This window comes from Geotrypetes seraphini, chromosome 2 (assembly GCF_902459505.1).
Source record: "Geotrypetes seraphini chromosome 2, aGeoSer1.1, whole genome shotgun sequence".
NCBI classification, from domain to species: domain Eukaryota; kingdom Metazoa; phylum Chordata; class Amphibia; order Gymnophiona; family Dermophiidae; genus Geotrypetes; species Geotrypetes seraphini.
In genome coordinates this window covers 202,266,441-202,410,619 of record NC_047085.1, presented here as the reverse complement: position 1 = coordinate 202,410,619, position 144,179 = coordinate 202,266,441, and the positions used below count along the sequence as shown (strand labels likewise).

General features: G+C 42.9%; 1 protein-coding gene across 1 annotated transcript; it reads right to left on the bottom strand.

Annotated features, from left to right (window-relative positions):
• Nucleotides 1-59,995: 59,995 nt before the first annotated feature.
• On the bottom strand, nucleotides 59,996-61,609 carry LOC117355715. Its single transcript, XM_033934669.1, has one exon. It carries the CDS (start codon nucleotides 61,224-61,226, stop codon nucleotides 60,159-60,161), a length of 1,068 nt encoding a protein of 355 aa, XP_033790560.1. The 5' UTR covers nucleotides 61,227-61,609; the 3' UTR covers nucleotides 59,996-60,158.
• Nucleotides 61,610-144,179: the final 82,570 nt, after the last annotated feature.

Here is a 144,179-nt window from a genome sequence, read left to right as displayed (position 1 = left end):
AATACTTCATGCAACAGTACCCATGTTATATATGCGATACAATGCCCATGTGACCTGGTCTATATTGGAAGAACTAGTAGGAAAATTATGGTTAGGTTGACGGAGCACAAATCTAAAATTAACACCGGAAGCTTAGAAGCGCCTCTTGTTCAACACTGGCAGGCCATGAGGCATAAAATAGCAGATCTAAAATGGAGAATAATTGAAAACATTGAGATAGGGTGGGAGGGTGGTAACTATGTGGAGCGCTTAAACTTTAAAGAACAACTAATTTTTTCTCTGAATACTGTTAAACCAAATGGCCTGAACTCTGAAGTAGAATGGATGACATTAGTTTAAATCTCTCCATGCTTTCTTGTGATTCTGATTGGATACGTTTACCCCTGGGATAAAAAAAACGCCGCCGCCATGTCTCTGCTTTAAACACTATCGGCAGTATTCATGGAACCGGCATAATAAAGGTATGCGCTAAGATTTTCTGATTTTTTTCTATTAAAATTGTTTCGACTACTGGTATGGGCTTGAAGATATGTCTGTATGGATTCGTGGAAAAGCATAAGAGAAAGTGGTATGATTGAAGCGTTTTATGGTGACTCTCTTTTTTCCTTTCTTTTTTTGTCAGGGGAAATACCTTGATAAAGCTCCCTGGGCGAAACATAGCCTATGTTGGTGAAGAGCCCCTGCTATGCTTTTCTAAAGAGATGAGTACTTTTCTAATCTATTTAATAAATGAAATATTTAAATAAGAAAAATATTTATAAAAAAATATATAAAATATCAAGACCGATGAAGACTTTAGTGCAAACAATTCTGTGAATGAAATGCTCTCACAGCTTGCACCACTGAGGTCCTAAACGGGAATAATATTTCAATCTAAGGTTGTATGTGTTTTACTATTGAATACATTGGGAACAGTTGCAGTGGAGAGTGATAGGTTCAAGCTGTGACAGCTAGAAGGGATGATAGTGAGAGAGATAGCGCCAAGTAGGTAGATGGGAATCGGATCTGAGGAGCAGGTAGTGGGTTTGGAGGAGGAGAGAGGATTTTCACTTTCCTCCAGTGATTTCAGAAAAGGAAGATAAGGTAGCAGGGATTGAAAAGAGGGTGGCAGAGTGGCCTGCTGGAAGGGAGGGTGGGGTGGTGACCTGATTGAGAACTCAAGGTGAATTTTGTGAACCTTTTCATAGAAGAACTTTGCCATCATCTGAGGGGAAAGTGAAGGGGGAATTGAAGATGGGGGCACTTAGAGTAGAGAGTTGAGTATGACAAAGAGGTGGTGAGAATTAGAGCTAAGAGAGTAAGTTAAATGGGCATAGTGTTCTTGTTTGCCAATCGAATTGGCAGACTGGAAGGATGTCAAGAGGAATTTGAAGTGTATGAAGTCAGCATGTCTGCAGGATTTAAGCCAAAGATGTTCAGCAGATCGGGCACAGGTAGCAGATGTTGAGAGACAGGTTTAGCGCACCTTACAGGATGTGAAATGGAAGTAGCGAGGGTATTAAGAGCAGTGGAAATAATGGTTTTATAGGAGAGAACGGCTTCATTGACAGTCTTGCATAATATAGTAGTTGAAGGTGGGGATGAAACAATGGTGGACAGGGTGTCAGGGTCAATAGCTTGAAGATTCCTAAACATATAGGTAGTGACTGGCCAGAGAGAGTCAGAGAGTCAGAGAGAGGAAGAGTTGAGATGCAGAATTTAGTTATAAAGCAGTTGTAGGAGAAGACATTGTCAAGGCAGTGGTCATTCTTGTGTGTAGGGGTGGGTGAAGCACAGCTGGAGATTGTATGAGGATGTTAGGGCAAGAAACCTGGAAGTATAGGAGTTGGGTGATCAACATGGATGCTGAAGTAACCAAGGATGAGAGAAGGAGATGAGGGACTGCTTTGGTATGTCCCTAGCATTCAGGACCACTGGGCACATTGCACTAGAAAGAAAGATTAGGTTCTTACCTCAGTAATCTTCATTCTTGTAGATGTGTTTAGTGGTCCTAAAGCCTCACATTGTGTATGGGCTTTGCCTGCCTCCTGCCTTAGGATCAATCTGAGTTTGAAGAATTTCTGACACTCAGAGAATCTGAGGGGAAAAAAGAAGATGATGCATAAGTATTTCCTCATGACCATGCACTCTGGTTTAAGGCTCTGTTTGTCAGTAGGGCATTCGAGTAGCTAAGAACTCTATAGATAGCTGGTGCTAGTTGTACTAGTATGGATGTTATAATAACATCCAAACTAGTGCAACTAGCACCAACTATGTATTACTTAAGTTCATTTTAGCTCATCAGAAAACTGTGGGGCAACATGGAATCAAATCTCCTTTAGTGGTACTATTGTATCCAAACAATCTGTGAGTGTATCATACCAGTGATCTACCACCTCAGATACCACAAGTTGGTCTAACAAGCCTAAGAATGTTATAATACCTTTGTATCACTCAATGGTGAATTTAGTTCTGGCCTCCATATCTCAAGAGTTATAGCGGCACTGGAAAAGTTCAAAGAAGAGTGACCAAGATGATAAAGGGGATAGAACTCCTCTCGTATGAGGAAAGACTAAAGAGGTTAAGACTCTTCAGCTTGGAAAAGAGTGGCCAAAGGGAGATATGGTCAAAATCTACAAAATCCTAAGTGGTGTAGAACGGGCACAAGTGGATCATTTTTTTTTTTACTGTATCAAGATTTAGGACATTTGATGAAGTTACAGTGTAATACTTTTAAAACCAATAGGAGGAAATATTTTTTTATTCAGAGAGTAGTTAAGCAAGCTTGTGAGAATTTGCAGGAGCCATTAAGGAAGCCACTCAGCACTGAGCAGTAGCCGCAAATCGCGCGCCTGCTCGTGCTTCTCAGCGGCCAAAGATACTCATGGCAGCCAATTAACAACGGGGCAGGAACTTGGAGAGTTCGCTCCTGCCTGATGCACCTCCACTGGCAATCCGCAGTAGAGGTATGAGGCTAGGACAGGGAGGGTGGCAGGATGCAGAGCCTGGGAGGGAGGGAGGGTGCAGACTGCAGTTTGACGGGGGAGGGAAGGAAGAGTGCTGGGTGCAGAGTCTGACAGGGGAGGGAGGGAAGAAAGGAGGTTGTGTGCAATGCCTGACAGGTGAGGGGATGATGCTGGGTGCAGTGCCTGACAGGAAGGGAGCTAGGTGCAGTGTCTGACAGGGGAGGGAGTTAAGCGTGCTGAGTGCAGTACCTGATAGGATGGGAGCGGGTGCAGTGCCTGACAGGGGAAAGAAGGAGGTAAGGAAGGGTGCTGGGCATAGCCTGACAGGGGAGGGAGGGAGAGAGAGAAGGAAGAGTGCTGGGTACAGAGTCTGACAGGGGAGGGAGGGAAGGAAAGAAGGAGGCTTGGTGCAATGCCTGACAGGGGAGGGAGGGAAGGGTCTTGGGTGCAGTGTCTGGCAGAAAGGGAGCTGGGTGCAGAGCCTGACAGGGCAGGGCCCTTGAATATTAACCTGCCCAACTTATATTAGAGTCAACCATTTTTCCTCCTTTTATTTATTTTTTTTTGGGGGGAAGGGGGTCTCGACTTATATCCGGATTGACTTATATTCAAGTAAATACGGTAAATCAATTAGGCTTGGTAAAACCTGGCCTAATATATCAGTGCCTACCTCTAAAACACCTAGCAATGCCTAAGTGCCACTAGGCATGATTCTATAAAGAACAACTAGAGATTGATTGGCAATCATGCAAAATAGCACCTACAAGTTAGGCCCTGTTTATAGAATCAGACTCTTAGGTTACTGTTTATAATAGCTTTGGACTGCAGCAAAAGTTTACTTCTGCACAAAAGAGGAGGTAGACTGTGGCCACCTCAGGGGTACAGAATGAGTTTTGGCTAAATATATATTTTTTTATATTGAGTTCTGCATGTTTTGTATACTGAATTACAATCTGGAAATGGAATTTCCTCCAAAGCAAAATTTTACCAACTGGTCTTCCTTATGATGAGAAAATGTGGAGTGTCTCATAATTTACATTTTTTTCCTTCTCTTTAAGGTGCGCTGGCCGTTTTAGTGCACGCTAAATGCTAACGTGTCCATACAATATAATGGATGTGTTAGCGTTAAGCGCAAGCTAATATTTAGTGCGCGCTAAAACGGCTAGTGCACCTTAGTAAAAGGACCCCTTAATGCTTGTCGATTATTTTCCATATTGAACACTTTTTGTGAAAATTCCAAAGTAGTATCCCCCTCTTTTACTAAGGTTCGTTAGCTGATTTAGCGCGCGCTAAATGCTAACGCATCCATAGAATATAATAGGCGTGTTAGCATTTAGTGTGTGCTAAATCGATTAGCGCGCCTTAGTAAAAGGACCCCTTTATTTACAATATCAGCATCACCAAATCATTGCTATTGTTTCTTGGGCTGACCAATTTGTTTGATTTTTCAGTCTGCCAGGATATTCTATATTTTGTTAGTGTCTTTTGATAAATAGCAAATTTGTATTATTTCTAGCTGTGCACAGAAGAGTACAGATGAAGCAAATCATTCCTATAAGCTCAGGAAGATGAATAGTTCTGTTGAAAGCTAGCAAGCAATGTGAATACAAGATTAATATGTACTATAGTCACAAATTATGCTTCCCACAATTTTTATTGATTGTGTAGAAAGTGGTAAAATTCATGATTTCATGTATGAATTAGATAGGAACTCTTGCATGACCTGACTACAATAGACACCATTTCTCAAAAACATCTTTTTTGACTATGAACTTGTTTCCATTTCTAAGGAATGAAATAAATGGATTTTATATTCTAAGGCTCACTAAGGATTTGGAGAGAAACCACTGATATGACCTGTGGGCTAAGAACCAGAGGAGTAAGTGTTCAAACCCTGCTTCTCCTACTGATGTTCCTTGTGACCAAATTACTTCACTCTCCATTCAAGAGTAACATAACTGAGACAGGGAAATACTTAATGCACCTGAAATATAAATCACTTTGAGGTTGGAAGGGCAAGTGAATAAATCCAGTTGTGTACACCATATTTAACTGGTTTTGGATTTGATAGGGCGGTGTTGAGTAGTACACTTTGGGATCGATTGCTCAGGAAGGCAGTGAACCAGCAACATTCAACATCCTTGATGCCAGTATCAGAGAGTTATGTAATCAAGAGAGGGTAGTCAATGGTGTTGAAGGCTGCATTGAGATCCAACAGCATGTGGAGAACATCATTTCCCTTATCCATGAGTTTCCAGCAATCATCAATGATGCCAGAAGGATGATTTCTGTACTGTGGAATTTCCTGAATCCAGACTGGAAGGTGGATAGGGCGCCTTGTAACCTTTCACTCTGCAGCACTTCCTGCAGTGGCGTACCTAGGGTATGTGGCACCCGGGGCCCATCATTTTTTGACACCCCCCCCCCCCCCCATGTAAAAAAAATTTTTTTTTTTTTTTTTTTTGCAATAACCATGAAATGGAATAAATGGTCAGAATAGAAACAGGCAGTGAAAATTTTCTTTTATTGAACCTCATATATGTAACCATTATTCCAAACATAACATAACATAAATTATGTCTAAATTGTCATGACATTAGAAGTACATATGGAGTAGTTGCAGGTGATGCTTGGGACAGTTCTGATTGTGTTAGTTCGGTTTTATGTGTTTTTTGAATAGAAGGGTTTTTATTTCTTTTTGAAGGTTTTGCAGTCTGTGGTTGATATCAATTGGTTGTAGAGTTGGGGGTCGAGTGTTGCAGCTCGAATGGCTAGGAGGTTGTCAAACAGTTTTTTTCTTTTGACGTTTTTGGTTGGAGGGTGTGTGAATGGTGCACAAGTTCTCCTATGTCTGTTTGAAGTGGATTGAATTATTTAGCTGAAGAAATTAGTTACCCCCCATTCCACACACATTAATTCTCTTCCATTTTTGTTCCCATTATAAAAAACACTGATAAGTTCCCAGAAAAAAAATACATTAAAATAAGAAGTGAAAACAAAGGCCCCTACAGATGAGAACATAACATAAGAATAGCCTAACTGGGTCAGACCAATGGTCCATCATGCCCAGTAGCCCATTCTCATGGTAGCCAATCCAGGACACTAATACCTGGTCAAAACCCAAAGAGTAGCAACATTCCATGCTACCGATCCAGGGCAAGCAGACACTTCCCCCATGTCTTAATAACAGATTATGGACTTTTCCTCCAGGAATTTGTCCAAATCTTTCTTAAAACCAGCTACACTATCTGCTTTTACCATAACTTCTGGCCACTTCATTTTTAAGTTTAGATCTTTCCTTTCAAACAGAGACCTTGCTAGATGTCAAATACAGTAACTTCACATGGACTTAGCTGTGCAGGAAATGTGAATCTCCTCATACACCCACCATATAGTGCAAAAATGTGCAAAGGTCTGTTTTTTTCTTTCGATCACTACATAGCCTAATGCCACACAAGCAGCGCTGTTACAAACATATTCTGTAGGTCAATGCTAAGGATAACAAAGTTTCCTTCCTTGGACCAGAAGGAGATAAACCACTGGAAGAGATCCCAAAACAACACCCAAAGACCCACTCAGTGTGTGAATCAGTTGAGTGGAGTGGACTAACTGGGGGGTGGAAATGGGCCCGGAGTTTGCTCAGCAGAATTTCCCAGACCACCTCTTCCTCTCAACACATTGACACGCTGCCACCATCACCACTAGGAACACCTCACTGGGTAGGCCAGCTATGCTATAAACTTTATAAAACACATTATTATATTTTCTTATAAAGCACATATTTTAACTGACCTCTCTGACATCCTCAGCCTTTCCATTCACAAAAATAGAAGGAAGAAAAGTTCCCATTTCCTGCTGTCTCATGTCCCCGGCCTATACAATATTTTTTTTTCTGCAGACCCTTCAAAAGTCTGACCAAATCCTCGTTTCACTTGCATTATAAAGTACTGAGGATGCCATCTCTCCCCAATCCCAGGTCCTAAAGTCTAAGACAGTAGCGCAAACTAATGCTGCCAGATACAGGAAAAAAAAATTTTGATTCGATTCAGCCCTATTGAATTGGTTTTTCAATTCGATTTTCCTGCCCAGTTGGGTGATTTTTTTCAAAACTCCTGGTGGGTTTTATAGCTTTTTCACCCCCTTTGGCTTCTCCTAACCACACTGGCGCTGTGGTGTAAATAAAATAAAGAAACAAAAAGGACTTTTCCTCTTTCTGTTAAATCCTAGCTCACGTTTGCAGTCCAACACCAGCTCTGGCAGGATACACATTTCAAATCTGACATGTTATAATCACAAATAAAATTAATTTTTCTACCTTTTGTTGTCTGGTTATATTTCAAATCTTGTTGGTCCAAGGCTCTGGTTTTCTTCTGATAACTTGCTTGCCAGGGTCTCCTTCTTTCTGCATGCTAACCATCTATCTGCCAACTCTGTCCTCCCTTTCCATTTCCCTTCCCTTCCCAGGAAGTCTGGTATCTTTCCTTTTTTTCATCTTCCTCCACAGATCCACCTTTTCTTAAATACCCTTTCATCCGGCATCTCTCCCTCCTTCCCCACCATCCCAGAGTCCACCATCTCTCCGTTTCTTTTCCTAATTACCCTCCTATCCAGTATCTCTATCCCTCCTCCACACCATCCCTTGTGTCCAATTTCTCTCCCTTTCTGTTCCTTCCCTCCCTAAATCCCATGGTCCATCATCTCTCTCCCTCTCCTCTATTTTCAGACCCATTATTTCTTCCCCCCCCAAAGTTTGGCATATGCATGTCTCTTTGAACACCCCCTTCCCTCCGTGTACTTCTAAATCATGGTCCCCCCCCAAAGGCCTGTCCCCCCTTAAAGGTCTGCCTGTCCCACCTTGAAGGCCTGCACCCCCTTGAAGGCCTGTCCCTTCCCCTTGTAGGCCTGTCCCCCCCTTGAAGGCCTGCCTGCCTGTCCCCCCCTTGAAGGTCTGCACCCCCCGAAGGCCTGCACCCCCCCGAAGGCCTGTCCCCCACTTGAAGGCCTGTCCCACCCCCTTGTAGCTTCTCCCCCCCCCTTGTAGGCCTGTCCCCCCTTGAAGGCCTGCCTGCCTGCCTTTCCCCCCTTGAAGGCCTGTCCCCCCTTGAAGGCCTGCACCCCCTTGAAGGCCTGCACCACCCCCCTCGAAGGCCTGCACTCCCTTGAAGGTCTGCACCCCCCCCCCGAAGGCCTGTCCCCCACTTGAAGGCTTGTACCCCCCCCTTGTAGCTTCTCCCCCCCTGGTAGGCCTGTCCCCCCCTTGAAGGCCTGCCTGCCTGCCTTTCCCCCCCTTGAAGGCCTGCACCCCCTTGAAGGACTGCACCCCCCCCCCGAAGGCCTGCACTCCCTTGAAGGTCTGCACCCCCCCGAAGGCCTGTCCCCCCCCTTGAAGGCCTGTCCCACCCCCTTGTAGGCCTGTCCCCCCCCTTGTAGGCCTGTCCCCCCTTTATGGCCTGCCTGCCTGCCTTTCCCCCCCTTGAAGGCCTGCCTCCCCCTTGAAGGCCTGCACCCCCCTTGAAGGCCTGCACCCCCCCTTGAAGGCCTGTCCCCCCCCTTGTAGGCCTGTCCCCCCCCCCTTCTAGGCCTGTCCCCCCCTTGTAGGCCTGTCCCCCCCTTGAAGGCCTGCCTGCCTGTCCCCCCCTTGAAGGTCTGCACCCCCTGAAGGCCTGCACCCCCCCCGAAGGCCTGTCCCCCACTTGAAGGCCTGTCCCACCCCCTTGTAGCTTCTCCCCCCCCTTGTAGGCCTGTCCCCCCTTGAAGGCCTGCCTGCCTGCCTTTCCCCCCTTGAAGGCCTGTCCCCCCTTGAAGGCCTGCACCCCCTTGAAGGCCTGCACCACCCCCCTCGAAGGCCTGCACTCCCTTGAAGGTCTGCACCCCCCCCGAAGGCCTGTCCCCCCCTTGAAGGCTTGTACCCCCCCCTTGTAGCTTCTCCCCCCCTTGTAGGCCTGTCCCCCCCTTGAAGGCCTGCCTGCCTGCCTTTCCCCCCCTTGAAGGCCTGCACCCCCTTGAAGGACTGCACCCCCCCCCCCCGAAGGCCTGCACTCCCTTGAAGGTCTGCACCCCCCCGAAGGCCTGTCCCCCCCTTGAAGGCCTGTCCCACCCCCTTGTAGGCCTGTCCCCCCCTTGTAGGCCTGTCCCCCCTTTAAGGCCTGCCTGCCTGCCTTTCCCCCCCTTGAAGGCCTGTCTCTCCCTTGAAGGCCTGCACCCCCCTTGAAGGCCTGCACCCCCCCTTGAAGGCCTGTCTCCCCCCCTTGTAGGCCTGTCCCCCCCCCTTGTAGGCCTGTCCCCCCCCTTGTAGGCCTGTCCCCCCCTTGAAGGCCTGCCTGCCTTTCCCCCCTTGAAGGCCTGCACCCCCTTGAAGGTCTGCACCCCCCCAAAGGCCTACACCCCCCCCCGAAGGCCTGCACCCCCCTGAAGGCCTGCCTGCCCCCCTTGAAGGCCTGCACCCCTTGAAGGTCTGCCCCCCCCCCCCCCCGAAGGCCTGTCCCTCCCTTGAAGGCCTGCCTGCCTGCCTGTCACCCCCTCCCCCTTGAAAGCCTGCTTGCCTGCCCGCCCGCCCCACCCTGAAGGCCTGATGCCCCGACCCACCCCGAAGGACCGCTCGCCCCCCTGGCCTCCCCGCACCACCTATGAACAGCCGCAGCAGGATCGCGAAGTCAGCGTCAGCGATCCCTGCGCTGCTTCCTGCGCCACGGTCCCGCCCCTCCTCTGACGTCAGAGGAGGGGCGGGATCGCGGCGCAGGAAGCAGCGCAGGGATGCTGACGCTGACTTCGCGATCCTGCTGCGGGCTGCTTCACAGGTGGTGCAGGAAGGTCAGTGGGGCGAGCGGTCCTTCGGGGGTGGCGGGGGACTGAACGGCAAGGCCGGGAACACCCCCTTAGGGCTGGTACCCGGGGCGGCCCGCCCCCCCCCGCCCCCCCCTAGGTACGCCACTGACTTCCTGTTTCCGTGTAGACAGAATGCTGCAGAATAAAGGCTTCTGGGGCAGGCTGCTGGCAAAAGGATCACATTGCTAACGCTACTGGCTACCCAAAGTTTTGAAATTGTAGTGCTAGAGGAGGCACTGGGGACAGGGGAGACTCCCGGCTCTGGGGTGGGGGCTAGACTGGAGTGAGTGAGTCCAAAAATCCAGCCAAACAACCTCCAGTCCAGGAAGGCATCTGGACACCTGGATGGTCCTCTAAAAAGAGGACATGTCTGGGTAAATCTGGCCCGATATTGCCTGACATTGAATATCCAGGGCTAATTTAGCTGGCGGCAGTCAGCATTAAAAAAAAGAAAAGCTGCCCGCCACTGCCTGAATATTGGCTGGAACCATATTTATTTGGTGAAGGATGGAATTGTTTAAGCAAACAAGGAAGGATCCCAGCATGAAATGAAGGAATAGAATTGCTCAAATCTGAATTAACTGCAAGAAAAATACAGAGAGGTTTGTTGTTTGGTCAAGGACAAATGAATAATGTTTTACTGCTTACCCTGTCAGGTCTTTTAGAAGCTGCTCTGCAACAATTTCATTTGTTAACTCTTTTTTCCTGGGTCTTATTTGACAGGGTTTCAGTGCACCCACATTTGCCACTTGACTAGTCTATAGTGGATGCCCTGGCGAAAAGCGCAAGAAGAAATTGAGAGGTTTACAACAGCAGAGAGTACAGTGGCCACCAAACAAGTAATTGTTTGACTTTCCAGTGTTAAAATGGAACATTATTACTCTTTTACTTCCTGGTCTTTTTCCCATTGTTAAAAAAAAAAATCACCATCGTAAAAGGAGCTTGCTTCTAACATTTCATAATTTAAAAAAAAAAAAATTCCTATAAGAAGGCAAAACCATCCTTTAACTTGTGAACCTCTATCCGCAAACAGATTTATTTTTTTTTTTTTAAACGCAGGAGGGAGAAAGGAAAACAATAGGTACAAATTCTACCAGTTTCCTCAGGCATCCACAGCAGCTGCTTAATGATACATGTATCATTATATCCCAGAGTAGTTGGAGGGCAGAAACAGACTTGATTACACTACAGACAATTGTTTCACAATAATTCTGGGCTATTTTTCATTTAGCCGTCTTCCCTCACAGCAAAACGAGGGGATAATTTTTTAAAAAACCTTATACCTCTAGAAGGTTGTCCCACAGTTAAAGATTTTTAATAATTCATCATGCGAAGCATCTTGAGCTAACTGCTGATTTTCCCAGTAATAACGATAAAAGATGAATTCAAGGAATCAAGGTTAACTTGCTTTGATCAAAACAAAAGGGTAAATAAAAAGTGCCATGTGGATTTTTAAACAAGATTTATCTGCATTTTTTTTTTTATTGTGTTATTACAGTGTTCATATAAGACCTGTATTTTGCTCTGCCAATACACACACACGCGTATTTATTCTTTTCTTTTCTTTTTTATTTATCTTTATTCATTTTAAAACCATCAATAAGTGCGAAATATAATACAGTATAACTCTATAAAAGCACTTTGGGCTCCTTTTACAAAGCCGCGTTAGCGGGTTTAGTGTACGTGACTTTTAATCACACACTAACCCCCACGCTGGCCAGAAAACTACTGCCTGCTCAAGAGGAGGCGGTAGTGGTTAGCACGGCCGGCGGTTTAGCGTGCGCTATTACACGTGTTAAACCGCTACCGCGCCTTCGTAAAAGGAGCCCTTAAATTTCATTACAGTTGTAATTTATGACAAATAAATAGATCACCCCCCCCCCCCCATAATTGTATTCAAAAAGTATACTCAAATTGTAAAAACCCGTTCCAACCCATCCTCCCACCCATCCACCCCGGACGTGAATGACCAAAGGACAAAATTACCAATCACTCTTTGCAAAAATTTGTCAGTGGCTCCCAAATCTTCGTATTTATTCTAAGACATCTAACTGAATAAATTGGAAAATTAAAGAAGACTGTTTGAGGCTGTAATCACTTTTGGTAAAAATGAGCAGAGATGCGGAGCCTGATAACTATCATGAATTTGTGGCTTTCCATATGGGGATGAACTAATTCTAGAAAGCATGATTAAGCCCCCAAATCCTCACACTACACTCTACGTTACCAAACTAACACCCTCTTATACTAATGTAAAGCGTGGGTTTTAGCACCGGTAGTGACAGTGACTGCTCTGATGCTCATAGAATCCCTATGAGCGTCGGAGCAGTTATCGCCACTGCTGGCGTTAAAACCTGCGCTATGCGTTAGTAAAAGAGAGGGGTAAAGTGACCTTTTTTTTTCCACCAAATTGTTCACACACAATTAGAAATATAGTGTAGTGAAGGGGCATTTTAGAAAGTTCATCTAAGTTTGAGGTTGAATGTTTTGGGCAAGACGTCCACAAACCCAGCAGAAAAAAGATGTCCATTTTCTAAACTGCCAGACATTTGTCATTTATTTTTGAAAATGATCTATGTATAAGTTTTGGTCTTTAGGACGTCTATCTTTTTTGGCCATTTGTCTGATAGTGGGATTTTCTGCTGGCTCAGATGATGAGGATTCCCCCTGCCTGGATCAGCTGAGCCGCAGAGCCCTTCACTGACTTCCAGAGGCACATCAGCATGCACAAGTCAGTGAAGCCATTATTTGTTGTGCTGTGTGAAGCCATTTTTTGTTTTGACAGTATGTTTATTTTTATTGCAGACCCAGACTTCTATAGCTTATTGTGGGGCAAAGTAACTTTCCAGCATGTGCAAATGAAGCACTTGTAACCTTGATACCTAAGCCTGGGAAGCCTCCTCAGTACCTAGCTTCTTATCTGCCTATATCCTTGATCAATGTGGACATTACAGTGCTAAAATATTAGCAGAATGACTATCTGTCATATTGCCCACTATTATAGGGTCTTGTCAAGTAGGCTTCGTGAAGAGTCGCTACTCTACACATAATATTAGGAACTTGCTCCTAGCCATGAATCACTGTCAAAGGCACACGTTGCCTACTCTGTTACTCAGTCTAGATGCAGTAAAAGCCTTTGACGGGGTTCAAGGTGAGTATGTGGGTTTAGCGGGATGCTATCTTGCAGCACTTTGCGCATTGTACAAGCTTCCTGCTGCCTCACTATTAATTAATGGCCAATTCCAGACATGGCTCCTTTCATCTAGCTGCCTGAAATAAATTACTTGAGTTTGTCTGCCAAGCCCCTTGTTTAAAAGCAAACCAAAAACCCATCTTTTTGACGTAGCCTTCAATCCATAATCCTACTCCCCACTGCCCACCAACGTAGCCATCAGATTAACCGTTCCCCTAACTGTATTCATGGCATCCTGTTTGTCTGTCTTGTCTGTTTAGATTGTAAGCTCTTTCGAGCAGACGGTCTTCTTTGTCACTCTGTACAGTGCTGCGTACAATTGGTAGCACTATAGAAAGATTTAATAATAGTAGTAGTAGCATAAAGTCAGCTACATTTCCCATAGAGGTAGGGGTGCATCAAGGCTGCCCCCTATCCTCATTCGTTTTCTTAATTGTTTTGGATTTACTGCTGCGCTTTTTACAAGCAACACTTGATGTGGCTGTGGTGCATATTGACGCCATTCAGGTTAAAAGACCAAACAATCACATTAATTATTTATAATATTGTGAAGTGCTCAGACCGGTAACCAATACTGTTCAGTGTAGACTCTAAATTGGGGTTATCGTTGGGGCCATCATAGCCTTCACCAACCCAAACCACCATTAGAAATTCTGAAGTAACTCATGTTGCCAAAAAATGTTGAAGCACTTATCTGATGATGATCTGTGGCAGTCAGCAGTTCTTTATACTCACATGGCAACCACAGTATAATTATATTTGTGCTCATAATATACTTCTAAAGCTATTTATATCAGCCCCCCATTTGAGTTTTGCACTCTTCAACAGGAGGGGACTCTGCGGCTACCGTTACCAGACAGCCCAACAAGATCTCGACAGCAAAAGTGTGCCTGCCTACTGCTGATATTATTAGTATTGACTAATCCACAAGAGGCTATAGAAGCTTTGATGGGACTTCTAGAATCATATGGGAAGTTTCCAGGATTCCGTGTCATTATACCAGGCACCGTGTCGGTGGAGGTGCGGGCACCTCTCCGCCCTGCCACACCACACATGAACCATCCCTCCACATACCTCTGTAGATCTTCACTAACACAAACAATTTCTGCCTGTTGCTCATGCCACCCTGGTGACCATCTGAATCAATTCCAGGTCATGGGACCAGGAAATGATGTTAGAGGGAAATCCAACGCTGGCGCGAAGAGCATGCTGGAGAAGCCACTTGCGCTGGTGAAGATTTAGAGATATGGGGGGAAGGGAGAATGCAAGTGTGGAGTGGGGGTGGGAAGGAGTGGGGGGGGGGAGCACAGAAGGAATGAGGGCGTGGAAAGGAGAGCGCCACTACCCCGGGCGCCTCCTATCCTTACTAGTCCACTGAATACTAGCTGACCTTTCTCACCTGTACAAGCTTAATTTGCCACCTGGACAGAGTAGCATAGCAGATGACGGCAGATAAAGACCCAAATGGATGGTCCATCCAGTCTGCCCAACCTGATTCAATGTAAATTTTTATTTTTTCTTCTTAGCTATTCTGGGCAAGAACCCAAAGCTCTACCCAGTATTGTGCTTGGGTTCCAACTGCTGAAGTCTCCATAAAAGCTTACTCCTGCCCTTCTACACCCTCCCAGCCATTGAAGCCCTCCCCAGCCCATCCTCAACCAAATGCCATCATCAACCAAGTCTGCCCAGTACTGGCCTTAGTTCTTCAATATTTACTATTATTTTCTGATTCTAGATCCTTTGTGTTCATCCCACGCTTCTTTGAACTCCGTCACCATTTTCCTCTCCACCACCTCTCGCGAGAGCGCATTCCAGACATCCACCACTCTCTCCCACCCACCCACTATGACCAAGTTGAATCTGTGGCTACCGTTATCTTAAATGGGCAGGGTACATCTCTGTGACATGATGTTGGCACAAAGTGGATCTACACATTTCAGATGCTGCCACTTTATTTAAAAGCTGAAGATGAAAGGGAGCACAACAGGCAACTACAGCGGTTCTTGTGGCAGGAGAAATGCCCTAGACCTAGACTATCTTTGTTTCATGCTATGATGCCTAAGCAGAGGCATAGTAAGGGGGGTAGGGCGGTCTGGCCCAGGCACTGTCTTGGTGGCATCGCCAGCACCCGTCCTCCTCTCTGCCCCCCCCCCGCGCCTTCCCACTTTTCCCCCTGCTGTGCGTGTGCACCCTAACCCTTCCCTCGTATTTCTTTCATTTTACCAGCATGAAACTTGCTGCCCACATCAGTGTTGGCTCTCTCTGATGTCACTTCTGGGTCCCTTGCCTAGGAAATGACATCAGACAGAGAGCAGACATGACGTGGGCAGCAAGTTTGTGATGCTGCTTGCGCCAGGAAAATTAAAGAGGTACGAGGGAAGGGGGGGGGGGGCGCGTGCATGGCATGAGGGATCGGGAAGGAGCGGGGATGGAGAAGAGGGTGGGGGTGGAAAAGAGGGTGGGGAAGGGCCGCTCCGGCACCACTCACCCTTGCTATGCCACTCAGCCTAGGAATAAGAGGGATTTGGGAGTACCAAGCATCAAATACTTAGGGCTCCAAACCGCGTTAGCAGCTTTATCGCACACACCTTTTTAGTGCATGCTAACCCCCGCGCTAGCCGAAAAACTGCAACCTGCTGAAGAGGAGGCAGTAGCGGCTAGTGCGGCCGGCAAATTAGCACACGCTATTACAATATGATCATGTTACTCCACTTCTGAAAGATGCACACTGGCTACCAATCGCACACCGCATAACCTATAAAGTCATCCTGCTTATTTTCAAAATAAATCTCACAAACCAGCCTCTATTTCTTCATAAACTACTTATCCCCCATAGCTCTCCACGAATTCTGAGGTCTACAGACCAAAAACTATTACGAATCCCTTCTATCAAAGAATTTTATAATACTCGAAAAATAAATTTTACAGTTGTTGCCCCTACACTATGGAATGCTTTACCTCAACAACTTAGAGAAGAACAACATTTAGATAAATTCAAGATCAATTTGAAGACATTTCTATTTCAGGATGCATTCTCTCTGTCTTAGTTTTATTTTTTATTTTTATTTTTCTTATTTAATTTTATTTTAATTTTTATTTTTTTTTTATTTTTTTTTCTTCCTCTTCCCTCTTCTCCCCATCTACTTTATTCATAAACTCTTCCGAATCCAATTCATATATCCAACCGCTTTAAAAAAGCGATCCTACCCAAATTGTTTTTTTTCCCATCCCTACTTCTCCCTTTCTTCTCTAAAATATGTAACTTTCCCCCTCCCTCTCCCTCTTATCCACACATTCATGTTAGTCAAATTATGTTTTAAATGTTCACTCACTACATTTTATATCTAAACTTTTATAAATCTTATTGTAAACCGGCCAGATACTTTGTGATGGTCGGTATATTAAAAAGTCAATAAACTTGAAACTTGAAACTTACAAGCGTTAAACCGCTAATGCGGCTTCGTAAAAAGAGCCCGTAATGCTTGCTAGTCATATGAGGCATATTAATGTCCGGTTTAGGGGTATGGAAGAGTTTTCAGTTACACCTTTTGAAACTATTTTGGGTGCTTTTACATGCTCAGCTGGGTACCTTAACATTTCCACTTAGAACATATATATCACTTCACCTACTGAGGACAACATGGAGATAGGCCTGTAAGCATCTAAAACTGTCCCCTGTATTGTTTCCCTGTCTTCCTCTATGTGGCAATCCAGTAAGGAATGGCCTAGTGGTAATGCTGCCTCAGCACCCTGAAGTTAAGGAGTCAAATCCCAGTGTTGCTCCTTGTGACCCTGCACAAGTCACTTAATCCTCCAATGCCCTGGGTACAAAATAAGTATCTGTATTGTATATATGTAAACCACTTTGAATGTGTAAGCACAAAACGGAAGTATTCAAGTCCCATTCTCCTTTTCCATCTGGGACCAAGAATGCAATGGCATGAAAAAGGGATTTATTATTTGCATCATGTATTGAATGAGGATGGAACTGTGAAAACTTTTACTCAACTTCAGACTGAGTACGTGATGCCACCTATAGATTACTTTGCTTACCCTGCAGCTCCGGCATTATGTGCAGAATATACCTACACAGAAGAAAAGAAATGTGGAACCAGTTCCTGGACTCCCAAGAGTTTAAAATCGCAAAGTTTATTGGTGCATAAGACAAATAGAATATTTCAAAAACTTTTCAAGCACTGTAGTAATGGCACTGCGTCAGTGATGACCAGACCCTACACGGGCCGTGTTTCGGCTTTATATAGCCTTCCTCAGAAGTCCTTGAAATGCGGTAACAGAGAATCAAAAGACAGTCAGTCTGTGAGATAAGTGCTTCGCACAGTCCTGTGGCTTCCGTTGCTAAGAATGATAAAAGTACATTTGACAGTGGAAGTGCGAGAAATTTTAACAACAATTTTAAAGTACACAGTGGCGTAGTAAGGGTGGCACCCACCCAGCATCCTCCTCTGCGCCCCTGCTCCTAACTGTCCTCCACTCGTGCTTCCCCTCCCCCCATACCTCTAAATCTTCGCCAGCATGAGTGGCTTCTCCAGCATGCTCCTCACACCAACATGGGATTTCCCTCTGACATCATTTCCTGGCCCCGTGACCCGGAAGTGATTCAGAGGGGAATCAGGTTGATGTGAACAACAGGCAGGCGAAGTTGCTCATGCTAGTGAAGATCTACAGGGGATCTACTGGGTGGTGGGGAGGGATGGTGTGATCATGGTGAAGAGGAGCGGAGAGGTGCCGGCACCCCCACCGACATGGTGCCTGGGATGATCCACCCCACCCCCACTCCCCCTTCCTTACTAAGCCACTGAAAGTACGTATTAGGTTCCACCATATGGAGCTGCGGGAGACAACAGAGGAGACAGCAAGATAGCATACACTACTTTAGCACAAGAATGGTCTGCTAATCTTATTTATTTATTTATTCATTCAATTTTTTAGCCCGTCTTCCCAAAGGAGCCCAGAACGGGTTACAAAGTACATCCATAATAATCGAGACAGGACAGAAATGACATAATTTACATAAATTACAATATAGACATGACAGTAAAACATAAGCACTCCTCAATATACTTCTCCTAGTACTCTTCGCTATGACCTGTCAGGTCTCTGGAATAAGCTGTGTTATTGTCTACTGTAAACTATTTGTTGTCATGACTAGTCTGTTTTCAAACGATTGTGAATGTCTACTTGTAACCCGTTCTGAGCTTCTTGAAGAACGGGATAGAAATCAAAATAAATAAATAAAGTAGCATCTGGTGAAATTAGGTGGCGTAGGTGCGTTGACTGAGTGACATTTCTGGGTGAATGACTTTAAGGCGCTGTGTTGTAAAGAAGAAGGTTTTCACGGCCTTCCTGAAGTTTCTGAGTCCATCTAGTAATCTAACAGATGGGGGGATGGTGTGCCAAAGTCTGGGTATGAAATGTGAGTAGGAGTGTTTGCGGGCTGTTTCAGTTTTGAGGGAGCGGCCAGGAGGTATGGTCAGTCGTTCATGAGGAATTGACAGAGGATGATTTTTGCCGGGCTTGGAACTATATGCTAGAGAAGTTTCATACCAGTTCCTTTTGGGAGCTTAATTACAAATTCATGCTGCATCTCTACATCTCTCCTAACTGAGCATTTAAGACATCTCTACAGCAGTCAAATAGCTGTTTAAAGTATTCAGTGCTTGGGGCGGACCTGGGACATATGAGATATGTTGGTGTTGTCCTTTTGGTCAGAACTTCTAACTTTTGTGCACATTATTTGGAAGCGTAAAGTGGTTGTTACTCCATCACTGTTGTTTGGAATCTACAATATCACTCGGCCTGTGCTGAGGGGACTTGTGGTCTTTTTACGTAGACTGATATTAATAGGACAGAAAACTATTCCTCTAAAATGGATTGCAAAAGAAGCCCAACTTTAATTGCTTACTATGGAGCTGTGAGAGGTCGGAGATATTAAATCCTTTGAGGGAAGACACTTTTGTATAATTTGGGAGCCTTATTGGACCACTGTAAGCTCACTAGCAAGCAGCATAATGCTTCATTTCTTGTCATGTGTACCAGGGATCTAGGGCACTATTTAATATGTTTAAAGGACCCTTTCGGAAAAAAGTCTGTGTGAGTGTGTGAGTGTGTATTGGGGGGGGGGGGCAATGGTTGGGGGAAAGTAGTTTTGGATTCTTATCTTGATACCACTGTACATCTGCCCTTTTTTGTGTCAACAGCCTTGAACTAATTGTTTTACTGTTTGATTCATTTTCTATCCCGTTATTCTATAGTTGACAGGTTACAATCTGACATAATTACAGAACAAGTTTACTATACAAGGTTGTATCCTAACTTGTTACAAACTAGGCATCTAGTACAAATAGAGTTTCCAGATTACAATTTGCATAGTTATTCTTGGCAGTGCATGTTTTTTTTCAATACAAATTTTTGACCTAATATGACACATATTGAGATCTAGTACCAATATACATTTCTCTGGAATCCATTTGTCATGGGCCAGGTAATGGCTCCTTTGTGTGTACGGGAGCCTGCTAAAATGTGATGGTGTAAGGGACATATACCTGGTTTAATTATCATTGTCTGATGTTTTAATAAAGATGATTTAATCTCAATTATTTTTTATATCTACATCATATCATAATTTTAGGACACTATTGAAGACATTTATTTAGGGATTTTTTTTTTGAAAGATTGAAAATGTATTTCATTCTGTGTTGTGGGAGTATTTTACTTTTGTTAAGCCACATAGATCTGAAGGGTAATGCAATATACAAATGTTATGTTATAAATGGCTTTTCTGAAGCTATCCAGAAATAATCAGTGGCACTTAACTAGTTTGAGCCGCTGAATATCCCTGTTAACTGGCCATCCTCTAACTGGCTAGGTTAGGGGCAGGCCACGAACAAGGCGGGCAAGTTTGAACGTAGCTGGTTAGGTAGCCTAACTTTATGTGGTGAAGTTAACTGGCGCTAGTCTGAATATCAGCCGGCACCCAGTTAACTTCCAGGTGACTGCTGAGACTTGCATAGTCAATGCTGAGAGCCGTGCACGCCCCAGCATTGAATATCTGGTGTTAGTTCAGCCCACAGCTGTGAACAGCTTAGATGCCGCTTGCCACTATAGCCTGTATATTGAGCAGTCGGTGTTTATTTAAATAGAATCAATTTATAGCCCTAAATTTAAATTTTTATCAAAAAGTGGAAAGGTTACTTGTGTCTTTTCTTTGGAACAATAAGCCTGCATGCATTGCTCTTAAAAAAACTTAAGGTGAAAAAGGAGGCCGGGGGAGTTAACTTTTCTAGCTTTATGGAACACCACTCTGCATTTATTTTTGAGCTGGTCTCTAGATGTTTTTTTAGAAACAAATATCTCATCAAACCTTCCCAGTTGGTTGTATCTATAAGTATTATATAATAAAATTTATTGAATTAAAAAAAAATATATATATATCAATTTGTACTGCAGATGCCTTGTGAAACTCAAATTTTGATTTTTTTAAGCCTATGCATTTTTAGATTCAGCCTTCAGAGCTGCTTGTTCTATTTTTTTTTTTTAATAGCTGGGCTCCAAGACCTCACTTTCAGGGACATAAGATCCTTCCAAGGCTGTATCAGCTGCATCTCTTGCCCCATGAGTTACAACTCTGGCAACATATGATTGTATTTCAATAGGCAGCTGCATGCTGCCAGTGCAGAGTGACAACTCTTATCCATTTTCTGTAGCACATTTTCTACAAGGCCTTCAAGGTTTGGTTAATAGAGTTTGTCAGAAGGGCTGGCGACATATAAAATATTGAATTATGGAATGAGAGCCGCACAAGAAACCTAGTCACCTTAAATGTTAATAAAGCAATTTCTTAAAGACTAATTATTCATAAAAGATAACCAAATTGTAAATCTTTCCTACCACTATAAGACTTAATATTAACTTGCTGAGAATGTATTTCTGGAGGTCCTGAAGTCTGCCAGCTGATAAAACAGAAGCACGATAAGGGATTTGCAAAATGGGCTTCCTTAGGGTAACAAAGGTTGGTCCTGGCCCGCTAGATCCCAAATGTTTCTTTAAGGGAATTTTCCCTATAATACACTAGTAATTGGAATTAGATGCTTAACAATGGTTAATAGACTGTGATTTTACTCGGTTCAAAGTGATAGTTTCTGCTTAGAAATGTGCTAGTCAATTTTTAGAGGAGGAATATGGAAACAAACCATTTATGCTAAAATTGGTAGTAAGGAATATGTGGAAACATGTTTTCTACATCTAGCTGAAATTTAATTAATGATGTGCCCCCTGATATTGAACAGCTGGCAGTGAGTATTTTCCTGCCCGTTGCTGATGTTATTCCCAGATATTTAATGCTGGACCCCAGTGCCATAGCAAGGGAGGTTGGTGCCCTGCATTGCCACACCGTGCACCTCCCCCACCACACACACACACAAACACACTCTTCCCTGCCACTTGCGCGCTCCGCATAACTTTTGAAATGTTCACCATCGTGCACAGCATCTTCCACCTGCTGCTCACACCGGCTTTGGCTCCCTTCTGACATCATATCCAGGAAGTGATGTCAGAAGGGAGCTAAGGCCGGCATGAGCAGCAAATACATTTTCTTCAGAAATACATTCTCAGCAAGTGGAAGATACTGCTCATGATGGTGAACATTTAAAGAGTTATGTGGAGGAGAGGAGGGTGAGGGGGTGGCAGAGATGAGGAGAGGCACCGACACCTCCTTCCCATGAAGATGGAGCCAGGGGTGGTCTGCCCCCTTGGCCTCACTTACTTTGCCGCTGCTGGGCCTTGTTTAAGCTTTGGCATTGTTTATCTTTTTTTTTTAAGCTGGTTAACATATAGGTGGCTAAGTCAATATTCAGTCCTTGACCGCATAAGCCAAAATGCTTACAGATAGGAGTGCTATTTATGCGACCAGATTTAAGTGGTTTATTTATGGGGGTGAAGGGCTGAATATCAGCCCTTAACCTGACTCCACTCCTGGAAAATCCACAAGTTAGCCAGTTTTGAATTCAATGCAGTGAAGATAACCTGTTAAGTGCCACTGTAAATGACCAGATCCTCATGAACAAATAATCTAACTGGTCGGTGACTGTTTCTGGCTGTTTAACTTATTTTGAATATCGGCCATAGAAGCCAACTTTTCAAAATGATTGGAATGCTCAAAAGTCCCACCCTCATAATAATAGTACTAATTGTAATAACATTTTTTCCATTTGTTTTTCATATATACACACAATATAATCTTATTAACAATATTTAATAATTAAATACAAAATTAAACTACACTGTATACTTCTCAACATTCATTCCAACCAGAACACCTGACCTTGGTCACACATGCAGAACACAAATACAAGACCACAAACTAAAAGTACAATTATATACAAGCAAAACTCTAAAATGCCAGATTCTACATGTAGTACAAAACCAGAGCAACAGAAATAAATTAATTTCTTCCTGAACAGTGCAAAATACAAAACTGACACATTTCAATCACTAAATTTAAAATAAAATCATATTCCCTACCTTTGTTGTCTGGAGATTTTATTTTTCCCATTGTCTCTTAACTGTGTTTCCAGGGCCTTCATATCCATTTGCTGGTTTTCTCTCCTTCTTCACTTTCTGCCCTACATCCATCTTTGGAATTAACTTTTAACATTCAACCTTCTTCCATTTTTCTGCTTTCTTCTCAAAATCTATTTACTTTTCCATATCTTCTCTTTCCATCTATCCATGTGTATCATCTCTTCCCTCTTTCTCCTTCCTATTCCCATCTATCCATAAGAAGTATTTCTTCTCTCTCTCCTTCACTCCCTGTGCAACATATCCTCCCTCCCTTCCCTTCCCATCCATCCCTGTGCACCATCTCCTATCTTTTCTCTCCCCTTCCCATCCATATCTATGTATCCTCTCCTCCCTCTCTCTCTCTCCGTCCCCTCCATCCCTGTGCATCCTCTCCTCTCTCTCCCTTTCCCCTCCATCTCTGTGCATCCTCTCCTCCCTCTCTCTCCTCCTTCCCCTCCATCCCTGTGCACCATTTTTATTTTTGTATCTTATTCATTTTTCTATACCATTCTCCCAGGAGAGCTTAGAATGGTTTACATGAATTTATTCAGTTACTCAAGCATTTTTCCCTGTCTATCCCAGTGGACTCACAATCTATCTAATGTAGCTGGGGCAATGGGGGGGGATTAAATGACTTTCCCAGGGTCACAAGGAGCAGTGTGAATTTGAACCCACAACCCCAGGGTGCTGAGGCTGTAGCTTTAACCACTGTACCACACTGTCCACTGTGTATCCTCTCCTCTTTCTCCCACCTTCCCATTTATCCCTGTGCACCATCTCCTCCCCCCTCCCCGTTTCCCCTCCATCCATGTGCACCATCTCCTCAATCCCTCTCTCTCCCCTTTCCCTCCATCTCTGTGTACCATCTCTTCCTTCTCTTTCCCATTCATGTTCATCCCTCTGCACCATCTCCTCCCTGTCTCCCCTCTTCCCTTCCATTCCTGGGTACCATCTCCTCCTTCTCTCTACCCTTCTCCTTCTCTGTGCACCAACTTTTCCTTCTTTCTTCCCTTACCCTCCATCCCTTTGCATCATCTCCTCTCTCTATCTCCCCCTCCCATTGTCTGACATCTCTGTATTCCTCCTTCCCCCTCCTATGGTCTGGCATCTTTCTTCTCTCCCTACCATAGCCTGGCCTCTCTCTCCTCTCCCATAGTCTGGCATCTCTCTCACATTCTCTACCCCCACCCATCTGCATTTCTCCCTGCTCTCACCCCTTCATGCCCCCACCCCTGGGTTAACTTAAAATATCTTTGGAGGGCACATTCTGGGCATCTCTTCTCCTTCTGTCCCCCTCTCTCCCTTTTCCTCACCTTCACGGTCTTTTTTCAAAGTCAAATCATCTTTTTCTGAAGGGCCACAGCGTGGCAGACATTCTCTCTAGCTTCTGGCACTTGGCCAAAGCTTTCCCTCTGCTGCAATCCACCCAGGCAGGGCCGCCATCAGAAATTTCTGGGCCCCTTACTGAGCAATCCTATTGGGCCCCCCACGCACCCCTTCCCCCCCCGATCCCCCCTTCTTCCATGGGCCGAATACACACATACTTTTTTCTGTTGCCGCACTCTTTGACCAAAAGATTTGTAAGCCTGCAACCACGTCAAGGTAGACTCTTTCAGCAGGGCCCTAACCTAACCTAAACTAAACTAATCTATACCTATCTATTCTAAACTAACATATGTCTAATACTGAACTAATAACAAACTAACAAACATCTGCATAATAAATAATAGTGCTAGTAGCTATAATTCACTTTTGAATGTAAAATCTCAGTTAAGGATTTCTTTTGACCTTTGTAGGCCAGAAGTAGATCACAATTGCACAATATTTTTTGTAACAAGTATTAAATGTGTTTTTATAAATACTGTAAGCTTAATAAATATATCAGAAAAAACTACACATCTGAGCGCATATCTGAACATACACATCGGTATGATCCCATCCTCCTCTGCTTGCCTATAGCTGCATCATGCATGTTAAAAATGTACGATATGCTGATATGTGCACCTTCCTTCCTTCCCATCCATCCTCCTCAGCCTGTCCTTACACATCCACAGCTGCATGTTAATGATGATGTATATGTTATGATGATAAATAAGTGCATATGAGCACATCATTAACATGCAGCTATGGATGAATATAAAAAAGAAACAATATTCTGTACAATTGTCAATTTATAAATCAGCGTCTTCTCCCCATTCTCTCTTCCCCATTTCCCTTCAGCGTCCTCAGCACACTCTCTCTCCACTTTCCTTCAGCACACGCACATAAAAACAAACAAGTAATTTATATCATTTTCATTCTATTCATTCATAGAAATTAAAGTCTAAATAATGCCAGTCACATAACAAAACATGATTTTACAAAAATAATTCCCTGCACAGTCAAGCCTTGAAGGATTATTAGATGTCTTTCAGCAGTTCCCCTTCCTCCCTCCCCCTTACCTTTGTGGCCAAGTCAAAATGATCTACCAACAATAAAATTTTAAAAACACAAAGCACGCTGTACGCAGAGAAAATGTTAATTATCATTTATATTCCGCGGGTTTTCAAAGAGGTCAAGGCAGATGACTTTATGCAATGTCACCTCTGTAACAACTATACAAAAATAGACAAATATTCCCCCTCCCTTTTTACTAAAACACAATAGCGATTTTTAGCGCAGGGAGCTGCGCTGATTGCCCCACGCTGCTCTCAACGCTCATAGGCTCCCTGCGCTAAAAAACGCTACTGCGGTTTAGTAAAAGGGGGCCATAGTGCAAAATATAGACAGCATATATAAATTCTCAAAGCAGACACATTTTGATCACTAAATTGAAAATAAAACCATTTTTCCTACCTTTGGTAATTTTATCAGTCTCTGGTTGCACTTTATTCTTCTGACTGTGTATCCAATATTTCTTCCCTTCTTTCAGCCTCCTGTATGCTTCCTCTCCTCCAGACCTCATTCCCTCCCCAAACTTTTTCTTTGTTTCACCCTGCCCCTTCTTTCTTTTTCTCTCTCTCCATACACCCTTTCTTTCTGTATGTCAGTTTTTCTCTCTCTCACCCTGCCCCCTTCTTTCTCTCTCCACACACTCTTTCATTCTGTATGTCTGTCTTTCTCTCTCTCTCTTTCCGTGCCCCATTTTTCTTTGTTTCACCCTGCCCCCTTTCTTTCTTTCTGGCTTCCTGTCCCTCCCCTATGCCACCACCATTGGGAAAATGCTGCCATCGCCACTGGGGAATAGGCTGCCATTGCGGCCATCGGGAACAGGCCGGCGCCGAGTTCGCCCTGCTTCTCTTCCCCGCGGGGCCGACCAACTCTCGCCACCCGACATCAATTCTAACGTCGGAGAGGACGTTCTAGGCCAGCCAGGCAGCGATTGGCTGGCCCAGAACGTCCTCTCCGACGTCAGAATTGACGCGAGTGGCGAGAGTTGGCCGGCCCCACAGGGAAAAGCAGGGAGAACTTGGCACCGGCCTGTTCCCGATGGCGGCGGTGGCACTCAAGTGGCTAAAGAGCCGCAGTTTGCCGGCCTAGGGAGAACACTGGAGGGTGGCCAGCTGTGCACCCCCTTGGGACGTAAACCCAGGGCTTGGCGGGGCAGACCGCCCCCCCCCCACCCTGGTATGCCACTATCTGTACCTCACTCCCTCCCTATGACCAAAAATTCTCCTTTTTTTCTATTCCCCGTGTACACAACCATCTTTTTCCCTCCCTTCCTCTCTCCCCAGTCCATGCCTTCTGTGTCCAAAAACCCATTCCCTCCCCCACCTCAGCATCTCTTTCCCTCCCTTCCTCTCTCCCAAGTCCATGCCTTGTGTCCAAAACGCACTCCCTCCCCCCTTTGTGTTCCGCGTTTGCCTCCCAGCCCATCTTTGCAACTTTCTCAGCAAAACGAAGCTCAAGCCGCGAGACTTGTCTTCTGTTTCCTGCCTGTTCTGCCGCGCACAAATAGCCGACCGGAAGTATTCTCCGACGTCAGCGCTGACATCGGGGAACACTTGCGATCTGCTATATGTGAGCGGCAGGGCAGGCAGGAACAGAAGAGCCTCGCGGCTCCAGATGTATTGAACACGCGGGTCCCCCGTCCAGCTCTCTCCTGTCCACGTGGGGCGGACCGCCCCTCCCCCTAGACTGTGGCCTAGGACCCTGGGGGAGCCCGGGCCCCTTGTCAGCTCCGGGCCCCTGAATGAAGGACTGGTGGTACTGCCCTGATGGCGGCCCTGCACCCAGGTAGAAACAGAAAGTTAGATTGGGGGGGGAGGGGCAGATTATGGCAGAGGGAAAGCTTCGGGGTAGAGCCAGCAACTTGTGAGAATGGCTGCTGCACCAGGGCCCCTCCAAAAAAGAAGATTTGACTTTGAAAAGAGACTGGAAAGGTGAGGGGAAGAGAGGGCCAGGGACATAAGGGGAAGAGATGCATGCCAGGCCTGGTCACATGAGGTCCCAAAAATTTTGGGGGTGCTTGTGCACCCAGAGAGCTGGCACCTATACTATCTTCTGGTTTATAGTCTTGTCAGATTTGGGAAAACCTTTTAGCTCTAGGGGCAGAAAAAAAATTTTGACTATGAGGCCACCCTGAGGGTATGAGCCAGGCAGAGGTTGCCAATGAGAGGATGCTCTCAAGATCTGAGTGGAGGTAGGAGACTCCCTTTGCATTTTGAGGCTGATGATTCTGAGGCAAATGGCAGTGGTGCGGTATTACTTCCACACCGCAGGAGTGTCACTTCTACATAGAAATGAAATGCTCATGCTGCAACAGTCAAGAGCAATCTTGTTGTAATGTAATATAATTTAATGTATCATTTATATTCTGCCAAGTCACAATGATACACAAAGCAGATTACATATAAGCAAACACATAAAACAATATCTGAATTTACATGAAAGAAAAATTACATGTGATATTTTCTAATCAAATATGTCTTCATAGATCTCCAAAAAGAGGAGTTCGTAGTTCACAGTTCTTGTGGCAAAGAGCACCAGGTCTGTACAGCCTAACTCTGATAGATAAATTGAATTGTTTAGAATCTTCTTACAATGAACTCCTAGCATCAAAGGAAAATAGATTCTGCACTATCTGAAGGCGTCTTATTTCCTTTTTTGTAATGCCCTTATAAAGGGCATTACAATAATCTATACAAGAAATTACCAAAGAGTGGATTAGTGTATTCAGAGATGCTGGATTTAGCAGTTTAGAAAGGGAACATATCATTCTAAGGCAGTGGAAGCATTTCTGGACCACCGTACTAATATGATTGTGATAGGAAAATTTACAGTCAAGAGTGACTCCTAGCAGCTTTAAAGTGGGTATGACTTTAATTGGGAGGGATTCAAATTTTAAGGGGGCCTGAAGAGTTATTCCCTCTTTAAAGGGAAAAATCATTCATTTTGATTAATTGATGTTGAGGGACAACCTATTTGAATCTAACCATAATTTGACTTTTTCTAGTTTGTGGTTGATGGAAGCAACATCCTCTATGTTATTAAGATCGATAGGGTGAATTAATCGCACATTGTCGTGGTGAAGCCGATGGATTGACCCACAGTCAAAAGAGGGGACATTTTTAACAAAATTAAAGTAGTGGTCCATTGTGCCCAGCAGACTGCTCACATGGCATCCCTCTGGACAAAGACCAGCGTCCTAACTTAGATTAGCCCTACCTCCGTACGCTCCTGGTTCAGCAGGAACTTGTCTAACTTTGTCTTGAATCCCTGGAGGGTGTTTTCCCCTATGACAGACTCTGGAAGAGCGTTCCAGTTTTCCACCACTCTCTGGGTGAAGAAGAATTCTTTACGTTCGTAGGGAATCTATCCCCTTTCAACTTTAGAGAGTGCCCTCTCGCTCTCCCTACCTTGGAGAGGGTGAACAACCTGTCCTTCTCTACTAAGTCTATCCCCTTCAGTACCTTGAATGTTTCGATCATGTCCCCTCTCAATCTCCTCTGTTCGAGGGAGAAGAAGCCCAGTTTCTCTAATCTTTCGCTGTTCGGCAGCTCCAACCTCTTAACCATCTTAGTCGCTCTTCTCTGGACCCTTTCGAGTAGTATTGTGTACTTCTTCATGTATGGCGACCAGTGCTGGACGCAGTACTCCAGGAGAGGGCGCACCATGGTACAGCGGCATGATAACCTTCTCCGATCTGTTCATGATCCCCTTTATCATTCCTAGCATTCTGTTTATCCTTTGACATGCGATTTGAATGCTTCAGGAATATGGAAAACATCTTTAACATATTCATGTCACCATTTTCTTGTAGTGTTGATGAGGCACCTGAAGAACTTCAACTAGAATTAATAGATTTTCAGTGTGATTCTCTGCTAAAAGAAAAATTCAACAGTTGCAGTCTTACAGAATTCTATCAGTGTGTTTCAAAGGACAAATATAAAACCATTCCACAACCTAGCTGCACAGATTCTGTCTATGTTCGGAAGCACATATTCATGCGAACAATTATTTTCAAAAATGAACCAAGTGAAATCTCTTCAAAGGAACAAGTTAAGTGACACCCATTTGTTTTCAGTTTTGAAAGTTGCATGTTCCAAGGACATTGATCCTAATATTGATAAATTGGTGTCAGAGAAGCGTGCCCAAGTTTTTAATCAGAAAAGGTAACATGTTGTGTACTGCACTCAGTATTTAAAATACCAATGCTATACCTACCACATTTGCAATTTTTGAAAAGATTCTAACTGTTATAATCTTTTTTTTAAGGAAAAGGAAAGATTTATAAACTATAACGAGTTTTACCTCATACAAAGTTGTAATTTCTTTAATAAGACATTAACTATTTTTTCTGCGGCCCTCCAAGTACCTACAAATCCAAAATGTGGCCCTGCAAAGGGTTTGAGTTTGAAACCACTGGTCTATACAGGAGCTCAGCAGCCCCTGTCATCCAATTATTCTCTAATGTTTGGTCGACATCAAAAAGAATCCTTAACAGAATCCAACTAAACCTGGCATCCACAAAATACCTCCATTACAAGTGAATTTTCCACTCTATGCTAACTTATCTGGGTGTAATAAGAGATGGTGGACCCTAGGGTGGTGGGGAAGGAGGGAGAGATGCTGCATGAAACAACAAAAAGTAGAAAAAATAATTTTATTTTCTGTTTTGTGATTACAATATTTATTTTGTGTACACCACAGAGCCGGTTTGGGATTGGAGATGTTCTAACCCTATACTTCTACTAAGACTAGCCCCTTCTTCTATGAAACCGCACTAGCGGTTTTGTAGCGCAGAGAGAGCACAGAGAGCCGCGCTAAATGGCCCGCACTGCTCCCGATGCTTATTGAGTTGCTATGAGCATCGGGAGCAGCGCGGGCCATTCAGGGTGGCTCCCTGCACTAGAAACTGCTATCACAGTTTCCTAGAAGAGGGGGTAAGCCTTAGTCATTTAGGGATCCTTTCAATAAGGTGTGCATTTAGCGTGCGCTAAATAGGTTAGTGTACCTTAATTAAAGGACCCCTAATTATCTTAATTAAAAATTCAGCATGCGACTTAGCTTTGTTTTCAGATTTCCGCCCCTTATGTGATTTTGATACCCCTGGTCTACAATGACACCCAGATATTTTTCTTAGGTACTGACCCCCAGGGTAGACCCTAGTTTCTGGTGACTATGATTTGGGTTATTCTTCCCAATGTGCATCACTTTGCATTTGTCCACATTAAATTTAATCTGCCATTTGGATGCCCAGTCTTCCAGTTTCCTATGGTCTGCCTGCATTTTGTGTTTTAACAGCTTTGAACAGTTAAGTATCATCTGCAAACTAGTGATTGATTCTCTTTCCACAGAAGACGAGAAATACACTGAGACCTCATCTCCAAGAACTAGAAGAGTCATAGTCAAATACTGTCTTTCCCTTGCTCCTCTTCTTTGATATCTAGTGCTTTATAGTACTAGTGTTTAAGCCCGTTACATTAACGGATGCTAGAATACATGTCTGTCTGTCTTTCTTTCTTTCTGTCTCTCTCCCTGCCCCATCTATCTTTTTTCTTTCTTTTTCTCTCTCTCCCTGCCCCGCCTATCTTTTTTTCTTTCTTTCTTTTTCTCTCTCTCCCTTTCCCCTCTCTCTTTCTTCCTTTCTTTCTGTCTCTCTCCCTCCTGCTGTCTTTTTATCTTTCTTTCTTTCTGTCTCCCTGTCCCTATCTTTCTTTCTTTGTCTCTCTCTCTCCCCGTCTATCTTTTTTTCTATCTTTCTTTTTCTCTCTCTCCCTGCCCCGTCTTTTTCTTCCTTCTTTCTGTCTCTCTCCCTCCCGCTGTCTTTCTTTCGCTCTCTCTCTCCCTTCCAATGTCTTTCTTTCTTTCTTTCTGTCTCCCTCTCGCTGTCTTTCTTTCTATTTTTCTGTCTGTCTCCTTCCCTCTGTCTATCTTTCTTTCTATACCACCCTTGGAGTCTCTGTGCTTACCCATGTAAAAAGCTACAATGTAAACTGCCCTCCCCTTTCACGATGGGTAAAAGAACCTGATAGAGCTGGTACTTGTACTCACTTCACAAAAAAGGTAGAGAAAGGGTATGATTAGGTCATGGGAGGGAGCGCACATTTGGGGCTTTCATATAAATTTCTGCAGGTTCATTTTCCTTACTGGCTGGATTTTCAAAGGGAAACTGCATGGGATTTCTGTTTGAATGTGTGTTTACAGTTCAAGTATGGGGTTTAATTGTGAAACTGGCAGCCTAGTCCCCTTAATTGGCCTCTCCCTTTACTTTGCCTGTAAGTAAAAACCATAAGAGAATTAGAAGTGACTGGGCCATGGCGAGCCAAACCCAACCCCAGCGTGCACTTCTGCACTTTCACTTTCTCTGGGGCGGGGAGGGATCTTTTAGCCCTCGCTTGCCGCATTGCTGTCTTCTAACTTGTTCCCTGGACCCTCTTCTGCTCTTCCCGGCCTGCTGCCTCATCTTCAGTGCTGCCAGGAGCCCCTGAGGGATCACTGCAGAGCTGCAATTAAACCTCCTGCCTGCCCTGGGATCGCAGGAGAGCCACGTCCCTGCCTACTGTTCTAACCCCACCCCCTTGGTAGGCCCGGTCACAGCCTCGCCGAGGGAGGGCAATGGGGAAATCGCCGCAGGCAGAGTTCTACTCTACTGCGCATGTGGCAGCACGGAGATTGAAATGTGCATGCGTGCTAAAGGTTTTATTATAGCAGATTATACTCATTAAGCTTTTATACATTTTTTGAACATAAGACCATTTTCACTGGCAGACAGCCTATTTGCACAAGTATATACTTATTGCAATACAGTTTACCAGAGACATTCATGCTATTTACAGCAGTAAAAAACTCAAATGTGTCATTCTACCTCAGCTTAGTTGACCATGGGAGTAATTAACTTGTGGTAATGCAGTACCACAGGTTATTGATTCCCACTGTAAAAAAATAAAACAACTTGGCAATCAATCTGTTAAGCTGCACTATTCTGCCTCCTGGCAGCATCAGGGCGCTAATGCATGACTCAAAGCTCCCAGGGAGACCATTGTACTGTACAATAGAAGCACAATCCAGGGTTTCTGGGTTCCCCTCCCCCTTTTCTCACCGACTCAGCAAAGACTGCCCTTCATACATATCCCCAATCTCACAGACCCGCCCACCTACTCAAAGACTCATTACATATCTTCAGTTGAAGCCCCACCCCATATCTCAACCTCTCTAAGTCACTTCTGAACTCCTTCTTCCCATGGGCCCCTCAATTAATAGCTAGTGGTCTAAGGGAATGGGTTTGGACGAAGCAATCCCCTGTGTCTCCTGCCCCTGCCAGGTCTGGATTTAAAATGGCAGTTCTGACCCTTAGCAGTAATCTCATGGTACTAGTATCTAGGATCAGGCAAAAGACGGGGGAAGGGTGAGGGGGACCCCGGAACCCTGGGCCATATTTCTGTTTAATTCACTGGTCTCTGTAAGAAAGGTTTCCCAGGCATTAAAAGTAATGTCAGTTGCATTATACAATTTATAAAATAATTAATTATGTTACATGCATTTGAATGCTTTGTATCTCATTATTATGTAGCCTAAAACCAATGTGCATTACAGTATAAGTTTTCTGTTTAACACCCATTAAGAGGCAACTATGTGCTTTATTCCCTTAATGTACCTCAGTAAATAACACTCTCTACTTCCAAAAGGGATTAGGATGATTCATTGCGGCCATTTCAGTGTGATGAACTGGTCTTAATGATCAACCCATTCCGAGTCTGTGTCTTTATAATTCAGCTTTGGGGGGTGGATGATGACCCCCCAAAAATTATACCCTCCCCCTCTCCTCCCCTGTCCGAGCCCCCTTTATCCATCGGCTCCCTGGCACCCTCTCCCAGCTTGTCCTCTCCCATCACCTCAGCTAGTTGGAGCGGACAGGCACCTTGGGTTTTGGGCCTTCTGTTTCAGGTGCCTCCTATTCGCTGTTCTGCTCTGCTCTTCTGGTGCAGGGTCAGATGGGGCCGGGTACTCGATGCATCCCTTGCACCATTCTGCTGTGATGCTGCCAGTGTGGTGTGCCACAGTGCAACCTCTACACCAGCACTGGGACTGCCGACACCACCCACCAATGACTCTGGGACTCCCAGTGATTGGGGCTTTGTGCAGACCCAGGTGCTACATCCCCTCGGCTTTGGGCTGCCAGACTCCCATCACTGCCCAGCTGTCATTCTCTCTCCAGGGTGGAACCAAGTGTCTGCCGGACCTCTGGATGTATGGAATGGGACAATTCAGTGTGACCGTTTCAGCGCAGCTGCGATGAAACTTCCCACAATGAAATGGCCTTGATGAACAGGGCCGGATTAACCACTAGGCCAAGTAGGCACATGTCTAGGGCCTAAAATGGTTAGGGGACCCACTGAAGGAGACCATTAAAAAAAAAATTTCAGATGGCGACAGCCCGGCCCCCCCCAGCAGTGATCGGCAACACCGCCCCCCCCTCGATCGGCGAAACAGGGCCCCCCCTGGTGAAACAGAGCCCCCTGCCACCACCTCGATGAAATAGGGCTGGCAACTGCTTTCTTCCGCCACTGTCGAAGCCTGTAAATAACTTTAACACACACCGCGGGGCTCTAACAGTGCGCGTGACGCTACTGGCTTCCCTCCTCCTCCTTCTCCATCAACCAAATGAGAAGTTACATTATGAGGTGGGAGGAAGGAGGAAAGAAGCCATCGGCAGCACGTGCACTGTTAGAGACCCGTGATGTGTGTTAAAGTTATTTACAGGCTTCAGCAGTGGCGGAAGAAAGCAGTTGCTGGCCCTGTGTTGCCGATCGAGGGGGGGGGCCTGTTTCGCCGATTGAGGGGGGCCTGTTTTGCCGATCGAGAGGGGGGCCCCGGTGTTGCCGATCGCTGCGGGGGGGGGGGGGCGGCTTTGGCAGAGGCAGGAGAAAGCAGTAAATGAGTGGAAGTCACAGGCCTGGGGAGGGGAAGATGGAAGGGCAGTAGAAATACGTTATGTTGGAGCAGGGGATGAGATTGAGGGAGAGAAGGGGAAATGTTGGACAAGGGCAGGAGAGGTGCAAGGGGGGAGAGAACAACAGGAAAGAGAGTGGAAGCAATCTTTGACCCTGAGGGGGAGGGAAGAGAGAGGTGGTGAGGTGATTGATCATGTGGAGAGGGCCAGAAGGGAATAGAGATGGGATAGTAAGATAGTGAAGGAAAAAGGACAGGGAGATGCTGGGCTACAAGAATGGAGGGAGGGGATATGCTGGAAATTGTGAAATTGTGGGACTGACCAAGGGACAGGGGTGGCAAGGACATGAATGAGAGGAGGATATCCTCCAGCCCCTCACTGCTGCTGCTTTCCCACATGCGCCTGACGCTGACAGCACAAGTTCTTCCCACTTCCATCATCTGCCCTCTTCTCTCCCTCCCTCCACCCCAGGCAATACACTGAAGGGGGCAGGATAACTGATGGAATTGCCTGGGATGGAGAGAGAGAAGGGGCAGATGATGGAAGCGGGGAGAACTTGTGCCATCAGCTTCAGGCGCATATGGGAAACCATCAGCAGTGGTGAGGGGCCCTCACCACTGCTGCTGCTTTCCCACATGCTGAATGGGGGGAAGAAGATAGAGTTAGTGAGATAGAGGAGGGATGAAGGAAAGGGGTGGCAAGCTGTGAGTAGACAATGAAAAGAGGGAAACTGAGGACTGAATAGTAAGAAAGAATTTAATTTAGACGGAGGCAGGAAATAGAGAAGGAAGAACAGAGAAGAAAAGGAAAGAGAGAAGGGGGCCCAGCGTACTTGGGTGCCTGGGGGCCCTAGAAGAATTAATCCTGCCCTGGTGATGAATTGTCCCATTCCACCTCCAAAACGGGCCTGTTGTGCACTGTAGAGGATAGTGTTTCTAGTGTAGAGGTATTCACATTCTCAGAAGGAACCTTGTTGGGAATTGTTTGATACAACCAAAATAGAGATGGGAGAATTTTCACCTAGCCCACAGTTGAAAACCACACAGGAAATTTTAAATATATGTAATTCATGCAAAGATAAATGGACCACTTTATTTATCTTGTAAAGTTAGCAAATGTAAGACACACATGTTAAGCACATCAGTTCCTATTTGTTCATGAGGCTAGGTGTACAGCTGAAAGTCCCTTGTATGGAGTCGGATCTGCTTCTCTGAGACAAACTGTTCACAGGAACCTCTCTTTTTAATACAGCCGAATGTATGCACAATATAGAAACCCATGAAGAATGATTCTGTCAGACTATTTTACTCCTAGTAAATTGTTATTTACCCATTTAAATGCTTCTGAAAACTATCCTCACAAAGCAATACAATTAACCCTAGCAAATAACTTAGGTTTATGTATATATTTTTTTTAAAGTAGTATTATTGTAAACATCTAATGATTTAAACATCTGTACTAAAGAAAGGAAGGAAATTGGTGACTGACATGCTATAATTCATTTTGTACTTTACCAATAGTAATTAAATTGTCCGTAACTATTGCCATTTTACAGCTTATTAATCAACTAATGTGCTTTATGCCCTTAGAGAATAAGGCAAAATCCAGAGACTTAGATCTGGATTCCATAGACGGTGCCGTCATCAAGGCCGCCTTAAAAGCAGCCATCACACAATGGTGTCATTTATAGAATTGCACCTGCTGAAAAGATAGATGCTGTAAATGTAGGCTAGGATTTTCTTCTTCTTTTTTTTAAATTCTTTATTAATTTTATTAAACATATAAAAAATGCAACAGAAATACATTCAAGAATTCAAAGCAATAGCACTTACATACTTGCCAATTGCTTAAATCTCATTATCTACCCCCCCTCCCTTTCCCTCCCACCCTTCAAGGATGCATGAAACTAAAATCAACTCTGGAAGTAATATTAATCATTAAGATAGTTAACAAATGATTCCAATGGACTCCAAATTTCCTTAAATTTCAGAAACTGCCAGGATTTTCAAGGCCTACATTTGTGACGCCTACCTTTCGCATAAATCGCACCTACAGAAGCACTTTATGATGCTTAATGACACTTCTGGCATGCCATGCCGACAGTGGTGTTAGGTGGAATAAAGCGCCACTGTAGGCACAATTCTGGTGCCATATTTTTAGGCTCCAATAGGCTTTTATGTTTAACTTGTGTTTTGAACTTGTTAAGTGCCAGTAAAGCGCCTACCAGTGCCTAACTTAAGGCACCGTTTAGAGAATCTGGCCCTACGCAGTGGCGTACCTAGCATATGTGACACCCGGGCCCATCATTTTTTGACACGTGTCCCCCCATCTATATGAAAAATATGATTTTTAGTAACAATCCACATATCGCATAACAAGAGTGTACCTAGGAAAAGGCAGCATCTTAAACACTGCAGTGAGCACTCGAACACCAACACATACATTGTAAAACTAAACAAGCCAGATCCTGCACAGTCAATTGATCCTGTACAGTCGATGCTATCAGAAAGCCATGTTCCTTTCATACACACAGAAAGATACACCCTCGCCTAATATGGAATAATCACAAACTAAAAATAGAAATATGTAGACAAAAGTTAAACTGAACAACCAAAAACCAGACTCTGCATACAATGCAACACCATAACACCACAAAAATAGTAATACATGTCCTCTAATACTGTGCAAAATATAAAGACAGTAGATGTAAATTTGAAAAAACTGATACATAACAATCACCACTTTACAAATTAACAAATAAAAATAAAACAAATAATGAGAAATAAGAAAATACCATTTTATTGGACTAATCCCCGTAAGCTCGGTCCCCATCCCCGCAAACCACCTGATTCCATCCACACAAGCCTTGAATTGTTTTATATTGAACTTATTATATTAAAGTATAAAAAGAAACAATATTCTGTACAATTGTCAATTTATAAATCAGCGTCTTCTCCCCACTCTCTCTTCTCCATTTCCCTTCAGCATCCTCAGCCCACTCTCTCTCCACTTTCCTTCAGCGCATGCACATAAAAACAAGCAAGTAATTTTATATCATTTTCATTCTATTCATTCATAGAAATTAAAGTCTAAATAATGCCAGTCACATAACAAAACATGATTTTACAAAAATAATTCCCTGCACAATCAAGCCTGCAAGGATTACTAGATGTCTTTCAGCAGCTCCCCTCCCCCTTACCTTCGTGGACAAGTCAAAATGATCTACCAACAATAAAATTTTAAAAACATAAAGCACACTCTACACAGAGAAAATGTTAATTATCATTTATATTCCGTGGGTTTTCAAAGAGGTCAAGGTAGATGACTTTATGCAATGTCACCTCAGTAACAACTATACAAAAATATACAAATATACCCCCTCTCTTTTTACTAAACTGTGATAGCGGTTTTTAGCGCAGGGAGCTGCGCTGAATGCCCCATGCTGCTCTCGACGCTCATAGGCTCCCTGCGCTAAAAACTGCTATTGTGGTTTAGTAAAAGGGGGCCATAGTGCAAAATATAGACAGCATATATAAATTCTCAAAACGGGCACATTTTGATCACTAAATTGAAAATAAAATCATTTTTCTTACCTTTGTTTGGTAATTTCATCAGTCTCTGGTTGCACTTTATTCTTCTGACTGTACATCCAACATTTTTTCCCTTCTTTCAGCCTCCTGTATGCTTCCTCTCCTCCAGACCTCATTCCCTCCCCCAACTTTTTCTTTGTTTCATCCTACCCCCCTTCTTTCTTTCTCTCTCCAGGCCCCCTTTCTATGTTTCTCTCTCTCTCTTCGTGCCCCATTTCTTTCTTTCTTTCACCCTGCCCCCTTCTTTCTTTCTCTCTCCAGGCCCCCTTTCTTTCTGTATGTCTGTCTTTCTCTCTCTCTCTCTCCGTGCCCCATTTCTTTCTTTCTTTCTTTCTTTCACCCTGCCCCCTTCTTTCTTTCTCTCTCCATGCCCCCTTTCTTTCTCTATGTCTGTCTTTCTTTTTCTCTCTCCGTGCCCCATTTCTTTCTTTCTTTCACCCTGCCCCCTTCTTTCTTTCTCTCTTCATACCCCCTTTCTTTCTCTATGTCTGTCTTTATCTTGCTCCGTGCCCCATTTCTTTCTTTATTTCACCCTGCCCCCTTCTTTCTTTCTCTCTCCATGTCCCCTTTCTTTCTGTATGTCTGTCTTTTTCTCTCTCTCCGTGCCCCATTTTTTTCTTTATTTCTTTGTTTCACCCTGCCCTCTTTCTTTCTTTCTGGCTCCCTGTACCCCCCCCCCATTTCTTTCTTCCTGCCCTCCCCCATGCCACCGCCATTGGGAAACATGCTGCTGCCACCGCAGCCAGGGAAAGGCTGCCATTGCCGCCATTGGGAACAGGCCGGCGTCGAGTTCTCCCTCCCTGCTTTTCTTCCCCGCTGGGCCGACCAACTCTCGCTGCCTGACGTCAATTCTAACGTTGGAGAGGACGTTCTGGGCTAATTGGCTGGCCCAGAACGTCCTCTCAGATATCAGAATTGACGTCGGGCGGCAAGAGTTGGTCGGCCCTGTGGGGAAGAAAAGCAGGTAGAGATAACTCAGTGCCAGCCTGTTCCCGATGGCGGCAGTGGCAGCCTTTCCTTGGCAGCAGCCTATTCCCCGGTAGGTGGCCAGCTGTGCACCCCCTTGGAGCGTGCACCCGGGGCGGAATTCCCCCCCCACCCCCCCTTTGTACGCCACTGGCCCTACACGTGTAGTTGAGAAAGGGAAAGAGACAGAAAGAAGGTTGAAAAGGCTAGATTCATTTTAAAAGTAGGAAGTATATCACATTAAAATATAATACTATAATTCATGAAATCATTGACAAGTTATTCAGCCTTATTTTTTCAAATTATTACTACACATAAGAAGATGATGCCTTAAAGTATGTCGATCTTCAAAATAGCATTCACTTGTATTCTGTTTATATGTGTTATTAGTTATTTTATTACATTACATTAGTGATTTCTATTCCGCCAATACCTTGCGGTTCAATATTTAGCCAACAAAAAAAAGCAACAAGGCAGCCAATCCACAAATCCAATGTGGTAAAGAAGCAGATCAGATGGAAATGTCCTTCCAAAAGATATTTATTGAGAAACTACACTTATAATAGACAGTAACTCAACACAGTCATGTTTCGCCCCTTCCAGGGGCTTTGGCAGGAACTATAAGAACCATTTGAAGTATGAATGTGAGGTAACAAGGGCCTTCATACTGCTGCTGCTGCAAGTTCTCACCCCAACCAACCAACCAACTCCTAAATTTTGAGTGTTTATTTTGCCACTGTAGCTCAAAAGTGTTATCTTATTTCGTTAAGTGCCAATTTTCAGAAACAAAAGTCTATGTTTTGACATTGTTTCAGATTATTGATTGCACCATATCCATGCCATTCTCTTCTCGGTTGGCCTGAAAACTTTTCATAGAAGTTTGAATCTATCACTTAGGTGACATCACATTCATACACCAAGTGTATGAAACAGCCCCTGTAAAGGACAAAACATTGCTCAGAATACTAACTATTTTAAATGTAGTTTCTTAATAAATATTGGTTGAAAGGACTTTTCCATCTGATCTGCTTCTTCATTTTTCACCATATTTAGCTATCATAAATGTAACAGCATAGAAAGATATGGGGCTCATAATCAAAACTTAAACATGTCTAAAAACCCTTCCAAGTCGGCACTTGGTTGTCCTAAAAGACAGGTCGTCCAAGTGCCGATAATCAAAACAGCTTTTTGGACGTATCTAGGGACTTTTTAGGTCTCTGAATCCCACTGTGCACCCAGAGCTGAAAGGGGCATTTCTGGAGGAGTAGTTAGGGCAGGATGTGGGCCTATATAGACTTAGTCATCCTGCAGGGATAATCGAATGTTTGATGAGACTTCCTAGGCAAAACTTATATGTTGTGAGTAAGATGACGTAAAAGCAGGTTTAAGTGCAAAAAGGTTTCAAAAGTGACCAGATAACCACCTTAGGGACAAAGTAAAGACCATTGCACACTCCCCCTGTGCTCACCGACCCCATCACACCCCACAAAGTTCAGAATAAAAGTGTACATACCTGCCTCCAGAACATCAGCACCTGCTATAGGAAAGCCTAGGTAGCTGCACAGAGGTGGCTTAAATAGTCAGGGGGGAAGCTACTGAACCATAGAGAGGAGGACCCAGACCCATAAGCCACTTTAACCACTACATTAATGGTGAAAAACGTGAGCCAACCAAAACCCTACTGTACTACCATATAGATGCCACCTGCAGCCATAAGGGCTATTGGTGTTGTAGACAAGTGGGTTTTGGGGGTATTTTGGGGGGCTCACCATAATCTATAAGGGAGTTCTGGTGAGATGCTTATGTGGCACTATTTTTGTGATGTTCACAGCAGTGCCCTATAAGGTGCCCCCTTCTGTTGCCATATCTGGGTGGCCAGTCCATCACAATGCTAGCCCCTCCCATTTACAAAAGGACTTGTTCTGGGTGTTTGGGACTTGAACAAATTTTTGGTTGAGAATATGGTATACAGATAGATGTAGTGGCAGTCTGGACGATCAAACACCTGAATATATATAGAGATGATTTTCAAAAACAAAAATTTTTAGACATACTTTTTAAGAATGGACATTTTACCACTGCCGACTTTGGGCAATTAGCACCCTACGTCCAAATCGGACTTAGATGTTTCTTTTGGCAGACATTTTTTGTTCAATTTATTTCATTTTTAAAATCTGTTTTGGTAAATGGTTATTTTTCAAATCCTTTGTGCCTTTACCTTGTTTTAATGTTTAAACAATTAGAGCTCTCTCTGACAATTTAAACAATTGGAGCTTTCTCTGATGTCACTTCCCAGAAGTCCTGCAAATATACTGTTGTATATTCAATAGCAGGACCTCGATTATGGAATGATTTAAATAGGTCACTGAGGTTGTGTCAAGACAATAAGGGGTCCTTTTATCAAGCTGCGGTAGGGGGTTTAACGCGCGCAATACTGCACGTTAAACCACCTGCCAGGCTAGTTTTTTAGCTGGCTGCGGGGGTTAGCGCGTGATGAAATGTCTGATGTGCTAATCCCGCTAGCATGGCTTGATAAAAGGAGCCCTAAGAGTTTTTAAAATCCTTGAAAACTCACTTCTTTGTTATGGCTCTCTTTTAAATTGGTAAACCCCTGATGATGCTGAAATTGGATGCATGCATAATTTGTTAATGAGTCTATGGTACTGTTTTTTCATTGAGATCAGTAAAGTAGTAGCACTGAGAATCTAAGCAGATACCCTACTGCTAGATTATCAGCTGTCCTACAAATACACTTATTTGCATCATTTAATATGCAGATCTGTGCAGACATATCAAAATGTCCCACTGCACTGCTTTGATGCAGAATTTTCTATCGCTATAAGACCTACCCTTGAATTGCATCAGGAAGATGATAGCTGTGTCAATTATACTACTCTGTGGTGATGGCCTGAATAATTTAACTGTGCCTAGAATGACGAGAATTTAGAGCATCCCATAATTCTGTAACAAGCTTGTTTTCATTCCAACAAAATAGCAATTTGATTAAACAATAAATATGTGTAAAGAATGATATTATAGGACACTAACCTGAGTGGCAATTTATTCTTGACAAGAGTACAATTTCTGCACTATTTCCAATGCATCACTTAGGACTGCAGTTGAAATCGATTCAGAATCAAAGTGCTGAGGAAACCCGTCTCTTACCAATATCTCAAAGACTCATATGTAATTGAAGTATAAGATTTCCAGCCTCATTGTTTTGAGTTCTTCTCAATAAATCTCCCCCCTCCACCCCCCCCCTCCCGCTCCTCCAGACCTTTCTTTCATATTATTTCAAGCCTTATTTATTTCTTCCTGCACATCAGTGGACATAACTTTTTTTCTTTTTTCATTTAGGACAACCTGGATTAGATCAATCATTGATAAACCTTAATTTAAGTATAAAGAAAATCATCTAAATGTAATAGGCATAAAGGTACCTGCACAATCAATCAATCAGTAGTTGTGACTTGATGAGTGAAAAGGTGCTAAAAATAGTTATATGTACCTAAGAGAGATAAAGGCTATAAAAGTTTGTAGAGGCAACTTTCATTTTTGAAAGTTTTGTGTAGTATGAAAGCAATAGACTGTCACAATGCAAACTTTTTCACAACTTTGATGTTTTCTGTGTTCTATACCCTAAAAACTGCAGGTACCAAAAGTGGAGTATGTGATTTCAGGGGTTAATTACTTAAATGGAAAAAAAAATCATGTAAACTGTTCTGAGTTCCCCTGGGAGAATGCTATAGAAAATTGAATAAATAAATAAATGTTTCTCACTTTTCAAAGACATAATTAGTCCACACCGGAGGCAGAAATTTTGCAGGATTATGCATTTGATATCCCTCTGTCTTGGGGTATAAATAAATCATGTATCCTGCTTTTGAGTTTTTTTTAATTCAATGCGTCACAATTATATTTGAAAAGGAAATAATGTAAATGGAATCAGGACCAGTGTTTGTATGAATCAAGGAGACACCATGTAGTCTGAGAGCATCGGGCCGCAGCTTTGAAATCCAACGCTCCTGCGATCCTGGAATAACGCTGCATGCAAAGTGGCTTACAAGCAGTATTATTCTTTTTAAAATGAGATTTAGCAGTCTTGCAAGTTATTCAAGCTGTTGGTAAATCAAAGTGCAGTAAAAGATGATCTACCTTGATGAATTCCCCCCCCTAAACACTGATATTCAATCATCCAGTTAAAGATACATAAGTAGGTCTAGTCAGATCTTCTTCTTAAATATCCTGCATATATATTCAACAGTAGAATTATGCTGAGAAATCTTGCTGGAAAACTGTATCCAGATAACTTTCCTACCTAATGACTCACTGAATATTAGACTAAGGAAAATCACTAAAAGGGCAATTGTATAAACTAGGGGCCCACATTTATGCACCTTTTTCATAAGAAAATGTATAGAATAATAGAACTAATGTGTGTTATATGTACTGTACACTTATTAAGATAAAAACAGTGTTGTAAGCTGCAGAAGAAGCAACCAAGTGGAGCCAAGTGTGACAGCAAGCAGTTTTTATTGGACCCGACATGGCCTGTGTTTCGGTGAATACCCACATCAGGTAGGGTTACCAGACGTCCAGATTTCACCAGACATGCTCTCCTTTTCAAGGACATGTCCGTGAGTCCGGATGGCTTTTCAAAACCCGGCACTGGATTTTGAAAAGCTTCCCGTCAGGAAGGGTATCCGCACATGCGTGAGCACAGCTCAGTGACATCATTGCTTCGCGTCCACACATGTACAAATGCAAAAAATTAGGCACACAGAGAGCCATTTTTGATAGGTCGTCTAAGTCTGACTTTGGAAGTCTTCGACAAGAATTTCAAAAATTGGGGCAGCAAAACAACCATTTTTGAAACCACAAGATGTCTAACTTTTTTTTTTTCCGAAAATGACCTAGCTAGATATCTTATCCCTTAGGATGTTTTTCTTTTTTAGCCATTTAAAAAAAAACAACCCAAAATGTCCAAATGCATAACGTACAAAGCAAGCCCATTTAAATGTGGAAGGAGCCATCATTTTAATGGACTGGCCACACAGACATGCCAACAGAACAGTGGGGCACCTTAGGGAACAGTGTTGAGAATGTCTCATAAAGGGTACCAGGTACACATGTCACCATAACCTCCTTATAGTGTATGGCGAATCCTCCAAAACTTCTCCCAAACCTGCTATACCCACCTGTCTATCACTCCAATAGCCTTTATAGCTACAGGTGTCACCTATATGGCGGTACAGTAGGGTTCTGTAGGTTTTGGTGGGCTCTCACTTTCCACCATAAATGTAGTGTGTTAGTATGGGATATGGGCCAGGATTTCCCACTCAAAGGTTCACTACATTGCCAACCGGGCTACTCCAGAAACCTGCTTGCTGCTCTACTAGGATCCCATAATACCTCCAGTTGTCATAGAGGCTGGTATGTATTGTTTCTCTCACATCTTTGGAGTGACCATTGGGGAAGTGTGGGGGCATGCTTTCATCCCTCCAGTGATTTATCTGGTCAGTTTGGGTACCTTTTAGGCCCTTAGATGCTTTAAAACAGGTCTATCTCCGGATGTCTAAATGGCATCCTGGACATTTTGGGAAATGCCTTCTTTTGGATGTCTGTCTTTTTTGGAAAATGATCTCCATGGCACTTTGCACATTAAGACATGTGGAAAATCTGAAATTCAGGGGGACTATTTACATTTTAGCAGATAAATTCCTCTTTCCCAAAAGCTTTCACAAATGTTCTCATTGCAATTGTAAACTTCTGCATGTTGTTTGCTATTAACTAAAATTTATTTAAATTCTAAATTAATGAACTGTTGCAATGCAAAGTATGTAAGGCAGCTCATTAATTTTGAATTTCTAAAAAAACTGGCATGTGAAAACTTCTTTGCATATTTTTTTTTAAGATTACTGCTTTCCCTAAGAGGTGCAATTATTTCTTTTCATCTAATCCCAGAAGCAAAAATTTACACAATCTTCCTTCCTAGTCAGATCATTGGCTTGGAGAAAAATGTTGAACATATGAGATGGGGAAGGTGAAAGGATTGGAACTTGTTTACTGCCTCTTTGTAGTTTTACAACCACACTCAAAGTGGTTTACATACAGATACTTTAAGCATCTTCCCCATTATCCCAGGACAAGCAGGCAGCATATTCTTGACTGATGGGGTGACGGCACCGACGGAGCCTCGGTACGGACAATTTTAGAGTGATTGCACTCTAAGAACTTAGAAAGTTCTAGCTAGGCCGCACCGCGCATGTGCGAGTGCCTTCCCGCCCGACGAAGGCGCGCGGTCCCCAGTTTCTTAGTTTCCTGGAGCTAAGAAGATGCGTGTTTCCAACGGCTGTTGGAAAAATTTTTCTTTTTTCGTCGCCTTCCCGCTCGCGCGTTATTTTTCTTCTTGAAATTCTTCACGTTATTGTTTTCTTTCTTTCACTTAAAAAAAAAAAGTCCATTTTTTTTTCGACTTTTTTCGGTCGGCCCCGGCGGGGCCTGTTGGCACCATCGAAGCCTCGGGCTTTGATTTTGCTATGGCCGTTTTTCCCTTCATGCCCCCTTCACCGGGTTTTAAAAAGTGTCAGCGGTGTGCACGCCCTATTTCTTTATCCGACCCGCACAAGTGGTGCTTTCAGTGTTTGGGTCCGGACCATAGGGCAGAAACGTGCACCCGCTGTAGTTCTCTTCAAAAGAGAACTTTGAATAATCGCCAAATTCAGCAGCGGATTCTTTTCGGTGCCGCTATGGAAGTTCCACTGGCATTGACTCCGGCAACTTCCTCCAAGTCGACACCGGTGGTGGACTGACTTCGGCTCACTCACTCCTTTCTTAGCCTGTCCGTTCTATCATTGATGCTTCCAGGAAACCGGCCACGCTTCAGTGTTATCAGCAGAAGTGGTCTCGGTTTTCTTCCTGGTGTCTCTTACATCACCATAATCCTATGTCTCTAGCAATGGGACTGGTGTTGGACTATCTTCTTTCCTTGTCTGACTCTGGTCTCAAATCTACTTCTATCAGAGTTCATCTTAGTGACATTGCTACCTTTCATGAGCCAATTCATGGAAAACCCCTCTCGGCTCATCCTTTGGTTTCTAGGTTCATGAGGGGCCTTTTCAATGTCAAACTACCTCTCAAGCCCCCTCCTGTGGTCTGGGATCTCAATGTGGTTCTTTCCGCTTTAATGAAGCCTTCTTTTGAACCTTTGGCCACAGCACTCCACTCCTCACCTGAAAATTACTTGTGATCTGAATTGGACACCGTGAGGACGAGCTACTGGGCTAGATAGACCATTGATCTGACCCAGTAAGACTATTCTTATGTTCTTAAGTTAGTATATCACCCTCCTAATAGTTGCCTGAAACAGAAGGCAAAAAGGGTAATGCCATAAACTAGGTGCTAATATTTATATGCTCATTACATGAATATATGCTTAGAACACTAGCAATTACACTTGTATGTGCACACATACCCACGTAAAAGCTAACAGGGTACGTACGCACTATTTTAGCTTTCAATCCTTAACCCTACTCCTCTGCCCTCCAACCCAGCCTGCTGATTATCCGTACCCCTTAACTGTATCCATGACATCCTGTTTGTCTGTCTTGCCTGTTTAGATTGTAAGCTCTTTCGAGAAGGGACTGTTTTCTTACTCTTTGTGACTCTGTGCGGCACTGCGTGTGTCTGGTAGCGCTAAAGGAGTAATTAATAGTAGTAGTAGTAGTAGTAGTTTGCAAACACTCTCTTAACTTACATTGCTTATATTTGCAAGGGAGTATACACAGTGGGTGCAATATTAAAGGAATATAGTTGGGTATCTCACTTTAATGCATAACTTACAGAATGCTCTAAGATATGTTCATCTCTGTTGCATTTAGGTACCCTATATTTACACCAGACCTAGGTCTAGTGTAACTGCAAGTGCCTATATGTTCTTTGGTAACATAGTAAATGGCTGCAGATAAAGACCTGAATGGTCCATCCATTCTGCACATTAGTTATTCTTATTAGAAATACATGATTACGTTAATATGTCTCTTCTTTGATATTTCTGGGCCACGGACTAAAGTCTACCTGGTATTGTCCTAGGTTACAAATGCTGAATTTGCTGTCCAAGCTCACTCCAGCCTATCCAACCATCCTGTTTGCAGGATATCTACCATAAAATCTGGCCAGTAACATCTTCATGTTCGAAGTTAGTGGAATTCCCATTGATGCCCTCCCCAGCCCATCCTACATCGAATCACTACATATGGGACACAAACCATACAAGTTTGTCCAATACGGCCTTAGTTATTTAATTTATATCATTTTTTTATTTTTTAATTAGAGATCCTTTGTGTTTATCCCACACTTTTTTTGAATTCTATCACTGTTTTCCTCTCTACCACCTCCCTTGTGAGGGCATTCCAGCCATCTACCACCCTCTCCGTGAAAAATAATTTCCTAACATTACTCCTAAGTCTTCCTCCCTGCAATTTCAAGTTATGCCCTCTAGTTTTACCATTTGATTCTATATTAATATCTTTCAAGTACTTAAATGTCTATATTATATCTCCCCTGTCCCACCTCTCCTCAAGAGTATACAAGTTTAGGTCTTTTAGTCTCTTCTCGTACTTCTTTACCATTTTCGTTGTCTTCCTCTGAAACGCTGTGTTCTTTTTGTTATTGCTTGAAAAATCATAGGAACATCTTTTGAAATCATTCTGGAGGCTTTTTCCCTGAATTCAGGCTCCAGGATGGCTGGGTCAATATGACAAGGGGTCCTTATCATGGTTGCTCACATTCATTTGTCTTCCATCAGCCAGATTTTAATGGAGTCACAGGTTCTTTCCTTAGAAGTGCATGTCTGGGCAAAAGATTTAAATATCATGTGGAGGGTCATTTTTTATAGGATGTCTCAGTCTGACTTTGGACATTTCCTACACAATGTCCAAAGTCAGAGGCAGAGAAATGACCATCTTCGAAACCAGCAACACTGCAACCTAATAGCCCTTATAGCTGCAAGTGGCACCTATATGGCAGTATAATAGGATTTTGGTGGGCTCACACTTTCCACCATAAATGTAGGGTTAGAGTGGCTTATAGTACTGGCTCCTCTTCTCTATGGCTCATTTGTCCATTCACCAGGCTACTTAAGACACCTGTTTGATGCTTTACTAGGATTTACCATACTAGGTGTTGCTGTTCTAGAGACAGGTATGTACTATTTCATTCATATTTTGTAGGGACAGGAGGGGGTCAGTTACCACTGGGGGAGTATGTGTGTGTGTGTGAGGGGAAGGGAGGGTTGTTTCATTACTCAATCCCTCCAGTGGTCATCAGACCAGCTTGGGTACCTTTTTGGCACTTAGACGCTGTGAGCTAGACCTGTTTTAAAAGCATCTAAGTTCTGTCCAGGAAGTCTTGGGAAAGGTTTGATTATTACTGCATGTCTAAGTTTAAGCACACCCAAAGCTTGCCCAGAACACGCCTTCAACATGCCTTCCTTTAATTTTGGATGCACAGTGGCTAGGCTACTTAACAATATGTCCGTAAAGATGGTTTTGGAAAATCAGCACTTGGATGTTTGTCGAGAAAAAATCCAAGTGCCAATTTATGCCATGTTTTGGACATCTTAGTGTTTTGAAAATGTCCCTAATAGTGTATTGCATATTGTGAAAGCTATATTGGAGCACAACGTACTGCATAATCTGTGATCTATATAAGCTATATTATAGGTATGGCATAGTCAAGTTCTGCAATATGGTGTTATCGTGTAGCAGAATTGAATGCAAAGGGTGGGATCAGGTGATGGGGGAATAGGGACACTTGGTTTTTAAAGCCATGTTCATGCTTTCTACTGCTACAAGTATCGCTGAACTTACCAAATCCTCTTGGCAATTATAGCAACTGGTAAATTGTACTGACCTACATTCTAGCTGTCACCAACTGCCACTTCTCTGATCTAAACTAAACTAAAGCTTAACTTTGTATACCGTCATCATTCTGAGAAGGTTCGACTCAGTTTACAGCAATTAAATAAACAGGGAATGATTAACAAATGATAAATAGAAGATAATAGCAAAATTTCAAAATAATTAATTTTCAAAATGTTTAGCAAACGGAGTAGTTTTTAACAGTGGCGTATCTAGGGTATGTGGTACCCGGGGCCCATCATATTTTTCATAAAGATGGGGGGGAGCCCCATCTTTATGAAAAATATGATTTTTAGTAACAATCCACATATCGCACAACAAGAGTGTACCTAGGAAAAGGCAGCATCTTAAACACTGCAGTGAGCACTAGAACACCAACACATACATTGTAAAACTAAACAAGCCAGATCCCGCACAGTCAATTGATCCTGTAGTCAATGCCAACTGAAAACTATGTTCTTTTCATACACACAGAACAGAGATACACCCTCGCCCAATATGGAATAATCACAAACTAAAAATAGAAATATGTAGACAAAAGTTAAACTGAACTGCCAAGAAACCAGACCCTGGATACAATGCAACACCACAAAAACAGTAACACATGTCCTCTAATACAGTGCAAAATATAAAGACAGTAGATGTAAATTTGAAAAAACTGATACATAACAATCATCACTTTACAAATTAACAAATAAAAAAAAAAAAAAAAAATGAGAAATAAAAAAAAAAATACCATTTTATTGGACTAATCCCCGTAAGCTCGGTCTCCATCCCCGCAAACCACCTGATTCCATCCACACAAGCCTTGAATTGTTTATATTAAAGTTTAAAAAGAAACAATATTCTGTACAATTGTCAATTTATAAATCAGCGTCTTCTCCCCACTCTCTCTTCCCCATTTCCCTTCAGCGTCCTCAGCCCATTTTCTCTCCACTTTCCTTCTGCGCACGCACATAAAAATAAGCAAGTAATTTTATATCATTTTCATTCTATTCATTCATAGAAATTAAAGTCTAAATAATGCCAGTCACATAACAAAACATGATTTTACAAAAATAATTCCCTGCACAGTCAAGCCTTCAAGGATTACTAGATGTCTTTCAGCAACTCCCCTTCCTCCCTCCCCCTTACCTTTGTGGCCAAGTCAAAATGATCTACCAACAATAAAATTTTAAAAACACAAAGCACACTGTACGCAGAGAAAATGTTAATTATCATTTATATTCCGCGGGTTTTCAAAGAGGTCAAGGCAGATGACTTTATGCAATGTCACCTGAGTAACAACTATACAAAAATAGACAAATATTCCCCCTCTCTTTATATTAAACCGCGATAGCGGTTTTTAGCGCAGGGAGCTGCGCTGAATGCCCCACTCTGCTCTCGACGCTCATGGATACCTCTTGCAAAGGAGAATCGGTAAACATTCCAAAATAAAGGAATAAGAGGATTAAAGAAATACAAGCACATTTAAATTGAATTCTAAAATAAACCGGGAGCCAATAAAGACTCTGAAGCAAAGGGGTCACATGGTCAAATTTATGTTTTCCAAAGATCAGCTTCGTAGCAGTATTCTGAATTAATTGTAATCTATGAAGACAAATTTTTGTAATGCCAAACTTAAGATTTGGAGGGCTATGTACGTCAATGCCCACAGTTTGGGCAACAAGATTCTGGAATTAAAGACGGAAATGATATGGTGGCGATATCCGAGACCTGGCTCACGGACTCCCATGGGTGGCACATGGTCATACCGGGTTACAATTTGCTTCGCCGAGACAGAGAGGGCAAAATGGGAGGAGGGGTAGCACTATATGCCAAAGATGACATCAAAGTTACCAGAATCACAGACGTTAGGTACACAGGGGAATCCTTTTGGGTAAATTTGGCCAGGACAAATGCCTGTACCTTGGCATAGTATACAGCCCTCCAAGACAACAGGATGACCTAGATATAGAATTAATCGAAGACATAGAGAATATCACCTTGCGTGGGGACACAGTATTGTTGGGTGACTTCAATATGCCTGATGTGAATTGGAACACACTTTCCTCTGCAACCGGCAGCAGCAGAAGGCTATTAAACTCTATAAAGGGAGCAAGACTCAAGCAAATGGTTTTGGAGCCAACTAGGGACCAGGCGATCCTAGACCTGATACTTACCAACGGAGAAAGTGTCACAGAGGTCTCGGTGGGAGACACGTTGGCCTCCAGTGACCACAACATGGTGTGGTTCAATCTCAGAAAAGGTTTCACCAAATCTAACACATTAACCAGGGTCCTCAGCTTCAAGGACACCAACTTCGAGAACATGGGGGATTTCATCCATTAGTCGCTGCAAAACCAAGCAGAGACAGATAATGTAGAGGAAATGTGGTCAACACTGAAAGCTACCATACAAGAAGCAACAAACCGATTTATAAAATCAGTAAGTAAACGGCGAAGAAAAAATAAACCGCAGTGGTTCTCTACGGAGATCTCAAACCTCATAAAAGAGAAGAAAAGAGCATTCATCTCCTAAAAACATTCAGGGAAGCAGGACTCCAGGGAAGACTATCTGGCCAAGTCAAGAGCCGTCAAAACGGCAGTCAGAGAGGCCAAATTCCAGATGGAGGAGAATCTAGCAAAGAACATCAAAAAGGGCGATAAATCATTCTTTAGGTATATTAGTGACAGAAACAGGAACACAGGAGGGATAGTACGACTTAGGAAACCAGACGGGAACTATGTAGAATCGGACTCCGAAAAAGCTAAACTTTTAAATGAATACTTTTGCTCAGTCTTCACCCATGAGGCGCCGGGATCCGGCCCTCAGCTACCGACAGGGGATAGCTCGGTAGACCCATTTTGCAATTTTGAGTTTACGCCCAGTAGTGTCTACAGTGAGCCAACCAAACTCAAGGTTGACAAAGCGATGGGGCCAGACAACCTACATCCCAGGGTACTCAGGGAGTTAAGTGACACCTTGGCGAAACCAATCTCTCCCTTAACACAGGAAGAGTCCCGCTAGACTAGAAAATGGCTAATGTCATTTCACTTCACAAAAAAGGATGCAGGACGGAAGCTGCGAACTACAGACTAGTGAGTCTCACATCAATAGTGAGCAAACTAATGGAAACTCTAATCAAACGCCAATTGGATACGATCCTGAATGAGGGGAATCTACGAGATCCCCGTCAACATGGGTTTACAAAGGGGAGGTCCTGTCAATCCAACCTGATCAGCTTCTTTGACTGGGTGACGGGGAAGCTGGATATTGGGGAGTCCCTAGACGTCGTGTACTTGGATTTAAGCAAAGCATTCGACAGCGTACCTCAACGCAGGTTGTTGAACAAGATGAGCTCTATAGGTTTGGGTGATACATTGACTACATGGGTGGGAGACTGGCTTGGAGGTAGACTTCAGAGGGTGGTGGTGAATGGCACCCCCTCCGAAACGACAGAGGTGATCAGTGGAGTACCGCAGGGCTCAGTCTTGGGCCCGATTTTATTCAACATCTTCATAAGGGACTTGGCTGAGGGGCTTCAAAGGAAATTAACGTTATTCGCCGATGATGCCAAACTATGCAATATAGTAGGCAAGAGCACAACAGGGCCTGACATTAAATCAATGACCGACAGTATGACGCACGACCTTCTCCTACTGGAGTATTGGTCCAGGACCTGGCAACTAAGTTTCAATGCCAAAAAATGCAAGGTCATGCGCCTTGGCAACAAAAATCCATGCAAGACTTACACTCTTAATGGTGAGATCCTAGAGAGAACTGTAGCGGAACGGGACTTAGGGGTGATCATCAGTGAGGACATGAAGACTGCTAATCAAGTGGAGAAAGCTTCATCTAAGGCCAGACAAATCATAGGTTGCATACGCAGGAGTTTTGTTAGCCATAAACCCGAAGTCATAATGCCATTATATAGGTCCATGGTGAGACCCCATCTGTAATACTGTGTACAATTCTGGAGGCCACATTACCGCAAAGATGTGCTGAGACTTGAGTCGGTCCAGTGAATGTCCACCCGGATGGTCTCAGGACTCAGGGATCTCCCGTATGAGGAACGGCTGAATAAATTGCAGCTCTATACACTAGAGGAATGCAGGGAGAGGGGAGACATGATCGAGACGTTCAAATACCTCATGCGGCGTATCGAAGTGGGGGAGGATATCTTCTTTTTCAAGGAACCCACGACAACATGAGGGCATCCGTGGAAAATCAGGGGAGGGAAATTGCATAGCGACACCAGAAAATACTTCTTCACCAAGAGGGTAGTGGATCGATGGAACGGTCTTCCGATACAGGTAATTGAGGCCAGCAGCGTGCCTGATTTTAAGACTAAATGGGATCAATACGTGGGATCTCTTCACAGAGAGAGGTAGGGGAGGGTCATTGGTGTGGGCAGACTGGATGGGCCTTGGCCCTTATCTGCCGTCACTTTCTATGTTTCTGTGTTTCTATGTTTAGATAGCGTTACAGTAATCAAGATAAGATAATATAATTGATTGAACTAAGATAGAAAAATGACGGTGATGAAAAAGATGTCTAACTTTCCTTAGCATTCGCAAACTAAAGAAGCATTTCTTGACCAAGGAATTTATTTGGTCCTTAAAGGAAAGAGAGGAATCCTAAAGGACTCCCAATATCTTGGCAGAGAACTCAATTGGTAAGGAGGACTCAGATACCAGAGCCACTACAGTAGGAGGAAGACAGTCCAATCTTGGACCTAGCCACAAAAGCTTAGTTTTAGTTGTACTAAGCATCATCCAGACAGATAAAGCCCTGGCTTGAAGTTTGGAAATGCAAAATTTACTTTGGAAGCTAGATTGGTAATATCCGAATCAATCTCAATCAATATAAAGATATAATCCACATAAATGAATAATGTTTCCCAAGCTGACAGCTTAAAGGTGTTCAGTGTGGTCATATAGAGATTGAATAAAATTGGAGAGAGTGGGGAGCCTTGAGGAACCCCACAGGGAGGCTACCAGGAATTGGAGATAAAGCCTTCAATATTTACTGAATAGGAACAGTACAGAAGAAATTTAGAAAACCAATCCAAAAAAGCCTGATTAGACCTATATTTGAAAGTAGCTGTAGTAAAATATCATGATGTACTACATCATACACTGCAGATAAATTGAATTGGAGTAGAATAGAACATTTATTTTGAAGATGAATTTGTTGATCTGCCTCTAGCATACCCAGTTACCACATTAAACATAGAATGGATTTTTTGTCATGGTGGCTGTTTTATCATGCATTAAACATTAACATGAATATGTACGGATGTCTAATGTGTGGTTTAGTGATTAGAAGCAGAGCTCTTCAGAGATCAAGCATTTCCCAGGCAAAATTGCCTCCAGGACAGGATGAAATTCAGGGGAATAAGGAAGATCTGACCTGGCCTTAGAGCGGGACCAATCTGCGGAACTTAGCAACTCCACCTAAGGGCAAGCGTCAGTCTGCAGGAAAAGGGAGGCGTGTAGAGGAAGCTCAGTTCCTCTGGGTTACTAAATAGTATGCATTAGAACCAAAGAGAGGCTGGAAAGAGGTAGAGCAGCTCAGTGCACCATCAGAAAAAGCCTTTAGGGAAGGAGAAAGGCTGGATAGTAGCATTACCCCTGGACAGCAGTTGGAGAAGAGCATGAAAGTGACAGAGGAATGGGAGATATGCCCTGAAGAACCTATGAAGGTCATAACTGAGTGAGGTTCTTTCTGAATTGTGACATTAAGTTTCAGTTAAATACAGTCTGGTGGATAGTTGTCAGGTGCCTGGAGTGAAAATCTTGACAAGGAACGGTAGGAGATAGGCCACAGTTGTCAGTTGTCACCTAGAGTTTTGGCAAGCAAGGATTTGTTTTCTTTAAATCACTACTGCAAGAGAGAACTGTAATACATTGTATAGAAAGGGAGAAGAAAGGAGCATATGGTGGGGTTTTTAACACCCTCAAAACTATATTCATAGCTCTAGGACAGTGAAACTGCATTGTCCTTTATATCTGGATTTGGAAGAATCTTTGTCGGTGTGGACTATATGGTTGTCGCAAGCTGCTTAGAAACCCAGAAAACCTGGACTGAATTTGGAGTTGAACTGATGTTTTGTGGTTGAAAAGGTGAAGCAGTTCAATTAAGTAACTTAGATCACGCCACCCCCCACCCCCCTACGCAATGCCATAGTCATAAAACCACACTAACTGACTATCAGAGCTTAATTAAAGTGTCCCTTTGTCTCTCTTTGAAAATTAATAATGTTCACTTATCAGTATTGTATGCAGACCATGCCTGAGCTCTGGAAATAGTCTCCCTGATTGATTGGTTGGTTTGGAGTTAACAAAACCAATCAGATACTTACAATGAGATGCACAATGTTTTCAGTTTGGAGAGTCAGAATGCAATTAAGAAAGAAAGGGAAAAAATAAACTACACACCTAAGGCTAGTCATGCTGTTGTCCCACCACCCCCTTTCATTGCAGTTATCATTAAATGATTGTTCTTTGTCAAAGTCCCCAACATATTAAAGATAATTAATGTACATGAGTTTCCATTTAAATTTGGACCAGAAGTATAGTATAAGTCTTACTCCTTTGGAAGTTCAGACTTGTTATATTGTTGTCATCACAGGAGAAAATCTGTGCAACTTCCCCTGCTCTGGAGCCTATGTTGATCAAAAAACAGCTGTATCAGATTGGTAGAATTTCCCAACTCCAAAAAGAAAATTTGTTCTTATTAAGAAATCAGAGTTACTTAACTGCAGAATCTGTTTTGCGTCCAAATTTTCTTATAATCATTGAAACCATCTAAATATGCCTAAAGGCAATTATCACAAAAATGTATATCCCTGTCATCCTATAGAAGCAAATGACATGAAAAAATGCTGGTAATAGAATCTGGCATGTAAATAACAGAAACATAGAAACATGAAGGCAGAAAAAGGCCAAATGTATCATCGTCTGCCCATCCACAGCATCCTCTATCTCCTCTCCTCAAGAGATGCCACCTGCCTGTCTCACACTTTCTTAGAACTCACTACACCAAACTACAGTGGTGCCTCGCATAACGAACGCCTCGCACAACAAACGCTGCACACAACGAACTTCATGTCTTGATTCACACAACGAACTTCGTTTCACACAACGAACTTCACACAACGAACTTCGTTTCACACAACGAACTTCGTTTCACACAACGAACTTCGTTTCACACAACGAAGTCGCCCGAGCTGCCAATGTATTGCATCCTTCCGCGCAGGCACTGCAGGCAGTCGTTAGTCACTGCGCTTAACTGCCCTCTCTCACTGTATACAGTCGTCCTTTTAAGATAAACTCAATATTTTTTATATATCATGGCTTCTAAAAAAAGCAGGAAGGTGATTTCTGTTGAAATGAAACGGGAAATAATTAGAAGGAGTGAATGTGGGGTAAAACAGTGTGACCTCGTCAAAGAGTTTGGCCTCAGCAAGACCACCATTTTCACCATTTTGACAAATTTATCTTTTTTTATGTCATCTTAGCATATTTTATGCTGCAGAACGAATTATTTTTTTTAACATGTATTGTTATGGGAAAACGCGTTTCACATAACGAACTTTTCGCATAACAAACTTGCTCCTGGAACGAATTAAGTTTGTTGTGTGAGGTACCACTGTATTAGGGAATAACGGGGTACAGATAGAGGTTTACCTCACAGGACACTGAGCAAATAGGGTATGGACTTTTTAGGTTAGGTAGGGAACATTTTCAGGTCATGGACCTGGAGGGCCGCCGCGGGAGCGGACTGCCGGGCTCGATGGACCCCTGGTCTGACCCGGCAGAGGCAATGCTTATGTGCTTATATTCCACGCATCTACCATCCTTTCTGTAAAAAAAAAAAAAAAAAAAAAATTTTCTTAGGTTACTCCTAAGCCTATCACCACTTAACTTCATCCTATTCCCTCTCATTCCAGACCTTAGGGGTCTTTTTATCAAGCCGCGGTAGCGGGGTTAGCGTGTCGGACATTTCATCAAGTGTTAACCCCCGTGGCCGGCTAAAAAACTAACGCCTGCTCAATGCAGGCGTTAGCGGTTAGCGCGGCAGGCGGTTTAACGCGTGTTAAACCCCTACCGCAGCTTGATAAAAGGACCCCTTAATTTCATACGATTTTATGCCACTTAGGTATTTAAACATCGCTATCATATCTCCCCATCACACCTTTCCTTCAAAGTATACTCTAGTTTAGAAAACTGCTTAAAACCTGCTTGTTTAAGAAACTTTTAGATGTAGCATTTAAGTATTTATTTATGTTTGTCGATTTATTAAGTGTGTGAGATGGAATTCACTATATGTGAACAATTTCTTTTATTGTTACCCGCATTGAACTACAAGGTATTGTGGGAAAGAAATAAAATTTTATGTTAAGTTATACATATTGAGATTTTTAAGTCTGTCTCCATAAGTCTTATAATGAAAACCACTGAACATTTTAGTAGCTTTCCTCTGGACTGACTCCATCCTGTTTTTATATCTTTTTGAAGGTGCGGTCTCCAGAATTGTACACAATATTCTAAATGAGGTCTCACCAGGGCATCAATACCTCCCTTTTTCTATTGGCCATACTTCTCCCTATACACCCTAGCATCCTTCTAGCTTTTGCCGTTGCCTTTTCAACCTGTTTGGCCACCTCTAGATTATCATATACTATCACACCCAAGCCCCACTCCTTTTTTCTGTACAAAAGTTCTTCACCCCCTAAACCAGTGGTCTCAAATTCAAACCCTTTGCAGGGCCACATTTGGGATTTGTAGGTACTTGGAGGGCCTCAGAAAAAATAGTTAATGTCTTATTTAAAAAATGACAATTTTGCATGAGGTAAAATTTTTTATAGTTTATAAATCTTTCCTTTTAGCTAAGTCTTAATAATAATATTGTAATTTATAGCGAAAGAGACATATAATCAAAAAATTGTTATATTTTACTTTTGTGATTATGATAAAAATATTGAGGGCCTCAAAATAGTATCTGGCGGGCCGCATGTGGCCCCTGGGCCGCAAGTTTGAGACCACTGCCCTAAACTGTACCTGTCCCTCGGATTTTTGCAGTCCAAATGCATGACCTTGCAATTCTTTAATTCTTAGCTGCCAAATTTCAGACCATTCTTTAAGCTTCACTAGGTCCTTCCTTATGTTATTCATACCATCAGGGGTATCTACTCTATTGCAGATTTTGGTATCATCCACAGAGGCAAATCTTACCTTATAGACCCCCAGCAATATTGCTTACAAAAATGTTAAAAAGAACAGGCCCAAGAACTGAACTTAGAGGCACACCACTGATAACATCCCTTTCCTCAGAGAGATATTCATTGACCACTGCCTTCTGTTGCCTTCCACTCAACCAGTTTCTAACCCAGTCCATCACTTTGTGGCCCATCCCAAGGATATTCAGTTTATTTATTAGACAATCTAGGCGCTTAACTTAATTTTTTAAACTGGTTCCGTCAGAGCTCAGGCATTATCTGTAAACAACACTGATTACTGAACATCTATTAATTTGCAAAGAGAGATCAAGGGGCCCATTTGTTAAGCTCTGTTAATCAGTTAGCATGGATTTTATTACTATGGTGTTGTACAGGGGTGGGGCTTGATCTGAGTTACTTAACTGAGCTGTTCACCTCTTCAACCACAGCATATCGATTCAATTCCAAATTCAGTCCAAGTTTCTAAGCAGCTTACGACAACCATATAGTTCACACCGGCAAAGATTATTCCATATCCAGATATAAAGGACAATGCAGTTTCACTGTCCTAGGGCTATGAATATAGTCTTCGAGGGGGTTAAACCCCCACCATATGTTCCTTTCTTCTCCCTTTCTATACAGTGTACTACAGCTCTCTCTTGCAGTAGTGATTTAAAGAAAACAAATCCTTGCTTGCCAAAACTTTAGGTCACAACTTACAACTGCGGCCTACATCCCACCGTTCCTTGTCAGGATTTTCACTCCAGGCACCTGACAACTATCCACCAGACTGTATTTAACTGAAACTTAATGTCACAATTCAAAAAGAACCTCACTCAGTTGTGACCTTCATAGGTTCTTCAGGTCATAGCTCCCATTCCTCTGTCATTTCCATGCTCTTCTCCAACTGCTGTCCAGGGGTAAAGCTACTAGCCAGCCTTTCTCCTTCCCTGAAGGCTTTTCCTGATGGTGCACTGAACTGCTTTACCTCTTTCCAGCCTCTCTTTGGTTCTAATGCATACTGTTTAGTAACCCAGGGGAACTGAGCTTTCTCTATGCTCCTCCCTTTTCCTGCAGACTGACGCTTGCCCTTAAGTGGAGTTGCTAAATTCCGCAGATTGGTCCCGCTCTATGGCCAAGTCAGATCTTCCTTATTCCTGATCTGGAGGCAACTTTGCCTGGGAAATGCTTGGTCTCTGCAGAGCTCTACTTCTGATCACTAAACCACACTTTAGACAGCCGTACACATTCGTGTTAATTTTTAATGCTTGATAAAACAGCCACCATGACAAAAAATCCATTCGTCCTGCTTAATGTGGTAACAGCGCATGATAGAGGCAGAGCACAGATGTGGTAGTTGTTGAAAGCTAGTATGTATTGTAGCGTGGCCGGTCCTCAAAGCTCGCAGTAACCGGCTCACGCTAGCAATATTCTCCTCCAGCGTGCTTCCTCAAGAAGGAGGAAGTCCCTGTTGTATATAAACTTATCTTATGTGAAGAAACAGGATGGCCTCACACAGGTAAGTACTGAATAACAAAAGTCAAATTTATTGTTCAATTCACACATCAAAGTAAAATGCATCAAAAGAAAAATGTACTCCAATGTTCTTTGGCAAAAATAACACAAACAAAATATCATTGTAACCAGCCTGGTCTGGATATCTGTTCCAAAGTTCTTTAGCAATGTCCCCAGGTGTAGCAGAGTCTCTAACAGTCCTTGACTCTCCAACAAAGAAAACTCTGAAAACTATTCACCCTGGTGCTGTGTAAATCCTGTCTCAAGCTTACAGGATATTTACACTTTCTGAATAAGAACCTGCTGTAGTTCCTTCCACAGCAGTCTTCTTGGTAAGCGAAAAGAAAAAAAAACTTCTCATACCAGCATACTCTTGGGCTAGCATACATTCCCTTAGTTAGCATACTTCAGGAAAATACTTATACTCAATGGAAATGGAAACTTTCAACAAAACTTAGCACCAAAAAACAACAACTTCAAATTAATTAGTTTCCATTTCTTCACCCATTCCCACCTCAGGTAAAGTGCTGTACTCCATGGCTTCACCTTCAGGATTTTCCAAGGTTGTATCCTCCAGTTCAGTGTCAAACATCTCAATGTCCCTTGGCTCTGGGGGACTAGGAGACTCCTTCCACATGAGAGCCTCTCCTCTGTCTCCCTTCCTCTTGGTCAGCCAGCCCTCTAAATGCTGCCAAGCTGCTGCACCACGCCCAGCCCTACTCCTGGGCTGAACTTCCTTCAGCTGTGTTTTCCTTCTCCCCTGCTTAGCCAGCTTGACACAAAATGGAGGATTTAAAGAGCCCTTACCAGTTTTCATCAGGCTGTGTTCTGCCTTAGGTTTAAACACAGCCTGTGCTTCCTGTTCTTGCTCTTGCTTATCAGGGATAACATGGTCAGCCCGGACTAGTTTCAGGGAGTGATTTTTGTGACTCTTCCCTGGCACAAGGCCGGCATTGGACTCGGGCTTGTGACATACCCTCCCCCTTAAACCATGACCACCCGGGCATGGTCTAACTTCCTCCGGGTTCTCCTGCAAACGGGAAAGCCTAATAGCGATTACGGGCCTTACCGCCCTTCTTGCCTGTCTGAACTGGAGGTGGCTCAGGGTCCCTGAAGTCATCGGGCCATCGCAAAACCGGCCCGCCATACTTGGCTTCTAAGCTCTTGGCCTCTTCCTCTTCCTCAGTTGCCATATCGGTGACTTGTTGGGCTAAGGCAGTCATAACTTCAGCCATACTACCCAATTCTTCGTCCCGTATTTTATTAACCTGACCTTGAATGTCTGCCATACCCTTTTCCAATCCCTTTAAGGAGTTCTGTATCAGGCTAACCTGTTGTTTCTGTTGTTCCACCTGCTCTTTAGGGATGTGATTCTGCTTTGACCACTTTTCAGACTCCTGCTGTTTGTCAGTCAAAGCTTTACATACCGTTTCAAGGTCTTTTATATTCTGGACAACCTTTTGTTGTTGGGACAAATTACTAGCAAGCTGTATCCTAACCTGCTGTACCTGGTCATCCATATGAGTCACTAAACTCTGGAGTTTCTTAGACTCTTGCTGACATTGTTCTACAATATCTCCTGTAAGCTTTTTAGACCAACCTTCAGGGGGTTCCTGGGTAGGAGTGTCATGGCCTTCCCTCTGTTTGCTTATCAGAATTGACCACTGATGTTGAGCTGCTTCCAGCTCTTTCTTCCACTCCTCCCTTTGTTGGGCGCTTATCTGCTGTAAGTCCCCTTTCAGCCCCTTAATATCTTCCCGCAGAGCCCCTAAGTTTTCTCCCTGAGTGTCAGCACTCTTCTGGGTTCCTTCCGGGGAAGTGCACTGAATCTCAGCCCCCTCTGTGTTCCCTGTAGAGCCAAACCCTTTTTGACCCCTCTTTGTGTCGCGGAGATGGGTCCAACGTTCCAACTTTGCGTGCCAAATGCGCTCACATATCATTTGGGCAATACGTTGGCCAGGCTTAACGCTATAGTCTGCGTTCCCTTGGTTGACTAATACAACCCCTAGGTTACCCCGAAAATCAGGATCCACTACTCCTGCAGCTACATCAATGGCATGTTCTAGGGCCAAACCTGATCGTGGGGCTATCCTAAGATAGGACCCGGGCGGCATAGACACCTGCAGGTCTGTATGTACCAGGGCTCTACTCTTAGAGGGAATTATCAATTCCTCCGCAGCATACAAATCAAAGCCCGCTGCCCGTGAATAAGCCTGTGTAGGGGCGTGAGCATTATCAGAAAGAGGCACCCATCGAATTACTGGGGTCCATCTTTTCCGATGAGGCCCCCATCCCTGGGACCTGCGCCAGGAGGGACGCCTAAACTGACCACTTTCCTCTGGGATGTGGGCACCTAGCACCTGCTTGGCTACCCCTGTAAGGGAATCATTTTTTTCGTGTTTTCCCACTCCCGCTAGGTCCTTTACTGGGGTCTGGGTAAGCCAATCCCTCCCTAGAATCACCGGATAAGGAGAGGCGTCTAAGACAGCCACGGATAGATGTCTTCTTACCCCCTCATAATCGACTACAACAGGGTGTAACAGGTACTTCCTAATAACCCCATGTATGCAAACTATGGGCACCTTTTTATCGATCTTTTTACTTTGTTCCTTTCTGAGCAGCTGGTGCCAGAAGGATTGAGACACTACCGACTGTTCGGCCCCCGTGTCTACCAGAGCATTCACTTTTCGTCCTGCTATGGCCACCTGTACTCTATATTCCCCTGAAATTATATCACAGCCTCCCCGACCTATTACAAAATCTCTTCTTACCCGGCAGTTCCGCTGTATATGGCCCACTTTACCACAGCGGAAACATTTGGGACCCTCCCTACGTGCGGGACCCCCGGGCTCAGGAGTTTTCATTTCCCTAAAGGATGGCTTTTGGGGAATGGTGTGTCTATTGGTAGGTATAGACTCTTTCCCTACCTCACCTCGGGAAGAAGGAACTACCCTAACTTCCCCTGCAGAACCCCTAGCATCCAAATAAGCCTCAGATACTTCCAAAACTTGCATCAAGCTCTTACATCCTTGCTTTTGCACCCAGCCTCTGAGCTCCTTGGGCATTGATTCGAGGCATTGCTCTTTAATAACCTCAGCAAAGAGTGCCCTAGGGTCAGCTAGGCAAGGTTGTAACCAGCGTTCAGCCATTTTAGTTAGGCGTTGGACAAGGGCCTTAGGTCTTTCATAGTCACCCATTATGGCCGATCTAAATTTCTGCCTATAATGTTCATGTGTGTAGCCTAAGTAGTCTAAAATGTGTGCTTTAACATTTTGGTAGTTGCTGGCTAAATCAGGGTTCAAGGTTTGGAAGGCAGCCAAAGTCTCGCCCGCCAAACATGGTAGCAATCGTGCTGCCCACTGTTCCTGCGGCCAACCAGCGGCATTGGCCGTCCTTTCAAAGGCTGATAAAAAGTCATCAGGTTCATCAGTGGGTGTAATTTTATGTAAGTGCATCCAAGCCAATGGATTGGCTCCTACCAGCTGTTGGGGTGCTGGATTTAATAGCGGTGCACCCATCATCGGTTGCCTTGGGGCTTGAAGAAACTGTGCAAACAGTCTTGATTGCTCCCCCATTGCAGCCATGAGTTCTTGGTGCTGTGTCTGTGCGCGGTCCTGCGCCTGGTTCCAGCGGTCCTGGCTTGTCTGGAAGACCTCCTGCATCTCCTGGATCTGCTTCTGGCGTTCTCCAGCTATCAGGGCCAACACCTGCTGCTGCTCCATCTCCAACACCTGAAATGGAACAAAAAGAAAACAAAAACCAAGTGTGGCTCCTTTTAAGTTTTGCCTGACCCTCCTCCCACAGCGTAGCCGACCAGCCTCCCTGAGTGATACTTATTATCCTCAACAGCCCGTTGAATTAGGTACTCTTACCCGCGGTACTGATGAGTCTGCGCACTGTATCACTCTGGTACTCGGGAACACACCGACTCTGGTCTGGATACCACTGCTCCTCCAGGATGGGTCTTGCGTCCGACTCTGAGCCTCTCTGAGCTTGGACTGCTCTCCAAAAGAACTGGAATACCGGCTTCCAAGGTCCCAGCGCAGCTGATTTCCGGTTGTCCTGTGGCTTGTTTTCCGGTGTCTGTAAGTCCTTAGTCCACCAGCATAAGTCCACAGCTTCTCAATAATCAGCTCCAACAAATCCAAAAGTAAGTCCAAAAAAAACAATTATTATTTTTTTTTTTCCAAAAAAAAAATTTTTCAACAACAGGGGGTGCTGTATCCCACTCTGATACCACGTGTAGCGTGGCCGGTCCTCAAAGCTCGCAGTAACCGGCTCACGCTAGCAATATTCTCCTCCAGCGTGCTTCCTCAAGAAGGAGGAAGTCCCTGTTGTATATAAACTTATCTTATGTGAAGAAACAGGATGGCCTCACACAGGTAAGTACTGAATAACAAAAGTCAAATTTATTGTTCAATTCACACATCAAAGTAAAATGCATCAAAAGAAAAATGTACTCCAATGTTCTTTGGCAAAAATAACACAAACAAAATATCATTGTAACCAGCCTGGTCTGGATATCTGTTCCAAAGTTCTTTAGCAATGTCCCCAGGTGTAGCAGAGTCTCTAACAGTCCTTGACTCTCCAACAAAGAAAACTCTGAAAACTATTCACCCTGGTGCTGTGTAAATCCTGTCTCAAGCTTACAGGATATTTACACTTTCTGAATAAGAACCTGCTGTAGTTCCTTCCACAGCAGTCTTCTTGGTAAGCGAAAAGAAAAAAAAACTTCTCATACCAGCATACTCTTGGGCTAGCATACATTCCCTTAGTTAGCATACTTCAGGAAAATACTTATACTCAATGGAAATGGAAACTTTCAACAAAACTTAGCACCAAAAAACAACAACTTCAAATTAATTAGTTTCCATTTCTTCACCCATTCCCACCTCAGGTAAAGTGCTGTACTCCATGGCTTCACCTTCAGGATTTTCCAAGGTTGTATCCTCCAGTTCAGTGTCAAACATCTCAATGTCCCTTGGCTCTGGGGGACTAGGAGACTCCTTCCACATGAGAGCCTCTCCTCTGTCTCCCTTCCTCTTGGTCAGCCAGCCCTCTAAATGCTGCCAAGCTGCTGCACCACGCCCAGCCCTACTCCTGGGCTGAACTTCCTTCAGCTGTGTTTTCCTTCTCCCCTGCTTAGCCAGCTTGACACAAAATGGAGGATTTAAAGAGCCCTTACCAGTTTTCATCAGGCTGTGTTCTGCCTTAGGTTTAAACACAGCCTGTGCTTCCTGTTCTTGCTCTTGCTTATCAGGGATAACATGGTCAGCCCGGACTAGTTTCAGGGAGTGATTTTTGTGACTCTTCCCTGGCACAAGGCCGGCATTGGACTCGGGCTTGTGACAGTATGTCAGTACAATTCACCAGTTGTTATGGCTGCCAAGAGGAGGTGGTAAGTTCAGCCTTACTTGTAGCAATAGAATAGCATGACCAAGGCTTAAAAAAAAGTCCCTATTTCCCCATCACTTGATCCCACCTTTTGCATCCAGTTCCTACCCTAACACTCCCCCAATCCAAGTCCCTAACCGCCCATACCCCCACCCTCAATTAAATTGTTTGTTTATTGTTTAATTAGTTTTTTGATTAAACGCTTTATCGATTCTGCAAAGCGTTGTACAAAGCATTAAATAAAATAACATTTCAACAAACAAAATTACAATAAAACATACTTTCAAAAAAAGAACTATAAGACAAACTACTACACATACTAGGTTAATTAAGGACGAACGAACAGAAGACACACGAAGGAAAAAGGGAAGAAATACAATAGCTATAGTAAATGAGAGAAACATTAAGGGTAAGCACAAAAGGGCAGGAATTAATAGAAAAAAAAGAAGACTAAAATAACTTTAGTTAAAATCAGCTAAAAAAAAAAAAAAAAGAATGATAAAACTTCAGTTAAAAGCATCTTTAAAAAGGAAACATTTTAAGTTGCTTTTGAACGTTTTTAAAGTATTTTCCGTTTTTAGATACAGCGGAAGAGCGTTCCAAATCGTAGGAGCTGTTACGGAGAAAATGGAGGTTCGACGTGTGCCAATTATTTTTAAGGAAGGGATAACTAGATTAGACTGAGATATGGATCTCAAAGATCTCGGTGGGTCATAGGGAATCAATACTCTATCTATGAAAGCTGGGGAATTAGTCTGCATAGTTTTGAATGTCAAAAGGGCTATCTTATAAGTTATCCTATGTGAGATTGGTAACCAGTGGGCGTCTTTTAGCAGAGGGGTAACCAAGTCATACTTAGTTGCTCTGGAAATTATCTTGATGGCCGTATTTTGAATTAGCTGCAGACGTTTCAAATCTTTGTGATATATACCTTTTAAAAGCGAATTGCAATAATCTATTTTTGAAATTATGAGTGAATGAATCAAAATCCCTCAACAACCCTCCTAATGGCTTCCCTCTACAATCTCCCTAATACCTCCTGATCAGAAAAAGTCCATAGGATATTCCCCTACCCAAAGCTTTACCCAAATGTGCCAATCCAAACATTCCTCTCACCCTCCCTAGGCATTATCTGGGGGTAATCATTGGTAGTGCTCCTGCTAATCTGGCTCTAATTTAGGGGGCAATGATATTTCAGAAAATTGGAAATGGAAGGGACAATTAAAGTCATAATTTTTTTTTTTTTTTTTTTTGGGGGGGAGAACAATGTTTTTCAGGGAGCTGGAAGGGAGGGAGAGGAGACCACAGGATTCTTCAGTCCTCTACTTGGAAGTTACCCAGGCACTGGTTGATATTCTATGCTGGTGCTTGGATAGCAAAGCAGAGTGCTTTTTATGCTGGTTCAGACAACGGTTGAGGGAGTTCTTATCTTTTCGGCTGACTTATCTCTGCCTGCTTCAGGAAGGAACCCAAGTTTTGCAGTGGACCTTAGTGTGGACTGGGTCTCGAGCCCAGAACATAGACTGGTTCCTCTTCAACCCAAAAGCATTTCAGTGGAAGGAGTGACTGGAGTGTTGACTCTGAGAACTAGTACCACAGACAACCTAAGCCCCTTAGTTTCCAAGCTGGAATGCTAAGGAAGAGAGAAAAGACTTCACACACACACACAATGCAAAGATCAATATAATACTCACAAAAGCTTTCGGGGAACAGAACACAGGCCAGCTTAACGCAGCTGATATTTCAAGTCTGTCTCAAAGAATCCCTTTCTACCTTGATTTTTTTATTGGATTCAGATCAAAGTTACACAAGCAGTTGTCAACCATCATGTCATCAATTACATATGTCATTGATCATGTTGCCATAAAATCATGCCATTATTCATGTCAGCAAAAGCTACATCTCCAGGTGCATGAATTACCCCCAGCAAGACACACCCTTTGAATGTAGACCTCTATGCATTTTGAAAATTCTCTTACATGGGTAGATTGACACACAGATTTAAAAAAAAGATGCAGTACTCACATGCAGGGCTGGCTTTAAGGAGAAGTGACCTCTGAAGGACATACTCCCATAAAAAGCCATTTTTAAGATGGACTTGGGAAAATTCATACCATATAGTTTCTTATACCCCACAGTTGTCAACAAGGATTCATTAAGGTTAACAATAAGATTTGAGATCAATCATTACATTTACAATAAGATTATAGAGAGCATCTGTTTCTAAGATAAGGAGTATAAAATTTGTTTTATTCTTTGGGGATCTTGCCAGGTACTTATGACCTGGATTGGCCACTATTGGAAACAGATACTGGGCTTAATGGACCTTCAGTTTATCCCAGACAATATGGCAAGGCTATATTTTTATGTTCTTATTCTACATGAACTGTATTGACGTTTCAGGAATGTACTTGTTGCAGGTTTCTGAGTCTTGCTGCATGTTGTCAGGTAGAAACCACTGTTTCAGTCATCATGCTGTGGCTTCTTCAGGTTATGTTTTGAGGTCAGCAATTTGTCTTTGTAAATAGTGGGTTCACTGACCTGATTGGGAACAGGGCAGTCCACCAATTTGAATTAGGGTGGGAAAGTCAGTTGGTCAGAAATTTGAATTTTGGTGGGAAAGTCAGTTGGTCTCTTTTGTCCCCTAGAATGGAAAAGTCTCTGGTGAGTTTAAAGATGTTCTCCCTGTGAAGCTGGGTTATATTTTTTCGGGGTTTCCGCAGCTGGCATTGTGCTTGTTGCAGGTTTCTGGGTCTCAATGCATCTTGTCAGCTGTGGAAACCCCGAAAAACACAGTTGTAATGCATGTGCACATTTTATAAAATATATTGACTGCATACACACAAATTTGTCCTTCCAGAACAAATGTAAAATTATGTCAGAGAATTTGTCTTCTAGGAGGGTCAGAATTGGTCCATGTTATATAAAGACTCATAGGCATCTGTGCTACCTTTATAAAATAGGAATAAGTAGGTACTTTCCTGAAATATTTTAAGCACACTGTTATGAAATTACCCCTATTGAGTCCACATTGCTAACATCAGCTTGCCCCTGTAAAGTCAATATCAGAAGTTGCAAGAAATCCCTTGGAAAGTGTGGCTCTGAGAAAGAGCATGCCTGTGGGGACAGAATTATCACTTACTAGTGCAATGTAAAGCATACATACCAGTCTCAGGGACTGTTGCTGCCTATATGAAATGTCTATAAATATCTGGTCCTATTCTCTTGTATCTCTCGAGGTGCAAGTTTCTTCTGCGTAAGGCACTTGATGAATGCTGTCTCTTGCAAGAGATTTTTCAGTTCAGTCATTGACCCTTAGGTAGGGCTCGTCTTCCCTACATTGTTTGTAGAGATTTTATGAGAGTTGTTCATTGTTCTCTGCCTACAAAGTCAGGAGTGCTATGGCATGTCCATCCATTGTGCTATTGACCTATTTTCTTCTTCTTTCCACCTCATTAAAATGATTTACAATAGCTTCTTGATGATGTGGCACACATTCATACATTTATTTGTTTGACTATTCTTGGGTTTTATCATCTTTCCCAAAATAACTAGAAGGCGTGAAAAATATTTAACTCTCCAAGCATTCAAAATAAAATAAAAAACTCCAAACAAAACAGATATGCTATCATCCACAAATCATATGGGAAAGGGTATTTAATAGAAGAAGGCCACATTTGAGAGAGACCTTTTTTTTCAAGCTGAAACCAATCTAATATCATTGGGAACATGCAGTAAGGCCCTTTGAAAAAATTCCAGAACTCAGACCGTAGTGTAACAAGAGATCTGAATCATGAATATTTATTTGGATTTAACGCCTGTCTTTTCCAGTAGTAGATCAAGGGGAGTTACATTCTGACACTGTTAGCTAATGTTTTATTGTGTTTGTTCTGTCGATATATGTTTTAGAGCTCCTTTTACAAAGGTGCGCTAGGGCCTTAACACGCACCAAAATGCCGCGTGCACTAGCTGCTACTGCCTCCTTTTAAGCAGGCGGTAACTTTTTGGCTAGCACACCTTAGTAAAAGGAGCCCTTAGTATTTTTAATATGTATGCATGTAATTTTGTAAACCGCACAATTATTAAGCGGGATATAACCTTTTAATTAAATGTTTATATGCTGCTTATACAAGCTCCCAGGGGCATAGTTTCGGGCAGAATGGGGGTGGAATTATCATGTATGCATGTGAAATGGCATTTTGGAAAGGACGTTCAAATTGGATGTCAGGACATCTTAGGTCCTGCTAATACTTTAGAACAGAATCTCCCAGCACAGAGCTGGTTCTAAATTACATGGTGAAATGGACACTTTTATACTGGTTATATGTGACATGAACATCCATTTTAAAAAATAAACATCTAAAATGTGAAAAGATCAAAACAGGCACATAAACATTTAACTGCAAGAACATAAATGGGTTTTTTTTGGACAATTTAGAAATATAAATGACTATTTTTTCCTGAAGCTGTCACAGAGCCCAATATCCCTTCCCATTTTTGGGAGGAGAAAGAAGGGAACACCAAGTAATGGATGATTAAGGGACACTTTTCTGAAACCTAGATGTTCTAGGTAGTAGATGTAAATCCCAGCTTCAATCTGTTAGGACAGAGCTTCCCAAACCTGTGGATTGGGACTTAAATGGGGTTCCATCTGGGAGGATGCATCATGGAACGTCATTGTCCTACTACTTATTATTTCTATAGTGCTGAAAGGCATACTGTGACCAGCCAGGCATTCTCCCAGTGCAGGTCCCAGTCAGGACAGAGGGAAAGAAGGTGAAACAGAAAGCCCGGGGAGGAATTGGGAAGGAACAGGTTGGGTCTGAGCTGGATAATCTTGTTGACCACTGGGGGAGCCCACGAGGCCCTTGGAACACTGCCAGGGCTGACACAGCAGGGCGGGGTCCCAAGGTATATAAACCTGTCCCAGACACCAGGAAAGGGAGCCAGCTAGGGAGGAAGTTTAGGCCTTGCCTCCCTAGGGACCCTGCTGAGCCAAGCAGGGACAACAGGCCTCAGCCTATGGAGTTGGAGGAGCTTGAGCAGTCAGGAGAGTTGTTTCAAGCTGATGAACCCATGGATTGCCAAGACACCTGGACTACTGGGGATGATAACTTGCCAGAGCCAATGCTGGTGAACTGGACTTTGAGCCACAAGCAGTGAGTGTTTGTTTTTGAACTGTTTGTGAGCTGTGTTTTTCTTTGGAATGCTGAGGTTTTGAGTGAAAGCTTAGAGAGAGTTTGGGGAGAGGTTTTGCTTCCATCTGGGAGGGAATTTGAAAGCCTGTCTGAAGGCCTACAATTTTGGCAAAACCTGCTACTCTCTCCTGTTCCTGATAACCATAATTAATGATTGTCAGAGGCTTTCCTATTTTCTGCTAAAGACTAGAAACTAAGGAAACTCAAATATTGAACTGCAGTCTCAGGACTGAATAAAAGGACTGCTTATCTGCAGTTGGAGTAAGCTCTCTAAGGAGCTAAGGTCTCCAGATTGGGTGAGACTGAAGAAGCAGTGGAGCCTGATTTGGTATGCTTCAATTACTTTGCCTTTTTTGGCCTTTTTGGTTTTTGTGTTTTTTTTGTCTTGAATGCTGTATAGGAGGCCTGGCTGATATTCCTGACTAGTTCAAGGCATTACTTACCTGTTGTGAAGAAAGTGAGTAAAATGAACCATTTATTTAAACTTCTTGAATGCTGAGACTTTATTGTGTTTTTTTTTGACTACTAAAAATCCAGTCCTGCAGGGTGACTCCAGGCCGGGTCACACGCAAGTATATGATTTAGTGTAGCCATCAGGATTTCTTCAAACCCCTATCCTGGGTTGGACTGATGGCCACAATACGCAGTGCTGTACATTTTAACATCAATAGACAGTCCCTGCTCAGAAAAGCTTACAATCTAATTTAGACAGGACATTTCAGGGTTGGGGAGATAATGGTAGAGGAAATGATACAGTGGGTATAGGTATCTGACAGCCGTGAGTGGGACTTAAGAGTTGAAAGCAGTTTCAAAAAAGTGGGCTTTTAGCTTGGATTTGGATACTGCTAGGGGTGGAGCACGATGTATTGTTTCAGGCTGGGGGTTGCATGCTTCCCTCAAATGCAGCCATAGAAAGATTGATGAACACTCATTCCCTTTCTGTAATATGGAAGAAACATTCAGTTTTTAGGTCAACCCTAGTCCCACCCAAAACATGTTCTTCAGTTTTAAATGTGTATATTCCCAGCTTTGTAAAATTGGGACTTTTAGGGCCAGATTCTACAAAAGCTGTCAAAAGTTAGGCAACGGTAGCCACCCTATCACCACCTAACTTAATTGGTTTGATTGGGTTTAAGTCAGTGGTCTCAAACACGCGGCCTGCCAGGTACTATTTTGAGGCCCTCAGTATGTTTATCATAATCACAAAAGTAAAATAATACAGTTTCTTGATCATATGTCTCTTTAGGTATAAATTACAATATTATTATTAAGACTTAGCCAAAAGGAAAGATTTATAAACTATAAAGCGTTTTACCTCATGCACAATTGTCATTTCTTTGATAAGACATTAAGGGCTCCTTTTACGAAGGTGCGCTAGTGTTTTTAGCGCACACATCGGATTAGCGCACGCTATAGTCTGCGCTAGCTGAAAAACTACCACCTGCTCAAGAGGAGGCGGTAGCGGTTAGCGCATGGCATTTTAGCGAGTGCTATTCCGCATGTTAAGGCCCTAACTCACCTTCGTAAGAGGAGCCCTAACTATTTTTTCTGAGGCCCTCCAAGTACCTACAAATCCAAAATGTGGCCCTGCAAAGAGTTTGAGACCACTGGTTTAAGCGATGCGATAATTGGTTGCACTATTAAAACTTAATTAAACCCTCTTTTTAAAAAGCCACCACTATGTGGCCTCTAGGACCGGTGCCCAGGTTCCTGGAGGCTAGCAGTACATAGTGACGCCAAGCCCAGAAGTGGGTTTGGTTAGGGGGCAGCACTGGACTTTGGCGTCACTATGCACCGCTGGCCACGATTAAGGAAGGACCCTGGGCGCCGGAAATGTAGATCTGTAAAACCCTGTCTTATATTTCCAGCACTTAGGGTCCTTGGGAGCCACAATTCTGCAATTGGTGCCTGTCGGTGATAGACATGCCACAGGCGCCCGTTTTGTTGGTCCCTGCTATGGCAGGTGCTGCTTACAGAATCAGGGCCTTAGTGAGATACGTGGGCTACTGTTGAAATTTTACCACTAACTCGTGATATTCTAGCACAGGTTGCATTTTTTGCAAAGAGACCTAATTGCTAATAACTTAGGTTAACATTAAAATAACACATCTTATCGGCAGTCTATATGGATAACAGTCCACTTGCTGTAGATGTTTATATAACATAAACAACTAAATGCTGGCTTATGCAGTTACTGTTTGATTAAATTGCTTGAATATTATGTTATAAATTAATACATTTAAAAAATGCTGGCTTATACATGTCTAAAACTCAAATAACTCTTCTAAAATAAGCACTGTGTTTTATAAATTACTGGGTACACACATGCTCCCAGATTCTATAAAGATCACCTTAAGTTGGGCACAGATCCCAGATATTTGTGAAGTCAAAAAAGAGGATATATGGCTCCACTTCTTGCCCTACCCCTCACCTAGGTGGTTGCCTGCTGTGTGCAGTGACATACCAAGGGGGGGAGGTCCGCCCCGGGTGCACGCTTTGGGGGGGTACACAGCCAGCTGTTCTCACTGCCTCTAACGCCAGCCCTGCAGCTCTGGACTTCCCCCCACCTGCTCCCCCCTCCCCCCCGATCGCTATTATTTTAAATGTTATGGCAGCCGCGGAGCTGTATCCATCGGAGGAGACTTCTAACCTCGGCCTGCCCCAAAACTCTTCCTGCAACAGCAACTTCCTGTTCTCGCCTAGGTGGGCGGTGGCTGCAGGAAGAGTTCCGGGGCAGGCCGAGGTTAGAAGTCTCCTCCGATGGATACAGCGTTGTGGCTGCCATAACATTTAAAATAATAGCGATCGGGGGGGGGGGGAGCAAGTGTGGGGAAGTCCGGAGCTGCAGGGCCGGCATTAGAGGGACTAAGAGCTGATGGTGCTGAAGGATCCCGCATTGGGGGGAGGGAGGAAGAAAGAAGAGTATCCGAAGCATTGGCAATTTGAGGGGAGCAGGTGTGGAGAAGTCCAGAGCTGCAGGGGAGAGTGTTGCTGTACCCAGTTGGAGGGAGAAGGAAGATGAGGGAGGGAATGAAAGGAGATGCCAGGGCTTGGAGGGAAGGAGGAAGGTATGCCAGACTAAGGGAAAAGGAAGGGGGAGATCTCAGAGCATGGAGGGGGAGGAAAAGATGGAAGGAAAGGAGAGAAATGCCAGAGAATCAGGGAAGGGCAGATAACCAGACTGTGGGGTGTGAAGGAAAGAAAGGAGAAGAGAGAGATGCCAGAGCATAGGGGATGGGTTGGTGACAGAGAGAAAAAAATGGAGAGGTGGCAGAGATGAAATCAATCATGTACAAAGGAGAGAAGGGGCACAGGATAGATAGTTATGAAAGGAGCATAGAAAGAAGGAAGATGTATGGAAGAGAGAGAAGGCAGACATTGGATGGAAAGGGCAGAGAGGGCAGTGACTGGAAGGGGCGAGACAGAAGGTGAACTGTAGATGGAAGGGGTAGAGAGAGGGACAGACACTGAATGGAAGTGTGGGGGAGAGGAGGGACAGCCAGTGAATGGAAGTGTGAGGGAGAGGGGGAGAAGACGCTAGAAGGAAATGGGAAGGAGAAAGAAAAAAGGGCACATGCTGGATTGAGGGACAAGGATAGAGTTAGATACAGAAAGGGATGAGGGAAAGAGGTGGCAAGCTTTAGGTAGACAGTAAAAAAGGACATTGATGAGAGGGTAGTAAGAACGTAATCTAGACAGATGCAGAAAATAAATTGAAAAGGAAAATGAGGGAAAAAAGGGATAGGGATTTCAGAGGAGAGGTGTGGGAGAGGGAAGTAGAGGAGAGAGATGCCAGACCAATGGGGGTGATAGGAGAGATGGAAGTGGGAGGCATACAGTTTCTGGAAGGGGCATAGGAGAGAAGATGCCATATAGGGGAAGAGAGACGGCAGGCAGTGGATGGAAGGAAGAAAGTTACAAGAAGATGAGGAAAGCAGAAACCACAGAAGACAAAGATAGAAAAAAATGTTCTATTTATTTATTGCTTTAGGAGACAAGTGTCACTGCTTCTGTGGTGTTGCATTGTATGCAGAGTCCAGCTTCTTACTGGTTCAATTTAACCTTTGTCTATGTATTTCTATTTTATCCCCCTTTTACAAAACTGTGGAGCGTTTTTTAGCGCCAGCCGTAGTGGTAGCAGCTCTGATGCTTAGAATTCTATGAGCGTCAGAGCTGTTACCACTGTGGCTAAAATCCACACTACAGTTTTGTAAAAGAGGGAGGGGTTAGTTTGTGATTACATATTTTATACTAGGCGAAGGTGTTTTCTGTGTTCTGTGTGTTCGAAAGACATGGTTTTTTGTTAGGCTTAACTGCAGGATTGATCTGTACTAGTCTGGCTTGTTTAGTTTTACAATGGGTATACTGATGTTGTACTGCTCACTGCAGTATGTAAGATGCTGCCTTTTCCTAGGCACTCATGTGTGACGTGTGGCTTGTTACTAAAAATCATGTTTTCTGTACAGATGGGGGGGGGGGGGAGATGTCAAAAAATGATGGGCCCCGGGTGTCACATATGCAGTCAGGGTGGTAGCAAGCTATAATTGCCTTTCATGCGACTTGCTCTCCATGGCGTCCCCATCCTTTCTTGTGCTGCGCCTGATATGTCAGACTTTCAGAGGTGTTTTGTGGGACAGGATCCTGGCTAGGCCTAGTTGTCCCTATGAATCCCAGTCCCAGAGTTTGAATAAAGGTGATTGGAACATAGCATTCAGTGCCTCCCAAGAATTGCACACTGAGATTTCCCTGGTTGAATAAGGCAAAACACTTTAATGGTAAACAAACTTCAAACACACTTGCAGAAATGGCACAAGCAAAAAGAAAAAAAAAGGCTTCTATGAATTCAGTTCATTCTGATTAGGAAACAAGTAAGTTCCACTTTAGCACAAGCCGTGCTTTTAGACTCAGTCCAGTCCATAAACAAAAGTCCAAAACTTTTCCTTCTGGCCTCACTCTTGGGCCCATCAAAACTGTGCATTAGCCAAACACTTCTCCTTTGAAAAAACACTCTCACTGGCTCTGGCTGTGGCCCTGTTGGGTAGAGCCGAATCTCCAACAGGCTGGGAGGAGATAGGCCAGTACACCACAGGTGTTGCCGCCCTCCCAAAAGACAGGCTCAGGTTTTACTTCTTTACCCCCAAGCACATCTCAGAGCAGTGCACAAGCTGCTCCAAAAATAAAACACAAAAACTCAAAACTTTCAGCTTCTGGTTTCTACAGTTCCTGGGGTAGCTAGAACCCCGCAATATACTCTGGCAGGCTTTAAAACAAAAGGCCAAAATGCAAAACTCCAGTGAGGAAAAACTGCTTGGCTTAACAGCCTACTCACAGTCCATTAGCTGTTCTTCCCAGTCGGCCAAAACATAGTCCTCTTGGCACTCCATATCGTAGTCCTCAGACTGAGCTTCTGAAACTGATTTGGTATGGCAGGCTTCCAGTTCTTCCATTTCCCAGTCCTCAGAGAAACTGCCTTGAGCTGGCCCTGGTTCAGCTAGAAGGACTGGCTTCCTTCCCAGCTTACGTTCAACTGCTTGTCCCAGCTGTTTCTCTCCCTTCTCTGACGAGGTAGCTCAGTAAATGGGAGCCTTGGCAACCAGCCACGCCCCCTCCTAGCAGGGATAGACAAACTCATAAAGGGCCCTGCATTCTCAATGTCAGCCTGAGCGCTGGACACTCTTAAAGGGACAGGCTCCTTTCTAAAGTTGTGCATAGGATTTCCAAACTGTTCAGGATGTTTCCTATACCTGGTAACATGGTTTTTAATGGGGCTTACAGGGACTTTCTCCCTGTTTCTAGTAGGGCTAGCCAGATTCCTGTCACAGTCTATACAATACTGAGTGGAATGGATCAACCCTTGAGTTGATAACCATGTGGAAACAACATTAAAGAGTTCTCCAGCTGTAAAGGGGTGAAGCATCAGAGGCAATTGAAAATACCAACCAAACACCAAAATAGCAGGCTCTGTGGGCTTTATTTCAAAGCTTAGCCAGGGAAACTGGCTCTCTTTCCTGACCATAGTCAGGTTCAGTACATCTTCCGCCTAAGAAAAGGATCTGGGTGTCATTGTAGACAATACGATGAAACTTTCTACTCAATGTGCGGTGGCGACCAAAAAAGTAAACAAGATGCTAGGAATTATTAAAAAAGGAATGGTAAACAAGAATGGTATAATGCCTTTGTATCAATCTATGGTGCAACCTCACCTGGAATATTGAATTCAATTCTGGTCTCCTTATCTCAAGAAAGATATAGCAGCACAAGAAAAGATTCAAAGAAGAGCGGCCAAGATGATAAAGGGGATGGAACTCCTCTCGTATGAGGAAAGACTAAAAAGGTTAGGCAGGGCTGGTGTTAGGAGGTAGCAAACAGGGCAGCTGCCCTGGGCCCCACAGCTCAAGGGGGCCCCGTGGTCTGGGCATCTGTTCTCCTTGTTACCGCATCTCCCCCCCCTTCCCCTTACCTTCACAGTCGCCTTTCCAAATCAGTTTCCTTTTTCAGCGGGGCCTCAGCACAGCTGCTGTTTTCATAAGTTGTGGTTGGCTGCCCGTCCCGAAGCTTTCCCTCTGATACAATCTGCCCAGGCAGAAAAAGGAAGTTGCATCGGAAGGGAAGCTTTGGGTCGGGAAGCCGCCCGCAACTTATGAAAATGGCAGCTGAGACCCCGCTGAAAGCTATGATTTGGAAAGGCAACTGTGAAGGTGAGGGGATGGGGAAAGGGTGGAGAGATGTGCCATCAAGGGGATGAGGTTGAATGGCACTTGAGCTTTATTATGTTCCATCAGGTGTGTGTGGGAAAGCAGCAGCAGTGATAAGGGGGCAGACTACTCAATAAAATTGGGGTGGAGGGAAAGGGGGCAGGATACTCAATGGAATTGGGGTAGAAGGAGAAAGGGGGGCAGGATACTCGATGGAATTGAGATGGAAGGAGATGGGGCAGATGGTAGAAATGGAGTAAAAGGAGCGGAAGAAGAGGGCAGACATTGGATGTCAGTGGGGAGGGGAGATCAGATGCTGAATGGAAGTGGAGAAAGAGGGCATTTACTGGATGGCAGGAGTGGATAAAGAAAAAAGGCAACATGCTGAATGGGGGGTGGGGGAAGAGGATAGAGTTAGTAAAATACTGGAGGAGGTGAAGGAAAGGGGTGATAAGCTATAGGTAGACAAAGTGAAAAGTGGGAAATTGAGGACGCGATAGTAAGAAATAATTTAATCTAGACAGAGGCAGAAAATAAATTGAGAAGGAAGACCAGGGAAGAAAATGAAAGGAAAGAGAAACGGGGGAAAGAGACAAAGATAGAAGAAAAACTTTTAAACTTATCTTCTATCTTTGTTTTTCATTAGTGAAGTACAGCATAAGGCTTTTATTACATTAAAGGTTTTTTGCCAATGAGGTGACCCCTCAACCACCTTTAACAAACCACTTCGGTGGAGGTGGGAGGGCCATTTTCTGAGTCTTTTTCCTTCATTTTGAGTTATTCAATAGCCTATGCTCTTCTTATATCACATTATAGGACATCACAGCATCAATCATTATTGAAAGTGTTTATTATTTTATACATTGTCTTTTCATGACATCTGAGTCGTTTGTGGATATATGCTAGGTATGCCACTGGTGGAATATGTCAACTTTGGGATATGTGCATCACAGATTTTTGTATTGTGTCCAATGGCTTACCAGATAACTAATGGAGGAGTGAGGATGGCCAGTGGCCCTGAACCCAAAGTGGATGGGCATTAAATTTTCTTCCTACCATGTCTCCTTCCCAAATGCATAATATGAATAGGCAGTCCACGGGTTAAGAATGAGTTACATTTTTAAAGCTGCTCTTAAGTCGGATTTCTATGTAACTCAGAACTTGTAGATTTTAATATTCTTGCTGCTTATGTCTGCTTCCAGCTGACAAAAGGGCCAACTGTCCCTGCCAGTGTTCCCTCTAAGGTACAGCATGTACAACCACACACTGTTCTTAATGTGGCCATGCATCATTCCTGAATCTGCCACTGGAAATACTGCTCAGTGAAATCAAATGACGCCACAACCATGTTCTTAAGTACAAGTCATACAAGTCGGGCATCTGTAACTCGGGGACTGCCTGTACCTAAGTTGGTGGGTTTTCCAAAGCTATTCCAGCTGAAAATCTTTTTCTCCAGTCCGACAGCCAGAACTCTTCAAGCTCTGAAGCTGGTGGCAGCTCAGAGACACTGCTGCTAGCTGCACAACTTGGGAGATTTCTGGCTGCCAGACTGGAGGAGGTGGTCTTCAATTGGCAGGGTTTTGGGATCTCCACCATCCAGAGCAAGGGAGGCGGCTAAATTTTGGTGGACCAGGGCCTTATGTGTTCAGTACAGAAAGAAAGTGCATATCTGATTTTATTTCTCCATTATTGTAATACTTGCTGAGTTTAATTTCTTGGTGTTCCCAGTTCATTTTATATCTGTGGTCTCTTGTTCTATATTTGGTAAAGGCTGGTCTGTGTTTTGTGTGTGAAGAAGTCATTTAAAGTTGTTTTATGTGTGGTATTAATGGGAGGTAGGGATATCAGGTGGAGGGTACAGAAAGGAGAAAGGATCAGGGGCCACCTCCTTAATTTCTGCCCTGGGCCCCAGCATGCCTGGCCCTGAGTGGAGTAGAATGGGTAGAAGTGGATTGATTTTTCACTCCGTCAAAAATTGCACAGTCTAGGGGATACTAGATGAAGTTACAGGGAAATACTTTAAAAAAAAATCTTTATTAACTTTCAAAAGCCAACATTAAGGGCTCCTTTTACTAAGGTGTGCTAGTGTTTTTAGCATTTTAGCATTTTTACCACCTGCTTAAAAGGAGGTGGTAGCGGCTAGCGCGTGCAACATTTTAGCATGCGCTATTCTGTGTGTTAAGGCCCTAACGCACCTTTGTAAAAGGAACCCTAAGTGCAACAGATTAATAAACAAATATTACAATAATCAGCACTCAATACAATCAAATGATATAATAAATATATAACACCCCCCTCTCGCACCCTCCCACCCACCCTTCCTGGATGTGCATAACAGAAATCAAAGGGAAATACGTATGTTCATTTAATTCAAAATTTTGTTAATGGATCCCAAATTGCTTTGAATTTATTATAGTGTCTCAATTTTAACGAATTCATATGTTCAAATTTATAAATTTGGCATAAAGTTTCCCACCAAAACCTATAATTTATATTATCCCAATTTTTCCAGTTTTTCATGATCAGCTGCATAGCAACTCCAGTCATGACGAGAAGCAGCCTATTCTGATTTGCATTGATTGGACTTTGGGGCATTAATAATGTTCCAAACAATACAACATCATACTTCAATGATAATGGAACTTTCTCCTTAATTTATGCCCTGGGCCCCAGCATGTCTAAAACCGGCCCTGAGGATAGGGCTCTTCAGCTTGGATAAGAGACTGCTGAGGGGAGATATGATTGAAGTCTACAAAATCGAGTGGGGTAGAAGTGGATCGATTTTTCACTCCGTCAAAAATTACACAGTTTAGGGGACACTAGATGAAGTTATAGGGAAATACTTTTAAAACCTGAGCAAGGGACATCGACGCCTCTTGAAAGCTTAGGTTTGAAAAATAATAAATCATGCAAATTGACACCAGCGCAAAGTTTTAAAAATTATAATTAAGATTTATTGAATTATTGTTTCTATTTTTCCATTATGATATCAAAAGAATCAAGCATAATTGCTTAACAGTTGCGCTAATGGGAGATCGTTATAGTTGCCAAATGCTGGCCTTATCATAATGAGCTCATCTTAATATCTCCGGTCATTCTGTTATATACTTTTGGCTTATTGTGACATCATCAGTATAACAACCAATAACAATTCATAAAAGAGGTGGTCTTAAAAGTTGGACAAAGAAAAATTCTTCCACGTTTCAAAAGTTAGACAAAGTTTTAGAAAATTACTTTTGATTTCTGAATTAACATTATAACATATTCAAGAGAATCTACAATTATTAACAGGGTGCTGAAAAGTTCTCAAACTCTCCCTAAATTGACAGGTTCACATTACATAGCCTTAGCCTGCAGGAGGAGGAGGGGCTGGTCCCCCTCTCGTCCTAAGCTGACAGTCTCACACACAAAGAGCAGGAGTCTCTGACTTAATTACTTCCAGATGTTGCTGTAGGATTTCTTTAGGTTGCAAAGATATATAATTATGTTTTTCAAAACTCATTCCTTTGTTCAAATACATAGTCATACACACACTCCAGTCATATTTATTCATTTATACTTTGCTTGGCCAAGCTTCCATTCAATAAATCATAATTTTCATTCAAAACTATATCTAATTCAGTTTGGGACACGTTATCTTTCTTTACCAGTCTAAAGCAAGCACATGTGGTATTAATTAACACCACGATGCTGAGAACAAAGACCTGGACACACAAAATGGATTCCTCAAAATGAGCAGATATAGCAAAAACAGAGAACTCAAAATGGATTCCTTTGGTTTCCTTTCTGATCTGACCCAACAGCAAAATACATAAAAAGAACACCATTCTTTCCCTTATTTTAATCTGTAGTGTGTTTTTCTGGCTTTAGTTACATATTATTCAGATTTTTATTCACCCGTTTTTCATATGCTTCTATTTGGGCGTGGCCCTAACTGACACATATGCTTGTATCTAACTAGAATTACCCAGAATCATACGAAAAACAGGCACTTTTGTAGAAAAACTCCACAAAAATACTGCACTTATCATGTTCTGACATCCATTCCATTACCGTCCCATAAACATCACCCCCTGCTGGCCACAAGCCACTACTCCTCAAACCAATAGGAGGATATATATTTTTTCATTCAGAGAATAGTTAAGCTCTGGAATGCATTGCCAGAGGTTTTGGTAAGAGCAGATAGTGTAGCTGGTTTTAAGAAAGGTTTGGACAATTTCCTGAGGAAATGTCCATAGTTTGTTATTGAGAAAGACATGGGGGAAGCCACTACTCGCCCTGGATTGGTAGCATAGAATGTTACTACTCTTTGGGATTTGGCCAGGTACTAGTGACCTGGATTGGCCACCGTGAGAATGGGCTAATGGGCTTAATGAACCATTGGTCTGACCCAGTAAGGCACACATAAATCACTAATGGCATAGGTAAGTAGCTTTGAAACTACCCCAAAGAACTATGAAAGAACATTCATATTGAAAGGGGTTTTGTTTTGGTTTTATACTGATGCCTAAGAATGCCAGATTCTGTTTGCATTTTAAAAGTTTTAAACCAAAAACCTTGAAAATAATGCATGAAAGAGGCTTTTGGGCTAGTGGTTTCATCATATAGGCTTTTGTTTTTATGAGAAGCCTATGAATTTTATGAAGGTCACTTAGAGGTCATATTACTAAAAAGCATAGGCACTTACCCCTCTGAGTCTGTTTAGGTTTCCTAAATTTGGATGTGAATTCCAGATCTGTTCATAAACTAAGAAGTCAAGTAGATGCTATAAATCTATCATTGATGTTAACAAGCACTGAATTGGCATCAATTAGGAGTTAGATGTGGCTCTGTTGTATAACCTAGTCTATAGGAGGCCTTCTTTCAATGTGAACCGCCTAGAAGTCTTTCAACTTTGGCGGTATAGAAAAATAAAGTTATTATTATAGCATGAACACCTAAATTTCATAGATTCAACTCCAAAGGGAGTGTGGCCATGGGAGGGACATGGACAGGTAAGAGGCATTTCCAGAAATTAGACACAATGGGCAGGATTCTGTGTCAGTGCTTGCTTAAAAAGCAGCCGCCAATCATGTATCAATCATATAGCTGCGTCAGTTACAGAATCCTTCCTAAATTCGGCCAAGATAGGCAGCTGAAATATAGGCACAGAAAACCCTGGCTTACATTTCAGCCTCCAATCTATGCCGCCGCTGGATCCCTTTATAGAATGACGCCTAGCGATGCCTAACTCACCTTGGGTGCAGGTAGATGTCATAATGTTAAGTAAGAGTTTTCCTGGCCTAATTTACCAGCGCCTAACACGGACGTCTACTGGAACCTAAGTCATGCCACGCCAATTCTCCACCCCTAACTACACCCACTTTTCAGGTAGGCACCGGTAGGTGCCTCGGTTTAGACATCAGTAGGTGCTGCGCTGATTTCCATGTGGAGCTTTAATCATTTTTAATTAGCTTTTAATGGTGTTTTCAATTATGCCATTTAAGCCAATTTAAAATAAAATAAAAAAATTCCATGTGTAAATCGACCAAATGCTACTAAACACCATTTATAGAATCAGGGCCTTTGTGTTAGGGAGTGGTAGCTAGACAGGGGCAGAAGAATATATTGCAGTTAGCGCACAGTACATACTACCTGCTATTTGATAATTGTTCTGTTAGCTGAAGTCTACTTGGGGGGGGGGGGTGAGAATTCATCAATGTGTGCTACTGAGAGTGGTAGAAAACTGGACCGCTCTTCTGGAGGCTATTATAGGGGAAAACACCCCCCAGGGATTCAAGACAAAGTTAGACAAGTTCCTGCTGAACCAGAACATACGCAGGTAAAGCTAGTCTCAGACAGGGCGCTGGTCTTTGACCTATGGTCCGCTGCGTGAGTGGACTGCTGGGCATGATGGACCACTGGTCTGACCCAGCAGTGGCAATTCTTATGTTCTTATGTTAAGATAGGTTATTTTACCACAAGTCGTGCTATTTTAGCAAAGGGTCCCATTTATCCAGGGAGACCTTGTGCTAAAATAGCACAACTTGTGTTAAAATAACTCGTCTTAACAGTAGCACACATTGATGAATTCCCCCTTTAATGCCTCCTAAATAGGAGGTGCTTAAAAGACCCCTTAAATGGGAAAAAAACATGTTCCCTTTCTTAGAACAAGCAAGTTCATGTCATTTACACTAGTATGCAAGTATATATTACAGATCTGTATCCAACACAAAAGTCACTGTACATTTTAAAGGGTTAATAAGGCATGTTTTCCGTATGAAATGCTTTAGACAATTTATAATGTGAGTCAATCAGTGCTTAATTTACTTTGATTTTTTTTTTCCAGTGGTGTTTTTAATTAATGTTGCTTTTCTGCCCTGCTTTTTTCTTTTGATAACACGATTCTGCTTAATTGCAAAGGAGCCAAGCACATGTGAACTAACCTGCCCCAATCACAGCATGCTGCAACATGAAAACACATTATTAGAGATTAAAGGCACTGCAGAGCTACTTTAGATTAAAAACTGGAACCAATGTAATTATATTTGGGCTGCTGATGAGCTGGACAACCCTTTTCTTGCTGAACACAAAGACAAGATTTTTCTTTTCAAAACTGCAATGATTGTGGTAATCCCACAACTTCCATACAGGTTTTTTCCCCCACTCACTTGTTCATTTTCCATTTTATTTTTATTTTTGCTGGCAGCTGGAACACCTGAAGCCTCATTTTGCACTGGTCTTCTGCACAGGCAATGGGATAGCTAGGTCAGATCTTTTTTCATTTCCCTGGTATTTTATAAAAGGCTTCGATGAACATGAAACCTTTTCTGAAATTTATATAAGGATACCGGCAGACACATGTATGCATGCTAGCATGTACAGCGGGAGGAGTTTTATAAAGATACACACAAGTACAATAGCAACTAGAGATTATATGTGAAAATGACAATTTTGCAATTTACATATGCACTTATGGAGGGTCATTTTACAAGGCCATTTTCACCCATAAAACACCTCTTAAAAATTATCCCACATATATGAATATATGTAATGACAAAAATGTGTAGGCTTTTATGGGGCTTTCGTATACAGTGGTACCTTAGATTACGAGCATAATCTGTTCCAGGAGCATGCTCGTAATCCAAAATGCTCATTTATCAAAGCGAGTTTCCCCATAGGAAATAATGGAAACTTGCTTTGATGCGTTCCCCCCCCCCCCCCCGAGAACTGGCATTGCTCCCCTCGAAGGCCCCCCCTGCGATCCAGCACCCCCCCCTGTGATCAGGCACCCCCCCCGCCACAATCCGGCACCCCCCCCCGCTGCAATTGGGCACCCCCCCCCCGCCGCTTCTTACACTCATCTGGCCACCCGAAGATCGGCCTCCTCGTCTGCTGGGCCTTGAGCATCTGAGCATGCTCAAGGCCTGCGAATTCACGTTCTGAATACTTCATAAGTTTCACCCAAAAATGGGACTGAGGCTATAGGACAGTAATTGGAGACTTCCAACATCGATCCCTTGGGATCCTTCAGGATGGGAGTTATAAGGATGCATCTTAAATCTGAAGTAAACCTATCCTTTAAAGCATGGCTTCCAACCAAGCTTAATAGTTGCCCCATAAACATAGAGTGACCTCCAGTAAGTCAAGGGGGGAGAGCATATATTCAAGGAGTAGAAGGACTTCACATAGTTAAGGTAAAATGAGATGAACAAAGAGCAATCAGGTAAAGAAAATCCAGACTAATCTCTAACCTCTGGAATCTAAGTTCTTCTGTACCCCCCTCCCCCCAGAGCAGTTCCATCTAACAAACATCTAACAGAGTGTACCTATGAACTAAAAAAAATATCCAATTAACCCGTAATAGGTGAATAATCCGGCATGGCCCTCGTTTAATCCCTGACATAATTGATACCAATTTAAACAAATACTTAGTGTTCATGACATTTGTTCCTGTCTGGATAGAATAATTCTCTCATCTTTTCTCCTTTATTTTTTTTATAATATCATTTTTATTAAGGCAAACAGGTCACATGGCAATCACATGAAAGATGAAAAACAGTGCAACTACAATGTACAATGTCAGAGCAATTCCAAAGTTAATAACAGGAGAAGTAGCAGTAACATTATTCATCTCAGTATGGAAGAAATTCAAAACAGGTGCTAAAGAAAGAGTAAAGTACGATACGGAGTGTGCCAAGGGGCACACTCCAGAAATATCAGACTTCATGTACCCCCCATCGGGGCTATCGGAAAAGTTACAATGGGCAAAAATTGCATACAGGTGCTCGATCAAGCAGTATTAGTGAAGGGTAAAGCTCTGTATCCCTTTAAACAGCAGACAGTTAACTGTAGTGAACCAGCCATCAACCTACGTCTAAATATTTCAAATGTGCTTAACCAACAGGACGTGCATCACCACTCAGGATCCCCAAACGATCCTCCACATTCACACAACAGGCATCATTTGCACTACCAATCGCACCCTAAACAGTCATCCAATTCACACCCGTGTTGCGTGGTGTGGTCAAGTGTGGGTGAGTAGGTCACCCGAGCAGGTAAGAAAGCGGCACAGTAAAACCCCGAAACCTGGCATGAATAACAGGTACCCATACTCAATCTCAATCGCAATCCCTGGACCCAAAGTACCATAGCAGAAAGAAGAAGACATATAGGTATACCGGACAATGCAGATATTGTGTACAGGACCAAGATTTACACTGTGAACAATAAGTACAGTAGCAGGGGGTCTGCATGCACAGGCTAGGATCCCGGTCATATTCCCATACTGCGGAGTGGCTAAACCCGTTGTTCCAATGATAACCTCCACATGGAGCAATAGAGTTTCCAGTGGGGCTGAGGGCGGGTTGCATAAGTGTCCAATTCAAATCGCGCCTGCAATTGCATTCGCGTGGACCACATACCAAAGGTCGGTACCTCCTCAGAAGCCCAATATTTCAAAACAAGCTGTTTACCCACGAGTAGCGCGTGGAGGATGAATTTCTGAGCTGAGGCATCCAAACCCTGATCAGCAAGGTCCGTGGTATCTCCTAGTAGTAGAGCAGGAGGGTGCCAGGGCACGGTACAGTGCAACACAGCCGCCAAGTGGAGCTGTACCTGATTCCAGAAGTGCAGTTTGGGGCAAGTGAAAAAAGAATGAATATAGTCACCCCTATGGGTTGTGCATTTAGTGCAAATGTCGGCGTTCCACAATCCCATACGAAAGCCTTTAGCTCTCGTGATATAGGACCGGTGTAAGATTTTGTATTGTGTTTCTTGCAGTCCCGAGGCCTTTACATGCAAGTATAGCGTGTGAAAGAAAGAGTGGAGGTCATCAATAGTCACCTGCATGCCCAGCTCTGTGGACCACTCCCCCCCCAACACCCGAAGGCTCCCCCCTCCAAAGAGATCTCTGCACGCCCCATACCACGTAGAGATCTTATTAGACTCCGTAGGCGTGTCAAGGAAAACCAGATCCAGAGAGCCACAGCTCCAGTTATCCGCATGCGTACGTACACAGGAGTGAAAGTAATGATGAATTTGCAAATATGTGTACATGTGCGTTGGTGGTAAACTCCATGCTAGCCTCATTTGTGCAAGGGAAGGGAATTCCCCCCCCCCCAAAGTTAAGACATCTCTGATTGTCGTATTCCGAACGGTGCGACCTCTCAGACCTGCCAGCCCCTCCACTCCAGAGGCGAAGCGGGGGTTTCTCAGCAGGGAGAGAAACGGGGATACAGTGGGCGACCTATTCTGAATATGACGCCACCAGCGCCACGCTCGTTTAAAAGGAAGGAGGAAAGGGAACCTTGTAGGGCAGGAGCGCGCTCCCCTGCCCTCCGCTCCGTGGAGAAAAGAGGAAAAGGACCAGGGTGCACAGCAGTCCTCTAGTAAAAATTCAGGAGAGTAGCGGCGCGAGGAAACCAGGTGTTCGTGAATCCAGCGGAGGAGCGCGGCAACATTATAAATGCGTAAGGAGGGTAAGCCCAGGCCTCCACGAGCTCGGCTCTGGGTTAGTTTAAGTGAGCTGATGCGTGCCACTCTCCCCCTCCACACGAAGGAGCCAATGATAGATTGGTAAGTCCTCTCATCCGCACGAGTAAGCCAGACGGGTATGGTTTGAAGTGGATAGAGCAACTTTGGGAACATCACCATTTTGACCAGGGCCACGCGCCCCAAAAGCGAGAGAGGCAGCGACTGCCATTTGGTACACAGCGTTTTGATCTTTCCAATGGTAGCCGATATGTTAGCCTCGTATATCTTGTTCGGATCTCTGTAAAGCATGATACCTGAATATTTCAGCTTTCCGGGGGCAATTCCTACCCCAAGAGTGCTACACCACGGATCTGTCTGCTGGCTTCCCAGCAAGAGGGCTTCCGTTTTATCAAAATTTATTTTTAAACCCGAAAAGGTTCCGTACGTTCGTATAAGGGACATCAGGGCAGGCATGGTTCGGTCCGCGTTATTAACGTATAAAAGCATATCATCCGCGAACATACTAATACGAAATTCACTAGAGCCTATTTTTAAACCTTCCAGCTCTGCATCCTGTCGGATGCGAGCCGCCAGGGGTTCGAGCGAGAGGAGAAAGAGAAGGGGTGAGAGCGGGCAGCCTTGACGCGTGCCCCTTCCCAGAGGGAACGGAGCAGAAAGCGCGCCGTTCACCAAGAGTTGGGATGTGGGGAGATGGTACAGAGCCGACACCCAAGCAATAAAGTCCCCCTGGATCCCGAACCGATCTAGCGTCCGAAAAAGGTGGGGCCAAGATACCATATCAAACGCTTTTTCTACGTCTAAGCTAGTAATAAGCGCTTTATCGGAGGCATTGCGAGGATGCTGTAACACCGCTAAGACCCGCAGTAGGTTCATAGAAGCGTGCCTTCCAGGCACAAAACCCACCTGGTCTTCATGGATGAGCGTAGGCAAGAATTTATTTAGGCGCGACGCCAAGATGCTGGCCAAAAGCTTAATATCCTGGTTGAGAAGAGAAATGGGCCGGTAAGACCCCAATGCATCAAGGGGGCGCCCAGGTTTGGGGAGAATAATGACGTGTGCTCTATTGTGGGAATTCCCGGGTGGAATAACAGTACGGAGTCCCATAAAGTATTGCTGTAAAGATGCTAACGCCGGGGGGTCCAGGAGCTTATAGAACTCGGGTCAAAAACCGTCCGGACCCAGAGTCTTGGCCAGCTTGAGCTTTTTAATGGCTACTTGTAGCTCGTCTCCCAAAATGGGACCATTGAGGGAAAGGCATTGAGCGTCCGACAGGGTAGGTAGGTGAAGACCCTGAAAGAAGCGAGTGCTTGCGGACTCATCAAATGTTTGTGCCGCATAGAGGTCAGTGTAGAATTGCACAAATTGATCTGTAATAGCTGAGTGGGTGACGTGTGTGTCGCCTTTCTTATCTTTGATGACAGTGATAGTATGACGAGTTCTGTGCGGCCGCACCAAATTGGCTAGCAATCTCCCTGTCTTGTCCCCCCATCGATAAAGTTTGTATTTATAACTATAGATATTGCGAGTGGCCCGTTGATCCAAGAGGAGATTAATTTGTTTCTTGACTGCGCACATGGCCTGTTTAGAAGCGTCGTCCATCCGAGAGATATGGATGGAATGGAAGCTGGCAAGTTCCCGCGACAACGCCAAGAGTTCCCCGTCCCGTTTTTTATTCAGAGACGCTGTGTAAGCCAGGATGTGACCCCTCATGACCGCTTTAGCTGCCTCCCAGTAAATAACAGGGTCTACATCTGTTACAGAATTAGTAGCATGAACTCCGCCCAGCGTTTATGAAAAAAGTCCCGAAACTCCGCATCTTTGTAGAGAAATGGGGACATCCGCCAGATACGCCTCGCGTCAGGAAACCCGAAACGTAAGTCAATGCTAAGCAGAGCATGATCAGATACAAGAGGAGGCGAAAGGGATGCCATCAGTAAATTCGGGAACAGCGATGCAGAGATCAGAAAGTAGTCGATGCGGGAGTGAGACGAATGAGGATGAGAATAGAAGGAGAAGTCAAGTTCAGTGGGGTGTAGCGTGCGCCATGCGTCCAACAATCCCAGCTCCTTAATTAAGAAATGTACCCTCTTTGTAAAGTGGCCCCGCGGTATTGGTTTAGATGGTTGACGGTCCCTCTGTGGGTTCGCAACAAAGTTAAAATCACCCCCCATGATAATCGGTTGAGGCAAGAGGGGTGTCAGATGTCCCACCAATGAAGTAAAGAAAGAGTGAGAGTACGTGTTAGGAGCGTAAATATTGCACAGAAGTAAAGGTTTGCCCCACAATTCACCTACAAGAATGAGAAACCTCCCCTTGGGATCGTCAATTTGACTATGCATGTGAAATGGAATGTTTTTATGAATGAGAATAGCCACTCCGCATTTTCGGTCCGTGAAGGAGGCCGAGTATACCTGTCCCACCCAGCCCCTACGCAGTTTTCCATGTTCCCCAGAACTCAAATGGGTCTCCTGTAAGAATGCTATATCAGTGCGTTCACGTTTGAGATACGCTAGAATTTTAGTCCGCTTGATAGGTGAATGGATCCCGTCCACATTTAGTGATTTAACATGCAATTGTACCATTGAGCGGACAGTTCTTCATATAGGATACAGTAAAGAACCATGAACCGAGCGGTGGAGGCCGTCCCAGCCAAAGCCTCCACTCACTCATACAATACCTCATTGACCTGCTCAGGGTGCTATTGTGACTCATCATAGCAACAGTCTCGCACACATTCATCCAGACAACATACATACCCCGCATACAAACCCTATCCAAACGCATACACTCTCCCCCATGCATTCTCACTTGTCCCTCCTCCCCCCCTACTACCCTCCCCCAAACCCCAGCATGGAAAACCATGCTAATACCAGTGACTGTAGCAATTGCGAAAACAGCCCCAGGCCGCGCCCGTCGAAGATAGGAGCAAATTCACACCAAGAACAGCAACACACAAAAACAGCAGCAACATGAACATGAACAGTATTAGCTGATAAGCAAATAAGCAAATGGCCAGGGAGCAACGAAATACGGGTGCATCCCAGCCTGGACCATGGTTGCAATACAAAGGTCCCCCCCCGGCCCCCTCAGCGCCCGCCAGCGCGGTAACGGAACCCAATGCGGTCCTGGAGGCCAAGGGAAGCAAAAAATAAAGTAAAAGTAGATGCAAAAGTCAAAGACATAGTGCGCCCCACCATAATATGGAAAGCACCCCCGCATCAAAGGAAGGGGGGGGCCACGGTTCGTGCGCTCGTTTTCACCCCATTGCAGACAAAGTAAATCAGTACAGGAGGCCCAATGTCAGGGAACGGGTGTAAGTCCCAAACAGTCAGTTTCGCTGATGAGGGAAGATATGGTTCACCCCCATGGGAGAAGAACATTTCAACAGGAGCGTCGCACCCCGGCCTCCATTTACCTGTCTCATAGACGCCTCCAGAGTCCGCAATATCCCCATCCCGGGAACGCCCCGCAGCCGGGCAAGAATCTGTGCAGTCCCCTCTCTTCCCCTGCGCTGCTCCCGGTTCCCAAAGCTGCAAGGCGCTGAAAAGTCAGGAGTATCAGAGGCTCAGTCGTCTCAAGCCGCAGGGCGCCCCCGATGCTTGCGGTACACCCGCCGGTGGGCAGCGTGGAGACTTTTCCAGTAAGTGTCGGTGCGGTCGGCTCTCGGAGGCGTCGGGAGCCGAGAAAAGTGCTAAGGCACGTGTCAGAGGAAGTGTAGTCAAACCAAACACGCCACAACCAGCCTCAGCCAGCGGGCGCAGAGGCTGCCCGTCTAGGCCATCGCTGGTTCCAGTCGTGGAGGCGCCGGTAGATCCTGAATGAATCTCTCCAGGTCCCGTGGGCTCTCGAAGTTGTGGATCTTGTTATTGTAGGAGACCCGGGCCCTGGCGGGGTACAGTAGGGACACCCGTATTTTCCGTTGATAAAGCGTGTTGCAATGAGGCGCCATGGCTTTTCTGCGTGAGGACACCTGGGGGGAGAAGTCTTGGAAAACCAGGATCTTATTTCCATCGTAGCTAAAGTTATCCCCCCGCCTGAAGCAGGCTAGAACTCGTTCCTTCATGGCGAAATTCAGGAAGCGGGCAAGGACCGGTCTGGGACGTTGTTCGCCCTCTCGTTGGGAGCCCACACGGTGGGCACGCTCAATCAATACCCGCTCCCCCGTCTCGCCAAGGTTCAGCTTGCCCTGCAGCCAGGCTTCTAAGCAGGCCCTCAGGTCGACATCCCGGACAGCGGAGGGGATTCCTATAAATCTTAAGTTGTTCCTTCGGTTCCTGTTCTCATGGTCCTCCAATCTGTCCATGCATGCCGTTTTAGCTGTTTCCAAGACCCTCAGGCGTTCTTCAAAGTTAGCTGCACTGTCCTCCTGCTGGGCCACTCGGTCTTCCACCCTCTGCAGGCGGCCCGCTTGCGATTCCAGCGTTTCCCTGAAGTCTTCCATAAAGGTTTGAATTTTCGCAAGCTTGTCCTCCATAACTAGGGTCAGGGACTTAGTTAGTTCTTGTATGGCCGCCTCCTGTATCGTAAACATGGGGACCTCGTGGCCCTCTGCCATCTTGGATTCCGCAGGCCTCACTTTTCCGCGGGTGTCCCGCTGCGCTCGTGCAGTCATTCCGGGCTTCGAATTGCTTCGGAAAATGCTCCGCACACCTCGGGGGCCAGCGAGCGACGGATGGTCCGCGAGGCGCCGGGATCCGAAGCGTATGTGGCGTGTAAAAAGCAGATTTAACTCAGCACGGCCCGGAGCTGTGTGGAGACACGTCCGTTCAACTCCACGGCATCACGTGCCCCCCATCTTTTCTCCTTTAAAGCTGTCTTATGGTCCCTAATCGCTCCCACCACAGGTCCCTAGAGGAGACCATCATCTGCTTATGCCAAGCATACTTCAACTACCTGCAGCACTGTTTCATTTACATTAAATTACATTACATTAGTGATTTATATTCCGCCATTACCTTGCGGTTCAAGGCGGATTACTTCCAAACTAAAACAAAAATTACATTCAAAATTTGAAGGAATAGAATAAGCGATGACAAAGAATTTTTAAGGTAATATATGTTGGGTAAAGAGTTACCAAAGGGAAGTGGAGGTCTTTAGGAGATAAGAATAGGGTGAAATTATAGGTTTTAGATAACGTTTGGTAGATAAAAGAGTATTAGAGAGATCTCAGGGTAAATAGAGTGTTGGATATTGGGTTGGGATTGGTTGTGCTGGATAGGTTTTATGTGTTTTTTGAAGAGTATGGTTTTAATATCTCTCCTGAAGGCTTTGTAGTCTGTAGTCGAAGATAACAGAGTGGTGATTTGTCTGTCCAGTTTAGCTACTTTGGAGGCTATTAGGTTATCATAAAGTTTTTTTCGTTTGACATCTTTGGATGATGGGTGAGTGAATAGTGAGTGGGATCTTCTGTGTCTGGTTGAGGAGGATTGATTTAGTCGGTTATTCCAGTAGGTTGGGCTTTCTCTGTTGAGAGCCTTGTAAAGTAAGCAGTAGAATTTGAAGTGCACTCTCACTTCTATTGGAAGCCAGTGCGAGTCATGGTATGCCTCTGTGAAATGGTCATTTTTTTTAGGAAATAGACAAGTTTCAGGGCTGTATTCTGTATTGTCTGCAATTGCTTCATCATGGTCGCAGGACAAGGTAGGTATAGTATGTTGCAGTAGTCTATCATCCCAAGGATAAGAGATTGTACCAATAGTAGAAATTGCTTCTTTTCGAAAAATGTTCGGATTTTTCTTAGATTTCTCATGGTCATGAACGATGCCTTTATTATTTTGTTAATTTGGGGTTGCATGGTGCAGCCTCTGTCAATTGTGACTCCTAGCAATTTTAGTGTAGGTTGTATTGGGTATGAGATCGAGTTTATTACAAGATTAGTTAATGTTGGAGTTTTGTTGTTTTCTAGTAGGATGAAATTTGTTTTGTCAGGGTTAAGTTTTAATTTGTGCTCTGTCATCCAAATTGCAACTGAATCGAGAGTTTTGTGTATTGTGCTTGTCATGACGGGTTCTGGTTTGTCGAAGGGTAGGAGAATAGTGATGTCACTGATCCAATTTCTGTACCTGCCTGAGTTGGTGTCACCCAGGGGCTACATTCTTCAGAACTGATGCACCAAGCTTTAGCTAATGCAACACAAAGTCCTCCAGAGGACCAGTGGCATCAAACCAGGTCCAAAAGATGCTATTATCAATAACCCCCCCCCCCCTAGTAAAATTCAGTTTCTTGAGACTGGGTATAAAATGACTTAAATTCTGTCAAGTGATATTAAAGAGATATAAATAATGATCTGACCACAAGGCATAAACCCTGTTCCCATTAGTCATTGCAATTGCAGGTCTAGATAAGCTCGGACTTGAAAAAGCTACCAAATCTGATGACCCTTTGGAAATTAACTACTTTTACCTCTTCTGCTTTAGTTCTTTTCTCGTCTAGTTCTTTTGTATTTTTCCTTTTCTTAATGTTAACCGAGTCGAGCTCTAAATTGGCTGATGACCTGGTTTATAAAACTAAGGTTTAGTTTAGTTTAGTGTAGAAGTAAGGCAAGGAATAACAAAATCCAATGTTGACTGAAAGAGAACAAATTCTTAACATCTGCATCATTCGTACATTCCAAATGCAGGTTAATATCACCCAAAAGCAAATTGTAAGAAGCAGACGCAGAGTTCCTGTGGACAAAAATTCTAGAAAGCCTTCCTGAGCTGTCACCCATTTCCCCGGGCGCATACAGAATATAAAGCAATTAAGGGAATCTCGTAGTGTGGAGTCATGTAATTGACATACCATGATTTTAAGACATGGGTCCAGATGCTGTTATTATATAAACAGAGAAACATAGAACATGATGGCAGAAAAGGGCCATGGCCCATCTAGTCTGCCCACACTAATGGCCCACCCCCTAACTACCTCCATGAAGAGATCCCACATGCCAATCCCATCTTTTCTTAAAATCTGGCACGCTGCTGGCCTCAATTACCTGTTGTGGAAGATTATTCCAGCGATCAACCACCCTTTCGGTGAAGAAATATTTTCTGGTGTTGCCATGAAATTTCCCACCCCTGATTTTCAATGGATGCCCTCTTGCCGTGGGTCCTTTAAGGAAAAAGAGATCCTCTTCTACCTTGATAAGGCCTGTGACATATTTGAACGTCTTGATCATGACTCCCCTCTCTCTGCGATCCTCGAGTGAGTACAGTTGCAACTTACCCAGTCGTTCCTCATACGGGAGATCCTTGAGACCTGAGACCATTCTAGGTGGCCATTCGCTGAACTTTAGGTGTAGTTTACTGAATAGCCTAAGCATTTTTTTCAATGATAATTTTTTGGGCGCCATATATAGAATTTCTCCCATACTTTATAAAATGCACACATGTTGGAGGTAATTTTATAAATTGATGTCTAGATGTATAAGCCTCTTACATGCATCATAAGCCCTATAATTGGTAGCTAAGCGTGAATATACACGGTTCTATTCCATAAAGTAGCACCTATGTGATATAGTGTGTAATTACAGAGGGGGGTATATACATGGGCAGAGCATGTGTAGAAATTCACAAAAAAGGGCAAGTGAGATGTCAAATCAAATCTTCAGAGTATATTGAGTAAGGTCTTTATTAAGTAAATCCCAACAAGTTTCTACATTTCGGCAACAAATGTTGCCTTCTCCAGGGGACAATCAATTCAAAATCTGTCTGCTTCTTTGTATACTTCCAAGAAACTCCCTATAATCAGGCAAGGCAGAGTAGATGGGTAGTAACATGGAGAAGATACCTCCAGCAGCCAGATGGGGGCCTCTTGGGATAGGTAATCCAGGAGCTAGTTTCTCCCCAGCTGGGGCAATTAGTTCATTAGTTTCCTTGGCAAAAGCGGGCAGGTGTTGACATGTGTGTGTCTCTGAGTAATGGGCATAATTTATAGAATGCTATCAGTTATATGTCCCTTGGCGCATCTATATGTCCCATCTGCCATTGAAATGGTATAAATAGTCATGCCCAAACACTCATAGTATTCTATTATGGCATCTTGGCACACAGATGCTGTTATAGAACTGGTACTTAATGCATAACATTGACATACCTAAATGAAGGCGCCGAGTCATAGACTTGCCATATTTATGTATGCCCTTTACTTGTGAAAATTTTGTACCCTCGCAAATGTGCAGCTTCATTTTAGTCATGACAGCTAGGGCAATTTCCAAAGACATGTTTGCACCTAATAGGTGCCTTATTGTTCTTTCAGTCTTAATGAACTGTTATAAAATTACTCTATTTAAAAGGCAATCTTATAAACTAAGGTCTTGATGCTACAAACCAGTGTCTTGCAAACTCTCCGGAGCCACGGAACACTAATCTCGGGGCCGCGGCTGGAGGGCATCTGGAAATGTGTGGACATTGACACGATGATGTCACACACATGCGTAATGTCATTACTTTGACATCTGTGCATGCTCAGAGGCCCTCCAGACGGGGTCCTGAGCCACCAGTGTGTGTGTGTGTGTGTGGTTGCTGGAAGAGGAGAGTTGCAGGCGAGGAGCAGAGACGCTGGCTGACTGCCTACAAGATGTGCCTCTCGCTGTAGGCAGTCAGTTGGTGCCTCTTTTCCTTGCCAGAGTCTCACAGCACATCGAGAATCTCATCACGGCACATTAGTGTGCTGCAACACACAGTTTGCAATACACTGCTATAAATGGTGCCTTGCTCCTAGGTTGTCAATCATCCAGTAGGTGCCTGTTACAGAATGATACTTAATGGTGTCTAAGCATTCTGAGATGCTGGTATGCATTAAACCTTAGGTGCACTGCCATATAGGCCAGGGTTTTCTTGGCCTAAATGAGTGTGCCTAAGTGAACCACACCCCAAATCTGCTACGAATCCACCCGAAATCCCACAACCACGCATACTTGCTATTAGGCACCTTTGTGAAAATGCCTTCCTCAAAGTGGTAGACACCTATGGCTAATTAATTTTTTGAATGTTCATTAATTGGTTTTTAATGGTGCTTTCAATTATCAGCGCTGATTAAGCCAATTAAACAAAAAAAAAAAAGTTAGATGCATAGATCGGCTAGGCACGTTTTATAGAATCAGAGCCTAACCCCCTCTTCTATTAAACTGCGCTAGCAGTTTGTAGCGCAGAGGGCCGCGCTGAATGGCCCGTGCTGCTCCCGGCGCTCATAGGAACTCCATGAGCACCGGGAGCAGTGCGGACCATTCAGCCCGGCTCACCACGCTAAAAACTGCTAGCGCAGTTTAATAGAAGAGGCCCTAAGCGCTCAAATTTATTCACATAAAAGGTTAGAATAATGGCACATGCACACATATGTACGCACATACGTGCATAAAGGCCAATTTTATTCCCAAATGCTATTCTGCATAAGCCCTTTTTTTCATAGCATGTGTTTGCAAGGGAGTGTACACAGGGAGAAACAAAGGCAGGACACAACAAGTCACTTAGGCAGGTCTCCCACTTACATACATAACATGCACCATCACTTATGCCAGCACAGATACCTAGATAGAGTAATTTTATAACTGTTTACTAAGACTGAAAGAGCAATAAGGCACCTATTAGGTGCAAACATGTCTTTGGAAATGGCCCTAGATGTCATGACTAAAATGAAGTTGCACATTTGTGATGATACTAAATGTGGGAGAGTGTGGCGCAGTGGTTAAAGCTACAGCCTCTGCATCATGGGGTTGTGGGTTGAAACCCCCGCTGCTCCTTGTGACCCTGGGCAAGTCACTTAATCCCCTCGTTGCCCCAAGTACATTAGATTCATTTTTTTATTCAACGATGCCTTTATTGATTAATTAATATCCTTTTTTTTTTTTTCTTTCTTCTTTTTCTTCTTCCCCTCCCTTTGTTTTTTCCCTAATTTATGTTTTTTTTCCTCCATCAAGAGAAAAATTTGTAACTTTTTCCCCCCTTTCATCTTTTCATGTTTGTTTTTAACAATATATATAGGGATCTTTTCTGTTTTATGTAATTATTTAACAAATATTTATTTAGCTGTTATTAATGTACTACTAATATGACTATGTGTTCCCTTATAATCTGTTTTTAACTGTACATCGCTTAGAATGTTTTAAATAGGCGATTCATCAAAAATAAAGTGAACTTGAACTTGAACTAGATAGATTTTGAGCCCGCCGGGACAGACAGGGAAAAATGCTTGAGTACCTGAATAAATTCTGAGCTCCCCTGGGAGAACTGTATAGAAAATTGAATAAATAAATATTAGATACTAATACCATACTAATATTAGATACTAATACCATTGAAGAATAGGCTTCTACTTCACAGCCTGGAGCACTTAAATAAAAATATCCAGTTAAAAAATTGGTCTATAATGTCACATTTGCATAAAAATAATAAAAAAATGATTTTGTTCATTTTAGAAGCTTTACTTGTGATACATATGTAAAAAAAAAACCCCAGTGGTGGCAATCGGTGTTTTTTTAAACACTGACCGTGGCTTGCTAAATTAGCTCTGGATATTCAGTGCTAGGAAAATTTAAATTGCCCTCCCCACCAGAACTTATGCAGGTCCCAGTTGAAGACTGAGACCCCTATAACTTAAAAAAAAACACCTTTCTAAAAACCTCTTCCATGCTTTCATAAATAGGGGGGGGGGGAGTTAATTAGTATATTGGCTTCAATTATGAGCTTTAATTCTTTAAAGAACAAAGGTACCTATAATGTAGGCTTTTAAAACCCTGGCCTATATTGTAGGCGCCTAATAGGCACGATTCTGTAATGGGCGCTTGAATGCGATTGACATGAGATTAGAGACTCTGTCCCTTAATCATAGTTTGGATCAATGGCACAGTGCTTAACAGAGGCAGCAGCTAACACTGAAATTCTAGAATGCCGTCTTATTTATTTTCTCTTTTCAAAATGGTTCTGATTTCTTGAAGCAAGGAGATTTCCTTTAAATTGCCTATTTGTTACAACAGGATGATTCTATAATATTATTTTCCCCTTTAACTAGCACCCTTTATCAATGTGCTCTGTAACAAATGACACACAAGTACATATCTCTGCCCCATAATGTTTACATTCTAACAGCCTGATTTATTTCAGCTTTTTTTCCCATTCTGTGTCTATGGAGGGGAAAGAAATTTAGTAAATCAGACCTCAAGTGTGCATCTTTAAGCCCACATGCTGCTTGTATACATCGTATCTGGACCATTTGGTTGTCCATATCTCTCCCATGAAACTTCCTTACTTTCATATATAGGTAGCCACAAGTCATCCAGACTCAACAGTTCCTCCCTCTCTATTAAATTACTTTAAAGCTGTTCCAAGGTGATATTGAAGATGCTGTCCTAGTTTCTGCACAGTTATAAATATCTCTATGTAAACGTTTGCTATATATCCAGGGCAATGGCTACTGGTGCCCTGGGTCAGATGGCTGTCACAACCTTCCGTAGTTTCCTGATCTAACACTCCCTCGCTGGGAAAAGAGTCCCCTAGCTGTCTGGAAAGTGTTATTTTCTCAACATTTTTTTCCCTACTATGTTTGTAATGTTGTTGTTTTGCAATTTAATTTTTTACCATTATTCATTCAACTTGGCATTTACTACATTTCTTTGTATATCTCTGAGAAAGGGTTTATGCTTCCCTGCAGGCAAATATTTCTTTACTTTTCCCATCTGCCGCCTTGGTTATTTACCGATTCTGGCCACTACTTTCCTTTACGGCTAAGGATTTTAGGTTCATTATCAAGGTTTAGGCACTTCAATTGGTCTATATTACTTTAGTGCATTGCATTCAATCACAGGGCGTAACTTGCAAAAGAAGATAATTACATGGCAAGGCACTGTTTACATTTTTATCAAAGGATTGATATTCAAAGCAACTTAAGAGGCCAGAAATAGTTTCTGGCTGGTTAAATCACTTGTTCAGGGGATATCCGGTCATATTCAGTGACATATAACTGGACAGCGCTGCTGAATATGACCAGTTATCACCCAAAGCAAACCCAGGTTTTTTTTGGGGGGAGGGACGATGTTCTTGGGGTGGAGTCTGTACATGACTGGTTAAGTATCAATGTTCAGTACTTAACTGGCCAAGGTAACCATACAAATAGGACCACATAAAAGTCAGTCTTCCCTTTTGCAATTCATCAAAGTCAGTTAAGTGCTATCACATTTTTAACCAATTTGTTTTTGCCATCTCTGTATCCCCAGAAATTCAAAGCTAGAGCATGGTCATGGCCTGGCATTGCATTGAATTTCCAGGGATAACATCAGTAGTGGTCAGCAAAACACTGATTACTGCAGGCTAGCTATCGGGCCTCAAGTTTTGTTTTTTTTTTATTAAGAGGTGTGGGAATTATGATTATAATACAGTTTCTTGAGAAATAAATGTTATACATAGCTATAAAAAAGAGGACTTATTGTATGTTTTTTACATGTGCTGTGGCCTGACTTTGTATATGCCCCCAATGAAGCTAATTTAGAATTAGCTTCATTTTTTTCCAAAACAAAGAATTCATTGTAGGAAGAACTACTATAAGTGAAGATGTTAATTATATACACAGAATAACTGTGCAGAGGTCATCTAGGTATGAAAATGGAATCAAGGGGCTGCTGAAAAGTTCTCAACCCAACCAAGAAGAGAATGATGTAGAGCCATGAAACTTACAAGTTATTCCATACTTCTCTTGACTCGTTTTAGTGAGTCAAATGCATCTAGTAAATGGGCACAAATATAGGGAATCCATTGTGACATCACTGATGAGGTTGACTCTCAGACATTGGTGGAATGAGGCATTATGACATCACAATACGAGAGGACACAGAAAAGTTCTCAACCCAACCAAGAAGAGAATGATGTGGAGCCATGAAACTTTCAGGTTATTCCACACTTTTCTTGCAGCTGAATATTGGACTGAAAGAGCCAGATTCAATAAACAGCACTTAACTGAGTAGGCGCCTAAGATAACAGCACCTACTGCATGTCAATCAGTTAGGCACCATTTGTAGTATCGCTCCTAGCGTTGCCTAAATCAACCTAAGCACTGGTAAGTGTGAACAACTTAGGTGCTGGTATACTAAGTCAGGGTTTTCTTGGTCTAAAATACCAGCACCTACTGGCGCCTACCTCAATACGTGCCCAAACTCTGCTGCAAATCTGCCACTAACCATGCCTACTTGGCAGTAGGCACCTGGGTATAGATACCTACATCAATGTTGTAGGTGCATACTGGCTAATTCAATTTTTACATTATTATTTTTTAAAGTGATGTTTTCCATTATCAGTGCTAATTATTAAAATTAAGTTAGGCATCTAGACTGGCTAGGTACCCTGATCTAAGCACCTAACTGTAAATGCCTTTTATAGAATCAGGGCTAAAATGTCTAAAAAACTTGAAACAAATTCATATATAGAAAATAATGGTCTTCTTTTTTTTTTTTTGTCCTTCCCATTCACCTGACAGCATAGCACATCTCTTTAAATGCTGTAATTAAATTAAACAATATGTGAAAACTACTATGGATTTCATGTTTGTGTACACTATGGCCCTCTTTTACCAAGCTGCATTAGTGATTTTATTGCTGGCCGTTGCGGTAAAAGGTTTGGCGCTCATAGGAATTTTATGAGCATTGTAACTTTTACCGCAGTGTCTGGTGATAAAAACCAGAACGCGGTCTGTTAAACGAGGGCCTATATAAGTTTTTCATATGCAACATAGGATACCATCTTTATCAAGTCAGTAGCAGTCTTCATGGCATCCAGAAAAAATCCGACCACATCACCCCATACTACAAGAAACTTCACTGGTTACCTATCAAGGTCAGAATAATCTTCAAATTTGGTTGCCTTTGCTTCAAGAGCCTCCTCAGCACCGCACCCACCTACCTCCTGAAACACCTCACCCTACAGGACAAACTCTGCCTCTCTCGCAGAACATTACTGTTCATATTTCCTTTTCCCAAAGGACGCAAATTCAAAAGATTCCTCAACAGAACACTTTCCTTTCAATCAGGGATTTGGACCAAGACCGTAAGCGACCTAATCCTGAATGCACCAACATACCATTCATTCAGAAAATCACTAAAAACCCACTTATTCGACAAATTTATCTGATCCTTCAATTCCACTAATCTCTTACCTGTTCTTACATACTTCTTCTTCCTACCCTACCACCCCGTTCACTCAACTGTCTTCCACACCTTCCCAAATCTAACTGATGTAACCTCGCTGTCCTTACAGCATCTCTTGTTGCATACCGTCTTGAACTGAAAATGTATGATGGGATATAAATAAAGCTATTATTATTATTATTATTAACCTGACAGAGCATGCAGATTTGCACAGCAGAATCATAGAATTTATAAATAAGCCAATTAGTCACCTCAGAGTAAAGTGTTTAAAGGGTCAACTTTATAAGCACCTGTAAACTTGGTTGTCTAAAATAATTTCTACGCCCCCTCCAAAAAGAATAAACACTTTGTTACATTCTTTAGATCATAACAGCCTCGGTCTCAATACTTGCTTTTCAAATTCCCTACTTTAATCTCCCAACTTTACTCTTTTTTTTTTTTATTATTACTGAAAAAACTATTGTTATCTATTATCACTGTTCTCCAAGTCCCTGGGGTTCTAAGTCAATATATTTGGTAATGACTTACTAAAAGAAAGAAAAAAATAAAACCCAGCTAACACAGATTGGTTTTTCACAGTTTTGATAAATGTGCATCTGAACTTTCATTTCATTTTGGCTGGAAGAGCTATAAGAAAGCAAAATAAGAGGAAAAATCTTCATGGAATAGGGGCACATAAGCCCTTGCAATTGTACTGGATCCTGCATTTTTAAGAGAGAAGATGTGAAAGATGAGAGGCAGGCAATGAAATACTTGCTCATGGTCTTGTAGCCTTCATTTCTGAACTCCAGCTCATTTTCCGCCTCCAGCCATTTTGCTTAATATGAGGTTGTTTGATCATTGGGGCATTTATTTACAAAAACATACTAAGGGTTAATTTTATAAAGGAATTCTGTATGCAGAGATTGTTTTACATGTGGAAAAAGGCTCGTATGAAATTGTGTGGGCATAAATACATAAAAAGTGGGTGACCAGTAATCATGCATTTTTACATAATCTGCAGATAGCCTTTTTTTTTTGGGGGGGGGGGTAGGGGGTGGAGCTTTGGTGGAGCTGGAGCAGAGTTCCCCTGTAATACATATGAAGCACCATTTTAGAAAGCTTCTTAAAACATCATTATTTATGGAGGCTTATTTTAAAAGGATGAAGGGTTTTGTCTATTTGGGCACTTTATTCTTTTTTTATAATATGCTATTAACTTTTGCATTTTTGTATGTATTTTGTAATCCTCTAAGGTTTTAGGCAGGATATAAGTCTGTTAAATAAATAAATAAAACACATTGAGGAACAGATGTTTATGTGCTGAGTGTGTGTGACAGGAGCATACATTTCAGTTCCACAGACATCTAAAATATCACTGGGGCAAAATTGATACATGCAAGGGGGTGTTGAAAAATTCTCAGCCCAACAAAGAAGAGAATGACATGTATATTGTTCGATCAATGATCTGAAACAATGTCAAAACATAGAATTTCATTTCTGCAAATTGGCACTTAATGAAATAAGATAGCACTTTTTTCAGTTAAAGTGGCAAAATAATGCTCACAATTTAGGAAGTTGGTTGGTTGGGCTGATAACTTCTCAGCACCCCCTCGTAAATGTATGCATCAGTACATGTGCATATAAAGAAACTGCAAATGACATGTTTGTCACCATTTTAGAAACATACACCTGAATTTTCCTGGAAGCCATCACAGAGCCTGGCATTCCTTGCCAGTTTCACTTTTTAGGGGGGAAGGGGGGAGTGCTGCTTTATAGTAGCACTGTTCTGAAACCAGATGTAAATCTCAATGTTAAGCCTTTTGGACAAAGACGTGCTTCAAACACGCCCAGATCACATTCCCTTCCATATTCACATTTTACGGTTTTAGAGGTATATATCCCAAATTTCTAAAATCAATATTTACACATGCACATATTTCTAAAATGCAAATAGTGATGTAGGTGCCCAGATTGATTTTAAAAAACAGGTGTAAAATGGATATCTTTTCCCATCTCTGATACAGGTGCCCTGTTATAAAATGACCCCAAAAATGTGCATGGTAACGTGTTTATGAAGAATATCTTGTACATTCTTCACTGATGGGTTTAACGTTTTTACAAAGCAATTATATCGTATAAGAGGTTATCTAGGCAGGGAAGACACATAGGTGAATTTTTTTTTGCCCCTTTTATAAAAACACCAATAAGAATGCAACCATACTATTATGCTGTTATTATCAATTATTAAATATGGGTGCCTAAGTTATATTATTGCTCTTCTATTGTCTAATTTCTAAAGACATAGCAATAACAACTAATAATATCTCTTATCCACCAAAACATGGAGAAATAAATCCTCAGAAGTCCAGAGGTGGTTCAAAGCTATAAAACAATGTATATTAACACCTTCGTAAAAGGAGCCCTAAAAGTCACTAATTTAATGTAATTTATTAACACCCCTAAAGTGGACTAAATTATCTTTCATTGGCATAAAAAAACCTTAATCATCGAATATGTAATAATATCTATCCCAACGTGCCATTCAAAATGCTTCCCAGTTGATGCATTTTGAGCTGCATGTTGGGATATATTATAATATGTTCAATGATAGAGGCTTTTTTTATCAGTGGAAGAAATTTAGGCCACCAGGTTAATAAATTACATTACATTAGTGACTTTTAGGGCTCCTTTTACGAAGGTGTGCTAAGCGTTTTAGAACACGCACCAGATTAGCGCGCACTAGCTGAAAATCTACTGCCTGCTCAAAAGGAGGCGGTAGCGGCTAGCACACGCGGCAATTTAGCTCGTGCTATTCCGCGCATTAAGGCCCTAACGTGCCTTCGTAAAAGGAGCACTTATTCCACCTTAACATTGCAGTTCTAGGCAGATTACAAAAAAGGTAAGATGGACATTTCCAGGAGAATTACAGGATTGGATGCTAATTGGGGGGGCGTGGCTTGAAAAACTGGGATCGTCTAAATGATACCTTTTGGTGGAATTCTTTGTGTCACATTTACAAAATGGAACGTGTTCTGGCCATACAGCAGGGGCATTTAAAGAAATTTAGGAAGGTTTGGGAACCATTAGAAAAATACCGTAAAGATTGATAATATTTTTTCTTTTCCTTTGTTGATTGTACAGATCCAGGGGGGGGAGGGGAAAGGGGGATACTTAAGGTCTATTGAGTGGGAACTGATGGGAGGGGAGGGGGGTATTTGTTTTGAAGGAGTATTGTAAGAGCTTTAAGTGATGTTAAATGTAAATTGATTGTATATTGTATCACACTTATTGAAAGTTTTAAAATGAATAAAGATAAATAATTAAAAAAAAAGGATTGGATGCTAATTAGAAGACTATGTCTGGACTGAAATGAGGGATGCTTTGGCATGGCATTAGTTAGTTAGTCTTGACAAACTTTCTGAATTGCAGGGACTTTATTTCTAAGAACAAAAGAAGTGCCATCTCCAGATCAGACCTTCGGTCCATCAAGTCCGGCAATCCGCACATGCAGAGGCCCAGCCAGGTGTACACCTGGCATAATTTTAGTCACCCATATCCCTCTATGCCTCTCGTAAGGAGATGTGCATCTAGATTGCTTTTAAATCCTAGGATGGTCGATTCCGCTATAACCTCCTCTGGGAGGGCATTCCAGATGTCAACCACTGTTTGCATGAAGCAGAACTTCCTGATATTTTTCCTGGACATGTCCTCCCTTAGCTTCATTCCGTGTCCTCTTGTCCGTGTCACATTGGACATTGTAAATAATTTTTTTTCCTGCTCTATTTTGTCGATTCCTTTCAGTATTTTGAAAGTATCGATCATATCCCCTCGCAGTCTTCTTTTCTCAAGGGAGAACAATCCCAGGCTCTTAAGTCGTTCCTCGTATTCCAAGTTCTCCATACCTTTAACTAGCTTCGTTGCTCGGCTCTGCACCCTCTCCAGCAGTTTTATATCCTTCTTTAGGTTGGGAGACCAATGTTGGACACAGTATTCCAAGTGTGGTCTGACCATTGCCCTATAAAGCGGCATTATAACTTTCTCCAATCTACTCGTGATTCCTTTCTTTATCATGCCTAACATTCTATTTGCTTTCTTTGCTGCTGCCGCACATTGTGCCGACGGTTTCAGAGTCCTATCTATCAGTACACCCAGGTCCTTTTCTTGTTCGCTCTTACCCATAGTTTCACCTGACATTCTATACTCGTGTTCCTTGTTCTTTCTGCCTAAATGCATTACTTTGCACTTTTCCACATTAAACTTCATCAGCCATTTTTCTGCCCATTTCTCTTCAGAAGGTTTTGGAATCAGGCATTGTTAACAGAATGTGGGCATGTTGGTGGCCTAGTTTGGCTGCTTTAATTGCTAGCAATCCGTCGTACATCATCTTGCTTTGTGTGCCTTTAATTGGGGGGTGACTGAAAGGAGTCTGGGTTCTCCTTGGCCTGGTTCTTGTTCCGGATAAAGCGATCGTTCAGCTTTATAGCGTCGAACCACCTCTGTATTTCTAAGGCTTTTTTCCTCCATTTTTGCTAGGTAGGAGATATTATTTGTTATTGCTGTGCAAAATTTGATCTCTTTTGGGTTCGTTTTGTAATTTGCAAAGACAACGTAAACATGTAGGTGTCCATATAAAACAGGCTTCTATAAAACTCTCTCACACAAACTTAAACGTGCTCCAAGGCAGATGTAAATGTGTTGAGTATATGCCAGTGTATTGCAAACTATGTGCTGTGGCACACTAGTGTGCCAGCGAGGAGGAGATCACACTTGCTCAGTTTTTAAATATAATGTGAAACAATCATACACCAAAGAAAAGTGCAAACTTCAAGGTAATTTGCAGATAATCAATCAATCATCAGGAATCATCAGAATATCAGCCAGGCAGCAAAACCTTTGCTGGGGTAATCGTCACTGATTCCGCTTCATTTTATAAATTTTTTAGATTTTTTTTTTTTTTAATGTTTCCATACTGATTTATTGAGCAGCTAAATAAATATATTTTGAGCAGATATTTTATTAATCATAAGAGTTACTTATGTTTAGCATATACACCTCCTCTGACGTGTGTCACGTTTCAAAATATTTTCTTCAGGGAATGAGGTGAATAACAAGAAGAACAAAACAGCCAAATTACAAACTGCCCAAATCGCTGCTATAACCTCCAATTTAACAATCCATAAAGAGATTACCTAGTTTGCTTTTCCTTCTTCAAAGATACCAAATGTTAGAACTGCTGGAAAGCTGCGCCAGATAAAAAAAAAATGGTAGATAAGAAGAGGAGAGGCACTGGCACTGACTGACTGCTTACAGGACATGCCTCTCAAGGCAAGAGGCACTTCCTGTAGGCAATCAGCTGGCGCCTCTCCTCCACGCCAGTGTCTTTCCTCCTCTCTGCACCTCTCTTCTCCAGCACCCCCCACCGGTGTAATGATAGCATGCTCAGGGCCCCTTATGGAGGGCCTCTGCATATGCATGGACATCGATGTGATGACATCACATATGCATGTGACATCATTGCATCGATGTCTGCTCATTTCCAGATGCCCCCATCCTTGGCCCCGAGTTTAGAGTGCTTCGGCATCAAAATGTTTGCAGGACACTGGTGTATGTGCTGGAGAGAGTCAGCACATGTGTATGTATTTTATAATAGAGAATGACACGGTGACAAAATTCATCACCATTCCTGTCCCCACGGATAACCACGGGAAATAATCCCATGTCATTTTCTAGTGTCTATTTCATCCTCTGTCCTTCTACACCAGCATTCTTCAAAGCAAAGCTTGCGGGTCAGTGGTTGTGGCCATTCATACTCTGATTCTTATGTGAGCCAAGGATAATGAAGCCATTGTGACATCACTGATGTGATTGGCTCTTAGGCACTGGTGGAATGAGACATTATGACATCACAATATCTGCTCTGGATACCAGAGACTGTCATTCTGTAATGTCTATTTCAACCTCAGTCCTTCTACACCAGCATTCTTCAAAGCAAAGCTTGCGGGTCAGTGGTTGTGGCCATTCATACTCTGATTCTTCCCTCTCTCCTTAAAGAATGACATGACGATGGTTTCCCGCGGTTATCCGCGGGGACGGGAACGGTGACGAATTTTGTCACCATGTCATTCTCTATTTTATAACCAACGTGCAATATGGGGGAGGGGCAGTACTGAAAAGTTCCTAAAGTCTGAGCGTTATTTTGCCACTGTAGCTGAAAAGAGAGTTATCTTATTTCGTCAAATGCCAATTTGCAGAAATGAAATTCTGTGTTTTAACATTGTTTCAGATCATTGATTGAACCATATCCACGTCATTCTCTTCTTGGTTCGGCTGCGATATTTTCAGCACTCCCTCGTAAGCATGCATTCCACCCCTTTTCTGCTTATCACCACCTCAAGAACATCTACACATGTCACACAAAAGTATGCATTATTTTGTCAGCATACCCCAGAGCAATCTTATAAGATCCTAATTATGTGTATATAAAGCTGTTCTACTTGCATAAATTCCATATAAAATTACCCCCTATCTTGGCAATTTTATAAGAGCAAATGCTTCTCTGTGTGTTCAAGCCCCTTTTAAAATTACTCTGAAAGAGGTCAAATTTCACACTGCTTAGATAGTTACAACATCTATGGGTGTGTTTTACCAGTACAATAAATGTTTTCTGTTTCTCTAATTTGTAGTCATTTGTTCATTTTTACTTGTATGGAGTGAAGACAATGTGGGGAAAAATGAAAGGAGTCCATCTTTACAAGTTTGCTCACAGTCCCAGTAGTTTCGTCATTTTGACTACAGAAGCCTTCATGGCAGTTTCAGCAATACCACCAACACACAGCTTTTCCATTTGTGAATTTCACAGAACCCCTGAGGAAGGCTAAAATTGCCAAAATACAGCCCGTGTTAGGTCTAGGCTCCAGTGATCGTTGATGTAGTTTTTATTTGAAATAAAGCATTTTAACTTTTAAACTCCTGTGTCCAGGAACTGGCTTCAAGTTGTGTGCTTTGTGGATATCTCTTATTTATTTGTGGAAGCCTGATCTATTGCCTCTGTTTCTGGGTCTGCAGTCTTCTCAGCAGGCCCTTCCAGTAGCGTTGTGGATTGTCCATTAGTGGTTAAGAAAGACATGCACTTGACCTACCAGAAACGACTGAAGAGTATCCTTCTTGAAGCACCTGAATACAATTCAAGCTCTGAATTAGTGACTGGATGAGATAGGATTACTGACACACTACTGAATGCCTGTAAGTCTGATTCAAGCTCTGAATTAGTGACTAGATGAGGTAGGATTACTTACGCCAAGACAAACACAGAAAGAAAGGAGACTAGTCTTGCTTGTGTAGGGGAAAAGTACACAGATAAAAGGCAAAGCTGATGTCTTGGTATAACCAAGGTAAATTTATTAATATAGATCTAGTCTCAACGAGGATCTTTGTTTCTGCAGAGAAATTGCCTTCTTCAGGGGACAAAACAACTGATGACGTTATGAGATAATGTATGGTTGTAATTTCATGATACAAAACTTGAAACCTTAAAGGACCATATCAGCAGTTAAAATAGTTAAGCAACAAAAGTGTGTCGTAGTCTCTCATTCTCAGAGACTAAGACACGCTTTTGCTACTTAACAATTTTAACTGCTGATATGGTCCTTTAAGGGGTGAGAAGCAAAACAAGAAGACCCAATGTTCCACAGATGGTCCTTTAAGGTTTCATGTTTTGTATCTCATAACATCATCAGTTATTTTGGCCCCTGAAGAAGGCAGTTTCTCTGCAGAAACTAGGATCCTCGTTGGGATTAAGTTTGTATTGATAAATTTACCTTGGTTGTACCAGGATTACTGACACACCATTGAACACCTGTAATTCTGCACCAGTACAGAAATATCCAGCCTTACACTGCTCCGATCCCTGGTCTCTCCCAAACTTGCAACTAGAATGGCCATGCTCCTGCGGTGCACCAGAAGCATGCATCAATCCCTGCAGCTGCAGCATTTATCCATGGTGCTTTCTGGGAATCTCTCTGCCAAATAGTCCTACTGTATACCAAATTTTATACTTATATATTCACTATACCTCAGGCATCACATGTCTCAGTTGGGACTGGGCAAAATACTAACCTCTCTCAACTGATTCAAAGTTGATAGAAATATAAATCAAATTAGGATAAAACACTCTATGATTAGGAGTAAACAACAAAGCAAGTGACTGATAAAAGAACATCCAAATTGTTCACTATATAAAATGTCAACATTTATTCACCACACATAAAATTACGAGTACATAAATAAAAGCCCAACCTGGCTATGGTTTGTCCTTTCAAGGACTGCGTTAGGGGCTATTAAAAGATAAATAGATAAAACAGCATGTTAGCATAAATCATAATTACACAAACAGGTAGAGTCAGGGACCACTTGACAGGACATGGACCTGATGGGCCGCTGCAGGTGCGGACTGCTGGGTGCGATGGACCTCTTGTCTGACCCAGTGGAGGCAACTTTTTATGTTCTTAATGCATAATTAGTGCTTAAAATCATAAAATCACAAACTAGTGCCAAAAACATGTATAAAACATGGGACCATGATATAAACCATTAAACATAACATTTGCAAAGAAAAGGATTCAAAAATGCCACATACCCAAAAGGTGCTGTTCAATTGTATCAAATGATGTCAGAAGGTTACAAGCAAATAAAGAATATTATAAAACATATTAACAATCAAAAATAGTAGCAAAAAAAAAAAAAAATCCCAAAATCAAAACAAATACTACAAGCCAGAGGTGGGCAAGCCAGTAGAGATATCGATTATCACAAAAGGTGGAGAAAAAGCTTCAAAAATCATACATAATGACAGCAGACCAAAAGAACTTTAAGCTGCCACACTTCTTGGCAAAAAAAACACAAACTCCACCAGGTAAAATAATCTATCTCAAACCGTGCAACCGCCCACCACCGTGCATGGGTGGAAAAAGGAAAATTTCACTTAGCTGAACATGAAGAGTGTTGACGCTGTCCACCAGCGTTCAGACAGAACATCGAAAAATTCCTTCATACATTGGATTATAAAACATGTCAATCCTCATCTCCCGCAGAAGTTTGTACAAGTAAGCAAAAAGGATTGAATTAGCTTTCTGTACAGCAACAGCATGTGGTGAAACTGCCATTGCGGTGCTAGAGCTTGTTTTTAAGAGGACAGAGTATCTGAATAAATTCATGTAAACCGTTCTGAGCTCTCCAGGGAGAACAGTATAGAAAATTGAATAAATAAATAAAAAGAGAGAGGGTCCTATTTAAACAGCACATTTAAAAAATATTATTTATAGATATATTAAAAAAAAGCCCAAACGCCAAATTAAGGACTCCTAGCGATTTCCCTACAGCAAATGTACTAAAGCCCATTCAATTCCTATGGGCTTTGGTGCATTTGCCATTAGAGAATCGCTACTGTGACTTTGTAAATAAGAACATAAGAACATAAGAAGTTGCCTCCACTGGGTCAGACCAGAGGTCCATCTCGCCCAGCGGTCCGCTCCCGCGGCGGCCCATCAAGTCCGCGACCTGTGAAGTGGTTTCTGACCACTTCTATAACCTATCTCAAGTTCTATCTGTACCCCTCTATCCCCTTATCCTCCAGGGGAACCTTATGTGATTATAATGAAGAGGTAGTGTCTTTCCTGAGCCTTGCTCTGCTGGAGAGGTGTGTCCTGAAGAGAAGCTACTAGTGACATCTGAAAAGATGGAGTACAGATTGCCTACCCTGCCTGGCACAAGGGCCACAAAAGCAATAGCCCACTAAGATATCCAGTCTGACTCTAGACCATCCTCACAACACTCCTGTACTAACCAGATTGTGCTCTGGCTTTCTACCCAGATTTTCAGTGGTACCATCTAGTTAAGTGCCATGAAAATCTGGGTATGGCCAAGCCAATGTGATTTAACCAGCATAATCTATCCCCCTCTTTTACGAAACTGCAATAGCAGTTTCTAGCGGGGGCTCTAAAAGCTTAGAATCTAATCTAATCTAATCCAGTCTTCGGTTTATATACCGGGTCATCTCCCGAAGGAGCTCGACTCAGTTCACAAGTGATTAAGATCAGAGTATATAATAGAACTAGTATTTAAGCCCGTTACATTAACGGATGCTAGAATATATGTATGTGTGTCTTTCTTTCTTTCTGTCTCACTCCCTGTCCTTGTGTCTTTCTTCTTTTATTTCTGTCTCCCTATTTGTCTCTCTTTCTGGCCCCTATGCAGCATTTATCTCCCCTTGTGCACTTTCCTGTACAGTAGCCATATCAGCATTCCCTCCCCCTCCATTTTCTTGTGCATCAGCATTTTCCCCCTCCCTACTTCCCTGTGCAGCATTTTCCTCCCTCCCCACTTCTCTGCACAGCAGCTGCAGCAGCATTTATTCCCCTGTCCATTTTCCTGTGCAGCAGTTTGTATTTTTTTTAGAATGCGAGAAGTGATGGTGTAGGCAAGGAATTAAGCGAGTGGAAAGTGAGGTTTGGATGGGATTGTCACACCGCAGTGGGAATGTCAGATGGGAGGTTAAACGGGGGTTCAATTTTTTTTTTAAATCTGTCTCTTTAGACCCCTGTTATTCTTTGTTGTTTTTTGACTGTCACCTTCTATCTATGTATTTGGCTGCTGTCTGTATTTGTTACTTTAGCTCTCTCTGTCTGTGTTTGTTTTGGTGTCTTTTTCTTTGAATCTGTATCTGTATCTGTAGGCCCCTTGTCCTCCTGTGTGTGTATTTGCAGTGTGTGCAGATGTGTATCACCTACCTTTTTTTTTTTTTTATAATAACGGAAGTGGCACAGAGTAAGTTGTTTTTAGTAAATCGGCAGAATATAAATGGTAGAAAGTATGAAATAGGCACAGAGTGATTAGTGTAGGTCAAACCGCCACTTGACACTCATTGAAATGCGAAAGTTCACATGTGGAACGCGCCTATTTTTGACCGGACGCAACATTGTTATGGCGACCGTGTAACGCGCCTGCTATTTAAAAAATACATGGCACAGTTGTTTAAAGTCCTTCACTACAGATGCGCAAGTTTTATTTAATTTTTGCAACGTTGTTTTAGACCACAGTGGTAGCCGGGTGAGAGCGGCGACCTCCGCTTGTGTTGTTTTTGTGTTTTTTTCTAAGTTGAAAGCCGCCGGGGGAGAGCGGCGACCTCCGGTTGTGTTGGGTTTTTTTTAGTTGAAAGCCGCCGGGGGAGCTGGGTGAGAGCGGCGACCTCCAGTTGTTGTTTTTTTATTTTTTTATTTTTAAGTTGAAAGCCGCCGGGGGAGCCGGGTGAGAGCGGCGACCTCCGGTTGTTTGTTTGTTTTTTTTTAAATTGAAAGCCGCCGGGGGAGCCGGGTGAGAGCGGCGACCTCCGGTTGTGTTTGTTTTTTTTTTTAGTTGAAAGCCGCCGGTTGAGAGCGGCGACCTCCGGTTGTTTTTTTTTTTTTTGTTTTTTTTTTTAAGTTGAAAGCCGCCGGGGGAGCCGGGTGAGAGCGGCGACCTCTGGTTGTTTTGTTTTTTTTTTTAGTTAAAAGCCGCCGGTTGAGAGCGGCGACCTCTGGTTGTTTTTTTTTTTTTAAGTTGAAAGCCGCCGGGGGAGCTGGGTGAGAGCGGCGACCTCCGGTTGTTTTTTTAATTTTTTTTTTTTTTTTAAGTTGAAAGCCGCCGGGGGAGCCGGGTGAGAGCGGCGACCTCCGGTTGTGTTTGTTTTTTTTTTAGTTGAAAGCCGCCAGTTGAGAGCGGCGACCTCCGGTTGTTTTTTAAATTTTTTTTTTTTTTTAAGTTGAAAGCCGCCGGGGGAGCCGGGTGAGAGCGGCGATCTCCGGTTGTGTTGTTTTTTTTTTTCTTTTAAGTTGAAAGCCTCCATTTGAAAGCTGCCGGGGCCGCGCATGCGCACTCGTGTTTCCACGATGGGATCAGGGAACACGTTTTTTTAGTGCGCATGCGCGGCCTACCATTTTATTATCTATATATATAAAATCGGAGGTATGTATGTGTGTATGTATGTGTGTGTGTATGTGCCGCGATCACGCAAAAACGGCTTGACCGATTTGAACGAAACTTGGTATGCAGATCCCTCACTACCTGGGGTGATATGTTCTGGGTGTCTCCCGGCCCCCCTGCACACGTGGGCGGAACTACAAACAGAAAATCAGATTTCACCCATTCATGTCAATGGAAAAAATGTAAAAAGCTGCCATTCTCACAGTAATTCTAAAACGGCTTGACCGATTTGAACAAAAATTGGTATGCAGATCCCTCACTACCTGTGGTGATATGTTCTGGGGGTCTCGCGGCCCTCCTGCACACGTGGGCGGAGCTACAAACAGAAAATCAGATTTCACCCATTCATGTCAATGGAAAATATGTAAAAAGCTGCCATTCTCACTGTGACCAATTTGGACGAAACTTGGTATGCAGATCCCTCACTACCTGGGGTGATATGTTCTGGGGGTCTCGTGGCCCCCCTGCACACGTGGGCGGAGCTACAAACAGAAAATCAGATTTCACCCATTCATGTCAATGGAAAAAATGTAAAAAGCTGCCATTCTCACAGTAATTCACAAACGGCTTGACCGATTTGAACGAAACTTGGTATGCAGATCCCTCACTACCTGGGTTGATATGTTCTGGGGGTCTCGCGGCCCTCCTGCACACATGGGCGGAGCTACAAACAGAAAATCAGATTTCACCCATTCTTGTCAATGGAAAAAATGTAAAAAGCTGCCATTCTCACTGTGACCAATTTGGACGAAACTTGGTATGCAGATCCCTCACTACCTGGGGTGATATGTTCTGGGGTCTCGCGGCCCACCTGCACACGTGAGCGGAGCTACAAACAGAAAATCAGATTTCACCCATTCATGTCAATGGAAAAAATGTAAAAAGCTGCCATTCTCACAGTAATTCAAAACCGGCTTGACCGATTTGAACGAAACTTGGTATGCAGATCCCTCACTACCTGGGGTGATATGTTCTGGGGGTCTCACGGCCCACAACTCTATTTTGCTTGCTCAAGGGTGGGTTCACCCAAGAATTTATATGTTCTTGCTCCAGGAGGTGAAACTAAAATTGTTGTTTATAATCACGTTTTGCGTTAGTTGTATTGTATTCATTTTGTCAAATATTTCACTTTATAATTTGAATATTGTACTTTTTATTAAGCTATAAAAAAATATTTTCATTCACCACTATAAAGTATCTTTATTTGAATCCATTTACAGTGTTATTGCTATAATTAAATACCCGTGCAACGCCTGGGCATCAGCTAGTATTAGATATAAACCTAAAAGGATACGCATGCTATTATTGCATCAGTTCCATAAATTCACTAATAATTAAGACCGAAATATAAAATAAAATGTAAAACTAAAAAGTAAAATATGCTATGAATGCAACAATTCAGTAGGTGAGCCACTAGTGTATTGCATGAAACAACCAAGTTTTTAAGTCTTTTTGAAATTGTTGTAACTGACCTATCAATCTTACAGTCAGGAAGTTTGTTCCAAATTTCTACCAGTTTGAACGCCATAGATTTGCTAAGTTTCCCAATAGATTTAAGTCCTCTAGAAGAGGCATGATGCCTCACTATCTCCCCCCCCCCCCACTACACACACACAATGGAATCGAGGGTAAAGTACTTACGTGGATCAAAAACTGGCTGGCGAATAGGAAACAGAGAGTGGAGGTAAATGGACAATACTCAGACTGGAAAAGTGTCACCAGTGGAGTGCCAAAGGGTTCAGTGCTTGGACCCATGATCTTCAACATATTTATAAACGATCTGGAAATTGGTACGACAAGTGAGGCGATTAAATTTGCGGACGATACAAAGTTATCCAGAGTAATGAAGATGCAGGAGGACTGCGAAGATCTGCAATGTGACATAAACACGCTCGAGAAATGGGCCGCGACATGGCAAATGAGGTTCAATGTGGATAAGTGTAAGGTGATGCATATCGGTAACAAAAATCTTATACACGAATACAGGATGTCCAGGGCGGTACTTGGAGAGATCACCCAGGAGAGAGACTTGGGAGTACTGGTCGACAAGTTGATGAAGCCGTCCACACAATGTGTGGCAGCGACGAAAAGGGCGAACAGAATGCTAGGAATGATTAAAAAGGGGATCACAAACAAATCGTAGAAGGTTATCATGCCGCTGTACTGGGCCATGGTATGCCCTTACCTGGAATACCGTGACCATCACTGGTCGCCGTACATGAAGAAGGACATGGTACTACTCGAAAGGGTCCAGAGAAGAGCAACTAAAACGGTAAAGGGGGAGAAGTTCCGTACAGTGAGAGATTAGAGAAACTGGGCCTCTTCTCCCTTGAAAAGAGGAGACTTAGAGGGGACATGATAGAAACATTTAAGATACTGAAGGGAATAGACTTAGTAGATAAAGACAGGTTGTTCACCTTCTCCAAGGTAGGGAGAACGAGAGGGCACTCTCTAAAGTTAAAAGGGGATAGATTCCGTACAAATGTAAGGAAGTTCTTCTTCACCCAGAGAATGGTGGAAAACTGGAACGCTCTTCCGGAGGCTGTTATAGGGGAAAACACCCTCCAGGGATTCAAGACAAGTTCTTGCTGAACCGGAGCGTATGCAGGTAGGGCCAGTCTCAGTTAGGGTACTGGTTTTTGACCTGGGGAGCGGAAGCGGACTGCTGGGCACAATGAACCACTGGTCTGACCCAGCAGCGGCAGTTCTTATGTTCTTTATCAAGCAGCGTTGGGTTTTTTTTAATTGCCGGTCGCTGCTGTAAAAGCTTGGATGCTCTCAAGAATTCTATTCTAGTTGCAATACAAAAAAACCTCAAACCAGATAAAATAGTGTTTTCCCAGGCACTGGATATCACTATATTGAAAAATGGTCTGATTTTAAAAAAATAATAATTTTAAGAAATCAATTACATACCCCCCTCCTTTTACAAAACCATAGTGTGGTTTTTAGTACCGGCTGTGGCGGTAACAGCTCTGAAGCTCATAGGAATTATATGAGCATCGGAGCCATTACCGCCACGGTGCTAAAAACCATGCTAAATTTTTGTAAAAAGGGACGGGGGGGGGGGGATAAATAGGTAGAGAATGCAAAATTGTAGAATTTCTGCATTTTTATTTTTATTTTTTTACCTCAAAAACGCTTTAAAATATGCTAAAACACCCCAAATTTAATGAATTCCAATCCGTGTTCCAGTGATGCCATCATATAGCAATGACGCCATTGAACACTGAAATTTCAGGGAATGGGCTCCAACAGCTTAAAATTTCATATACTGTACCTGCATGAAACCTGGATTGTAAAAAGCAAAAATGCCGACAGGAAATTTCATCAGGGGGAGGCGGGATGCACCAGAGGGAAGACCCAGGTCAGGCCAAAAGCTGTCTGCTATGCATGCTGTTGCTACCAGCAAGCAAGGTAACATTTAGACGTTGAAGGAAGGATGGAGGGAGAGCAATGCCGGATTAAGAGCTAGAGACAGAAGGGGAGAAATGTTGGACCAAGAGAGGAGGAGGAGGAAGCTTTGGACTACTAGGTGAAGCACTCTCAATCAGGGATTTCAGCACCCTGTATTTCCAGCTCCCTGGACCAGAACCTCACCTGGAAACAGGATCCAGTTAGAGGAGCACAAAGAGAACCATTTCCTTATTCAGAACCAATGGTAGCATTTAAAAACAGCAATTTTCTTGTTGTTAGGTAAAGTTCTAGTCTAAATGACATATGGCTCACTCATCCAGGATATCTCACCTCTATAAATTCATTTTAGTAGGAATCAACAGAAACCACCCTGAAGTAGCTCAAGGAAAATACCTCTGTTAGGGAGAATTACTATTACCTTGTGGGTATAATGTTATTCTTTACACAGAAGGACTTTTAATACATTACATTCATAAATTCAGAAACAAGAGCTTTCTGTAGTAAAGTGTCATAAATTTGAGATTTGGCTTGTACATCATCACAGAAGCTGAAAAACAGATAATTTCCTTAACCTTGTTTAAAAAAAAAAAAAAAAATCTTAAAAACAAATTCCCTCCTCTTAACCTTCAAATGAAAAGTCTGAAAATAAATATAGGGATAGATAGTCATCCAATGGTGGTGAGTGGTTTTTTTTTTAGCCCCTGATGGTATTATTCTCAGATATTCAATGCCGAGCCATATCTGGACACTGACATTGAACATCCAGGTTTATTTGGCTGGGTATCTTTTATGTGGTTAAGTACCATATTCAGCACTCAACTGCCTAAGCAACACCGCAATAACCCCCCCCCCCACACACACACACACCACTCCCCTTTTACTAAGCTGCAGTAGAGGCTTCTCCCGTGGCTCAAAGTTCTAAATGCTTCGATGCTCATAGAATTCCTAAGAGCATCAGAGCAGCGGAGAAGCATTTAGCATTCTTGCCCACGGTAGAAACTTCTCCCACGGCTTAGTAATGGGGGGGGGGGGGGGGGAAGAGGGTGTAAGATAGAACTGGCTTATGTGATCTGATATGGCTGCTTAACTTAGGTGATTAAGTACTGAACATCAGCACTTAACACTTAAGTGCCGACTTTACTTTCAGATCATCCCCAGAATAGCCAGCTTTCACTTAAGCGGTCTGTGGTGATAGTCAGTGGCACTAATAAGTTTAATGCCTCTGAACACTAGAGGATAGACCCACACAAGTGGTTTAACCAGTCCAGAGCCATTTTGGGTGGTTAAATTGCTATGAATATCAATCCCAAACTATTTACTGTACTTTCTTACTCATCTGTCATGGAAAATCACAGGAACTAGCCAAAACAAATTCTGGTTATCAGATGCAAATTCATAATTTAGCAAGTTTGTAAAGGATGCAGAAAACAGGCTTACATTACATGTGAGCTTCTCATCAGTTTAAGTTCTGTAGTCATCACTAATATTTCTTCTATCTATATAAAAGGTGAAAAACAGACCCAGTCCTAAAATGTTTTCTGTCCTCCATCTGTCTGTGAGGAAATGTCTGTAAGTTCAAATTGTTTGAAAGGACTCTCTCAATGCCACCGAAATACTTTTTTTTTACCTGGTATGCTTTTTGCTCCCTGCTAATCTTAAAATTACTCTTCATTATCAGAATTACAAACAAGGAGACACAAATATGTTTCCTTAACTTAGATTAACCTTTCCACCTTTGGTAGCTCAGCTCTAGACAAAAGTCTGACTACCAGGTGATTTGGGAGCCAAGACATCTATAAGTAGCTTTTGTAAAGACAATTAAACTAGGAAATCATCTCTCGATGGACAGAAAGGGAGAATGAAAGGCTTCAACTACATGAATGGCCTATGATTACTTCTTAGAATACAATTAAGTGCATTCAGGTTCCAAAATGCTAGGCCTAAGCAGTTTGAGGCTGAAAACAGCACAGTGTCCTCCTGTAACAAAATAACATAAAAGTAACTGGTTAATTGGAGCATGCGTTATCACTGATAAAACACTACAGTTGTTTTTCTCATGGAGCTTCTACCATCACTTCTAGACAGGTGCTGTATTGCACACAAACAAACATAATCTGTTCCCCATCCCCACTTCATCCCCCAGTCAATTCTTGTCCTCCCCTAGAAACATGCATAATTATAGAATAAGGGCAACCATGCCTAAATTTAGGCAAGCACCTTGTTATTAGCCCTTTCAGTCCTAACTTCAGCATTCTCCTAGATTATTTCACTTTAAATACAATTTGAAATAGTTAAAATAGCTGGTTTACACTTAAGCATTTTACTTATCTTAGAACTGTTCTAGTCCATCGGCCAGAGAGAACATAACCAACATGTTGAAATTAAGATTGAAAGGGCTAATGACGAGGTGGGTGCCTAAATCTTAGAGCAATGAGAGAAACTGAGCTCTGAAGCCCATAAAATTTTAAAGACGTGGAAGAGTCATGTGATATCCTGGGAAGTTTGGCGTACGTGGAGGAGATAATCTTGGGATAAATGTTTGATGTGCATCTGATGTTTTGAATATAAATTTAGGCAAAGGCATTTGCACATTTTCATTGGTACATATGGCTGCACCTAAAGTTAAGCGTGGTTCCCGGGCATCAGTGTTATTCTATAAACTGTGCCTAAATTTAAACAAGGCTTATAGAATAGCGCTTTTTTGGTGCAGATTTTTTTAGGAGCCATATATATAAAATTTCATCCTATATGGCCCATAAGTATGAAATAGGATGTGCAGCATTTAGCGTGGACTCATTCCACTAGCACACACTAAGCCTTAATAAAAGGGTTCCAAAGTTTGTACCTGAATCAATGGAGGGTAAAGTGACTTGCCCAAAAATCACAAGGAACAACAGTAGGATTTGAGCTAGGCTTCCCTAGCTGCTAGCTTAATGTTCCAACCACCAGGCTACTCCTTCATTCCATATATTTCTATCATAATGACCATTTTTCCTTGTGATTAACCCTCCTCCCCTTTTACTAAGCCACAGTAGAGGTTTTTACCGTGGCCTGGAGCGCTAAATGCTCCAACACTCATAGAATTGCAACGTCAGAGCAGCATTCAGCATTTAGCACCTCAGGCCGCGATAGAAACCTCTGCTGCGGTTTAGTAAAAGTCAGTATCTGAAACATTAGGCTCTGAATTATATACATTGGATGGATGAAGTTCTTTGATCAGGGGAAGTTCCCTCTGCTTTCAGCAGCTACATCCACCACAGCCATTTAGTAAACTCTCAGTTTTCTTATCGGTCCTAAATTGTGTCTAATTAAAAAGTTGACCTGTACAATCTAGTGCTCTTCCTAAAGAGATGGAACATAAACAGGAAAAACCAGTTAATTGCTGCAAAAACTGTTTTTGTGACATTGTAATTGGACCTTGGTGAAACAAATGAACCCACTGGGGATTCTTTAATGAATGTTTAAATGCAAACGGTAGTCAGGCACTTAAGCAGCCAGGCTGATGGTCCCCGATGAAATCAAACGAATTCAAATAAAACAGTGTGGCAGATTTCTTGGCACTGAAACACATGCAAAAACACACTATGTTTTTGAGTAAACATATTTAGTGAGAAACAAGAGATGATGTATTAAAAAGTCAGCTAGAGAAACCTGATATTCTTGCAATAAAGACAGTAGCTGTTTCATTTCTGGCACAGAGGTTCTTTTCTACAACCATTCAAAGACTCCTAGCCAAAGTCAGGATCTGTCATATAGTTACTATTATTAGTGATTTCATTCAGGGAGAAGTTGATTCACTTGAAGTCTGTGTGATTGTGAGCCTGTCAGGACAAACAGGAAAAAAATGCTTAAGTACCTGAATAAACTCATGTAAACTGTTCTGAGTTCTTCTGGGAGAACGGTATAGAAAATTAAATATATAATTAATAAACAATTGGAAGCAGTAAACTAGTATCTGAGCAGTGACATGATTTAGTAAAGGTCTGGGGTTTCCAAGGAACTAGATGCATGGGTGGGAAGAGGAGTTTGCCATGTTTTCTGTAGCTGGACCCTTGGTTTGAAATCTTTTGCCTGAGGCTGTGCAGGGATTGTAAACAGCTCCATGAGCACTTGAACACATTTCTGTTCTGGGAGGAATTTTAATGGATAGAACAGGTGCTCAGTGAATAAAAGGTGGGAGATGGGGGATATGGGCTACTAGTAATATCTATTGTTTTACCTATGGTTCTTTTTTTTATTAAAGGTTAACACAAGTTATCTGACACAGGGCCAATTTTATTCCTACAGACTCACCTGCAGATAACTTGTGCTAATCTTTAGTAAAAGGTTCCCTATGTGTTTTAAATGTATATGTATATTGCTCACCACTCTGGGCAGGTGCGTATTTTATAAAAATATCCACAAAATGATAAATACAGCTAAAGTTGTGCACACAAATCTGTGGATATTCCGATTTGCACATGTAAATTAATTAGTTAACAAGCCAATCCATGCTGTTATTGGCACTCAGTATTTGCTTGCGCATCTTTCTAAGCATATTCTATAAAGTGGCGCATGTAAATTTTATTGCATAGATCTCAAAAGGTGGAATGACCAAGGGAGGGGCAGGTTGAGTTGTGGGTGGTCCTAAAAGTTAGGTGCCTGATCCATGCACAATTTAGGCGCCTACCAGTCAATTAAGTGCAATTAACATCAATTACATAAGGACATAGGAATAGCCTTACTGGGTCAGACCAATGGTCCATCTAACCCAGAATCCTTTCTTCACAGAGACCAATCCATCGCAAGTATCTTGCAAAACCCCAAATAGTAGCAGCATTCCATGCCATCAATCCAGGGCATGTAGTGGCTTCCCTCATGTCTGTCTCAATGGTAGACTATAGTCTTTTCCTCTAGGAACTTTTCCAAACCTTTTATAAAACCAGCTACATTAACCACTCTTACCACATCCTCTGGCAATGCATTCTAGAGCTTAACTATTCTCTGAGTGAAAAAATGTTTCCTCCTAATGGTTTTAAAAGTATTACTCTGTAACTTCATTGAGTGTCCTCTAGTCTTTATAAATCTTAATGCAGTAAAAAATTGATCCACATGTACCCGTTCTAAACCACTCAGGATTTTGTAGACTTCGATCCTATCTCCCGTCACCTGTCTCTTTTCCAAACTGAAGAGCCCTAACCTCTTTAAGCTTACCTCGTATGAGAGGAGTTCCATCCCCTTTATCATCTTGGTTGCTCTTCTTTGAATCTTTTCTAGTGCTGCTACTATATTTTTCATGAGATAAGGAGACCAGAACTAAACGCAGTATTCCAGGTGAGGTCGCACCATGGAGTGATATAGATAAATTATAATATCTTTAGTTTTGTTAACCATCCCTTTTTGAATAATTCATAGCATCTTGTTTCTAGATCATTTATAAATAAGTTAAGTAGCACCGGTTCCAGTACAGATCCCTGCGGCACACTAATATTTTCCCTCCTCCATTGAGAAAAATGGCCATTTAACCCTACCCTTTGTTTTATCTCAGATAACCAATCCTTAATCTACAATTGAACATTGCCTCCTATCACAACTCGATTATTGTAATTCTATGTATTTGAACTTTTACTCATCTTCCACCAACTCACTCCATTACTGCTTCGGTACCCCTTGTTTTACTCTGGACAGGCCACTATCAGCTGTGAAATGACTGCAGTTATATATGTGGCTACTTCTGTGGTAATCTCATGTCTAGGCTATTACTCCTGTGACCCTTTATCAATATCACTGCTTTTCCCCAATTTCTCTCCAACCTTTCTTTCATTATCACCTACTACCCAGGCTTCAACTTTGGACTTAGTTCTCAAAAGCTCTTTCCAAATTATCCCTATTAAACATTTTTCAGCTTATTCCCATGAACAACCATGGTTTTCTGCAGACTGTCTTAATCAAAAAAACAAATTCTGGGCCTCTGAATGCAAATGGCGTGCAACTAAGGCCAATGTTGACTTATCTAACTTATGATCTTGCAATTCTCAATATTGATCTATTCTGAAAGCTTCTCACCAATTTCACTATACTAAACTAATTAAGGATACTTCAAACAAGCATAAGCAATTATTTTCTTTAGTCAATCATCTATCAAGATTGAACGTAAACTTCCTAAGTTGTTCTTCACTGATAGCACAAAAATTAGCAGATCACTACTTTGTGACTAAGATTTCAGATCTCAGGGCATCTTTTCCTTTCACCCTGCCACCTCCTTCAGTTTCTCCCACTATTTCCACTTATACCACAACTTTTGCTTACACATCATTATGGTCATTTATGTTCCATCCATCACAGATTTTAAAAAGATCCTGACGATTTGTGCTTTAGACCCGATTCCTTCGCATTGGCTTCTCATCTCAAAGCATGGTCTCTTTCTATTATCTAGAGATATGATTGTTAAAAGTCTTTCATCAAACCTCCTACCTGACAAATGGAAGTTGGCTATCATCTATCCTATCTTGAAGACTCGAACATTAGATATTTCTCAACCTATGCTTTCTGAAGATGACCTCAATAAGATAAGAGCAAGAGAGAGTATGAATCTGTCCAGATCCACTGCTATTGACTTCCAAAATGGTACTAGCTGACTTTTGAGGATCAGTTCTATAAACTAAATGCCCACATTTACACACCATGTTATACACATAGCATAATGGTATATGTGCATAAATATACATAAAAGCAAAAATTTATCATCGGCGTGATTACTGCAGCAGCAGCTGCTACCATGGCTTTGTAAAAGGAGCCCATAGAGTGTATTTGCATGGAAAGCATATACAGGGGTGCAGCAGGTGAAGCGCATAGATGAGGTTCCTGTTTATGTAAGTAATGTAAAGAATACTGTAACACAGATACCTGGTTTGTATAGGTGCCATGTAGGAAGCACTAAGGGGCTGATTATGTAAGCGGCACAGGTGCCTACGGCATGTCAGTCACTGTCAGGTGCTGCTTCCAGAATCACAGCTTGACGGGACCCAAGGTGCTGGAAATGTAGTGCAGGATTTCTGGCGCCCAGGGTCTCATCAGAATTGCAGTCAGAGGCGCATAGTAACGCTGAAGTCTGGCACTGCCTCTGACTGCATCCACTTTTGGGCTTTGGTGTCACTATGCACCACTAGTCACAAGGGACCTAGGCACCAATCTTGGAAGTTGCGTATCAATGCCTTTTTAAGAAAACTTACATTTTAATTGGGTTTCGATGACTCGGTCAATTACCGTATTGTTTAGCACCAATTAAAACAATTAAGTTAGGCAAAGGTAGGACGCCTTTTGCAGCCTAACTTTTAGCATCCCAACAAGAATCCAGTCCTAAGGGCTCTCATACTAAGAGGCTCATAATCAAAACTTTGAAACGTGCAAAAACCCGCCTAAGTAGGCACTTGGATGTCCTAATAGCTGGGACATCCAAGTGCTGATAATCAAAAACAACTTTCTGGCCATTCAGCAGCACTTCTAAGTTGATGAACATCCAGAGCTCAAAGGGCCATGTTGGGAGGTGTGTTATGGGTGGGCATCATGTGGACTTAGAGACCTAGATGTCCTGCAGGAATAATCAAAGCTTTCCCAGGACTGTCCCAAGCAGAACTTAGATGCAGGGAGTTAGACCTGTTTTAGTTGCATCTGTTAAACATAGGTGCCCAAATTGACAAAAAAACCACTGAAGAGTTTAAGGCATGACTCCCCCCTTACTCCTCCAGTGGTCATGACCCCCTCCTACCACCCAAAGAGAGGGAAAAAACGATAGGCTTCCCATCAGCTGATCATGGCAGGGGAATCCCCATCAGCTAAGCCAGTTTTGGTATAGTCCTGCTAGCTCAGCTGATTATAGATTTCCCTGCCAGGATCAGCTGAATCGGCAGGGAGAAAAAAAATGATCTCTCCCTCCATCACACCTACCAATCCCCTGATATTTCCTGATATCCCCCACCATCCCCCAACATCTCCAGACCCCCTAAATAGAGGAGGAAACAGCTATTGATAAAGACTGATGAGTCACAATGATTTTTAATGGACATTATGATTTCTTTAATTCTGGATTTGCACATGACACTTTATGATTGAATCTTTTTCTTAAAAAAAAACAAAACCCAAAAACCACAAGTTTTCAGGATGATAGAAGGTGATGTTTGTGAGTAAAATCCTGTAGGGTGCTTTTGCGCTGACATGCTGTGGATATACCCAGGTGAACTCCTTATGGTATTATGAGGAAGTTCCCATGAACTGATTAGTCATCCTGTTTAAACTACGTTTAAATTAAATTAGATTTTATTTAAACAGTAGCTTCTCATGTTCAAAGAAGGAATATAGAGAACCAGGAGCAGGTCTTTTGAATTGTTCAGTGGTAAAAGGAAACAGAGGAGACCAAAGGCCTGTTGGCTGGATATCATCAAGAATGACACAGGAATGAATATTAAGAAAATGAAAGAGGCCATAGAAAACAGGGAAGCATGGCGAGGACAGAGTATCCAAGGGTCGGACAAGATTGAATGGATAATAGTAGTAGTAGCTTTGAGTATCAGGGCCTAATTCATTTCAAAAATGCTGACTGCCACTGACTGAATATTGACTGATAAGAGTTTTCACTACTGGAAATAGGATACTGGGCTTACTGGACCTGCGGTCTGTCCCAGGATAGCAGCTCTTATGTTTATTTCTCATTCCTTTCTTGACTTACCTTCTAGTTTACCATTTCTGCTTTCTTTACTTATTCCTTCCCTAGCTGCATTTACCCTCCTCTGCCTCTCCTCTTCATAGCAGTGCCAGCTATTTCCATGCCATTCAACCCCTTTCTAGTGTCTTACCTTTACCCTATATAAATACTCATTATTCCTTCTATTTTCTTCATTTACAGTCTCATTTTTTTTCCCTCAAAAACTTAGCCCCTTCCTTGGCTTCTTACTCTTTCTGTAATGCTCTGTCATTTTCAACTGCCTCCCAACTCTTCCTTTTCCACTCCATCAAATATCCCAGGCAGCCCAAGGAAGGGAGCTGGAAGAAAAGGGCTTGAGGATGGAGGCCGATAGTGGGAATATTATGTAAGGGCTTGGGAGGAGAGGTGAAGGCTAATGATATCAGCCACAGAAGCCTAAGAGAACATCATATATATATCCATCTAGAAAACAGGTCTCAAAAATAACAAATTGTAAGGATTTGGCAAGAAAAACTTCTTTATTTTGAAAATGAACCCCTATATGTACTTGATACATGAGGTTTTTCCTGAATCTCTCTGTCCACAACTACTTGGCAGCCTTGTGGTCAAAAGCTTTCACTTGTACAACAGCTACATTCAAACAACATTTCCATCAAATAAACAACAGCGCTATCATTTAAGTGCTATGGAACACCCTCAGGAAATATGTGCCTTTTACTAAAAATCCTGCTATACAGACTTCTGCCATATAATTAAAGATCCACAACTTCAACTTTTCACTCATTAAATTCAATTAAGAGCCATATAAATATCAACAGGAACTCTTTTTCTAAACGCCTCTTCAATTATTCAGAGCCACAAGGATCACAAAGGCTCTCTTCAGTTAAAAACACAGACCAGTTTCTTTTAATTAAATCAATAAAGTTCATTCAGACTTTATATATATGGCATTAGTATCCTTAATACCACGGTTTCTTGTAACCCTGCTGCTAATATCTTTCACAGCAATTCTGACACCACACAACTCCATTCATTTCAAGAGATCCCACCCAAATAACACAACAGAGCCAGCTACCGACAAAACACACCAACACCAGTGCTGCCAAGCAGTATAAGCTTGCAAAGAGCGTTTTTTTACACTCATAAAACTGTAGCACTAATCCAATAAAGCCCTAGAAACCATGCAGTTCAAAAGGAACAATTTCACTGGAATTTCTAAATTGCAGTTTAATAGCTTGATGACAGTTCAGTTGAGCTTTCAACAGACAATTAGCTGTGTTGGAATTTCTTGATTTTTCTTAATAGAGGGAATTAGATAATTAGTAACACTATGTAACACAATTTTTGATCCTGGGCAGTAAGTCTAATTTCCTAATTGCTCATGCTTAAAAAGAATAGAAAATATCTATTGTTTCTATAAAACTTTACTTTTATGAGCAGGATAGTCACATTTAGCAATTTACTTTTTTTAAAATGTGAAAATGCTGAATTTTCACTTTTTCATTCATATAAAGTCATAAAAAGCAACATATGAATCACAATTAGCATGTATTTATATTGAAGTTATACAAAGTTGAGCACGATGATTTAGAGGTCAGTAGTTTTTCGAGATGTATACATACAGTACTCCCCTAAAATTTGCGGGGGTTCAAACCACAAATGCGGTTTTTCGCCTGTCAAAAGGCAGGGGAGGCAGGTGAGAGCAGCTGGAGCACCAGCGGGTGAAGAAAATCACTCGCGGTCTGCTCTGACCGCCTCTTCTTGTAGTAAAGTCGGGCTACACCAATCAGGAGCTGCTTTGACACGCCGCTCCTGATTGATGTAGCCCGATTTTACTACAGGAAGAGGCGGTCGGAGCAGACCGCGAATGAGCGAGCCCGCGATTCGTGAACCGCAAATGCGCAGGTGAACACTGTATATTGTAAGTCACTGTCATGAATTATCCCCCAGATGTAGTCTCTCATCATGTTCTCATTATATTGTCCTTGGTAGAGGTGTTCAAAGTCTAGTATATCCTGGTGGAAGTGTTCACCTTGTTTCTCTGAATATGCTCCCATGTTCTCCTTGAATATCACAAGATGAGCATCAAGGACATGGACTTGAGAGACATCCTAAAGCCTATTTTATTATAATTCTTCATCAGTTTTCAGCCTTATGATTGCTCAGGAAGCCCAGAACCACTGCAACAAAGCTGTTCCAATCCACTCTCTCCTTCATAGTTAGCTTCTTGGTAAATTCCTTGCCCTCTAGGATTTTCTTTATCTGTGGTCCAAAGACACTAGCTTTGACCTTTGCCTCAGAAAGATTAGGCAAGATGTCTTGAAGGTACATGAAGACTGCTGACTCCTTATCCAGAGTTCTGACAAATTGTTTCATTAGGCCCAATTTGATGTGTAATGGTGGCATCAGCATCTTCTGGGGGTCCACCAGTGGCTCCCATTTGACATTGTTACTCCCCAAAGAGAACTCAGTCCAATGTGGTCAATCCTGCCTTTGTTTTCCCTGATGTCTCAAAGGCAGAGATTTTATACTATAAGAACCCAATAGGAAAAGATAAAACAAATACCAAAATGGATATGATCTCTCCCATATGGGAATTGTAACCACCATAAGGACAAATAAGTTCGCTCAAATACTAAAGGGGTCCTTTTACTAAGGCGCGCTAGCCATTTTAGCATGCGATAAATGCTAACGCATCCATAGACTATAGTGGACGCATTAGCGTTTAGCATGCGCTAATATTTAGAATGCACTAAGATGGCTAATGTGCCTTAGTAAAAGGATCCCAAAGTGAGGGAGGCTCCGCAGTCTACACAACTCATGAATAGGGGAAATTTGACAAAGCCCCTTAATTCAGAGTTGACATTCAATAAACCCACAAGGGTAAATGTTGTGGAAACATCCCTGGACTCTTCCCATGTTGTGTCAAATAAGCGAGTCAAATATGACTGTGCTCAGTGGCAAATATTAAAAAAAAAAATCAAAAATAGTGTTAAATCGCTGCTGTACAATCCCAAAAATGTCAGTGTCCAGAGAATCACTGCTACGGCGGTGTAAACAGTCACCGTGGAATGCGGTGTAATACAGTGACAATGCAGCTGGAAAAAAAACAAACTCAGCAGTTATCTTTGGGAAATCAGAAGTCAAAAAAGACCCATTAACAGCTCTGCATGCAATTCAAGTCTGACGGGGCTCCGTTTTGAAGGCAAAAGTCTTCTTCTTCAGAAACTTCAGCGCTGCTTCGCTCAAAGAGAAGTTAGATCCAAACCTCAGAATCACACGCAAGTTCAAAAAATGGACTGCTAGGCCTCTGCAACTTAAATGCTGGCATATTAGACCAGGGTTTCCTTAATCTGAAATACCAGTGCCTAACTCATTTCATGTCCAATTCCATCCCTAACCACGTCTATTTTATGGGTAGGCCCTGGTAGGCATCAGTACGCACCTTGGTGCCTACATCGTACCTACTGAATTAGGCGCCTACCGAAAAATTATATTTTTTAAAACTGTTTTTTGTTTTTTAATGACACTGTTCAATTAATAGTGTTAATTGAACCAATTAAAATGAAGTTAGGTGCTTAGATTGGCTAAGTGTGTCAATCTAGGTGCCTAATATTAGGTGCATTTTAAAGGTCTATCAGCTCGATATTCATTTAAGCAGGCCAGAGAGGTTTTGGCCCACTTAAATCGCTTATAACTGCCCAACTGCTGATATTCAGCAGCACTAGGCTGGGCAGTGCTGCTGAAAATTGGCTCTGGCCGGCCCCCCAAAAAAGTGAACTGGTCAGGGGCAGGCTATGGAATGGTGCTGGGGACGGGTTGGGGCTTATATGGGCTCCAGTGATATTCAGTTGGGGCCTGCATAAGATAAGCAGTTGAATTTAGGACAACTGAAAAGCTGTCCTAAATTTACCTGCTTTGATTATGTGGGACTTGACTGATTATTGGTCCAGGACGTGCATAATAATTTTTTTGTAAAAGAAACCCCCCAGAGCGCCAATCCCTCCCCCGACCCACCCAAACAATGTCTCCTCACCTCCCACCTCATGGTTCCAAAGCTTCTCCTCCCTCGTCCCACTATTCCCAATGTATACGTAAGCCTCCTTGAACTTACCTAAATACCTGGTGATCTAGTGGAGGGGGAGGGGCATTGAGGGCAGGAGCAATTCCTTTATCTGTATATGTAATGTAATGTAATGTAATGTAATTTATTTCTTATATACCGCTACATCCGTTAGGTTCTAAGCGGTTTACAGAAAATATACATTAAGATTAGAAATAAGAAAGGTACTTGAAAAATTCCCTTACTGTCCCGAAGGCTCACAATCTAACTAAAGTACCCGGAGGGTAATAGAGAAGTGAAAAGTAGAGTTAGAGGAAAAATAAAAATAAAATAAACATTTTAACAAGACAGCATTGATCTAAATACTTTGGAAGGTAGAAGAGAGGAGAGAAAGGAATAGAAGCAGAAGGGGGAGCCGTTGAACAGTAGAATTCTGGAGAAATTTAAATGATAGAAATAGAACAAAACAAAGACAAAAGGCAAAACAATAGATAAGATTAAAGATAAATCATAAGCTGGAAAGAAAAATAAAATAAAACTTTGTTTTCAATCCACGGTTTCAACGTCAGTGATGAAGTGGAGCAAGTAAGTTTAGGAGGAGCGATTGACGTTTCCAGAAAGGGCTTCTTCAGGGAAGAGACTTGGCAGACAGTCCCAGGATGCCTATGTCTCCTCCCCTGCGATGTTCTCCCATCCATGCATTCCCTCCCAGACACACTGCCCGTGCCCCAGCCGCTCCAAGGAGGCTGCCCCAGATGAGGCCCACGGTGAATGCAGGATTCTCTCCTCTGCGGGAAAGCCGCCCGGAGCCGACAGTCGATCTTCTTAGCGGATTGCATGGGGGGAAGAGTTCACACTCTTGGTAGGATCGGGTCTGTGTGCTCTCGGTGGTTGTGGCTGGTCTCGTTGCTGCTTAGGTGTAAAAGCAGTTCATCTCCACTGCTGCTGATATTTAAAAGCAGGCAGATTGATCTCTCCAATGGACTGCAGGGAGAGGAGTTCACACTCCTGACAGGATCGGGTCTGTGGGCTCTTGGTGGTTGCGGTAGGTCTCGCTGCTGCTTGTATGTAAAAGCAGTTGTTTTTCTACTGCTGCTGATATTTAAAGCAGGTAGATTGATCTCTTAAACGGGATATAGGGGGAGGAGCTCACATGCCTGGTTGGATCGGGGCAAGGGCTCCTATTATAGGCTGCTTAGGTGTAAAAGCAGTTGATCTCCTACTTCAGATAATATTTAAAAGCAAGCATATTGATTTTTCCAACGGAATGCTGGGGGAAGAGCTTACTTGTTTGGCTGGATCAGGGCTAAGGGCTCTCGGTAGTGGTGGCTGGTCCTGTTGCTGCTTAGGTGTAAAAAACAGTTGATCTTCCTTGTGGACTGCATGGGGAGGTGGAGCTCACACTCTTGGCTGGATCGGGTCTGTGTGCTCTTGGTAGTTGCCGATAGTTCCGCTGCTGCTGAGGTGTAAAAGCAGTTGATTTCCCACTGTTGCTGATATTTAAAAGCAGGTAGATTGATCTCTCCAATGGACTGCAGAGGGAGGAGCTCACATGCCTGGCTGGATCGGGGCAAAGGGCTCTTGGTAGTGGTGGCTGGTCCTGCTGCTGCTTAGATGTAAAAGCAGTTGATTTTCCTAGCGAACTGCAGGGAGGGTGGAGCTCATATTTTTGCAGGACCGGGACTGTGGGTTTTTGGTGGGTTGGTCCCGTTGCTGCTTAGGTGTAAAAGCAATTGATCTCCCACTGCTGCTGATATTTAAAAGCAGGCAGATTGTCCAGGGAGAGGAGCTCTGCACTCAAACTGCCATCCTCCTATATAAGTTATCATTGAAAAATATGAAAAATTACAGCTAACTATAATTACACAGAAAGTTTTACTTGCATATATGAGGGGTGCAATACAAAATATGATGAAGAAAAATTAAATCAGCACATATTGGAAGCCTTGGAGAAGTAGTGACTATTGTCCGCCTAGGACCATTCATAGCTCTTTCATAAATATTAATTGACTTCTATGTGACAAATGAAACTTAAGAGTAAAAGATCACATATTCAGTTTAACTTTTTTTGTTTTTTATTTTTTTGTGTGTGATAGTTTCTGAATCTGAGTATTTGCAAGGAGAAAGAGTAAATTAAAGACAGCATAATTTATTCAGTGAACTGCTAATCCAGCTGTTTTGCTTCTGGGCTTTACTTTATTTAGTAAGAATTGATATGTATTGTCAGCATGCATTAGATAATCAGCAGAAGCCATAGTCACCAAACATAAATAAAACTATCTTACAGATGTAAACTCAAGAGGAAAATGCTAAAACCCAGGACAAAATATGAATTTATTTGATTCATACTAGTTTAACAGCTATTTATTTAATTCTTCCTTACAGATTTTATGACAGAAATTGATATCTTGTATTTTCACTTAATTATTCTGACATATAATGTACGAGTAAAGGAGCTAACCCACAGAAGAGCCTAATAGCTAAATAATTTGGGCTATAAATTGGTTATCCATCTCCTGAGCTACCTTGAAAACAGCAGTGCTAACTGTGAGGTTGAAATTTTTCAAAGTCATTTATGAAGGTAACGTAACTGGTAAAGTACTTGGGCAAATACTGTAGACTTTTCTATAATGACCCTTTGTAAAGCATTTTTTTAAAATCTTTATTTATTCAATTTTAATTGAACTTATTTATATATTACATGTCTCAAGAAACAGAAAATAGCCATTATAGACACTTATTACAACAAAAAGAAAAATAGGATTATAGATTCCTATATAGGAAAATTTATATGGCTAAATTCCCTGTAAGCCCACAAATTAAAAGGAGGGAGAAAATTATTAGGAAAAAGAGGCACAATTTAAGAAACAATGCAAATAATTAATGACGTCTGCTAATTTCACTTAATCTTCCTCATTAGACTATTCTCCAATTTCTTCCCTTGGACTCACAGCTTGGACCTGTATCTTATGCTTATTTTCATGAAAAGCCTTTAATTGTTTGGGATCAAAGAAAAGGTATCTATTAGATTCATATAAAATTAAGCATTTACAGGGAAAATGTAAAAATAAAAATAAAAAAGGGCTCCCATGGATAAAACCTGGGGGCACTCATCATAAACTGCTTCCTTTTTTCCTGTGTATCCTCCCAGACATCAGGAAATATCCATACTTCCCTCCCCAAAACAATTTATCACTATTTCGGAAAAACAGTCTCATCACCCAGTCTTTATAGGACTCAAAAACGAATGTCACCTGGAGTGATGATCTTATATACTCTTCCTCAATAGATGTTTCCAATAACTGCGTGACATTCAAGCTGGACCTGGGCTGGTCGTTTTTTTCCCTGGCACAAAGTAAACTCTGGAGAGTAGAGGCACAGCCTCTTTCGGGACCCCCAGAACTTCCATCAGATATTTCTTAAGTAGTTCAACGGGGGCTATGTTCTTGGATTGAGGAAAGTTAACAAAATATAGATTTAACCTTCCGGTATAATTCTCCATTTTCTCCACTTTACTTCTCAATCCCACTAACCCCTGACTGTAATTCTGTGTGTTAGATTTATTTTCAGATCTTTCTGAGCTTCCTCCATTTTCCTCTCTAATTCAAATTTTTTTGCGTGAAAATTCTGGTCTTAACATCTTGCAAGGAATTATCCTTTAACAGTTTATTTCCAATTACTATCTTCTCCAAGCGTGCAACAGCATCCAGATGGAATCCAGAATGACATGTGTAGGTTTAACCATAAGAATAACACTATACTCACCAGTATTCTGCTGCAGCTGGTCATAGTCACAGACCTAGAGCTTCCTCCCACAGCTCCTTCAGTCTCCAAGGGGAGCTCTAACTCAGCACCATATTGGTATCCCACATACCAGTGTCTCCTCCTGCGCTCCGATGCCTCCCCTCCGATGACGAGATGTGTACAGGACTACTCTCTCACTGCGGGGTCATCAATTGCTCGGTGTGCAACTCCATGCCTGGATCCAAGGGCAGAAGTCTCACCTCCGAGCTCAGTGTGATATTGAGTGTGGGTAAAGGAGCCTCTTCGCCTGCACCAGATCTGGGGGGATGCGCCGTGTGGATCAGAAATCGATAGATGGAGGAAAGGGGAATTGGCGAGGACTCAGAGGGGTAAGTCCTGACTTTCCCCTTCCTTTTATCCATCTCAGCGGCAATGTTTAAAACATTATGCCTTGTGGGAAAGTTTTCAAAAGTCGGAGCCTCACGTTGTCTGTCTGGTTAAGACACCATCTTGGAATTTTCTCCACCCAGCCGACCCTTTGTAAAGCATTTAATAAGGTTTTTGTATGTCCATAGTGTTTATATACAGTATTAAGCTGTGAGAGAGACTTATTCCAATGGTTGGGGGAATCAAACAATACAAGTATGTTAAACTTCAAAGGCACACAAACTGATTTATCCCCACACCTACTGTATTTGCTCATTTCCTAAAAGAGATAACATGTACTGTATAGTTTATCTTTTAATGGATAGAGGAAGGGGAAATGCCTGTTTCCTATGACAAGAATGGGGGAAAGTAAAGTGAGAATGGCTTCCCAGGGACAGTGAGGCCCCTCTACACTGTTGGAATGGAAAGGGATTTCTCTGTCCCACCAGAGGGGATGAGGGAGAAGAAAAGCCCAATTCCCCTGGGTTCAGAAGCAGTATGTCATGCCTCCCAGAGGAAAGGAAGGAGTGGATCTGACTCGGGTACTTCACTCCCCCAACCTAGAGGGAGTTAGAGTAGCTCATACCGGGAGAGGGTGGGCAGCTTGAGTTAGCTCAGGAGCATATGGACAGGGCTGAGGCCTAGGGCCCAATGGTACCTGAAGCCATGGACTGTGACTTTTGCAGTTGCACTTCAGATGCCAGGTACTATCAACCCTGTGGATGGCCACAGTAATTGGTGAATTGCTGTGAGAGGGTGGTGGGTTGCCCTCAAACTCCAGAAGAGGAAAACAGAGGCTCTAAGAAAAAATGTGATCGGATATTCTCTTTAAACCTTAGTGATTGCAATATTTAGTAAAGTGGGAGCGCCCTTGAGGCACTTTTGGTTTGGTTGATTTAAAAGCAGAAAACATGGACTGGCTTATTTGGAGCCCTGGAATGAATTTTCTTGTTCTGAGAAACAAATATGGAGGAAGCAGCCTGGAACTGGAGGAGAGAACGCAGCTTGATGATCTTCACAATATTAGCCAACTAGACGTATATGCAAACCAATGCATTAGAGTTCATATTTTACATATGGCACCTAAAATGGTGCTGATCAGTACATCACTTGGTGCGATTCTACAAAAGGCTCCTACTATTTATAGAATCATACTTAGTGACTGTACGTGGTATAACGTTTAAGCATACCCATTTAAACAAGGAAGCCAAGGCTTAAATACCTGTGCCTCAGTTTTGTGCCGATCAGGCATATTCTATTACAGTATGCCTAACTTTTAGGAATGCCCATGATCTGCCAATGCTCCACCCCTGGCCATGCCCTCTTTTGAGATTCACACACTAGAAGTGATGCATACCAGTTTATAGAATGTGTATACAAAGTTGTATGCATAACTTATAATTAATACCAATTAGCATCAGTTATTAGGTGTTGTTAATTATTAGTGCCAATTGGTCTTGCTAAATAATTAAATTGCACGTGCAAATTGACTCTGCGCACCAATTTGCAATTGCAACTTAGAATGATATACTGTATATAGCAGGGCTGCCCAAGTCCAGTCCTCGAGATCTACTGGCAGGCCAGGTTTTCAGGATATCCACAATGAATATGCATGAGGGAGATTTGCCTGAACTGCCTTCTTGGTATGCAAATCTCTCTCTCATGCATATTCATTGTAGATATCTTGAAAACCTGGCCTGCCAGTAGATCTCGAGGACCGGACTTGGGCAGCCCTGGTATATAGAATTTGGACCTTTGCGGGTAATTCTATAACTGGGCAGTAGAAGCCTATTCTATTGTGGAACCTAGGTGTTAGGTTCCATTATAGAATACCAGTGTGACAGAGTATTAACACCCACAATGTTTAGGCACCTGAACTTACACCAGTCATAGAGCTGATGCAGTTGTGGGAACCAACCTGCACAGGAGCATTGTAACTTACAGTATTCTATAAGTTACATTAAGGGTGTAAGTGAGAGCCCCACTTACATTCATGCTCTGCCTATAATATGTTTCTACACTGTAAGCCAAAAAAAAAACCAACCCCAAAACAAACAAAAAAAAAAATCAAAATGGTTTTTGTTGTATTTTTCACAGAACTTGGGTGATTCATATGAAATATAGTATATCATGTCTTGAATGAAGTAAAATGTTGTAAATATTTCCCACCGCACCACAACACTACCTTGTAAAAATGAATTGTGAACTGAATAAAAAACACATCAAAATGTTTTATGGTATATCTTACAGAGAAATGTAAAGTCAAAAAGTAATGTTTCAATTAAGCAGATGGTCAAAGTGTGCTCCCTTTGCACAAAGGCATGCCCTCAGCCTTGGCCACAACTGATCTTTAGACTTGTCAATGATGCTCTGTTTCAGCTCAGCCCAAACAGCGATGAGGCGTGGTTTAAGGTCCTCGATGTAGGATATCGCTGTCTGGTAGACACATTCATGTATCAGCCCCCAGATCCGGTAGTCAACTGGGTTTAGGACTGCAGGCCAGAGGTCTGGATCAATGAAATGTGGGGGATTCCCGATGTAGTAGTTCTACGATATCCTTTGCCCACCCGATGTGTTGGGGCTTAGTCCTGTTGGAAAATAAAGTAGTCTCCTGACATGCAACAGATCGCTGGCAATAGCTTCTGAATCAAGAGGATATCCCGGTAGTATGCGCCATTGATCTTAACCCCAGGATTGATGAAGAACAGATCTGTAAGTTCGAGTTTCAATTTTGCAACTGAGACCATGACTGGCTGAAGGCGTTTAGCATTAACCTCATGCTTCAGTGATGTTGGATCTAACCACAATCAGCATACAAACTTGTTCCCAAGGGTTCTATCACTCTTGACAGAAGAAAAGTCCTTGGGTATTTTTATATTTTAATGGTAGATCTTTATACCAGCATTTTTAAACATTTCTAACTTTATTGGTAGATCTTAATGGTAGATAAAGACTTTTCAGTGTTGTTGAAGGCATGTGTAGGCGATCATTCTGTATGTTAATGTTGAACCTCACCATTCTGTGATTACTAGATGCCAAATGACCTCAGAAAACTTTCCCTATTTGTATGCACCAAGTCCATAATAGTTCTATCCCACGTGGGTTCTGTTACTAATAGAAGAACAATTCTTCCAATAGCAAATCCAAAAACTACTTGTTTCTAGACGATCCCACAGCAGGGATGGTCCAATCAGTCAGGCATATTAAAATCACCTATCAGTAGTACTTTCCCTGTCCTAGCTATTTTGTGAACATCTTTAATTAAATCTTTGTCCATTTCTTCTGACTGTGAGGAAGGCCTGTATTTCACACCAACGTAAATACATTTTCCATTCCCTCTTTCCAGATTAGCCCACAGTGCTTCTTCTTTACCCCTACATCTTGCAATTCTGTCACTTTAATATTATTGTTAACATATAATGCCACTTCTTCACCCTTTTTACCTACCTTGTCCCTCCTGAGTAGATTATATCCATGTATAACTACATCTTAGTCATGGTTCTGAGTGAACCATGTGTCTGTGACCGCCACTAAATCAAATTCAGCTTTTATTTTTACAAGCATTGGTATATAGAGCTTTCCAGCTATCGTCCTTTTGTCTCATTTCAATAACAGTAATTGATGTCTTATATTACTGAAAGTTATTAATTACCTTGGGGATTTTTCACCAATCCACAGTAAATTTAGTTTAAATCCCTCTTCAGTACATTAGCCAATCTGTTACTAAAGACACTTTGTCCCTTCTTTGATAGATGGATATCATCTATGCTGAGCAGGTCTTGGAAAATCATTCCGTGGTCTAAAAAAATAAAACACTCATGTCTTCATCATCTATGCTGCCACGCATTCAGCTCCAGGATTTGAGCTTCTCTCATTTGTCCTTTACCTATGACTCAAGTATTTTGGGAATAGAATTTAGGTAGTATGCTGGCATATATGTGCATAAGTATGCACCTATGTGCATATATGCAGGTATTCTAAACATATGTGTGATGTGCATGTCAATTTTCATATCCCATTGCCCATCTAATGTGTATTTTCTCACTTTGCACCACAGACCTTGTGGCAGGAGGACAATCAATGGGACACTGTGTTACTTGGGTACAAATTATATCACAATGACAGAGTAGATCAAATTGGAGAGGGGGTTGCGCTGCATGATAAAGAGGGAATTGTATCAAACAAAATAAATATTCTGCATGACATAGTTAGCAGTGTGGAATCTATATTTATTTATTTATTTTAGGTACTTATATACCACCTATCAAAATTATCTAAATGCCTAACAACCAGACACTCAAGCATTACCCTTATCTGGACCAGTGAGCTCACAATCTATCTAAAATACCAGGGTCATAATTTATTTATTTATTTATTTCATTAAGCATTCATAACTGTCATAACCAAAAACCTATGTAGGATACAAAAGAAAACACATACACATAGGTAAACAAACACACCCTGACCTTAAAATGCTAACATGCAATTCTTAAACTTCCGCAACATACAATCATACCAGCTATTAAATATATATATCTCTATAATAAAACCCTAAGCGGCGCATGCGCACTCCCACCTGCATGTTCTGTATGTCCGTAGCCGGAAGGAGTAAGCATGCGCGCCTACAACTGCCCCACACTCGCGGCCCTGTTTGCATTCCAGTGGCAGCAACTGAGTGGTGGAGAGCAGCCCCGCTCCGCCCGTTGACCCTCCACAAACCTCCCGGCTCCAGCAGCGTAGGCAGCACTTTAAAAACACTGCTTCACGCCCTTCTACTGCCGATTTCCTCTGCCGTGTCTCTGATGACATCATCGGAGATAGACGCAGGGGAAGAAATCAGCATTAGAAGGCCGCGAAGCAGCATGTTTAAAGTGCTGCCTACATGGCTGGAGCCGGGAGGATTGTCGGTGGTGGGAGGGTCGGATGGGAGGGTCAGGAGCAGGCCAGATCGAGCAGACAACACAGTAAAAGAAGGGGGAGGGGCCTAACGGAGCAGGCCAGATCGCGGTAAGAGAAGGGAAATGGGGGTGGGGGAAAATGCTGCTACTGCTACACAGGGACCTGGAGGGGAAGGGAAATACCGCTGCTGCTTCTGCACAGGAAAGGGGGGATAGGAGGGAAATGCTGTTGCTGCTGCATAGGGAAGTGGGATGGAAATGCTGCTGCACAGGGAAATGGGAAAAAATGACAGACAGATAGTGGGAGGGAGGGAGACAGAAAGAAAGACACAGGGGCAGGGAGAGGGATAGAAAGACAGAGAAAGGGGGCCAGGGAGAGAGAGAGTCAGTGGGAGGGAGGCAGACAGACATATATTCTAGCACCCATTAATGTAACGGGCTTAATGACTAGATAATAAAACCCTAAGCGGTGCATGCGCACTCCTACCTGCGTGTTCCGTATGTCCGTGGCTGGAAGGAGTGCACATGCGCGCCTACAACTGCCCCACACTCGAGAAGAGAGAAGATACAGAAACAAAGAAAGACTGACAGACAGCTAGGGAGAGAGGCAGTAAGACAGGGGGCCAGGGAAGAGACAGAGACACACAGGGGGACAGAGACAGAAAGAAAGGGGGGCAGGGAGAGAGATAAAAAAACATAAAGTAAGTAAGAAAGAAATGCCTCAGCGACCCATTGTGCTTAAAGTCTACACATCTATTCTAGCACCCGTTAATGTAATGGGCTTAAACACTAGTATATATATAATGATCAAATATGGATAGAAATTCAATGTGTGAAGGGAAGGAATATAAAGATAGGGCTACACTACCATCCCCCAGAACAGAATGACCAGACAGATGATGAAATGTTTTCAGAAATCAGGAAAGCTAGCAAATTGGACAAAAGTATAATAATAGGTAATTTCAATTACTAACAAAAAGCCTACACCCAAAATTCACATATTGCAGAAGCTACTCCTGCCAGCTCCCTCCCCCCCTTTTTTATATATTGTGCAATATTAATATCCAGTGGCATAACTAGGGTATGTGACACCCGGGGCTGATCATTTTTAATATTCCCCATAGAAAAAAATGGATTGGAGGAGCACACCCTAGGAGTTGCACTGGGAGCGGACTCCCCCCCTTCCTTGCTACACCACTGCCTGAGGAAGGGGATTTTGGTCTCCAAACGTTAGTAAAAACATGTATTAAAATTAGTCCAATAAAAAGATTACTTTATTTTCATTTTCTATTTATAAATGTTTATCAATACAGCTACAATACTACTTTATTCAAACAACAACAAAGTTCTACCTTTGGTCATCTCTAGTTTCTGCTATCCTAATCCTCATCTTCACTTCACTTTCCATTCCATTCCATCCAGTGTCTGCCCTCTTTCTCTTTCCTTTCCATTTTTCTCTTTCTATCTCCACTCCCTCCACGTGCTCTGGTATCTCTCTCTTCTCCTTCCCTTCCCTCCTTACCACCCCAACTCATCCCAAGGTCTGGCATCTGCTTCCCTTCTCCCATGCCCTGGAATCTCTCTCCTCTTCTCCTTCCATCTCTCCCTCTCCTTCCATGCTATGGCATCTCCTTTCTTTCCTTTCCCATCTTCCCTTCCTTCCCAATGGTCTGGCATTTCAGTCTTCCCTTCCCTACCCCCATGCCCTGGCAACTCTCTCCTCTCCTTCCCTTCCATTTCTAACTCCCCCTCCATGCTCTGGTATCTCTTCTCTTTCCCTCTCTCCTTTCTCCATGGTCTGGCATCTCCTTTCCTTTTTCCTTCCCTTCCCTCCCTTCCCCAGGAACTGACAAAAGGGGCAGTTATTTTAGATTTAGTACTTAGGTCTAGATTCACTAAACAAACCGATCATGTACCGATTGGTTTGCGAACCCTTTGCGACCCAATTTCCCTCTAACCCGATTCACTAACCTGTGTACCGATCCGATCCCGATCTGTGCATGCAAATGAGGAGAATTGGCATGCAAAGCAGGAAGGACGCGATTCACAAAACTTCCTCTGGCATACCGACTGGCTGGCTCATCAAAAAACTAGCGACTGGTGAGGACCAGTCGCTTGTGCTAAAACCCTGCTCTCTGCCCCAATTCTCCTGCTCTGGCTGCCCTGCTCTCTGCTCTCTTCTCTGCCTCAATTCTCCTGCTCTGGTCACCGTGCTCCCTGCTCAGCCCCGACTCACCTGCCCTTCCAGGTTAAAACCACGGGCTCGCACTGCAGGGAAGGGTGGCAGAGAGCAGGTGAGTCGGGGTCTGTAAAAAAACCAAACAAACCAGACAGCAAACACATGCACAGACCATCTACAGGCAAAGTAGATGGTCTGCACACATGCGTCGGGATCACTACCTAGCGATCTGTATAGGCGAATGAGGGCGTGCCTCCGATCGCCTCCATTATAATATTGTTGTGTGCAGAATCGATCGGCCCTGTTCAGATCGGACATGGATCGGTCACGATCGGGCAGGTTAGTGAATCTAGCCCATAGTGAAATGCAGGGCATAGTACTGGAAGTAACTGTATTGGGTCCACTGGGAAACAGTGATCGTAATGTGATCACATTTGAGCTATCTGGAGTGTTGTCGCTAAGTAAATTTACTGTAGCAGCATTTAAACAAAAGATCAAGGCAGGCCTAGAAAACATCTTTGAGTGGTTCCAAACACCTTAACTAATAGCCAACAAGGAGAAAACAGAATTACTGCTAATTAACAAATGGGGAGAAATAGCCCAAGATACCAACTAACCAGTGGAGTACCTAGGGGGGGGCGGGGGGGGGGGGCGGGCCGCCCCGGGTACCAGCCCTAAGGGGGTGTTCCCGGCCTTGCCGTTCAGTCCCCCGCCACCCCCGAAGGACCGCTCGCCCCACTGACCTTCCTGCACCACCTGTGAAGCAGCCCGCAGCAGGATCGCGAAGTCAGCGTCAGCATCCCTGCGCTGCTTCCTGCGCCGCGATCCCGCCCCTCCTCTGACGTCAGAGGAGGGGCGGGACCGTGGCGCAGGAAGCAGCGCAGGGATCGCTGACGCTGACTTCGCGATCCTGCTGCGGCTGTTCATAGGTGGTGCGGGAAGGCCAGGGGGGCGAGCGGTCCTTCGGGGTGGGTCGGGGCATCAGGCCTCCAGGGTGGGGCGGGCGGGCAGGCAAGCAGGCTTTCAAGGGGGAGGGGGGTGACAGGCAGGCAGGCAGGCCTTCAAGGGGGGACAGGCCTTTGGGGGGGGGTGCAGACCTTCAAGGGGTGCAGGCCTTCAAGGGGGGCAGGCAGGCCTTCAGGGGGGTGCAGGCCTTCGGGGGGGGGTGTAGGCCTTTGGGGGGGTGCAGACCTTCAAGGGGGTGCAGGCCTTCAAGGGGGGGAACAGGCCTTCAAGGGGGGAAAGGCAGGCAGGCCTTCAAGGGGGGGACAGGCCTACAAGGGGGGGGGGACAGGCCTACAAGGGGGGGGGACAGGCCTACAAGGGGGGGGGGACAGGCCTTCAAGGGGGGGTGCAGGCCTTCAAGGGGGTGGGGACAGGCCTTCAAGGGGGGGACAGGCCTTCGGGGGGGTGCAGACCTTCAAGGGAGTGCAGGCCTTCGGGGGGGGGGGGCAGTCCTTCAAGGGGGTGCAGGCCTTCAAGGGGGGGAAAGGCAGGCAGGCAGGCCTTCAAGGGGGGGACAGGCCTACAAGGGGGGGAGAAGCTACAAGGGGGTGGTACAAGCCTTCAAGTGGGGGACAGGCCTTCGGGGGGGGGTGCAGACCTTCAAGGGAGTGCAGGCCTTCGAGGGGGGTGGTGCAGGCCTTCAAGGGGGTGCAGGCCTTCAAGGGGGGACAGGCCTTCAAGGGGGGAAAGGCAGGCAGGCAGGCCTTCAAGGGGGACAGGCCTACAAGGGGGGGGGAGAAGCTACAAGGGGGTGGGACAGGCCTTCAAGTGGGGGACAGGCCTTCGGGGGGGTGCAGGTCTTCGGGGGGTACAGACCTTCAAGGGGGGGACAGGCAGGCAGGCCTTCAAGGGGGGGACAGGCCTACAAGGGGAAGGGACAGGCCTTCAAGGGGGGTACAGGCCTTCAAGGTGGGACAGGCAGACCTTTAAGGGGGGACAGGCCTTTGGGGGGGGGACCATGATTTAGAAGTACACGGAGGGAAGGGGGTGTTCAAAGAGACATGCATATGCCAAACTTTGGGGGGGGAAGAAATAATGGGTCTGAAAATAGAGGAGAGGGAGAGAGATGATGGACCATGGGATTTAGGGAGGGAAGGAACAGAAAGGGAGAGAAATTGGACACAAGGGATGGTGTGGAGGAGGGATAGAGATACTGGATAGGAGGGTAATTAGGAAAAGAAACGGAGAGATGGTGGACTCTGGGATGGTGGGGAAGGAGGGAGAGATGCCGGATGAAAGGGTATTTAAGAAAAGGTGGATCTGTGGAGGGAGATGAAAAAAAGGAAAGATACCAGACTTCCTGGGAAGGGAAAGGAAATGGAAAGGGAGGACAGAGTTGGCAGATAGATGGTTAGCATGCAGAAAGAAGGAGACCCTGGCAAGCAAGTTATCAGAAGAAAACCAGAGCCTTGGACCAACAAGATTTGAAATATAACCAGACAACAAAAGGTAGAAAAATTAATTTTATTTTCTGTTTTGTGATTATAACATGTCAGAATTGAAATGTGTATCCTGCCAGAGCTGGTGTTGGACTGCAAACGTGAGCTAGGATTTAACAGAAAGAGGAAAAGTCCTTTTTGTTTCTTTATTTTATTTACACCACAGCGCCAGTGTGGTTAGGAGAAGCCAAAGGGGGTGAAAAAGCTATAAAACCCACCAGGAGTTTTGAAAAAAATCACCCAACTGGGCAGGAAAATCGAATTGAAAAACCAATTCAATAGGGCTGAATCGAATCAAAATTTTTTTTTCCTGTATCTGGCAGCATTAGTTTGCGCTACTGTCTTAGACTTTAGGACCTGGGATTGGGGAGAGATGGCATCCTCAGTACTTTATAATGCAAGTGAAACGAGGATTTGGTCAGACTTTTGAAGGGTCTGCAGAAAAAAAATATTGTATAGGCCGGGGACATGAGACAGCAGGAAATGGGAACTTTTTTTCCTTCTATTTTTGTGAATGGAAAGGCTGAGGATGTCAGAGAGGTCAGTTAAAATATGTGCTTTATAAGAAAATATAATAATGTGTTTTATAAAGTTTATAGCATAGCTGGCCTACCCAGTGAGGTGTTCCTAGTGGTGATGGTGGCAGCATGTCAATGTGTTGAGAGGAAGAGGTGGTCTGGGAAATTCTGCTGAGCAAACTCCGGGCCCATTTCCACCCCCCAGTTAGTCCACTCCACTCAACTGATTCACACACTGAGTGGGTCTTTGGGTGTTGTTTTGGGATCTCTTCCAGTGGTTTATCTCCTTCTGGTCCAAGGAAGGAAACTTTGTTATCCTTAGCATTGACCTACAGAATATGTTTGTAACAGCGCTGCTTGTGTGGCATTAGGCTATGTAGTGATCGAAAGAAAAAAAACAGACCTTTGCACATTTTTGCACTATATGGTGGGTGTATGAGGAGATTCATATTTCCTGCACAGCTAAGTCCATGTGAAGTTACCTTGTGCTGTATTTGACATCTAGCAAGGTCTCTGTTTGAAAGGAAAGATCTAAACTTAAAAATGAAGTGGCCAGAAGTTATGGTAAAAGCAGATAGTGTAGCTGGTTTTAAGAAAGATTTGGACAAATTCCTGGAGGAAAAGTCCATAATCTGTTATTAAGACATGGGGGAAGTGTCTGCTTGCCCTGGATCGGTAGCATGGAATGTTGCTACTCTTTGGGTTTTGACCAGGTATTAGTGTCCTGGATTGGCTACCATGAGAATGGGCTACTGGGCATGATGGACCATTGGTCTGACCCAGTTAGGCTATTCTTATGTTATGTTCTCATCTGTAGGGGCCTTTGTTTTCACTTCTTATTTTAATGTATTTTTTTTCTGGGAACTTATCAGTGTTTTTTATAATGGGAACAAAAATGGAAGAGAATTAATGTGTGTGGAATGGGGGGTAACTAATTTCTTCAGCTAAATAATTCAGTCCACTTCAAACAGACATAGGAGAACTTGTGCACCATTCACACACCCTCCAACCAAAAACGTCAAAAGAAAAAAACTGTTCGACAACCTCCTAGCCATTCGAGCTGCAACACTCGACCCCCAACTCTACAACCAATTGATATCAACCACAGACTGCAAAACCTTCAAAAAGAAATAAAAACCCTTCTATTCAAAAAACACATAAAACCGAACTAACACAATCAGAACTGTCCCAAGCATCACCTGCAACTACTCCATATGTACTTCTAATGTCATGACAATTTAGACATAATTTATGTTATGTTATGTTTGGAATAATGGTTACATATATGAGGTTCAATAAAAGAAAATTTTCACTGCCTGTTTCTATTCTGAC

What these genes read in the sequence shown, in the direction of transcription:
- LOC117355715 (XM_033934669.1), bottom strand. Translation starts at nt 61,226, where the DNA reads ATGCCGCCCGGGTCCTATCTTAGGATAGCCCCACGATCAGGTTTGGCC.